Here is a 130,878-nt window from a genome sequence, read left to right on the forward strand (position 1 = left end):
CAGTACGCTGTAAAATCCAGAGTGTTCATTTAAGTCTGAGAGTGTGCAAATGTAAAATGGGACCAAATGGACCCTTATCCATTTGATTCCATTTTTACACTCTCTGGATTTTATAGTGTACAGTGGCACGACACCATTTATGACTTTCAATCCAGGCTCTTTGGGAAGTCAGTAAATGATGAAAACAAGGTGACGCCTGCACACACTTAGATCATCCAGCCGTTAATACATTAAAATGCACTAACAGAGATTCAAGTATGCATACTTTGCCTTATCTTCACCGTGATTTGTGTGACCCACCAACCTACCTTGATGTGTGTGTTTAGCTATTAGTTGAACGGAGGCAGATCATTTTTGATAGTGGAAAGTCTACCTTTCCTAGGTACACAAGAAGACATAACTGAAGTGTACTTCAAGAAATGCTAGAATTCTTGCAGTCTGCATCTGTTGTACCCCCCCCACACACACACACACACACCAAAAAACAAAAGACGAAAAACACAGAACAATATGTGGACAGTGTGTACGAAACAAGAAGCACTTAACCTTCTCTTTGTGCAGGATTGTCATTCTCCTGGCATTCAGCACACCTGGTGCTCACAGTCCTCATACACTGCTCATCTGCAGGTGCAGGTGAGAGACACAGCTGTCCACCACACACACACACATACACGTGCGCGTGCACACACGCGCACGCACGCACGCACACACACACACACACACACACACACACACACACACACACACACACACACACACACACACACACACACACACACACACACACACACACACACACTCACTCTCTCACACACACACACACACACACACACACACACACACACACACACACACACACACACACACACACACACACACACACACACACACACAGTAAAGTTTGGTTCATACTTACACACACACACACACACACACACACACACACACACACACACACACACACACACACACACACACACACACACACACACACACACACAGTAAAGTTTGGTTCATACTTACGCACACACACACACACACACACACACACACACACACACACACACACACACACACACACACACACACACACACACACATACACACACATACACACACACACAGTAAAGTTTGGTGAACCTGTGCGTTGGCTCTATGCTCTTAGTTTAGATTAGGGATTAACACCTCACTCTCACTTCTTTTGTCATATATGGTTTAACATGCTAAATTCCTAACAAACACAGACTATTACAGACAGATTTGAGACTATGAAGCTATTCAATTTCACAACCTATTAATATCCTCTCCACATATGATCAAAACATGGGATGTGTGAAGACACAAGATGCAATGAAGATAAGGCTTTAAAGGGTTAGCAATGGTCTTGCTACATGTATTTGTGAACCGAACGTTTTGTCCACTCTCAACTTGACAGACCTGTCCACATTTAATCATGTTGTTCTGTTTCCTAATTAGCAGAAATGCAAAGTGTCTTTGTCACCTGTGGACAGCCAAGCGGGCTAATTTAGGCTTTTTCACTAATTGCCACGGTAACGAGCCTCCTGCGCCTGGCGCTGGGGCGGGTGGGTGGCGGGGAGAGATGGCAGGATGAAGGGATGGCAGGATGGAGGGATGAAGACGCAGCTCTCCTCACACCGGCCGAGGTGTGAAAGAATGCGGCAGGCCAACAGAACACAGCTTGGAGGAGTCCAACAGCAGTGTCAGTGTGTGTGTGTGTGTGTGTGTGTGTGTGTGTGTGTGTGTGTGTGTGTGTGTGTGTGTTGGGTGGGGGGGGGGGGGGGGTACAGCCTGTGCTGTGAAAAAGCCCCACCACCCAGCTGAGAAAGGGGGAGGTAGACAGCTCTGGAGGGGGAGGCGGGCGACAGCTCTGGCCAGTTTGTGGTCTGTCAGTGTTGATGAGTGGATAACTAAGGTTGGATGTACATTGATTTATTGATTTAATACTTTATTAGTCAGAAATGTAGACAGCATCAAGTTCAAGTTCAAGTTCAGGTTTATTATGTCCCAAACTGGGCAATTTATGTTACAGCAGATAATAATAAGAAACTCCAAAACACAGTAAACATACATACACAAGACATAAACATAGACATATGCATGATCACAAGATCCAGATAATAATAACGCACCAGATAATGTGGTACAGTAAGACGTTTAGGCTAAAAGGATAACACAAAAAAGTCCTGGGGACTTGTTTCCATTGTGGTCCTATAGTTGCAAGAGTATTCATTTAACTCAGAGAGTGCACAAAATGTAACCAAATGGACCCTTACATTTGTACACTCTTTTACTGTGTAGCCTTTTAAAAGTGTTGAAACTGTTTCTCTAACTATACTTTCCCCAATGGTTAATGTATAGTTCTCAATGACAGTAGGTAGAAATTCTAAAATGTCTAATTTTTGTTATTAAATTAGCCAGGGACAAAAGGTGCAGTCTCTGAACTTGGCCAATAACTTTTTTTCCTGTTAATGTTGCCAGTGTAAATGAACTCTAGCTCATCATGAATTGTTAGTAGCAACTTGTCGGAAACTGAATGCATTATAGTGTATATTAGCATAATAACTTACGGGGAATATACATTTACATTTTAGACATTTATCTCCTGGTATTATCCAGGGCAACACGAGGTAAATGTAATTCAGACCTCAATTACTACCACGTTATAGTAATAAAGTATTAATTGTGTCCTAATAAAGCAACAAGTCTGAACTTGAGTAGTTATTAAATGAGTTACTATGTCTAATATAGCAACACATGATATCAATATTTAAATAAGATCATAATTCCAGGGGCTAATTATTTTTCATTCAATAAAATGACTTGGGAATTGTGAATATTGTATTTATGCTAAACGAATGCTAAAATTCCCATTATGCAACAACTTCCATTATTTCAGCACGTTTCAAATTGAAATGACCATCCATCTTTGCATCATTTGCATGAGATAAAGCCGTTGTGAAAATGACATTTCCATCGCAGCTAAATAGATTTTTTTACTTTGTCACACGTTAACATAAACCACATCTTTTGTCATTATTATTTATTAAACAATCTTTCCTTTTGTATTCTAAAAAATATTCAGCTTTTCCTTTCAGCAATACACCCATGAAAGCTCGGGGGCACCTTGTCCGTTCGCTGCTCTCTCGCAGGAGGCGAGCTCCTTTCGATTGTATGCGTGTGTGTGTCTTTGCGTGTGTGTGTGTGTGTGTGTGTGTGTGTGTGTGTGTGTGTGTGTGTGTGTGTGCTTGCGCGCGCGCACTCACTCCTGCGCGCGCGCGAGCGTGTGTGCGTGTCTGCTCTGCTGTTGCTGCCCTTTGATCCCTGCATTAGTGTTAGTTAGGGGGCTCGGAGACACACACTTGCACCGGAGAGAGCAGCCATACAGACCAAGACTGGGCAACAACAACAGAACAGCGGCACCTCCTCCAGTCCGCCGCCTGTCTGTGTGCGCTCCGATCCCCGACAACACACTTAGAAACACCGCCGAGGAGAGAGGGGGAAAAGAGAGAGCCAGGTGGTGCACTGACTGGACCCGTTGTCTCTGTCTGCCACCATCACCACCACCACAGTCTCAATGGGAAAAAACCCTCCTCGCTTCTTGTTCTTCTTACCCCTAAAAAACTAAGGACGAGAATGTGATAAAAACGGGGGGGAAAATGCCAAGGAGGAAGCAGGAGCAACCCAAGAGACTGCCTTCACGTAAGTGTGTGTGTTTGTGGGGGTTTTGTTGCGTTTATTTATTATTCTCGCGGCTCTCCCCGTGCGTTTGGCGCAGTAGTTTAGGGTTAAAGAGGTGAAAGAGACAAAAGGCTCGGCGGAGGTTATTTCTGTGTTTTTTTTTTTTGTAGGGTCCGAGCCGAGGCAGCCATGTTGTTGGCTGGATGGGTAACGTAACGTTAGCTATAGCTGAACACACACACACAGGGTACGTGGAGGAGAATCGATAAAGGGTCCTCGTTTCTTCCTAAAAGGTTGCGTTGTGGTTGTGTGTATCTGTTGTGCGAGTGTGCGTGTGTCGGAAAGAGAGAGAGACAGAGAAAATAATGGCCAAAGCGGGGTAAGGTTTAGGTTTGTGTGCCCGGTGGAGACAGACAGTCGCTTTCGGGGTAGAAAGGGGAGGATCTGAGGATCTGGCCGCAATAAAATGAAGGGTCAGTCGGATCAGACGAGGCAGCAGACCCGTGGCTGGGGCTCTGGTTCCTGGAGCTTTTAGCAGCCGTTCTGGAACTTCATCATAAACCTCTTTAACTTTCTCCTCCTCGCACTTTTAACACACACATCGCGAACTGAATCAGTCGCGCTACATTTTGCCGTCGACTTTTTAAAGTATTCTTTTTTTTAGTGTGTGTATGTGTGGGGGGGATTTTTTTTTTAGCAAAGGTATTTTTCTTCCACCCCTCCCAGTTCAGTGGGGTTGTCTGTCTGTCTGTCTGTGTCTGCATGCAGGCTGTGTGTCAAAGCCATGGTCGTCGGTCACCTGAAGTTCAGGCTTTTTTCCTTTGCTTTGCAGCCATGCATTGCAGACAGACTACGATCAATAACGCGGTTTAGGAAAAGGAAGAAGCGCCCGTAATGTATTTATTCTGTCGTCTTTTTTGATTTTATTTTAAGACCGATTACAACCACCGGAGGCCACGTATTAAAACACACGCATGTTTGTTTTTTTGGTTGGATAGTCTAAATACTTTTTTTTTGTTGTATATTTGACCCTGCGTAGCTTGGATGTTCGGGTTGTGCTTTTATCGGTCCAAATAATGAAAAGCAGCAATGACGCTCTGCCGCCGCTAGAGGATCGCTTAGGTGGATGTGGGCAATGGCATTGATTAGAGGAATTGCCCCCCCCCGTGTGTGTGTGTGTGTGTGTGTGTGTGTGTGTGGGGAGTGTGTGACACTTTTGCTCTTTAAGTGCATTGTGTTTGAGTTCCCAAGAATGTCATGATATTGGTATCCAAAAATGTCACTAATGATTTGAGTGATTCATCTTAAATCAATGACGACTTGGTACTTCTGGCTCATGATGATACCATCATCTTCATTTCTTTTCAATATCAAACAATGTCAGCTGTTCAACATAGTAGGCCATGACCAGAAGGCATTTTCACTTTTGTATGTTTATCCTGTTTGCTGAAATGTTTTTTTTTTATTCAGCTGTTAGAATTGCTTGAATTACAAAAGGATATGCACAATATTGTTAGATGTGTCATGTTTTGTATTGTTTTATTCCACCTTCTCCAAACTTTGAAGAGAACTTAATCCTCAAATGTACTTCCTGCAGCTTATGGAAAAATAGTGGCTTTTTCGACATCCCTGATCTAGTGCTCAGGTGTTTGACCTCAGGTTGAACTTGGGAAATTGCAGCGGATGGTTAGGAGGAGTGGAGGTGGAGGCTGTATGAGACTGAGCATAGAGAGAGAGTCAGAGAGAGAGGGAGGGAGTGTGAGAGTGTGTGTGATATTTAGACAGTGAGCCCTCACTCATACGCTACTGATGGAGTGTGTTACACACTTGCTTGGACTACAGCAAGAGCAAGGTCATGGAGCTCTAGAGTAGACGGAGGTTGGTTCCACACACTAATATTCCACACACACTAACTAATATACACACACATAAACTCTACACACATACAAATTCTGCACACACACTTAACACACAGACACAGAAATATTGATGCTCCAATTGGGGTTCCCATTTGTTGAAAGTGTTTTCCTCATTGAATACAAAAAATATCTAATATTTTAATGCATTATGAAATATTGGGAGGAGTTGTTTGCATGCATAACACAGAGGGCCGGCTTTCATGAGCTTCCCTTGGTTACATAGCAACACAGTTAAGCAAGTTGTTTTATTTTTCAGGGGAGAAAAAAAAGGACTTCTGTAGCCATGCACATCTTTTAGGGTTACAGTATGTTATAGTAAGAGTTGATGGTTACGGTACAGTACGTTACTTTAAGGTAAATGCTACATGTTAGTATTAGGTTATAGGCTAAGGCATCCTTATGATGTGATGAATTATACACATGGCAGTTAGGAAAATCACCCAGTATTGAGGATTACAAAGACACACTTTTCAGAGAACATATTTTTATGCCGTGGCTCTGTAGGAGGCAAGCCATCTTTAAGAGAGTATGTGTCTCTGTATCCAAAGCTAATCTCCCAAACTGCTGGACTGATCTAACCTGGCATGGCCAGACTAATGTCACTGTTTTTTTTGCACTAGCAGATTTGTCTGGTTTCCAGGCTAGGACTGATCGGCACCATATTTCTTGTGCACACTGCCAGTAGGCCAAATACCTCCATGCTTTTTTCACATACATATATTTTTTTTACAATGTTTATCCAATTTTGGAGCCAAACAGTACATCATCATCGTAGACAACTGACACCACAGGCTGACCGCGTAAACTGAAAGATCCACACGAAGCCACACTGTTCCCATGTGGATCTCGAGATCTACATGATACAATGTTTTAAATGTGGGCCACTAGTCTCAAAACAGGCCATAAAATGAATGATATGGTGAAATTGGGCAAGAGACAAACACAGCTTTATATTGACATGTATAAAATGGACAAGATATCTTGGTTTGATAGACATGCAAAACAAGTATTATTGTAATATATATAGGTCAACATAAACAAGACTGGTAACTCATTGCTCGTAAAACATGAAGCTTTTATTAATGCTACAAAAGCACATAACTAAACAGAAGCGCATCAAAAGTAGGTGATGAACATACACATGGGTATATGAATTCACTTGGGTTTGTATGCCTTTCATATAACTGAAAAGAGGACAGAATGAATTTCTGATGAAAAGGCAATCATCTGCATGCTGATGTTGGCCAGTTAGTAATGCATATCATAGGGGAAATCTTAATATGATACTGTAAAATAAAACGGTAGACACACCGTGAAGAACTCACCCATGTAACTTAGGAACCAAATTAATTCAACCATGCTGAGCTACTGTATAATGCTCCTTAGTTGGAAGAGAAAGAAATGGCCACACATTACATTTGTAATATTTCCTGCACTGTGATGCCTCAGTTGGGTAATGGTATTCTATCACTTCATAGGTTTATGTGAATTATTTTTCCCTCTTTCAGAACTTGTAGGCTACTTCCCCATTCAATCAGCCAAGTGTCACAGCTCCTGCAGAGGAGAATGGATTTGTCAGAACCTTTTTGCTCTGTGTTTTGGATCCTCCCACTCCGGAATGGAAGTGTCACCTCACTACGCCACTCACTGTCAGTGTGTTTGTTTTCATTATGCAGCCAACAACACCTTGGTGGCATGCCAGACCAACCGGCACAATATTGAGCTTCAAATCTCTTCATCTGCGGTGGAAAAGGGCAAGCTAATACACTGCCTTTAACAGTAGAGGTGCTTAATCTCAGCACAGACCCAGATATATGGGACCTGTGTTGTCTGATGTGTGTGTTTGTGCACTGTGCATGCTTTCCCAGGCAATGTGTCTGTGGCCACCGAGAGACTACACATAAGCGAGTGTGTAGGCCTGTTGGTGTGCGTGAAGTGCACGCACATGAGTGTGGACACTGGACACGTGTGTTGGTGTGTGTGTGTATATGTGTGTATGTGTGTGTGTGTGTGTGTGTGTGTGTGTGTGTGTGTGTGTGGGTACACAACAAGCTGGCTATGGAGGTCACAGTACAGTATGGTGCTCTCACTTCTGACAAGCAAACATGACCTTTGGCGCCACAATGAAAACTGCCATTCTTTATGACCTTGGTGTGGCGTGTTTGTGTAATTCTGCCCTGGCTTATTGCTCGCTCTTAATAGTTAAATAACATGTTCTTTATTGTATTTTTGCGGCAGATAAATGAATAATTTCACAAGAAGCACACATCGTGTCTTGATTTGGCAGGTACAGTTGCAGTACAGGACTTTTGGGTTAAATGCGGGGGACCATATTGACATTCACTGACATAACATAGGATTACACATTTAGAATTAGTACAAGGTGGGTGGTGCAATAAAACACAATGAAGTGGACTCATGTATAATGTATATATCAGTGTATATAATGCATAAATACACACGTTTATGTATGTGTGTGTATATAAAGTGTATGTGTGTGTGTATGTAAATATATATATATATATATATATATATATATATATATATATATATATATATATATATACCTACATACACACAGTACACAGTATTTAAAAACATTACTAAATGCTTGGTGGTGTAAATCTTCACTGGCTGCTTGGACCAGAGGTCATTAGATCAAAGGCATGTCAGTGTCATAATCGAGCCGAACATTTCCTAACTCACCGTCATCACTCGCCCTCTGGATCTCAATGTGAATATGAGTATGCTAAAAATACAGCCCGAGAGCCAGGCCGTATCAGAAAGGGCAGAACCTGAAGTGTGAGTGGGGTGGGGGCTTGTCCAGCACTTCCCTCCCTCCCTTTCTCTCTCTCTCCTTCCCTCTCTCCTTCCTCCATCAGTTATCTGCATTTGAAATGGAGGGATTGTGAGCCCTTTCTGTACAGAATCGTGCTCTCCTCTCACCAGCCAAAGGAGCTGGCTGTGTCTGTGTGGTTCTCTCTACCTTACTGTAATGGCGGGTCACTGGCTCCCTTCCACTTGCTATGATTATAATGACCTTGGCGGGACTGGGGCTTGAAAACATTGGATTAAGGGGAAAGGAAAATGAGGGGAGGTTTCCATTTCGTTCTTGGCATCACATTTGTGGGGTATTTCTGCCAAGAAACCCACCCACTCACCCCTCTATCCCACAACTGCCATTCTGCTCCCCCCCCCCACACACACACACACACACACTTTAAGCTGATGACGAGGGGGGGGTTCGGGTGCTCTTGTGGTGTCGGCCCGAACGTTGCTCAAGCGAATAATGATACACAGGCTTTTACTCAGAAATGAATTAAGGGGCAGTAGAAAGGTGGTGGATGCCTTGTTCTAAGCATAGGCCGATGCAGAAAGCAGAGAAACCTGTATTCAATGAGTGTTCACACTTAGCGGCCAAAGCTGGACTCGGCCAGTCTATACATGGGGCTTGACTGGGGATTGAATGGATAGTAATTGGAAGAACAGAGGCTGATGTAAATGAAAGAAGTTGGCCGGGTAAGTTTTTATTTTAATAGGACTTGTTTCAAAGACCTAGCCAAGTCCTGAGGGGCTTGGATCAATACCCATGCCGGAATGTTACCGTGGTTGTTTAGTCAAACAGGTGGGATGGTGATTGGTCGCTGTTAGCATGTCAGCAGGCTCCACAACTCAACTCCAGATGCAGAAAGCATGTCAGTCAGTTAACATGGACTGACTTGAATTAGTAGATCTCTCATCTTAGCAATATTTGTGTGTGTGTGTGTGTGTGTGTGTGTGTGTGTGTGTGTGTGTGTGTGTGTGTGTGTGTGTGTGTGTGTGTGTGTGTGTGTGTGTGTGTGTGTGTGTGTGTGTGTGTGTGTGTGTGTGTGTGTGTGTGTGTGTGTGTGTGTGTGTGTGTGTGTGTGTGTGTGTGTGTGTGTGTGTGTGTGTGTGTGTGTGTGTAAATATATATATAAGTCTTTGACTTCACCAGTCTCACGGAACTTGGTCCTAAGTTTGGAAAGGGTGCCAGGGCGGACACCAAATAATGCTGGCACTTGCGTACCTGAACACCAGCTTCCACTTGCCCTATTGCGCAGGCCACAGGCCTTATCCTGAAGGGTCAAACGTGGCATCTTTCCATTGGGACAGTGTTGCTGCTTGGAACATACACAAACTCAACAAAGTTGCAGGATCCATGCTCAGGTGGCAGTGCGGTTAGGTCGCTCAAAACAAGAGTGATTGCCAACAGGAGCATATTGCGGGATCTTGGCAAATTTTTGGGGGGTGCTATACCCACACGATTGCATGATCCTTACAAGTTATACCTTGATGTAAAGGTGACAACGATATAAAATACAATACTAATTGGTATTATTGAAGGGGAGAAATAATCGACTGAAGTTAAGTTTCTGAACTTTTTTTTTGTTTATGGGTGTGTGTGTGTGTGTGTGTGTGTGTGTGTGTGTGTGTGTGTTTAATGTTATTTGTCAGTCAGCTTGTCCAAATACCCAGCAGGCTAGAATAAGGATTATGCATGAACTTGTCAGTTCGCCACAATCTAACAGCTTCATGTAGGTGTCTTCCTAGAAGCTATTCCATAGTCTAGCTATTTCAATTTGGATGCTCATGGTTATCCTAAAAATCTAAATCTGTTATTGCAAAATGTTTTCATCCAGAAAGCAATTAGGAAATCAATGGATAAACCGGTAAAACCATGGTTAACTTGGTTAACTCATATGGTTAACTCCAGTGAGGATTCTGATTACATTACACATGCTGGTTGTGTTTACATTGGGGAACGTAGTTTTTTTTTCCCACCTAAATGTACCTGTGGTGTGAGGCACTGAGGCAGCCACCACACCACTACAATGCTGAAAACGCCATGATTGATTAAAGTAACTTGAGGTGATGAGTTGATAAGTTATCTTCTTGAGAACTTCAGGAAGTTGACGGAGAGCTGCTGCGACGCTGGCTGTGGGATTCTTTGTCTTTTGTCTTTTCGCAGAATAAAAGCGTGTTTTGCAATTATCAGCAATAATAGTTCACATACAACTAGTATGTAAACGATTAGTAGGGGCAGCACTGTTTAATAGACTAGTCGACTAGCCATGCACATCGCTCCAGAGTATCCAGAGCGTTCTGCCTTGCTCATTTGCAATTCAAAAATGGGTATTGATAAAAGGGCCCCAGCTTTTTCCAAGCTGATTCATCAGACTTCTAGTCCCAAGCCTGCTTCAGTAACTTTTAAGTCATTGTTGTGTTAACACTATCACCCATATCACCCTCTGTCATAATCTCTTAGAAACTAAAGGCCTTTGCACTGCGGTGCTGCTTGAAGTTGCATGCATTTAGCCAATGTTTTGGTGTTAATAACAGCTGTTATTACTTAATAACAACTGTTAATAACAAGTTAATGTTATGATCCTGTAGCATTATATAGTTTTAACAGTTTTAGGTTTTCATTTGCTAAATGTAATATGTGTAGCTTTAAGTAGGCACTATTAATAACACTTAACATTTTCATGCCTACCTACAGATGAGTTTCCTTTGTCGCTGTTGTGTGAGCCAAACGGGTAAAAGCAAAGATAAATAATGAAACAGGAAGGCAGTACCTTATTTCTTTTTCATGTTTGTGCATTGACTAGTTGTCAATGTTCATGGCAAATTGAAGTCTGGTAGTTTATTAAGTAAGTCTAGTGAACTTCAGTCAAAGTGCCTACAGGAGGTTGCCTGAAGTTCGATCACATCTGTTGTCTCACAGTCTCCAAAGTCTTTCTCCAAATGTTCCCTTTATTTTAGCTCATCATTATGTTTTCAGGAATTTACTGTAGTCATTTTCAGAAGCAGAATTACACTTGCAGCCATTGCTTTTATTTATTTGGATATATGTCACTTTACTTTTAACAATGTCTTGTTTGTGAACAAGACATTTACATTTAAAAAACTCAAAAGTAAAACCAGCTGTTTATTTTACAATTCGAATACAACTTTTGCCTTTCCCAGTGTGATTAACTGCCTTTTAATTCAACATTAACATAAAAGAAATGTATCCATAATGACAACATATTGAGTTCAAGCCCAGTATCCACTGGTAAAGCCCCCAAATCAGGCTCCAATGTCGTTTTGTATTGGATGTTCTAAAAGACCTGGATGCCTCTAGAGTCCATTACAATACCCATCTGTCTGCTCTCAATCAAATCCCTCTCTCTAGTTGTCGGCCTTTCTTTCTTCCTCTCGTTTTCTCTCTTTCTCTTCGTCTCGCCCTCTCTGCGTGGAATGGAAGTGCCTCGGCCATGGTAACGATTTTCCCCCCGTGTTGACAAGTCACAACATGGAGATCTACAGCTCGGAGAGCAGCCCTTTGGCTACGCCAAGCCCCTCTCGCACTGAGTAATAGCAATCTCACAGGAGTAGCAGGCTTTCAGCTGGCAGCAGTTCATAAGGAACAGCTCGCCCCGGTGCAGCTGGGAAAGACGGAGCTGTGAGAGGAAAGAAAGCGAGATGAGGGAGCGAGAGAGCTGGTGGTGGTAGTACAGTGGAGATGGAGGGAGGGAGGGAGGGAGGAAGTGAAGGGGGAACTAGCTGCTAAGAGCTTTGGGCGGTTTCTGTGTTGTTGTACCACACAAGTGCATCCAGGCCCTACAGGACAGGCCTTTAACAGGCATGAGGGATGGAGAGCATGAGAGGAGGGAGAGAAGGGGGTAGCTTTGTGGTGTACTGGGGAGCTGAAGTCGGCCATTCGTGCCAGACAGCCCGCTCTAAACAGGGGTGTGATTTATTGTCAGGCTCCATCTCACATTAACCCCACCCCCCCCACCCCCCAAAATTAAAATTAAAATTATGATTTTTTGACAGATGGAAATTACATTGCTGGAGAATTAAAAGAGATCTCCCTTTAAATGTCTCTGAAGGAAAGCCCCGTTGCCTGTAGGCTGCAGAGATTTCAGGAACGTGTGGAACATGTCTAACTGGTGCATGAAATCGGGGGAGAATTCTTTTTTTTTTTTTTTGCTTAGGTTGGCATAGATCCCCCCCCCCTCCCCTTTATGGTAAGGGACCTATTGCTTGGGATTTTGCTTCAGGCATTTTCACTGTGATTGACCCTGCCAGGCTATGGCTAAATAAGCCCAAGTCCCTGAAGTGTGTTTGTGTACTGTGCTTATTCTCACTCTCTCGTTCTCTCTCTCGTCCTCTCTCTCGTCCTCTCTCTCTCTCACACACACTCACACTCTCCGTCTGTCTGTCTGTCTGTCTATCTGTCTATGTTCTTTTTAAGTATATGGTAATTCAATGTAATTTATCAATGTATGTCCATGTTGCTAGGGGGCTTGAAATGGCTGCTGGCCAGCATGTTGATCTTGTCGCCCTCACAGAGTGCACTCTGCGCGGTGCAGAGCTACGACATGACCTCACTTCCTATGTGGGTGGAAGAGGGCAGGGAGCCTGTTAGACACACACACACACACACACACACACACACACACACACACACACACACACACACACACACACACACACACACACACACACACACACACACACACACACACACACACACACACACACACACACACGTGTGCGCGCTTGCACAGACACTGATACTCTAGTTAGCCTTTGGTGCACTAGCCAGGCAAACTTGCTCACTCACGCTCTTGCGCCTACGTAGACTGACACACACACACTCACATGCACATATACTCATGCACAGCCTGGCTCTTGTTAGCCTTTGGTGGACCAACCAGTCAACCCCCCCTCACTGTCGTACTGGCGTGGAAGTGTTCCCACATTAAAGCAGCAGTCAAGAGCAAGGCGCAGTCTAATGTCTTTAACTAGCCAGGCGAACAGGTGTGTGTGTGTGTGTGTGTGTGTGTGTGTGTGTGTGTGTGTGTGTGTGTGTGTGTGTGTGTGTGTGTGTGTGTGTGTGTGTGTGTGTGTGTGTGTGTGTGTGTGTGTGTGTGTGTGTGTGTGTGTGTGTGTGTGTGTGTGTGTGTGTGTGTGTCTGTGTGTCTGTGTGTCTGTGTCTGTGTCTGTGTCTGTGTCTGTGTCTGCGTCTGCGTCTGCGTCTGCGTCTGCGTCTGCGTCTGCAGCCTGTAAGCTTTTTGGGACATGGGAGCAGTTTTATAGTCTGGGAGATTAAAAGTGCAGGCGAAGGAGAGGAGGGATGGTGGGGTGGTGTTTTGCGGAAGCTAGTCGCAGACACAGAATGGTAGGATCACAAGGTATTGACAGCTCTCTAGGGAAACAATACATCACCTCCAAAGAGCGGGTCGAGGTGTTGGCTGCGAGACAACAGCTCCCACCCACCCACCGTATAGAAGTTAAAATCGTTGACGTGAAGTCATCTCTGTGAAAGCCATTGTCAATGCAGCGCAAGGTTATTTACGGCGTGGAAAAACACAGGTGAGTGGCTGACACTAATTCAAAATATTCGTATGTTGGCAAGAGAATGCTTCCTCGTTCCCTGCAGACTAGGCCCTGGGTTTTTACCAGAGTGTATTAAAAAGATACAGCAGTGCTCAGATTTCATCCTTTTTGTTGCTTGAATACGGGGGCCTCGGGTCACCTGATTTTGCCCTTGTAATGCTATTCTTTGTACATTGCAGTGGACACTTATCCATTCATACAGCACAAACCCTGGGCATCGGCAGAGTGCATTTTAAAAAACACAGGCAGATTCCCGGACTTGATCCTTTTGTTGTTCAAACAAGGGCATTGGGTCACTTGATTTTGCCCTGATGACGATAATGGGATTAGTTCATTGCTGGACATTTTGTTCCAGAAAGGATTCCCTGTAACCTCAGGTGCCCTCTAGGACCTCACCATAAGCCGCAGTGACTCTGTGACACATGACAGATGAGGATGGACAAAACATTACAGTAGCCTCTAAGGACGACGGGGGGGAAAAAATCAAAGGCATGTCTATGCAGGGGTCGTGGATGAGAAAGCGTGGCCCCTGATTGCCCACGTGTTCCCCTGTCTCTCTCACCTCTTTGGGGCGGGGGGGGGGGGTGGGGGAGTAGTGGGTGTTTGAATGAGGGCCATGTTGGTTCAGTTTACCATGTCATTAATCCGTCATACTCAACAGGGGAGTGGTCAGTGGCAGATGTATTTGCACTTCCTCCAGAAGGTTTTGTAGATTAGTGCCAACCCCCCCGCCCCTTCCCGAAGGAAAAAAAACAGTTCAAAAACCTCATTTGGCATGCACGGGTGGACCAATGACTGCCGTCCAATCTATCCATCCCCTCCAAATCTCATCCTTCTCGCTCTCTCTGCCTCTCTCTCTCTCTCTCATTCAATCTCACCCCTCCTATTTTTCTTTTCCACCCTGCAGCTCTGAGTATTTAGCCTCGACGTTGATGTGGCTGGGGTTAATGTCTAATTGTTAGGATGGAAACTGGTCTTATTTTGTCATTTGCATTTTGGTGTGTGTCTGTGTGAGCTGTACAAAAAATTAAGAACTCACACATGCATCCGCGCACACACACGCACGCGCACGCACACACATACCCTTCGCTCGCTCTCTCCAGTTTCAGTGGTTTGACCTTGGTGTACCTGGCAGCCAGGAATAAGGATCATCAGAGCAGGAGACGAGAGGCTGACATCTCTCTCCACCTACCCGTAGCTTTAAGTGATGGTTGTCATAGCAATCATTATGCCACAGAGAAACCTCAGCGGGTGAGGGATGGCTTTGAATGCGGCAGCCTCAGGTCACAACCTGGTTATGACAGAACAGATAAGAACCCTGCGAAGGTTGGCTTACCAACACGTCACAACACCCAGAGATACGCGAGCGCACAAAGCAAACCGCCGAGCCGCGCAAACCCTAGACGCATGTCAGCCTCGTGTGGATTTCAGGTCAAGACTGAAATGTAGCATTGTTGAGGTATTCTGTACGGTAATATACAGTGTATAGACAATCCTCCGTATAGCTTGAGGAATGGCAGGTATTGGCGTAATGGAGGGAGAGAGAGAGGGAGAGCAATGCGGGGCGAACAATGCCTCTCGTTCCCATCAGCTGCCCTGGCCAGCATTTAACATGGAGATTGGAAACGGAATAAGCCCCCCCCAGCCCCTCCCCTCCCGTCCTCACTGGACCTGCATGTAAATGAGGTTAGCGGTTAGCATTTCCTGCTGTGCCGCTGCAATTCTCTCTCACTGCCCTCTTCCTCCACCCCCCCCCCCCCCATAATGGCCAGAAACTGCCCACCCCCCCAACCCTGTCTCCGTTCCTCTTTTTCCTGGGGAAGGGACCGGGACCAATCCTGATTAGTGTCCCTGTCCTGAGTGACAGGCTAAAATCCAAGCAGGCACTGCCTTGGGCGCCTCTGCCAAGCTGCTGTCAACCCAATACCGCTGCAAAAAAAAGGAAGAAAAAAAGCCATAATTTTCTTCCCCCTGCACCCCCACCCCTCTTCACTTCAGTCCTTCAGGTTCCCTCCTGTCTCTCTGCTTGCCCACTGCTTTTCTCCACAACTCTCCTGCTGTCCTTTCTTAGTATCTTGCAGAGGATACTGTCTTTTGCCTCTCATAATCACACTGTCCCCAACCCTCCACCCCTGTGCAACGCAACGCCACACACACACACACACACACACACACACACACACACACACACACACACACACACACACACACAGAGAACACCTCTGACCTCCCCTTCTATCTCTGGGTTGGCTGGCTTCTTTAGTGGGACTGAACATCCCTTTTGTCAAAAAGGGTGATTTACAAACAATACATGAACCCTGAACACACTCCCACCTTCTGCCCTCCTACTTCTCTCTCTCTCTCTCTGTCTCACTCTTGATGTTTCTTCCACAGACACAGTCACCCCTGTGTCAGTATGCCAGAAAACCAAAGTGCAACGGCTCTGCTCTTTTTTTTAGCACTTGGTTCAACAAGCATGAATAGTGACATCCACCTTTTAAATGAATGGAAGGAATTCCACCTCAAATAATGTACATACAATTGAATCTCGTTCTTGGCATTTCTGTTGATCGTACACAGCGACAGGGGCGGGAAATTGTGTACAGAAAAGGGTTGTGACATTATGTTACACAAAGTATTATGTGAGCTTGAAACCAAGGATGTAGCTATGGTGAGGCTTGAGTAATAGCCGCCTAGGCCGCCATAGTGCATATTGATTGCCTAAAGACACCATGACAGCCTGAGCTCCATGACAACTTCCTCTGACTTAAGTGTAAATGTGAGGTGAGGGTAATTCACTAAAGTGGCAAATCAGTAGGGACTGACTTTATATTCTTTTTTTGTGGGGGGGGGGGGGGGGGGTATACTAAAAAAAAAAAATTTGCCTCCATACTTGCTGTAAGTTACTGGGTACCTTCATTGTTCCTTTTTTCGGCCAGGCCGCACTGGCCGAAAGCGAGGGATTATGTCTTGGGCCCTGTGAGTCCGTCCGTCCATCCATCTGTGGAGCCGAGCAGAAGGAATTCTTTTTTTTCCTTTTTTGATAGGGACTGACAGGAAATGGGGAGAGAGATATGGGGGGGGGGAGGGATGTGACACACAGCAAAGGTCGCCGGGATCGGGAGTCGAATCCGCGACGCGCTGTCAGGCTTTACCTGCCTAGTTGCCCAAATGGTTACGCCAACCGTCTGGGCCAGCAGAAGGAATCCTACCAAAAATAAGTTTTACACTTACTGTACGTACCTATACACGAGATTTAATGATAAAGAACAACCTTGAACCTTTGTATTTTAGTTGCCTAACCTGTTGCTCAGGGGTTATAATGCTGAAACACATACTCTTACGGGTCATGATGTTGCTTTTGATAGTTTGAGAGCCTGTTCAACATCCATTATTTCAGCACATTTGGCTCCAATAGCTTTTTGTTCTTACCAGTGTGGCGCATCTTGACACACTGTGTAATCAGTGAAGTGTAGTGTGTGAAATGACAAGGTAGGCAGTAGGTCAGGAGTGACTGTAACCTTTGGATTTCAGAAAGAAATGTGTTTTTTCCTCCATAAGTTGCAACTTTTGAACATGGAACTTTTTGAAGTGACTTTATGACCACAGCGTTCGTCAAGCCTAAAGACTATCAAGTGATGACATGATGAAACCAACTCAGCTTTACCTTTACAAAATGGGAAAGGAATTGGCTACTAGTAATATTATCACTTCTGTCAATCTACAGCCATAAAGGTAAATTAAAGCTGAGGTATATAAGCTACCTTCATCAAGATGTACCACTTTTATGCATTCTCTCTTTTCACAATTTTATCGTTACCCCTCCATTTTCACCTGTTGTTTTGACAACCAAGTCCAACTAGCAATGCAACCATCCCTCTGGGTTATAGGAGTAATGGCTGCAGTCAGAATCTTCCAAAACCATAAAAGTGTGCTTGGCAATCAAGGACTCAAAAGTTATTGTTTGAATTTTGGCATCTCTTATTGATTCCTGTCACTTATTTATAGAAGACCCATTTAGCCATAACAACTTTTAGCAAGTTCAAGAAAAAAAGCGTAGGAAAAGCAGTTAAATGTGTGTGGACGAGGTATTGGTTCTTGGCATCGGCAGGCTTCACCAATGCAGAGTACGAGTATTTTAGCATGGCATCAATCCAATACCAGTATCCGCATCGGTACACCCCTACTCCTCAGTGCCATCACAACAGTTGAGCTTTCTATTTTACTTCTGTCCTTCACAAATAATGAGATGTTAGTGTAAGAGTTTCAAGATTTGACAGCCGGTATGGGTAGACAATTTAATTACACACAGCCATCCCATGGGTGAACTTTGGTTGAGGACAGGAGAAAGCAAGCCAGTGTCCTCCTGCTCCTCCAACACAGAATAAAATTCATCATTTCCTCCGTTGATCACAAATCTAGAATTTAACGCCTTTGTTTCTGCTACAGAGATTCTCTCTTCCCTTCCCTCTAGCAGTTTGGAGTCAATAGCTTTTGATGACACATCTGAGAAGATTTTGATCATGTTGAGTCCTTTTTTTTCTTTTCCTTTTCACCATGTGATGCTAAAAATGGCAGGGAAAAATAAACCAGGGTGCAAAGGGCGCTCCATCTGCGATGAGGAATTTCAGAGGTCTGGGGCTTGTGAGTCGTCTCATTCTCTTCCAAGAACACTTCTCCTTCCTGCCTCACCTCTGGCACGCTGCCCGCCAGTACCCACAAACCGCCAAGGCAAGGGCTGAAAATACACAGATGGTAATTTGCGCTACATTTCAATGCGATGGCTCGACCACCATTTTGTGTGCATGTATATGTTTCTCTCCATCTTTCTATATATAAATAAATAAATATATATATATATATATATATGTATATATATATAAAATGTCCTTAGAACCGCAAGTGTCACTTCACCTCCAATCCGGGAACCCATCGAGATTACTTCACCTCAGATTCCTGGAAAAGATGTCACTTTGTGCGTTATCTGTGTCAGAGGACAGGGGACTGTAAAGATGTGGAATGTGGGGAGAAGGGGGGGCCAGGGGGCGGGGAGGGGGGGTGCACCTCCCACATAGGAACAGACCTTGTGGTGATGCTATGTGTTTGAATCAGAGTCACATTCTGCATATTGTAATAGCCATTCCGTTCTTTATTCACCGGTCGTGGGCCAAACCTTCATAGCGCAGTTCTCAGTTATCCCCTGGCAGTCCAACCACAGCCCCCTGGACACATTTACAACCTGTCTGTCTGTCTCTCTTTGTCTATCTGTCAAGTTCTAGTGATTGAGTTATCACTCAAAGGGCAACAGAAAAGGCGAAGAGAGGTATGTGTGGCAGGAAACGAAGAGATGAGAAGACATAGTATAGGGAGACAGGGATGGAGGGGGAGACAAAAAGAGGGAGACAGAGGTTTGTGTGTGTGTGTGTGTGTGTGGGTGGGGGGTGACTGAGTGAGCGAAAGCGAGATCACTAAAAAGTGGGAAGGAATTTGATATGCTCCATCATATTCCAGGGATGTGAAAACTGAGGGATGGAAGGAGACAGACAGGAAAGGGGGGACAGTCAGACATACCGCTAGGATGGTAGCAGGCTTTTGAGAAGAAATGAAGAAAAGATGGATAAAGATGGAAAATTGAGCATAGAGAAAAGAGAAGGACTAGTGAGATCCTGATCCAAGGTGTCCCAATTAACAGAATTACCTTCCTCCTCAGGAGTGCTGTTAGTCATTTGTGGGGACGTGAGCCCGCTGGCTGAGTCGCCTCTCCTCCATATTGTCCAGCCGGTGCTAATAAGGCAGAGCCCTGACCGCCGGCCATGCTCATTAGCATAGCTCGCGGCCGAGGCAACCCTCGGCAGAGCCCGCACGGACACTTAATTACCGCCGTTGCTTCCTCCTTTTCCTCTTCTTCTTCGTCTACCGCCACATCCAGCGGTCCCCTCTTTCGCTCCCTCATTCCATTCCTTCCTCACCTCCATGGCATTTCCTCCCTCTCACCCTCCCATCTCTGTGGCCTTTCTCCCTTCCTCACTCCTTTTCTCCCTTGCTCCCTTGAACCTTCCTTCACCTCCTTAGCTTCTCTCCCATCTCCCGCCCTCGCCTGCTGCTGGGAGGATGTTGTGTGGGTGTGATGAGTTTAGTCTAGGAACCCCTAATGTTTTTATGAGCTTTCTGTTTAGTTTTTTTTGTCTTCTTTCTCTCATGTTTGTTATATTGGCTCATCGGCATGACTCTTCTCTTGACATGGGCTCTGTATCGATACCTCCATCAGACTTAATCGGCTAATGGCCTCCCAAGCTCTGTTGCCCGGGCCCGAAACAACCACTCCCTTATTCATTCATCCATATATCCATCCATCCGTCCCTCCCTCAGCTTGCCGTTCTGTGCTACCTCCCTCCTCCCTGTATTACTGCTAACCCTGTGGGTCACTGAGGGCAATTTTTATGCCTGGCTAAGTCAGAGAATAGCTCGGCCCTGTATGTGTTCTCTGTGTTTGCAAGTTTGTTGCCCTGCAGACTCACGCAAGTCATGTGGTGGGTGACCTGCAGAACACCACCCCCCTCCCACTGCCCTCTCCTCTCACCAGGGATCTTTGGTTGTGACAAGGCTAGCTAAATTCTGGTTGACTCCTGTGTTGGGCCAGTAAAAAAGCAGTGGCATACTTGTGCACGCGCGTCACTCACACACATACACTCTCACACGCACACACGCACGCACACGCGCACATGCACACGCACACACACACACCACGCTGCCCCAGAAAAGCCACGGCCAAAATAACCCTGCCAAGTTCACAAATGGGGATTGTTGACATACAGAGTGAGTTCAAGTTCAAGGCTTTGCTCTGCAGAAGGGCACACAACACAACAGAGGCACACAATAAGCAAAGATACACAGACACGTGTAACTCGGAAAATGGCTGGGGAGGAGTGCCTCCATCTGTTACACTGGAGCAGTTTATTGTGACAATAACTGTGTTATAGTGTAGCTGTATTTTAGTACAAATATATTTTCTCATGTATTTCCTGCAAAATACAGGTTATGTATCTTTCATCTTTTGTTAAAGCTATATTTAGAAAGAAAAATGAAACATACTTCTCTGTATGTGAGGCTGCCTGTGTCACTCAGCTGTTTCCCACTGGACTTCTCAGATACCAGGCTCTATGTCTGTACTTGGGAATCACATTAAATATACATCCACTGTAAAATAGGTGGTCCACTTGCTTTTTTGACGAGTCCATTTATAGAGACTGTTTAGAATGCTGACTGAGGGAGACTTTGTGGGGGACCCCCCCACCAAGAGGAGGACTGCTGAAACCCAATTCTAGGTCAGCTAGAAATGATATTGGAGGTAGAGCTCTTAACAACTCAGGATTACTTTTGGAGGCGTTTTACGCTCTTTGTGGAGACACTGTGGAGAGACGTGAGGAAGTAAGACCGAGGCGAGAGATTGAGCGTATGACACTGGACATATGAAAGAAAATCTTAGACACCGGGCTCAAATGTGGGAGTCCTAATGCAGTCGACCTAGGGGGTACGTGGTTGTAGTCGCATCTTAAATCCTGTAGGGCTGCTCTCTTAGTACTTAGTTGCACGACACCGGCGCGCAACTAAGTATAAATCACCCTCCTTTATTAGCCTCTGCTGCTTTGTCTAATGTGGGTGGTGCTGTACGTCACTTGCACACATTTGTGTGGGTGTGATTGAGTGAATGAATGAGTGAGCAAGTGTGTGTACATGAGTGTGTATCCTAGCGAGAAGAGAATCCCCCCTATAATCTCTCTCACTCACTCGCTCACTCTCTCTCTCTCACACACACGCACACACCAGTGGCCGCCACTGCATGCCACTGAAGCAGCAGCGTGTGAGCGCTAACGGATCCGGACTGCTGAGCGCCTGCAGCTGTTTGTCTCAACATGCAAGTCATCCCCGCCATTACAGCGCTAAACGCTTCCCTTTCGCAGGCAGATGCTCGCCGCCTCAGCCCCTATATCCGTGCCTATATCACCACCAGAGGGGGTGTGTGTGTGTGTGTGTCATGTGTGGTAAGGGTGGGGGCTTCTGCAGTTACTGTGGCCTTGCCTGGTGGTCAGTGCTGCTTTTACCGGAGGCAACAGTGTAGTTGTATGGGTGTCACAGAGAGATGGAGAGAAAGGAATGATGAGGGGCAGAGGTGGGTGGGGGGACTTTTAGGTTGCTTTTAATCACATTCTTGGCTGTGGTTGTTAGTTAAAACTGTGTGGGTGTGTGCACGTGCATGGTACACAAACACACATCTCCTAAACTCTGTGTGTGTGTGTGTGTGTGTGTGTGTGTGTAGACAAGCATACTGTACGTTTGCGCCCACATACGTGTCTTTGTGTCTTTGCACTAGCTCATGTTCCTGTGTGTGTGTGTGTGGCACATAGCAGCGGTCAGGAGTAGGGGTTTCACGCAAAAGCCCCTCCCCCTGGCCCCCAGGAGCTCAGGCCAGAGACCGTGACCTTGGGAAATGTCATCCCGCCCACGGGGCTGGGCTCACTCGCCTGTGGCACATGAAACCAGGGCAACGGGGCGCATCGGTGCACTGTAGGCCTCTGCCGATAGCCTGGCCATGTACTGTGTAGTTTTGTATTCAGCTGTCTTTTTGTCCCCCCCCACATCTCCTGAACCCTGGATTTAAGTAAGACTGTGAACATATGGCACCTTTTAGTTAGGCTTCTTCTTGCAAGACATTGCTGTGATGTCTTTGCATTTTTTTTGTGTGGAACTATTATTATTATTTCCACATTTATGTTTTTTTGCATCTTGCAACATCGTCTCAACTATTTTCAACTACACCAAGCCAACGATGGCAAACTTCAATATTCCTGATTTGACAATACACTCACATTTAATTGTTGCGGAGAGAAATAAGATGGCAATCTAAAGATGATACACTGTTGATGGCGGGCGGAACCTCTGTGCAGGAGAGTTGAGGCTGATGAAACCCTGAGACCTCAGGAGAGCCATCCTGCCATCTCCCTCTCTAACCACATTACAACCATTAGAGGCTCACGCTGCTCTTAGCATGTCACATGGAAGAGGGTCATGACATTCTCTCTGTCTTTTTCTTTCTTTCCATCTGTCTCTTTCTCCATATCCCGCTCTCCTACTTTATGTCAGTCTTTCTCATGTTTTCCATGTTTCCCCTGCTTGTATATATGTATCTCTCTCTCTCCCCCTCTTTCCTTCTTACTTACTCTGTTGACAAGCACATTGAAGGAGGAAGGAAAATTCATGTTTGACCACCTGAGGGTTTTCACCTCTCTGATCAGGGTCAAGTCAATTTCATACACAGGGACAGGAAAGAAACAAACATAAAAGCTTCCCCCCCATTTTCATCGATTAGAGGTGTCATCAGTATCCAAATCTACGATTTGTTTTGACTTTAGATTTTAAGGTCATGATTTGATTTTGATTTAAACTTTTTAAATCACTGCCAAAAAAAAATACAATTCTATTTAGGGGTGCAACAGTTAGTCTAACTAATCAATTTAATCAATTATACAAATTAAAAAATCGCTAATTTAGTAAAATAATCGATAAGTAATCAAGCCGTATTTTGGGCATGTCATTATAGGTGAATTGTTTCATTAATTTCCTAAACCTTCAAAAGTCATGAAAATAGCCGATATATAAGTTCAAGACGCATCGTGAGCTTGGTTTCCACTCTTTGTGGAGATGCAGTGGAGAGACGTGAGAAAGACGGAGCAGAGGGACACTAGACGTACAAAAGAAAATATTTTGTATCAAGTAGTTAATTGATCTGTTAATATATAAAAAACATGTACATAAAAAAACTGCTTCTCGGTTATTTGATTAATCAAAAAAGTAATAGATAGAATAATCGCTAAGAACATAATCGATGGCTTTTTGCAGGTGATGAAGCTGAAGCTGTTCCTTCTGCCATGCATTGGCTTCTTTTGATTGCATAGTGCACTCTTCGCAAACAACAGCAAGGTGCCATTCCAGCTCTTGATAGCAATTAGACTTACTTTTAAAGTCATGATTCGATCCAACTTTTGCTCATTTTGGGACACCCCAGATACAATTTACAATTTAGGCATTTGGCAGACTTAATCCAGAACGATTTACTGTAAGCAAGGTAAACACAAGGTAATACATCAAACGCATAGAGATAGTAATCTAAGATCATAGGTTAACCTATATCGTCTAAACCGTGAAACTAGATACAATGAAAGAATGCATATTATTTAACATAAGGGACCCGGGTGTGTGTGTGGGTGATACTTATGCGAGTTGGGGCCAAAGTCATGAATGAGTTTCTGTTAACAAAGATAATAAGCATGCTTTGTGAAGATGTGAGGAGCGTGCTGTACATCATGCTCCATGCATATATTAAGATTCACATATAGGCCTATTGCAGATGTATTAGATATGGGTGTTTAGGGCGACCACTAGGCCTGTTCTGTTCTGGTCTATTAGAGCTGGCATCTGACATACAGTGCGTACGTTTCATTGTGTAAGTACTGCCACTGGTAGCTGCGATATGAAAGTGTGTGTGTGTTAATAATACTGCAAGATGGGGAAGTGTGTACTGTACTGTATGTGACAGATGTGTAAGAGTATAAAATTACAGTGCACAAGAAATGGCAAAATAAATAAACTCACTAAAAGGCTGTGGCAAACAGGCTAGTCTTCAGCTTTTGATTTAAAAGAACTGAGAGTTGTTGCAAACCTGCAGTTTTACTGGGAGTTTGTTCCAGATATCTGGTGCATGAAAACTGAACACTGCTTCTCCATGTTTAGTTTTGACTCTGGGGACATACAGCTGACCTTTTTCCTTTTCCTTTTCTTTTTATACAGCTGACCTATCTCAGACAACCTGAGAGGTCCGTTTCATGATGTAGCACAAGATCAGAATGTCAGCTGTATTTGGGCCCTATACGATTCAGTGCTTTTATATACCAGCTGTAGCATTATGAAGTAAATTCTTTGACGGACAAGAAGCCAGTGTAAACTAGAAACTGGATTGATATGATCGACTTCCTCGGTATTAGTAGAAGGACTTGAGCTGCACTGCTGCAGCGTTCTTCTGATTCAACTGCAGTTAAGGCAAACGCAACCTCTACTAAATTGTAATATTTGCTTTCATGTGGCTGTTGAAATTCAGGTCTGAGTCCATGATTTCTATCTTGGGGCTTGGTTTTCAACATTACCGATTTGGAGGTGCCTATGGCCGAGTGGTTAAGGCGGGTACCATATATAGGCTCTGATGCAGCCTGACAGCGAGTCCCAGGTTCTAAGTAGTAGTAGTAGTAGCAGAGCATCATTGTAGTGTAGTATCATTGTTGCGTTGTAGTATCATCATTGTATAATATCATGGTGGTAATAGTGCATTATCATTGTAATATTGCAGTCACCTAGACCAGACAGATGTGAACCAAACCCTAACAATACCTACAGGTCGTCAGGCCACAAGTTGCCTGGCAACCGACTAAACAGAGAGAAGCCCACCAGGATCCTGTCAGGGTCGCCACGGTGATGACAGGATTGATGTGTGTGTGTGGGTTCAGAGAGAGAGAGACACTAGAGAGAGTGCATGCACATGTGAGAGCACACTTGTGAGAGAGAGTGTGTGTGTGTGTGTGTGTGTGTGTGCGCGAGAGGGACTGGAAGAGTGAGAGGGAGACAGTGATGGAGAGAGCCAGAGTACGAAAGAGAATGAGAAAGTAATGGAGAAAATAGGGAGTATTAGATTGTGTTAGAGAGAGAGAGAGAGAGAGAGATAGACAGGAGACCAAGTAATTCATTGTAATTCCTACTTATCGTATTTTCACACTGTACTCAATGCCCCGTTTGTCCTTGTAACCTCTCCTGTCTCAAACACACAGAATCCTATTTTGCTAAGGTTCCGTTCGCTAACCTCTGGAACAGCAACAAACACATGCAAAGTTTTGACATTTCCCTTTTCAGATGCCTTGTTGGTGTTTTTTTTCTTCCTGTTTTACCCAACACATTCTCATGGAGTTTTTTTCCCTTTTTTTTAAAGTTAATATGTATCAAGGAAGATTCACTTCTTCCTCTGTTCGCCCTTGTCTGGCAAGCTGTAATGTTTTGCTTATGAATATTGATACACGAAGTGTATATTAATGACCCCCGCTGACCTTAACCCTATCCTTATTGGCTCCCTGGTGGTATCCGCAGGCTCATGCATATTAATCTGGCGCTGTAACCTCCATTACCCTAATCTGTGCTGTCTAGCCTCCCAGAAGGACCCGTCGTCATGGTAACCCCTGTACTAGGCTTCCTCCAGATAGACCCGAGCTGCGAAAAATATAGTGAAAAAAAAGAATAGGGATGAGGAAAAAAAACAAGTTGCTCCTCAGCCATCTCGGACGGTGGTTTATTTCTTGCTTGTGAGGAAGATGCTTGTTTTATATGACAGAAAATGAGACAGAATTTGCGTCACAGCTTGTTGGGTCGATGGTTGTTGTTGGTTGTCGCTGTGAGCCTGAAGCACTGAGGCCTGTGGGCATATTTTAAAGGGGACGTTTAATTTTTTTGTCTTTTCGTTCTCCGCTGGTAATTGAGACTGCTCACTTCAGGTAATGATGTGCCAAAATTACCCCCCCCCCCTGTTTTGGCACACTGTTACTTGGTACAAGGCAAGTGTCTTTTAGCCGAGAACAGAAAATAGATGCCGTGCCTCTCAGAGATTTGAAGACATAAAAGCGAGGTGATTGCTGTCAGCCCTGGGTTGCTGTGACCTCCTTTCACAAAGTGTTATAGAATAGAGGTGCCTGATGTTGACAATTCTCACACAAAATAAACAGCCGTTGTGCTTTTGCTGAACAAATGTATGCAATTTACAATTTAGGACTTTAGCAGACACTTAACCAGTGCTTACAAAGGGCAAGTTCAGAGTAAGTGGCATGAAACCCTATGACAGGGTAAAAGGTCAAGTAAATAGAGTCAAAAGAAAACAATTATGTGCAACAAAGTAACTAACTAGGTGAAACAATTGGAGAGTAAAAAAATCCTGCATAATCCAAAGTCTTTAGAGTGGCCCTTCATAATGGGGTGGTGACATTATTGGTGGTTTCCAAAGTAAAGTAGTAGGCATCAGTTTGTTAGTGGCTTTTCTCGCCGCTGTTCTAGCAACTACCTTGCCTTTAGAAGTCCCCAGGTGATTAGTAGGCAGAGATCTCTGATTGTCTGGTTATCGCAAGACTACAAAGTAACTAGGATACCAGGTAAACATCAAACCTAGCATCTGTCTAGACAACATGCTATCTGAAACAACATTCTTAACATTTTGTAGACAAGCTGAGTAGCTGACATTATATGTCTGTTTAAATAACAGTGAACAAGTAACCAACATACATCTGCTTAGTATAACTAGCATCTGAAAACAGGCAACAAGAATTGATACAAGAAATGAAGAGTGCTAGGGGGTGAGGTACAGTCTGAAGAGGGGAATTTTCAGACTGCTGGAAAATATGATTCTGCAGTCTTGTTTGTCTGAAAGCAACATGCAGATGCCTGGTCCTTCCTACAAAACACAAATACAAAATGTTGTGGTCTCAATCAGGACGGAGATCCTGAGGTCTATGTTGATGAACATCTCTCTCCAATGTCTGGTCATGGCTAGCAACAAGGACAGAGAGCTTGATGGTTGTTTATAAGAGGAACATGTTGATGATTCCGTCTCTGTTTACTTCCAGTAAAACATCCCAATAAAAATATTTTTCTCTCTGTAGATGTGGACAGCAACGAAGATGGAGGGCCAGACGCCGGTCCCGTGGAAGAGGAGAGCTGGTTTGGGAATGCCTCCGACACGCGCTCAGAGTCGTCGTCCTACGGTGACGCGCAGGACGAGCTCCTCCTGCAGCGGGGCTCCTCTCCCGACGACCGGCCTGTCAACAACGGCGGTTTCACCGGGCCCGGGTCCGCGGACCACGACACCTCCGGAGGCGAGGGCTCGCTTGGCTGCCCCACACCGGTCCACCACCGCGCCACCTCCCTGGAACTCCTGGGGCTGGACGGAGGAGCGTTCTCTGCCCAAGACACCCTCTCGTCGGTGGTGTCATCCCTGTACGGCGAGGCGGCGAGCCAGGCGCTGGGTAAACCCCTCAGCAGCAACCTGCGGCGCCTCCTAGAGGCTGGGTCGCTCAAGCTCGAAGCTGCGGACCTCCTGGGCCGCTCCTCTTCCTCCTCGGCCCGGGGCGGAGTAGGAGGGGACTCTCCGCCCATAGGCCTGGCTCCGCCCCTCACCCTTTCCCCGTCCTCCCACCACGCCCAGCAGCTGAGTGCGCTAGCCAGGAAGCTAGCCGCCGCTAATAGCAGCAACAATCATAGCAGCGGGGGCTCAGCCTCTGCCTCGCCGGCCTCCCTGGCGCCTCCCGCAATCAAGCAGGAACCCCTCGACCCCTTCTCTTCGGTCGCCTCTAGCAACGGCAGTGGCTTCGTGTGGGTGGGCGTGGCGGACAAGTGGCCCCCGGCCGGCTGCTCGGTGGCCGGAGGCACCAGCCTTTCGCCAGACTCGGCCATCCAGAAGCTGAAGGCGGCGGCCAATGCTGTGCTCCAAGACAAGAACGCTGTGGCTTCCTCCTCTTCCTCCTCTTCCTCTTCCTCCTCCTCCTCCTCGTCCTCCTCCATGTCCGCTGCACCCTCCTCGGGGGTGCCCGCCCTGGGCGGAGGAGGAGGAGGAGGGGGAGGAGGAGGAGGCAGCGGGCGCGGTGAAGACGTGGTGCGTTTCGACGCCTTCACCTCCCCGTTTAGCCCGCAGTCGGCCAGCTCCACCCTCGCAGCGCTCTCCAAGAAGGTCAGCGAGCGGAGCCAGGCCACCTCCACGGGGACTTCCACCACCCCCGACCACCACCATCACCACCACCAAGGCTCCGCCAGCTCCTTCCTCTCCCTCGTCTCCATGACCTCCTCGGCCGCCTTGCTCAAAGAGGTGGCGGCCCGGGCGGCGGGGAACCTGCTGGCGGAGAAGAAGGATGGCTCCCCGCTGGCTGGGGCCGGGGTCCTCCAGGAGGACACCAAGCCCCTGCTAGACCGCAACCAGTCCACGCCCTCTACGCCCACCCAGGATCTGGAGCTGCTGTTGCCCTCCACCCCCAAAGGCAGGGTCAAGCCCAGCAGCCAAGCAGGTAACACAACCTGACCAGTAAATGCTATATTATGTCTCATCGTTGACAGGGGAGGAACGCACAACAGTGTTGGAGAGGTGCCGACCGCGACCAAATGTGAAGGAAGGCAGTTTCTAACTCGTAGCCACCGGGCAAGAATAATTGATTAAATAAGGCTTAGGGATCCCATCATTGATCTGTCTGTATACAGCTTTTATTGAGACCATATTTGGAGCATTGCATTGAGCTTGTAATTGAGGTATTTGTAATATTACAGGTATTTTGGAATGTCTTTGAAATGTATTAAGCAGTTTGAGAGCTAGCCTTGGAAGGGTTAGGAAAGAATGGTGCTACAGATCTACCTGAATTTGAAGATCTTTATCTGCCTTAAGATAAATGAAAAATCTCCCCAACATTTCCTCAACGAGTACACAACTTGAAATTCAAAGTCTGCTAAAGACATAACTCTGGCTCTGTTTTGGCATGCTACTTGTGTAACAGCGAGTGCTGATTGCTTCCAGCCAACGATACTCAGAAAAATAGACCTTTGAACTTCAAGACAAATTTTTATTAAAAGGTCATGTCCCCCCCCAAATTTCCCCAAAGAACATTTCTGGAATAATGAATAACTGAACATCACAGTATGTTAAAAGGTAAATTCTAACGAGCGCAGTTTGGATTTTCCGTGTCTTTCTGTCTCCAAGCTTTCTAGTAGTTGGTGTGTTAGTTCCCGTTTCACCTCCCCAATGCCAAACTCCTAAGCAGCGAAGCTTCGGTTTCTAGCTGTCAGCCGCTGAAGTGGCAGAGCAGAGAGAGAGAGAGAGAGAGAGAGAAAACAGCCTTGGCTGGCCTCAAGTCTGGGAAAAAGGTCTGCAGGCTCAACGGGTGGGGGGATGGAGTGGGGGGGGTGGACTTCAGCTGAGACCTCACCGTCTTCCAGGACCAGCTCGTTTGCGCTCGGATGTGCAGGCTGCCAAAGGGGCCCCGTCAGTGTGCACTCGACACAGCGGGGGGCCCGGGAGTCCATATCCATCTCAGCAGCCTCCTCCTGGCTTAAAAACCCCTGCTAACCAGAGCCCCGTGCAGGCATCAGCTCTGCTCTCTCTCTTTCTCTCTCTCTCTCTGCTCGGCTCCAGACTCCCGGCCAAACACAACCCCATCACAGTTTCCACTGGCTGGATACGCACACACGCACGGGCGTGCACGTGTGTGTACACTTGCACACACACACACACACACACACACACACACACACACACACACACACACACACACACACACACACACACACACACACACACACACACACACACACACACACACACACACACACACACACACACACACACACACACCCCAATTCTCAAAGTACATCTATCACAAATTCACACGCACACACACACACACGCGCACTCTCTCTCTAACACAATCACACACAGCCGTAAACACACAACCACATATACTCATTCTGAGTAACTCACAAATGGTCATGCAGTAAGTGTGCACTCAGACAAAGATATAGAACCCGGGTGCACAATGACACGCGCACACACACACACACACACACACACACACACACACACACACACACACACACACACACACACACACACACACACACACTATAATGCACATTCATACAAAGGCACAAACACATATTCTGCCTCTGAGTAAATAGCCATGCATGCACTGTGCACCCAGGCATAGACTTAGAGGTCAAACAAGGGTGCACACTGAGATTTCCCTTACACACACACACACACACACACACACACACACACACACACACACACACACACACACACACACACACACACACACACACGCACACAAATGCACAGCCCCACACAAACTCTGGCGCTGAGTAACACACACACAAACAAACACACACACACACACTCTCTCTCTGGCTCTGAGTGACTCACAAATGGCCATGCAGTATATCCCACAAGTGTGCACTCAGATGTCGTCATAGATCCCCAATAAGGAGGGGCACACAGATTTCACACACGCACATGCGCACACACACACACACACACACACACACACACATACGCGCACACACACGCTCGCGCATGCACACATACAGAGGCTAGCCGTAGAAGCAAAGAAAGTGCTGGATCTAAATGAGCAGCCTTTGGGGAGAACAGAATGTTTTCAGGGAGATGGATGGGCACTTCTGAGGGATTGTGTCGTAACCCCGCCAAATCTAAAATGGCTGGATCAAATTGACTCCAGACAGATGAGCGGCGAGTCGATGTAATATTCTGTGATCTGCATGCTAAAGAGGGCCATCCGCTGTAACCCGCAAACCGTCAAGGTCGAACAGTGCTGTAAAAAAAGGGGAAAAAAGAAAAGGAAAGCAGGTAGTTGTTTGGTCGCCAGACTGAAAAATGTGACCTTGATTATCGACTGTCATGTCTTGTTTTATTGCGCCTCTCTGGCTGGTTCGACTGCAGAGCTGCATTACACAGATAGGTAGTGTACTATGCATATGCTGTATGTACGTGACACATCTTGAAAAAAAATAGATTGATGATTATGTAGGAAAAACAAGCTTGTAAGTCCCCCGCCTGATGCTGCCGCATCTCCAGCATACACACACCCCTACACACACACACACACACACACACACACACACACACACACACACACACACACATGCACACTTATGTACTGTACTTATGACTGACTTACACACTCCTCTTTGTCTGTTTTTGTTTCTCTCGACCTTAAGCTAGAGTAGCAGTGACAGAAGTTTTTCTGTTTTGTTTTTCACGTGCGCACGGTGATCTCCTCAGCGCTAGCCGAGAGCCCGGGCCGCAGATGGCGGTTTATTGTTGCAAATAGGCAGTCTCGGGGTTTTACACCCCGGGTCAATGAATGGCTGAGCACGGTAATTTCACCAAACACTGATTACCAGATGTTTTTCAAGGAACCGCACCGGAATACTTATGAAGGGCCCATCCTGACAGGCCCCTTGTAGAATTTGTAATGCAATCATGCCGCTCTCTAATAAGACCAATTAAACGGTAATGGATGCCGGATATGAAGCCAACAACAATAATCGAGACACTAAACCTCAAGTTTTCTTTTTTTTGTTTTTCATTTACTTTCCTTTTTCTGCTGCTTCCAGTAGACATTTCCACTGGCACCGTCCGCCATTAGGCTTATAGGCGACGTCTCTCACAGGCCTCAGTAGGCATCTTAATTGTTATACAGTAGGCCTTAAAGCTACACTCAGTAATTTGTTTTTTTCCTTTTTTTCTTTTTCTTTTCTCCTGATGGAGAGGTAATTGCAGCATTGTCTGAACTGCGATAAAGATGGTGGTGGATCTGTTGTTCTGAGTCCAGTGTGCCATCTTCTTCAGATACCTTGATTGTCATTGTCAACCTATAGGTGACCTACATGACACTAGGCCTGTCACAATTATTACATAATCGCAATTATTTTTGCATAATCGTCTACATTTTCCAAATAAAAAAAAGCAGAAATAGCAGATCTACAAGCTTACAACGCGTCACTTCGTGACGCGTTGTAAGCTTGTAGATCAGCTATTTCAGCTTTTTTTTTTACATGTATAAAATGTAAATACATATTAAATATGTTAATAACATTTGTACATTTAAGTTATTTGTCATATCTGCCCGCCTAAAACACACAATTAAATCGTTAATCGCAATTATTTTAGTGACAATTAATCGCCAACTTAAATGTGTATTCGTGACAGCCTTACATGACACCAGGGTCAACAATTCTCAATGGAGGAATGGGGAGACTAAATCCAACCACCACAGATGTGCTGCTCGTTATATTGCAGTAATATATTTCTATATACTATACAGATTGGTTCAAATGATGTTTTATTAACTAAAGTAAGTCTCAGATTGTAACTTGTAACTAAATGACTTAAATGGTTTGTTTGTTTGTTTGTCATACCCCAAAAGACCTAGATTCTAGCTCTGAAGAAGGGGAGAGTAGGTAGTCCACTCCCATTTTTTTGTATGTCCTCTTTTGAGACAGATTACCAGGAAAGCAGATGGGGGGGACTGCATAGGAGAGGTACTGTAGGGCAATGGCTCTCAAAGTGGGGTCCTCGGGTGGGTTCCAGGGGGTCCCCAGCTAAATTTGTGAATATAGCATCACATCATTTTAACCACTTGATCCATATTTTATACGTTAGCTATTAAACAATAGCAGATATACAAGCTCACAGCTCCTCACTTAGTGTCACGCTGCGAGTGCGAGCTTGTACACCTGCTATTTTTGAACATTTTTAAAAGGTCCTTGGCACAAAAAAGCCACTGCTGTAGGGAAGGCTCTGGTGGGATTTTATCCTTGGCAAAGAGGGGGCACATATGGCTCCTGAGACAGGGTTTAGCCATTTCACATCTGCCCACATAACCACAGTACTAGAGGCAAGTCTTTGTTAAGCGTTCTGCACTACAACAACATTGGTATGTTGTAACATAAAACGTTCAACCAGATAGTCACCAGAACTTGTCTTGCAACCTCTGCTGCCTAAAAACAAAGGGCACAAGCTGATTTTCACAACAAACCATCGTAGGGGACTGTGGAAATAATTCACTGGTTCCACTGGTTTGTGCGAGCTTGATTCACATTTCTTCATTTTCTTCTTTTCTGAATACAAACAATGACAAATCGTGGCTCTCCCTCCTCAAGGTTCTCCTGAAGACGGGGGCAAGCCATTCCAGTGTCCTGTGTGCGGACTGGTCATCAAACGCAAGAGCTACTGGAAGAGACACATGGTCATCCACACCGGCTTGAAAAGCCACCAATGTCCCCTATGTCCCTTCCGCTGTGCTCGCAAAGACAATCTCAAGTCCCACATGAAGGTGAGATGATCGTGACTCGTATCCTTTTTTGCCAACCTTTGACCCCCTCCCCTCCCCTCTCATACATTAGCTGTCCCCAGTGGCCATCCTCTAATGGCTCTCGGGGCGTTACTAATTGCTGACACGAGAAAAGGATATGTATGCTTTGGTCAAAGTCACCTCTAATTGCACTGTCCCGACATTGTGCAATTTACACACAGTGTCATGTTGGTTGTAGCGCCTGAATTGCAGCAGAAAATTTATGTAATCAAGCGCATATTCAAGGCTCTATTCTCCAGAGGGGGACATTTTGTTGTCAGCAGGGCATAAAAAATATAATCCATGCTCACAATAAGCACCATGCACAGGAACATACGCAAAACACATTTAAACGAAGTGGCCAGATATGTGGTGGCACAGAGTGGAAAGTGTGTCTGTCACAGTTGAGTGGTTTAATGGCACTGTGGGATGAAGGAGAACTTCTGCCTGTTAGCTTGCAGTTACCGGAACATGCACTCCTCGAGGGAGTGGCATGAATTCTGCCTCCAGTGGGTGGCAAGGGCAGTCCATGACATTGCCTTAGATAGGAATTTCCTTACATATGGTACAGTAGCAAAGGGGTGCAAGTGATCTTATTATCCACTTTCAGAGGACTGTTAAAGGACCATACTGTGGTCTGGCATGGTTAGACACTGACTACAACTCACGGTATACCGGTACTTGAAATTACTGCTGACCATTTTCCAAAGCATACAGTAGTTTGTTTTTTATTTGCAAGGAAGCCACTGAATTCCATTAATTTCAGTGCTGCATGGAAATCAACTTGCACAGACTTGAAACGTGCTTAAGATAGGTAACTTTATTGCATTTTTATTTATTTTTTCCTCAAAGTTATGTTATCAATGCACTTTAATGCATTATAAAGGGGATTGATTTGAAAAGTCTAGCTGAAAATAGGCCCTGGAGGAAAAATCCAAACATACATGAGTTATTAGCCACACAATAATGTTTAGACTGACTCAATTATTCATGTAAATTCTGTAACGGACTAGCTGTGTAACGGAGCTGTAAATAGACAACACACATATATTGATAGCAGTATAGTCCATTAGCACTTTAACCCTTATACACTGCCTGTTCAAGGTAGGAATGTTGCCACATCCTACCGCCTTGCTGTTCTGTGTATAAGTTGTGGAGATGAAATGCTGGATTTTGAGCTGGCCATAGTTTAATTGCCAGATCAAACATCTGCGGGCTGTCTGTGTAGTGCACACAGCTGTCTGTGTAGTGCACACAGCTGTCTGTGTAGTGCACACAGCTGTCTGCGTAGTGCACAAAGCTGTCTGCGTAGTGCACAAAGCTGTCTGCGTAATGCACACAGCTGTCTGTGTAGTGCAGACAGCTGTCTGTGTAGTGCAGACAGCCGACATGACAGTGACATGAAGTCTAACGTCCGTACAACCTATTGCCTTGAACTGCTCCTTGATTCTCTTCAATATGTCAAAACCTTACATTTGGAATCTCCCAAACCTAAACCTCTTCCTCCTTCCCACTGAACCAACCCACAGGTCCACCAACACCAGGACCGAGGCGAAACGTTCCAGTGTGAACTCTGCCCCTTCACCTCCTCGCGCCACTTCAGCCTGAAGCTCCACATGCGTTGCCACCAGCACTTCCCCCGCGGTGATGTCAAGGTGAAGGAGGAGGTGGCCACCGACACGGAAGGCGAGGGGTCCCTGATGGGCGACAGTGGGGACCTGCGGACCACAGAGTCCTCCCCCCTGCACAGCCTGGATGCCGGACTGCAGACCTCCCCTCTCTCCATAGAGGCGACCGCCAACCACGTCCACATCAAGGAGGAACCACAGGAACGAGACCTGTCGGTACTCTCACCCTTCACCCTCTGCAGGGAGCGCCCCGGCAGCAGCAACTCCCTGGACCTCTCTGGGATTGGGGTGGGGGTGAGGTCCAGTCCTAGCGGTCCCACTGCGGCCTCCCTCTTCAGTCAGGACATCACCACCAAGACGGCCACCGACCTCCTTATGAAGCTGTCTGGTAAGGACAACTGTAAACTCACAAAGGCACCTGTAGTTAATCAACAAGCACATTTTTGCCCCGTGAAATTTCAGTAGCCATTGGGAACCTATTATGGTGATATATAAAACACTGTGATTTACGGTATTTTGTTCCCATGAGTTCTGAGAAATATGCAAGTAAGCATGCAAGCAAGTAAATAATGGTACGTCTCCGTGATACATTGGGCTAGGAACAAATTAGTTAATAAAGGAAATGAACTGGTGAGCAAAGAGATTTAGATATTGGATTTATTGAGACACATAATTCTCTCATATTAAAACGTGGCCTAATAGTTAAGCACAGCTAAGAACTGAAGTAGTAAAAGGGATGAGACTGTGGAGCAACATGTTGCTTGCTAATGTGAGAGACTTATGTAGTTGACCTACATAAACATTTTTTTTTAAATCTATGATTCAGCCAGGAATAAAGGAATCAAGTTTAGTGAGCACAGATGCTGTTTAATATCCTGCTTCACACTCACTCAGTTACTCCCTTTCACACCTGGGAGCTGCCCAGTACAAGTGCAGTCTTCTACCATTGAACAATCAGTAGCTCTGGAGCCATTGGGGCTTAAGTAGCTCTTCCCAGCCTATGTGCCAGGGATTCCCTGGTCCCCAGCCTGTTATTCTAACTATCCGACTTATCTACACTTTTATGCTACCAAATTCTATAATCTTATAATTACAGAATGAGAATTTCAGTAATTTGAATGAGTTTCATGTATTATGAGTTTCATATTACTTTTCAATTTGAAATAATACACAGTAAAGTACTCCGTGTTCATTTATAATAATAATAATAATAATAGCTCAGATTTATATAGCACTTTTCGCTATATATAAGTACCCAAAGTCGCTCTACATAAAAGCAAAGGAACCAACTTTATTAAGAAAAAATCAAAAGAGAAGTGCTAAATTATTCTTTTGTAACTCAGAGAGTGTATACAACCAAATGGACTTGGATGGACTACACAATCAGAGTTAAATTAACTAGGGCGATGCCCATTGGGAACGCTTGCCCTTATGCAATATCTGTTGTACCTGTTGTCAGAGAACCTTTCTACCCATTGTCAGTACTTAGGGCCTTATCCCTAAACGTATCCCTAAGTCTTATTTTAATATTTTGAAAAAACATTTAAAATAGATCAACTAGTCGATCTACATCGACACGTTGTGAGCTTGTTGATCGGCTATTTGAACTATTTTAAAATGTTAAAATGCCCGTTGGTCGAAACCGTTTTTGCTTCATGTGTCTGGCCCCAGCTGTAATAAGCTGCAGTACGTATGATCGGCCACCATGTCCAATGCGCTTCACTTCTCTTCTGGGGGCTTTGTCTCATGCACCCAACAGCACCACACTACATGTCATCATACACACCTCATACTTAACTCATTCACAGCCAGACTTATTTCTGGCTGCGTTTGCCCACTGCCAGCGATTTTCGTTTTTCTTACCTTTTTCAACTGGTCACAGAATATTTATATCCAGTATGATCGATCGCCCGACGGTTGCTAAGCATGGAGGGTTTCACTGTGCTGCCGCGAGAAGAAAAAGAAACTCACCGCGACCCCCCCCCCTCCCTTGTTTACAGGCTGTTGAATATAGCATGTCTCGCCAAAATGCAGGGGAAAAAAAGAGAACTCAAGATACAGCTGATTTCCCAAAAACACTAAACAGAAAGTGGATGGGGGGGGGGGGGAAATCTTTCGATCACGTGATCTCTTGGATCTGTTTGACTTGAGGGTGAAAATGGTCACTCAGGTGATAGAGAACAGCGCCATCTGTTGGAAAACCACTGAAAACGAAAGTCGTCATAAGTCGTCCTTGGCAGTGAAGGACTGCAATGGGAACAAGCTGTAAGCTTTTTTTGCGTTCTCCTGTTGATTATGGTGGGTCAGATGTTTGTTACAGATGTATGTGACATATGATTTTATTTCATGATCAATTAAAGACATCAATCAATCAATGCATTAAATTGGACACAGACAGTCGGACACACAGGCAGAGAGATACATAGATTCTAGCCAACTGCTGGACCAAACAAATTCCCACCAAGTTGATCAGTCGGGCGGTGCTCTGGTTATTTTGTAAGATAGACACACACACAGACAGATTTTGTGCATTTATCACTGTGTACTGTCAAATGGTCCTGGCCCCTGGACCATTTTTAGGTCAACACACTGGTTGAGAAACTCCAGTCGGTCTATACACCTTGAATATAATTAAGCGGAAAATGGCCATGACATTTCCAAAAGTTTGAAAGCACATCGATTCAGGTTTCCAAAGCATCGTTAAACTTTGGTAGATATGTGGATTGTAGTTACCTTGCAGTGATGTAACTCCAAATATTGTCGAGACATCTTCAGTAGTTGCTTCATAGATAAAAAATGTGATAATCCAAAATGTTCTCCCCATTGATATACATTGCACGGCGAAACAGGCCTCAAAGACACACTTCTATCACTTTTAGTATTGATTTTACTCTTTGAATTAGAAAGAAGATAGGTATGAATCACCTTGTCTGCTATTACGCAATAGCAGACACACGTTAAGAAGCGATCATTGAAAAACTGATGAAAAAACTAAACTGGGTTTTGTATATTTTATACTTTGGCAGAATCCGCTTTGTTTGCATTCTTTGTGTGCTAAAAGTGTGACTTTGAGACGTGTTTTGCCGTGCAATATAAATCAAAAGGGACAACATTTTGGATTATAAATTCTTAATCTACGGAGCACTATTGAAGATAGTTGGAGTTGCATCATGCGAGGTAACTACACAAACCAAACCTCTACCACAAGTTGAATGATGCTCTAGAGAAAAAAAGGCAACCTGCATCTGTTTTACCCCAAACAAACTTTGACAAACATGCTGTGGTCAGGTATATCGGGCCCTGAGGCCGTGTTTACATGCATTGCAACCACTTCACCCAAATGTCAAAAGGGATGAGCCCACTTTGAGAGGACGGGAAAGATTGATGGGAGAAGGTTGACCAGGGTTCATCTCGTGGGTCAGGGCTATGGCTGCCAGTCTTCCATTTAATGCTGCGTAATTAGATTGAGATCAGGAGTGAGGGGGGGGGGGGGGGGTGGTGGGTGGGAGGGGTGCGGGTTGAGGGGGGAGAAGAAAAAAAAACCCTGGGAACATTAGATTAATTAAAAATGTATGCATAATTCATAATTAAAAAGGAATTCATAATTTGAAATGATTAGCGCCCCCGGCGCCACCATCCTGTGACCCTCCGGTAGGATGCGCAAGGGAGGAGGAGGAGGAGGAGGATGAGGAGGAGGGGGGCTGGCGTAGGGTACCAGGGGCTCCCTTCGGTTACCTCCCCTTCCATCTCCACATATATGCTCCCCTTTCCCCACCTCCCCACAGTCCCCACCACCTACCCCGTTGCCCTCTGGGTGCTAGACGCACCACACTCCCAGACTGCACAATCAAGCCTGGGCATAGCCAACTCCCCGTGGATGCACCAAGACAGCTCCCCCACAATGTCAGCTCAGTGTCAAGTGGCGGACATCTTAGTTGGGCAGCTGTCGCTTGAGGAGAACAGGAGAGGAGAGAGAGAGAGGAGATTTCATCTGGCGGAAAGGGAATGAACGCTTGTGGGGGTTTCCTAATGAACACTGTTGTTTTTTTTTTGCTTTCATTGTTGTGGAGGGAAAAAACTGAGATATAGCACCTTAGAGAAGGCTGTCCCTCAGATCATTGGGATGAATTGGTCCGGCCAGACGGGAGTCTGGAAAAGCGAGAGAAGGAAAGGCGGAGAGATGGAGGGAGGGAAGGGGAGAGAGGGAGAGTAAGTTCCTCCCGGGAGCTCTGGACTCCATTTCTTTTGACCTCCCTGCCAACCCAGATAGAGTGTGTACACGAGTAGCTCATCCCTCCTGCTTTTACACCGCTGTCTCCCTGCCTCAATTCCAGAGGGGGAGAGGAACAGGGATGGAGGGAGGGAGGGAGGAGCAAGGGAACAAGGAGGAAGGAGAGGAAGCGAGAGAAGCAAAAGCGAAAGAAAGGGAGAGAAAGACAGGAGGGAGAGAGGAAGAGATGTGGGGGGCATAAAAAGCTGGCATGCAAGATATAAGGAAGAGCCAGATAAAGTGACAGCAAGCGAGAGAGATGGAGAAAGAGATGGAGGGGGAGAGAGGGAGAGAGGAGGAGGCAGCGGCAGCAGCTCAGGAGTTGCATCTGTAGTTCCCTGGGCACGTCCAGAGCCGCTGAACTCTCCCTGACCTCTGACATAATAAGCATATCATTTTTTTTTTGTGCTTTTTTCCCTCTGGGTGCCACAGACCAATCCCCTTTGATTTTCCACGCTCGCACGCTGCCACAACCATCAGCCGTACAGTGTGATCCACATTTCTGATGCAGAGATGAAAGCCAGCCGCTGTGGCGCTTTGAAATGCACAAACCCCTTGCGCCCGCCAGACCCCCAGTTCTAATAATGACAGCGCAGTGCGACAATACCCCACCCTGTCTCCATCCCTGTCCCCTTTCCCACCCCTCCGCCACTAACCCCGCCATGGGGACACGGGGTGAACGAGCATGACCCCCCCTGACCGGGTGTGAATAATTGGCGCGCAGGGGGTTGTGGGAAATGCGGTGTCTGTCACAAGGACTCAGTACTTGTCTTACTTATCCAGTCCTGGGAGAGAGGCTTGAGTGTGACTTCATACTGCTCCGAGGCAATGATTTACTGGCCAAGGATTGAAGCATTGTGGATGAGCAATTTTGCCTGTATAAACTAGATCACTCAGATATTTGTAAGGTGTGCTTTATTAGATGGCACTGTGGAGGGCACTGGAAACAGGAAATGCAAACAAAGGTCATCAGACACATATGAAGCCATGACATCATCACTAGGTCAGTACTGATGGTATCCAGAGCTACTGCAGGCAGGGCACTGTGTAATGTAGTGGCTGAGTATCAGGTCTCACTACAAGCGACAGCATTTCAAACATTTAATTACAGATTCACTCCTTAAAGCAAAATGTGAATACATTCACTGATCTTTGTCCAATTTGCCACCCCCCTATCCCTGTAGAAGGGAAGGGACCCAACCTCCCATACATGATCTTATCTTTGCGATGACCATAGTGCAGGATGTACTTCTGTGCTGTAGTTAAAACTTTTTTTAGCCCCATCCATCAGTCAACATATTACAGCTTCAGCTGCCTCAGAGCCTCCTCCTCTTTCATTCAGAATATCGTACATCTAATCTGCATGTCGTCCCGCTTTCCCGCTCCGCATGAGCGGCCGCCAGCCATGCCTTCTGTAGCTTGACCCCTTGGTCCATACATCCCTGCTGCAGCCGTCAGTATCACTGCCCACCGTCCGGCACACTGTCAGCCATTGTCGGCCGCTCAACCTGCCCCCGCGCATGGCCCTCTGTCTCTCTCTCCTTCTCTCTCTCATTTTTTTCTCTCCCGGAGAAAACAGCAGCCAATTGTTAGAGGGGGAGCAGGCCGGCGTGACAGAGGTGGAAAGCTAATGAAGTTATTTGACGGCAGCCCTGGCCACAGAGCGAGAGGTGAGGCGCAGTGGACAAGCGCCTGGCAGCGAGACGGATGAGGCGAGAGGGAGAAGTGTGGCCGGAGAGCAGAGGTAGAGAGAGAGAGAGAGAGACACCCAGACCGCAGGAGAGGAGGGTAGCAAAAGACAGAGACGGGAATACAGAGGAGAGAGAGAGAAAGCGGGAGAAGAGCAGAAGAGAAAGAAGACAAGAGGGAGAGAGAGAGTGTGTGTGTGTAGGATGAGGTATGGGAGAGGCATCGGTCGCTGCTGGCAGGTGTCAGCAGGGCATGAAAACATGGAGACAAGCTGATAGCAATGTCAGCCCCGGTCCCAGAAACCAAGCCCCCTCACTCTGCCATCCTGCACCCAGGGAGCTGACACTGGTCCTAGACTCACATCCGCATCCAGTTCGGGGAAAGCTCACAGTCGGGAGATGCCCAGCAGTCACCCAAAGATGCCCGTTTCCTGACTGTACAGCGAGTGCATACGGAAATACTCTTGACGGGAAGAAAATGTGCTCTGCCGATATAATCCACAGTGTCAAAGCTCGAAGCGTTGGGTTTGAAGGCCAAACTTTGCCATGTTGCTAATGTAGCGCGGGTTTTTTATTTCTTTTGTGGGGATAGCGCTGCCTGCCCCGAGAAATAAAAAACTTGCCCCATGGATTAGGCTACTAAATAATTCAGTGGTCTCAGTAACATAGATTCGGGAGTGGAAATATGCTCTATTTATAGTGACAATCCAAAAGGTCAGTGGAGTGGAGTGACTTTGTGTGTGTCGAGTGCACGTCCCAGGGTTGTCTGTGATTCTGTGAGGACACAGAATAGGAATGTGTGAATGTAAGTGAGTGAGTGCAGGGCTGTATTCACTAGTAGTTTATGCCCAGTGTGCAGTTTGTGCACAGTGTTTGTTTTTGTGTGCAGTATGGTGCATACATGTGCGGAAAGCATGAGGTTATGTATAATATAGTGTACAGTAGGGCTGTGAATCTTCTGCTATCTCACGATCCGATTCTGATTCTTTGGGTCACGTTTTTCTTTTTTTTTCGATTCAAAAATCGAATCAAATCGGGAAAGCTGTGTCATTTTAGTGCCATTTCTGTGTAATTTTAGAGTTGTCAATTAAAAAATAGCAGATATACAAGCTCAGAGTGCGTCACTCCGTGGTGCACTGCGAGCTTTGAACATTTTAGAAAAGTTGTGAATGTGTGAGAACTACTGATTTAGAAGGCATTTGTAGAATCGGCCTCAGGTCTTAATGGGTTAAAAAGTATTCCTAATCAGTTTAATCTATTTTAACAGTTAAATTGTTTTCATCTGGACTTTAATAACCAAGTGTTGCTAGGGTGGCCACCAGCAGGACCTCAGAAAGGAGGGCACGTTGTGTCGGGCATGAGGCCCCCAAATTAATATGTATTTAGCCGCGTACCCCCTTCTCAAAATATTTTGAGCCAGGGACGCCCCAAGATTATTCCAAATTGTATATTTAATATTTTTGTTTTTCTTAGGTTTTTGTTCCTGAGTTAAATTGTCCCAATGTAAATCTAACCCACACTGGCATAACTGAAAGAATAAAACTGAGAGAGAGGGAAGAGAAGAGGAGACTCATGGACCTAGTAGGGTACTGGATAGCTCTGCTGCTGTTATTTTGTTCTCAATTGTGGATCCGACAGGATGGAAAAAAGACGAGAGGGTAGGCCTACCTGCACTTCTCAGATTGAGTCATTATTGCTTGTCAGTCAAAGCATGCCGTTGTATGGCACCTTTCCCTTTTATGCTGACATCAATCATGTCCGTTACAGACGGTGCAAAGTGCACGATACTTGTCAATTCTACTTTTCTTTATGAACTCCATTTCCTTGCTCCATTGTTGGCTAAATGAAGTTTTCCGTTTCTGCAACTTTGGGCAAATCTACAGCAGATTATCTGCAACTACAGTACTTGGCGTCAGTTTCATCCGCCCCGGCCTCCACATAAACAAGCCTGGGAGAATGGAGGAGTGTTCAGTCAGTGTGAGTGACTGTTGGGAGCAAGCCTATGACAAAAAAAAATGCACGCACGCAGCAATGCATAGCCAATGCGCTGGCTGCCACTGCCAGTTGACATTCTAATCTATACCAATGAAACGGTACTTTTACAGAGATATGTAAATATATACCAATAACATGTACACTGTAATCACTCTTTCAAAAGCCGGACAATTATGCGTCCGGCCTGGGGGTGTACCGAACGGAGGACAGCTGGGTCAAAAACTCGACTGGCTGTCCTAAAACCAGACAAATGGCCACCCTAAGTGTAGCCTAGTTATTAACAGCTCAAACAAAAATTATACAATATTATACAATACCAGAGACGGTCGCTTGTAAAAAGTCTTGGCTTTGATGGTATCTTAGATTAGTTGTAGTTCCATTTTGATGCATTAGTCATTTTAACGAATGCCAACAAGCGTCAGCTGCACAGTGACACACACACACGCCACTCACCTCTGCTGTGCTGAACTGAAAGTGACTGCAGTTGTATTAGTTTTGTTTTTCCCCTAAAGCCCTTGAATATAACCGAAGACATGATAATGTTTATTGTGATAATAATAAGCTTATATTTCATATCACACTCACCATAGAGTAAGAACTCCTGTAAATTGCGACACCCCTACTGTACAGCCTGGTGAAACCTGGTTAGCTAAAAGATTCGTCTCCCATAGCGAGACATAGAGCGGAGTATTGAATATAGAACTTACCGGTCCATTTGGTTATTTGTACAAATTAACACTGAGGATTTTACTGTGTACATGAGAGAGTAAGGGACATTTGGTCAGTTTATCCATGTATTTCACCCTCTTGGTGCACATGTACTGTACAGTATGTGAGTGTTTGCATGTACTCAGTGAATGTAGGTGTTGGGTTAATCTCTGAGAATTTCCTGAATGTGTGCATGTACAGTATTTGCGTAGCTTGTCTCGGCAAAATGCATGTGTACCTTTTCTTGTGTGTGTGCGCTAGGCAGCGGCGACTGGCCGAGTGCTCTGTCCCCGTGTGATCCGACATGGCCGAACACGCTTCTAATTAGAGGACGTCCTTCCAGGTGCTGACCAGGTTATACTTAGTCTGCCCGCTGACATCTGACGGCCTGACATTTCCAGCTGGTGCCACACACGACCCCCGCGCCACTGCCCCTTAACTTGAAGGTCGCTGCCCTCCCCTCACACCCTCCCTCCCCTCCCCTCCCCCTGACTCCCCTCCACTGCCTCCAGCCCCTCCCTCCTCCCACCACCTTCTGCCACTGCTGCTCCACTCGCCCCTGTGAACTGGAAGCCAGCCTTCAGGGCACGGGTGGCTGAACCACCAACTCTCTCTCTTCCTACCGAAGCCCACCCCCCCCCCCCCTCCCCCTCCTGCTCCTTGCCCTCTTGAACTGGATCTGAGGAACCCCCAGCGTGTGGCGTGGTACTGCAGTATTGTGGTGGTCAGAACACTGGCACACCTGTCTGCACCCCTACCCCCCCTAACCACCACCACTGTGGTCCATACAGCCCGGCTGCACGTTTGCTCTGCATGGGTGGTCAAACCACCCCTCTCGCACCTGCTAACCTGCACCCCCCCTCCCCCGACACCTCTCCCTTTCTCCTCTTCACCCAGCTCACCCCTTTGAACCAAAGTCCACTCTCCCCACCCCTGACACCGTGGCACTGCACGGGTGGTAAAAAAACACCCTAGCTTATCTGTCCTCTGCACCCATCTTTCTCTCCATCACACCTCCCTCAATCTCTTCCTGGCCCCTGTACCCCCCCTCACATACACACAAACACACACACACACACACCCACCCACACACCCTATCGTCCCCGGGCCCTCTCTGTCCCTCCGGCACGGATCATCATTAATCAGAAAGGCCAGGCTTGGCGCAGATTGATGATGTGGGCAGGGGGGCGTCAGGCCCCGTGGCGGCATGAGATGTTAGGTGTGACGGCAGGGTGAGGAGGGGAGGAGATCTCTCTGCCAGGGCCGGAGGAGACCGGACAGCAGTCGGCCCCAAGAGTGATAGCCTGCTCTCTCTCTGTGTCTGTCTCTGTTTTAGGTCTGCACCAGGTGTGTGTGTGTGTGTGTGCGTGCGTGCGCGTGAGTATATGCGTGCGTACATGTGTAAAGATGGTTTAGACACTATACTGTAGCTATGTCAGAGGTTGGACTTTGGCAGGTGTCTATGTGTATTTTGGGATAACCTCTCTTTTATACTGTACCTGCAAAAGGTGTGTGTGTGTGTGTGTGTGTGTGTGTGTAGATGGTTTGAATGATGTATGTATGCATAGGCAAATGCTGTCATTTGCCCATGCATTTTTGTAAGCTACAGGTGTATGTGTGTGGAGTTTTGGACTTATGTGTGCATATGACGCATTAACGACTACATTTAGAATACTTAGCTGTTTGGTGACATGCATATAAACGGCTGGTTGTAGACTAGATGCATAGATAGATACATAGATAGATAGATTCCTGCCTACCTACTGAACCTACCTACAGTACCTTTATTGGTATGCATTTAGAAAAAAAGTGTACACCCTGGCACCCTAGTTCACACTCTATGGGACTGTCCCGTAATTGAGAGTTGTTGGAAGCAAATCCATAACTGTATCCTTAGAAATGAAGAGGGTTGATTTTCCCTTCTGCCCTAGGCTTTTCATATTCGGTGACCCAAAGCAAGTTTCCCATGTGATTATGTGGATTTCATCCTGACTGCTATCATGATTGGTAGACATGTTCTGATGAGGGGATGGAGGGATGCTGGGAAGTCCCTCTTTCCAAACAGAGTAAGCTTAGTTGAGCATAGTTATGACATCAGCACAAACCACAAGTAACATTACAGTTGACAACAGAGTGGATGTTTCAATAGTCGCACACCGCCATGTTGCTGCTGAGTCACGGAAAGTCAATTACCGCTGACCCAAACAGTACAAAGGACTGACGAAGTCCCTCCAACCTCATCTTGTGGTAAAGGAAAAAGTCCTTCCTCTTGCTCACTTGCTCTTCGATCTCCATGTGGAGTGTGTGGTAGTGGTTGCCCCTGATAGCCTCCAGCTTCCTCGGGACACGCACATCCACCACATCCTCCACCCCATCCAGTGTGGCCCCCCCACGACAGAGCCAGCCTTCCTCACTAACCTGTTTAGGCTAATTGTGTCCCCGGCCCTCATGTGACCCCCCCCCCCCCCAACAGGCAATCGCAAAGAAGAGGGAACTAGCCATTTCAAACTGGTAGAACATCTGCAGCATCCTATTACACGAGCTTCCTCAGCAAGAACAGCCTGCTCCAGCCCTTTCTGTAGAGGGCAGCAAAATTATCAGTCCAGTTCAGGTGCACTCCAAGGAACTTGTAGCTGTCCACGAACTCTACCACCTCCCTGTGTACAACGCTGTTGACCAGTGGAACCCGTTTGCACTTGCGTCTGTCCACAACCATTTACTTGGTCTTACTAGAGTTGAGCCGTTGGCAGTTCGCCTCACTTCACCTCACAAGTCCTTCACCACCTCGTCATGCTCACTCATGTTGTCACCTGTGATGCAGCTGACGACATCAGTGTCATCTGAGAACTTCTGGAGATGACATGACTTCGAGTTGTAGTGGAGGTCAGAGGTGTAGGCGGTGAACAGGAAGGGTGGCAGCACAGTGCACCAGGGTTGCTCACTTGCACATCCCACCGATGTGCTAGTGAGATAGTCTGTGACCCATGCCACCAAGCTGTGGTGTACACCTGCATCACCGCAAGCATCTCCGCTAGCAGTTGAGATTTAATGGTGTTGAATGCACAGGAGAAGACAAAGACATTGATCCTGACAGTGTTACGCTCCGTGTCCAGATGGTTGTGGGCCTTATTCAAATGATGATGGCGTCTCAGCTCCCATGTCCACCTGGTACGCAAACTGTAGGGGGTCCAATTGGTCACTCATTAGTGGTCTCAGATGCTGCAGGACCAGTCGTTCAAATGTCTTCATTACCTGTGATGTTAGGGCGACTGGCCTGTAGTCATTAGGAACTGAGGGACGACATGTCTTGGGGGACCAGGGCGATGCAAGACCTCTTCCACAGCTCGAAGCATCTTCCCCAGCCTCAGGGAGGGGTTGAAGTGGTCCCTGAACGCAACAGGAATGTGCAGTGCAGCTCACTGCACATTCCCTCAGCACCCGAGAGCTGATGTCGTCCGGTCCCGCCGCTTTGCTGGTGTTGGTCTGGGCAAGCTGGCTGGTCCCGATGTCGTCTGGAACAGCCCCTGAGGGGCAGCTACTGGCTCTGCAGGAATTCAGCCCGACTGCTGAGAGGCAGAGTCTGGTCCCACTTGTATTGTTCTTTGTAATTAAACTGGAAGTCTCTTTTAAAGTCTGTTATACAAGAGTGGACTCTCTTCTCGTTGACCCCACCCACAGCTGCACGAAAACCCCACAGCTAGACTGCATAGATGAGAGGGGTGAATTTTAATGTTTGGAAAGGTCTAAAATCCATCTATTGACTTGACTAAAATATCTGTCTATTGACAAAAAGAAAACCCACCCACACACAAAAGCACAAAGCCTGAATGCATTAGAAACCTGATTCATTTCCATGGTGTTGCTGCTGTATATTTAAACTGTTCTTTTCTTTAATGTGTGGAGCTAAAGCCTGAAGTTTACTTTATAGATATATATTGTTGCTTGTTAAACACAATGCCAAGCTTGGAGAGAAACAAAGACAGGATGCGGAGCTCTCTTCTTTTCTTGACTGCTATTGGAAGTTGCTCTGTGTCCAATTATTAATTATTCATCAGGAGGCAGATTAGAAGTGGCCCAGTTTCTGCAGCAGATGACTTTGTAGTGCAGGGATCTGTGTGACAGCTTTACTCCCGCTGACCTAGGCCACACACTGTCCAGAGAGAGCACATAGGACTTCAGTTGTTTATCATTTTCTCTGCAAGTAGAGCTGTGCAATTATTTGCTTAACGTGTTCAAGTAGAAGTATACATGGCTGCACACCAAGCAAGCAGTAGGTGTAGCAGTAGCAGCGTTAGTAGTAGTAATGGTGATAGTAGGAGGGTGTCAACATAAACAATGGAAAATAAATAAATTCCCTCCAGGAAAAGAGGTTTCAGAATAAATCCTAAATTCAATCCAAGTTGACACAAAAGAAGAAAAAAAACATTCAAATTCATTCTCAAACTGATTATCAATTCAGGCAAATGCTTTATCAGCACAATAATTCTTACATCCCCCAAGCATCAGTATAACACATGGCAATCCTCCAGAAATTTGGGAACATCATATCAACTTTTCTTTTTTTCCCCACAGGCTGTGACTGTCGCTCAGTGTGTGGCAGATAGCTCCATAATTTGCAACCAGGGCAGATGTGTCAGATAATTATAATTTTCTATGGAAGCACAGAAATTATTTAATGTTAGCATGCTTGATAAAGTGTCAGACAAAAAGAGAGGGCGAGAGAGACCGACCCACCCACCTTGCCTCATAGACATAGGTCATGTTATAAGATACATTTCTACCCGATCAGCAACAAAAGAGGACTTTTAGTAGCGGATGAATGGGAGACAGGAGGGGAAGTGTGTAGCTGGTGGTGGATGCCCTGCAGACCTGGATACAGAGATAGTCTGTCATGAGGTCCTACCATCTGTGCTGTTCTATGGTGCTTCTGTCATGCTTTCCACAGTAGGACTGAGAAGAACAGAAACTTACCTCTTTACCTGGTCTATATGCATTTAGTGCGTCTTTGAAAGTGAAAGTTTGAAAATGTTGTAAATTTCACACCATTTCTGACCATTCCCGCAGAGATTCTGATCACTCCAAACCGCAACACTGTTGTCTATTGAAATCTGTCTGCTCCCTTCCCACACAAATGTTAAACGACTGGCAGCGATATAAATCAGTATGTAGAACAGACATTTATATTCCTAGAAATGCTGTGCCTTCATTTAAAACAGAAGGGTGGCCTCTCATGGATGTATTGAGGCGTCTGTGACACATTTGTTGTTTCAGTAAAGTAGGTGGCTGTGAATATGTATATTTCTACATCTTATGCCAAAAGTATAGCCAACGTTAATAGGCCTACTAACTACGGTCTGTGTAGCTGCGAGTACGTGGTTATGTTTATACTGCAATTTGTTGTACTGTGACAAACCTGTCAAGCAGATACTTCCACTTCTGCCTGCACACACTTGCATCCCTTCCAACAGTAATAGTAATTTATTTACAGAATGTAAGCACATTTGGTTGTCTTTATAGGCTTTTAATGACAAGTTAAAGCTGCTGGTATCGATGGATCGCCACAATCTCTCCTCAAACAGTGGCCATGTTTCTGTTGTGGCGCATTGTACATGCATGAAGAATGCGTGGTCATAGAATATAAAAGAGCGCTACGCGGCCCTCACACCCACGACGCACCGCAGATCCGACTGATATGCCCATATATGGAGATCAATGTATCTATCAGTCCTTGTCCCTTTTATGCCCATATATGGTGATCCCTGATGTCATCAGTGATATATGCCCATATATGAGCATGCTGATATGCCCATATATGGAGATTGCTGTATTTGTCCGGCCTTGTCCCTTCATGCCCATATATGGAGATCTCTTATCTGTCAGTCCATGTCCCTTTTATGCCCATATTTGGAGATCCCTGATGTCATCAGTATATGCCCATAAAAGGGCATGCCCCTTTTGTGCCCATATATGGAGATAACTGATTTGTTTGCGCCTGATGCCATGACGAGGTTAGACAACACACTCCATATTTGGGCGTAGCTGCATTGGGAACTCCTTATATGGTTATGGCCGCCGGCCAGCCCTCCATGAAGCCAATTTGAACATAGGATGTGTACAGTATGTGGACATGCGCGAGTGACGAACTTTGACATATGATGCCAGAATACCCTCGCGGCTACGTGGAAAGTATAATTTGTGTGTGTTGACTTGAGGGAAGGTCAAAACTGACCATCCCTACAATAGGGGTTGTTCACCCCTATTGTGAACAACCATGATTTCTAACCTGGGTTATCCAACACTTATTTTAGACACATTAATAGGCTGAAGGACTTATTTTCCGGTAATAACTTTTGAACGAATGATTGAGAAATATAGTATCCAGGAATTCTTTCATTACTTGAAAATAAGGCATTATATAATATAATGCACAGCACATCATTAATGGACAATTCTGAAGGATATCCTGTTGAGAAATTGTTATTTTTAGCACCTGGAAAGATGTCTATTAGTCTGTTATATGAAGCTGTGCGTCTTATACCACCTGCCACTTTACTGGGATCCAAGGGAACATGGGAGTGGGAGCAATCTGTCACAATTGATGACAAAGTGTGAAATCATATTTGGAGACATGATAAATCAATTTGTGTTTGCAATCATTCCAAAGCAATACAGTTTAAGATTATACATAGAATGCAAATCCCCCAATAATGGATATCATTTTAACCCTACACTTTCACCCATCCTACTATAAATCTCTCTCCGTGTGTGCGTGAGTGTGTACGTCTGTAGTTCACGTATCTCAAGAACTGTCCGACCTGCCGACTTTAAACTCGGTCATGTCATAGTGCTGACATCATTGACGGGTCTGGACTCCATGTTTGTGTTGTTGGTTTATTTATTTTTTGTTTTGTGTGTTTCACGATTCAGCTCTTTGTCGTTAAATGGAAAAGGGCTGTACCCGGTCGGCAAAAATAGTACATTTGGCATGTGCTGCTTTAGACCCAGTTAAAGTAATAAAGTGCAACAGACATATGATCGGAATCATTTAGGCCTATCAGAATAATGAGAACACATAAAGATGGACAAGTTCTCTCTTTTGACAAGTTTGAGAACACATGCGCGTGTCCTCATTTATTTATTTATTTTACTTTAAGCAAACAACGGAAATATTAAAATATAAATTTCAACAAATGGAACAGTTTAAAAATAACCACACATTGTGCTCTGTGACAGACATACAGACGTACGTGTAGTGTATATTCCACAACAGGATTTCTCTTTCAATATAAGAAGCCTAATATCTAATCTAATCTGACCTCTCAGATAAAAAGCCAATTCTATTTCTCCGTCAACCATCGATGTTTTGGGAGAGGGATACTGTTTGTTCATGTTACTTTGAAGAAGTGAACTTTTTAACAAACAAGGTTTTAACAATGAAGCCAGCCTTTGAGTGGCCCTGTGTCAACTTTTGTTTAGTCCAGCAAGTCTTCATTTCACACTGAATTGATCCCTATTGTTGTTGTTCTTCTGTTTTCTTTTGCATTGGCTCCTGCACATTGTCCTGAGCCATGATCTCTGCCAGATTTGCCACCCTTTATTATGCCTCGTCGCATTTGTCGTCCTCCAAAAATAACTTGTATTTTTTACGTGGGACAAGTACTGTGACTTGCACACAGATACTGCTCTGAAGGTGTCTACCGGTTAGCTCCCATCTCTTGTCAAACTCTGCAGTGTGCTTCACCTTCAATGCTTTGGTGGCTGCACTGTCATCCTTGCGCACTTGCAAGGTGGCGTGTTCTCATATTTGGTTATCATCGGGAGACAGACAATGAAGCATTTCTTGACAATACTCATTAAGAGTGACCATGGGCTTCAGAACTGAAACATATTCTCCTCTTGGCCGCTGTTGAGTGTAAATCATGATCGGACCTCTTGATGATGACGGGGTCAGACAGCACAGTAACCGGCCATTTCTGCTCCACAAGACGTTCCAGCATGTGGAACGTGTAGTTCCAGTGAGTTGACATATCTTGGGTTAGTTTGTGGTCAATCGCTTTGTGTGGGAGTTGCTTTTCTATATATGTGCTGCAGTGGCCTTGACACTCTTTTTTTTTTTTAAATGATCGACCAGCCGTCTAGCAGCTGCTTTGGTACGACAGACCGGGTCCTCTTTTAGGGCAGTGTTAATATACTGTACAATTGCAGAGTGTGCCCAGCACAACGAACCCCTCATATTCTTCCCCAGGGTGGATCATCAGTTACGTTCAAACAGAATCATGTTTGAAGCATTATCATGCACGACAGCCACCCACTTCCCTCCTGGAATGTCATATGCACCCATGATTTCACTGAGATGTTTTCCACAGTGTGACTCTCAGTCATCTTTCATTTCTAGAACATATGACTCAAGTCGCCAGTCATCTGTGATTTAAATGGGCAGCCACTGTCAATGACAGTCATGTAAAGCTTCCATTTTCTGTGATGTCCAAATGTCGGTTTGTGAAACTTACTGTGTTTAATTTGTTCCATAATCACAATCTCTTGTTTTGTCATATTTTGCCATTACTGTGTGTGTATAACAGTGTCTCTCTTGGGAACAATGTAGCTGGGCTCCAGAGTTTTCATTAGCTGCCTAAATCCTGCACCCTTGACAATGTTCAGAGGCCTCATATCTAATGCAATGAAATCTACAATGCTGTCAGTAATTGCTCGTTTACATGTCTCTGTGAGCAGGGACTTCAAAGCTTGTGTCTGTGTTAAGTTTGGACACCGTAAAAATAAAATCATCCCACGCCTGCAACATTTGTGTTGGGTCTCGCTGGACCTGCGGGAAACAATCCCATTATAGTTCTCTAGCTTGACGTCAGCGTCACACTTCTTGACAATCAGTCACTCAAATATAGCTCGGAAAGATAACATTGTTGCTTTAATGGCTTGTTTGATCAAAGTTGGACAACGCACGTTATATTCTTATCACCCTTCCTTTTTTAAAGGATTTTTATTGTAATCAGATGCACAATGAAGATCAATACTCATTTTCCCTTTCTGGTATACTGAACACAAAAACATCTCTCGCCCTGTGCTGCATGACAGGGTTAAGAAACACACTGCACGAGATTTTGAGCTTGAAAGGATTTAGAGTGGTTCCATGGTTTCGGCAGGGCTGCTGTTATTGCTGTGTTGAATTAAACAGTTATTACACAAACCCAAACATTATTTAAGCCTCGCTCTTCTTCAACGGCGTCTTCAGAGTTGACAGAGTTCTCAAAATGTCAAACCAATTTCATCCCGTCTTAGTCGTGACCCATTTCTGGCCCCTCTATCTCCTGCCCTTCCGCCTCCCCTATGCCAACCCTCTACCCGTGCTACGTCTAACATTTACATTTTAGGCATTTAGCCGATGCTTTTATCCACAAAACATGTGCAACTGTAGAACTGTATTCGGCTCCTAGATCAGCAAGAGGCACGGTGCTGCTCAGACCATATTTCTGTGGTCAAAGGCATAATATGACCACAGAAATATGGTCTATGCCCCAGCTAATATTATTAGTCTGAGTGCAAGAATAGAGACACAAGCTTTTATGGGAGGGCTAAGGCATATTACTTAACACCACAAGAGGACCACAATGGAAATAAGTCCTGGACTTTATTGTGTTTCATCCTTGATTGTTTTTAGCCAACGTGTATGTATGATTTGTAGGTGCACTTGTGTTTCATGCAATCTAATACACAAAACAAAACACCACACGCAAAGGCTCCCACAGTACAAAGTTCCTCTTTCCGACCCGTTAACCCGTTCTCTGTCTCTTCCTCCTCCTTCCTTTCAGCGGCCAACCAGAGAGAGGCTCTCAAGTCTCCGTTCCACCTGAAGGAGGAGCCCCAGGCTGAGGAGGCCCTGAGCCCCAGGCCCGCCTCCCAGTCCCACGGCCCGGGACAGCCAAGCTTCCCTGCTGCCTTCTGCCAGGACGGGCCGACCGGGGCCGCACGGGTTGCGGAGCGCCCAAAGGTGCCCCTCAAACCACGGGAGGGAAGCCCCAGGGCCAAGAACAGCCTGCTGAACCAGGACATCAACATCAAAGTGGCCTCGGAGCTGCTGATAAAACTGTCGGGTAGGGCATTTGGTACGTATGAGCCAGTATACCGTATATCATGCATATGAAGAGTTTCATTACATTATCCCGCATTTGAAATAAATCTGCCATTCCATATAGCGAGAGAATTGACACCTGGCTGGTATATCACTGGCTATTACTGAACTTGTTAATCATCTTGTGATCTTTGCTTGCATTTTAGTTGCTCTTGTTAAAGTAGATTGATTAGTACACTCCCCTATGTGCCTACTGACTGAAATAGACTGTAGGAAAGCTGAGAGGATGACAGTGTATTGGGACATACACTGGTGGGATTGACTATCTGGCTACAGATGCACAGACATGCATCTTAACGACATGGTTGTGAGCTTGGCCTGTCATACATTACATTAAAGGACCGTGCCGGCAGTTTGACATGTTTATTTCATTGACTACAACTCTCTGTATACTTTACATTACTGCCAAACATTTTACAAAGCATATTGTGTTTTTTGTTTTGTTTTGAAGGAAGCCTTTGGCTTTCATTCATTTCAGTATGGTATGAAAATCTGCTTTGCTTGTAATGGTTAATCCAGCTAAATACTAGTTGTGCAGTAATTTATTGTCAAAATGAAGGTAGAATTGCATTTAATTCATTTCAAAGAGATGATTTCTTAGTCCATGGAGAAAAGATTGTTTTAGCGAATGAAATGCAAGCGTCCATGACTTCATGAATAACAGCATTTGAATTATGTTATTCAGGTACGTTCAGTTCAGTTCAGTAACATTTTAATCAAATAAACGAATGACAATGGTTTATGTTTAGGTACGATATAGGACCGAAACTGAATAGACACTGACATATTACTTCTTATTGAATTCAGCATGGTACTTTAACTTGGATAGGCCTGCTCTAGATGGACAAAGAAAATAAGAACTACATGGATTCTTTATAAACTTTTATTCTTTATAAATGGTCTAGAAATGGTTCCATAAAGAACCTTGAAGTGAACTTCCATGGAATAGCAATTTTCCAGCTGTCCAGTTCACTAAGCACACAGGGGTGGAAGAACATCATATTCAAATGAGCCCCACAAACCTCAGGCTGACCCGAGCATCAACCAGTCACAAACCATTCTGCCTAGTAATCCCCTCTAAATCTGGAAATGCGCTTTAAATTTAATCCGTATTGATGGTGATACACCTCTAAAAACATTATTTACACAGCCCACGACCTCAACTCCACACCAGCATGCCAAGCGCGATACAGTTGGCAACTATAGCAATAATTTAAAATGTTCATCAATCATAATGTTTTCGCAGTGTTTGTGTGTGTGTGTGGGTTAGGCTCAGGTCAGGTCGCACACTTTATACACTTTTATTTGTGCTGCTGATGGGGATGGTCTGCGGGTGTCTCACATCAGCCAATAGGAGCGCAGAGGGCGCACTGCAGGTCAAAGGTCATGCTGTGGAGCACCATAAAAGGATTCTGTTTTCCAACCCTGGCTCCCATCTCAGGCAAAAAAAAGAGAAGAAGCAGCCATAAATGTAGTTGTTGTTAAAGGTGAACAGAGGCTGTCTGTAGAAGAAGCTCATCTTGTGGAAATGGTCTTTGCTTTGTCCCTGGTCTCAGCTGCTCAATCTTTTGGCCGGAAAAGACTTTGTGTCCCCAGTGTGGCGATACACGGGTCACCCTCCTCTCAGCCCTCCATTTTCTCTCTATCCATCCCTTTATCTCGTCTCTCTCTCTCTTGTCTCTCTCTCTCCCTCTCTCTACCTAAGCTGTGGTGAAGGAGGGGCACCGGTAGGCTCAGGGTCAATTCTTTGCCTTATTTTTATGTTGTGCAGTCGATAGTCTTTCGTTTCTCCTGTGAAATCCCACTCCAAAACAAAGCCATCGATCAAGGTGTATCCATGCGCTACATTGCACCTAAAACCCCATCCCAAACCCCCCACTGCCCGGCCCTCTCCACCTCATATCCACACAGACAAGGAAAGAGTTGTCATGTATTCTTTCCGAAGGACCTGCCACATAACCACATTAACCCTGGCATCACTATTTTGGGCACATTTTGTTTCGAAAACAGTACAAATAGCAGATCTACAAGCTCACAATTTATCGCATTGGGATGCGTTATGAGCTTGTAGATCAGCTATTTTCGCTACTTGTCGTCCGACAATGTAGTGGATAAACATGTATGTTTATCCACTCCAGGTCCTTCGAGCCTGAATGAATTGACCATCTCATACAGTAGGTCAGTGGTTGTACACTTTAAAGTGTTAATTTATATCTTGAGTGTTAATAAATATATAACCAAATTACAAATGGATAAATTAACACTGAGGATTTGACTGCTTAGCACATACTCAGTCTTGGCATTCAAGTCTCAGCAGGCAGCGTATAAGGCTAAAATGATGATGATGATGATCATTCTGTTAGATATTGTGATCACAGTCAGCCTAAGTGTTTTGGCAAACAGCAGCACATTGACAGTTCTCAGCCACAGCATGCGTTGTAAATGAAACGGCAGTAAATATTTCAGGTGTGCAAATATTTGACGATTAATCGTAGAAACCACAATTGCGTGATTATTATGCTTTGATACATGCATGATCGATCATGCTGGCATCTGCCTTTTTGCTGCCACTGTATCGCCAATTGTGTTTTGTTTTTATTATTTTTGGGTCCCAATTACTCTTCACCCGGTGTCACTGCTAATGAAAGTTTTGCTGCTTATTTTTAGTCCCCCCTCCCCCCACCCAAAACACTATTAAGTGCCGGGTCTCGTTCAAGTGCGTTTGTTAGAGGTGTTTGTCCAATGTGGGCTGCTGAAGTGTGTCCCTCACCCTATTAAGTGCGTAATTTGCTCAAGTATGTATCACATTGTACAAATAGAAATAGCCACTAGGGATACATGATCATGAGGGGGAAAAAGCTATGTTTTACTCAATAGGGATGGATGTATGGGGTACAGAATGTATTGTACATGCAAGTGATCGTATACAGTATGATTCATTGTTCTGCACAACAAATATCAAGTTATAGTATTTCAAATGTGAAGGGAACATATTGCATGAGGCTTTGTTCTATTATGTAATCAAATAGTTGTCTCATATGTTAAATTAGATCTATAGGCCACATATTTGGCTCACCCCAGCAATGTGTTGTATAGGCCCCCTCTGCAGAAATGAGGGAGTCCGTTACTGTCAAATCAAGTGAACATTCGTGAAAATGCTAACTAAAGCACACTAGTGCATCGTGGCATGCATGCACATACACACGCGTCTCATTATGTGTGCCATATGTTTGAATATGGACCAAAAACACTTTGTTTTTTACATTTTAATAAAGGAGTATCAAGCCTTCACGTCATACAGTGCACGAGTAGGCAGTGTCGATGTGTGTTCAAAACATGAGTACGGAGACGTGGGCCTTCATCCCCCAGACCCTCATTCTGTATCAGCAACCGTGTGAAGGGGAAGGGTACTTTGTATGGGTTAAAATGTGTATATATATTGTACGCCTGTGTGATGTGTGTGTATTGGAGAACGGCTGTATTGTATGTGTGTGTGTCTGTGTGTGAGAGAGAGACGGACACATCACACACCAGCTGCCATTGTTCTGGCTGTAAGGCTGGTGTTGGAGTGAGTCATGCTGGCTGTGAGCGCTGCGGTACTACACGTGTGCTGCTCTGCTGCCTGCCCCCAGGTCACGTTCCCCCTGTGTGTGTGCACGCGCTTGTCTGTGCGTGTGTGATACATGCGAATCTGTGTGGGTTCATGTCTGTCTCTCGCGCATGGGCATTTTTGTGTGTCTGTGGCTGCTTGTGTGTGTGTGTGTGAGAGCGAGATTAGATTTGGTGCTTGTAAGCAACAGAGAAGGGGAAAATTAGATATTGGGGGTGTGTGTGTGTGTGTGCACGAGTGATTCCTCCAATGTGCTTCTCTCGCCTTTGTTCTTTGTTTCATCACCCTCTATCTCTCTTTCCTTCCCCCCCTCCCTCTGTCCCTTTCTTTCTCTCTTTCTCTCTCTCTCTCTCTCCCTCTCTGTCTCTCAACTTCCTCCAGTTATCTGTCTCTCAACATTATCCTTCTATCCTCCTGTTTTTGTCCTTAAGCAGCGTGGCTATCTTCAACGTTTATCCTCCTCTCCTCTGACCTGGGTTAGGCACAAGATGCCGCAGCGCTCGTCTCCTCTCCTCCATCTCATTCCACCGGCTCCCTCTTTCCCTCGTTACCTTTCTCCTCTCTCTCTCTCTCTCTCTGTCTCTCTCTGTCTCTCTGCCCCCTCACAGCCCTCGGAGCGCAGTGCCGTCCATCGCCATGGCAACAGCGGGGGCGGCTTGTAGGATGGAGCAGGGCCGTCTGGAGTGACAGCTCTGACACCGAGACTAGACCCTCACATGACCTCGGGAGGGGAGAGGAGGAGGAGGGCAGGAGGAGAGAGTGAGAGAGATGGGAAGAGAAGGAGAAAAGGAAAGCGAGAGAGAGAGAGAGAGGGAGAGGGAGGTGGTGGGGGGTGCAGCTATGAGGAAGGTCAGTCCTGTCATGCGGTCACGCTGAGTTTCGACGGCCACAAGGTCTTGGTTCAAGACCGTCTCAACTGTAACCCTTCCCTGAGCCCCAGTCCCCCCCCCCCCCTCCAGTGCAGTGTAACGCAGTCAGGAGGACACTAATAAGAAAATGGGATTGGGTACAGATTAGACTTAACCCATTCAATCCGGGAATGCGGATTGAACCACTTTAACCATTATCTTATACTTTGGCTATAGCAGATCTACAAGCTCATAGCGCGGCACAGAGTACCGTGCTATGAGCTTGTTTATAAAATAATAAAAAATCCCCCATTTAAAAAAAATTATATGTATTTGGCTGCGGACCCCCATCTAAAAATATTTCGTTCCAGGGACCCCCCCCCCAAGAAGTAAAGATTTGAGTTACAAATGTTTGCTTAAAAAAAAAAGTATACTGTATATATATTCAAAGATTTGCACAAATTTTCCAGTTTAAAAGAAATGAGCAGATCTACAAGCTCGTACGAGCTTGTAGATCTGCTATTTCTTTAATAGCCAAAGAAATCTTAAAATGACACAATGATGCGTTCCCGGACTGAATGGGTTAAGCATTGTGTCACCACGGCTGTTTTGACTGTGAAATAAATGCCCGTCGTCTCATTCCTCTCCTAACCAGCATAGCCAATAAGACATGGAGCCTTAATTGAATTTCCCCCACCATTCATTGGCCAGTCAGCAGCAGCAGTACTGGGGTTGTCATCATTATGGTCTGTTGTGCTGTAACACGACTTGCATCATCTCTCTAACTAGGTCACTTCTCCTTCCACCCCCCCCCCCCCTCTCCCCCCATACACTCCTTCTCCTCTCCCTCCTTTCTGTCTCTCACTCCTCTACCTCCTGTCTCCTCTCCAGCTACTCTTTCTGCTCCTCTTTCGCCTCCCCTCTTTTCCCCCACAGTGCCTTATCCTTTCTTCTTTCTCTCTCTCTCTCTCTCCCCCCGTCTCTCTCCCTCCGTCCTATACCCGTTTATGACCTGGTGTTTGCTGGTGGCGAGTGGCTGTGTTTCCAGTAGTCGCAGTACAGTACCTCCCCCACATCTGTGGTGTTTAAAGCCAGGCTGCCTGGTGTCTGGGGGCTAATTACGCCCAGCTAAATAGTCCCCGGTGCCGGCAGCTAGTTGAGCGCTAGCAGACCGGGCCAGATGGGCATTGGTGTTGTAGGGGCAGGGAGGTACACGGCACCACACAGAGACAGGTAGCGGTGGGAGAGTGCGTATGGAGTAAGTAATGTGAGGTAGGGTGTTGGGGATGTGGTCGAGGGGGTGGTGTGTGTGTGTGTGTGTGTGTGTGTGTGTGTCGGCTACACCAGGCTGGCAAGAGTGTTGGTGACAGCCGTGCCTTCCACCCACCCACCCACTCGGCACCCATCTAGCCTCACTATAGGTGAGATAGAACATGCTGCACTGTATTGGACCTGCACCATTATGGCTGAAACTATAATCCCAGTTATTGTACTGGACACAGAACCATGTACGATTATTATTTGCACTTGTTGGCCTCAATCATTTTGAGAACTATAATTTAAAAAGTCAATTGAATTCGTTGACTTTGTCTTTAACTATAGAGGCCTCAGTGAAATGAAGTTGTTGGTATATTTCCAAGGTGCTGATATCTTGATGATTATTAACTGGACAGTAAAATACACATTTAATTGTACGGCTCTCCTGCCTGCCAGCCTCACTGTACTGTAGGTGTGATATCACACTTTGGACTGGTTACACTTACTCATTACATACCCCCAGCTTGCACAGACACACGCACAAGCGCGCACGCACGCACATACACTTAAAAGGCTTGACAGTCATTTGTGCAGTGGTTGTCACCCTGGCTAATTACTTAGAGAGCCTGTGATTGAAAGGAAACACTGTATGGAAGAAAAAGGGGATAGTGGGTGCAGAGACGAGTCCTTTGGGTGAAATGATTCACACATGCTTTCACAATTTCTCATGCTCCCGAAACACATACACACGTTTATGCACCCACACACAAACACATTCAAAGAGCAAAACCATTTGGTGTGTCTAAAGCTGCTAATTTATCCATAACCTCACCAGATACGTACAGAGTGTTCAAGGGAAAATTCCCAGAATGCAACACGTATGTGAGGTTGCTTGATGCAGGCTATAGCTGCAGACGGCTCTCTCTGGCACAGCGCCTCAATCACTTTATCTAAAGCTCCACAGCGCTCTGACTGGTGCCCTCGCCGTGCCCTCTCTGTGTGCCCGCTCCATGACCTCCCTTACCACCGCGCCCTCCCTCCCTTGCTCCACCCCTCTCTCTCTCTCTCTCTCTCTCTCTCTCTCTCTCTCTCTCTCTCTCTCTCTCTCGCTCTCTCTCTCTCTCTCTCTCTCTCTCTCTCTCTCGCTCGCTCGCGCTCGCGCTCGCGCTCGCTCTCGCTCTCGCTCTCGCTCTCGCTCTCGCTCTCGCTCGCTCTCGCTCTCTCTCTCTCTCTCTCTCTCTCTCTCTCTCTTCATGTCTCTCATAAGTTCTCTCCTTTTTTCTCCTCACTCTCGCATTCTCTCTGTCTTTATCGCATCTCTTATGCTTTCTCCCACTCTCTGGCCAGTCTCTCCCTCCCTCCATCACGGCCAAGTCTGGTCTCTGTCCACTTCCTGGGTGGCTGGATTTAAACACAATAGGTTCGATAGGTTCATTTTATGGAGAGATCATTAATCAGCCTACAAGTGCACTCACAGCCTTTGACTTCCTAAGATAACACTCTTTTCCTTAAGATAAGGCCCCAGCCCACACACACACACACACACACACACAGTCTCACACTCACACAAGCTGTTTTGGAGAGAGGAATAAGGGCTGTTCCGGGGGCCGTTGTTATGGGGAAGTCTTCCACTGCTCACTGTACAGTCAGACGTGAGGGTGCTTCCAGGCTACTGTCAGGAGGCTGGGCTATTTAAAGCTGGCTGTTCTAGGATCAACGCTAGCAGCTAGCATAAATAGCAGCTAGCTAGCAGCTGTGTGCGTGTGCATACGTGCATGAGTGGTGGAGTCCTCTCCGGGCTAGGCTGCTGTGGTTCCGTCTCCACACTGCAGTCTTTGAAGAGCCTGAACTCTTCACCCCGCTGTCTGAGCAGGTCGGAGAGAGAGAGAGAGAGAGACTGAGAGAGAGAGTAAGGATGTAACAGGGAGGAGGGAGAGAGAGAGGGCGGAGAGGTTGTCATCTCTTCCTCATGCTCTCTTCAACCCCCCTCAACCCCCCCCTCCCACCCTCCTCGTCTGCCTCATCTTCCCTTTATTCTTTTCCTCTCTCTCACTCCTCTTCCCCTCGGGTGTTCCTTGCCTGGCGCTCTTCTTCTCTATTCTTTCTCTCTCTCTCTTTCCCCTTCTATTCTCCTCTCCTGATCCCTTTCTCCCTCCTCCCTGTCTAACCCCCTTCTTTCCCTGCTCTCTCCTATCTCTCCCTCCTTTCCTCATTTTCCTGCCTCTATCCCTCCGTTGTTCCGTGTGTCAGTCTCCATCTCTTTTATTCTGCCTGTCGATGCATCAAAGCACTGGCTGTGATAAGATGCTTCACATGCTCTGAATCAGTAATGATGCCTTATTCTTTTTTTTCTTTGTTCTTCTTATCCTATTTTCCAGTTATGGTTGCTATGCGTCATAACCAGTGTCCATACCCTTACTTGACTGTACACACACACACACACACACACACACACACACACACACACACACACACACACACACACGCACAGAACCAGACAGTTTTAGCCTGTTACGCCTGTGCTGATTGGAGGAGACACATGGGGTCAAAGTTGAGTGGTAAGAAACAGAAAGAAACGGTCACTCTGGCTGTTCGTCTCTGTGGGCTGTGGAGTGCAATGCCCGGGCGAATCAAAGTGTGTATTGTACATTTACAGCAGCATGCCATGCACCTGCAGAGGGCTGTGGTCTCTGAACGTGCCTTAAAGAAGCAGCTATGTGTGCAAACAGTCATGCCAGCTGTCGAAGCAGCGCCATTTAGCGCTCGCAATGAAACGCCTCTAAATGAGCAGAGGCAGGATTTGAGGTAATATATATATATATATATTTATATATATATATATATATATAGTTTTACATAATTCACGGCCAAATCAATTGTCAACAAAACTATTGTCAACACAAAATTGAGCTACGACACATTGTGGCTTGTAGATCGTGAAGTATAAATCACCCTTTTATAGCTGCTGCACAAGAGTGGATGGCACATACGTGTGAACACAACACACACAAACATATGCGCGCAAACACAACACACACAAACACATGCGTGCGAACACACACACACACACACCAAAGCTGGATTGTGGAACGATTGAGTGCTGCTTTTTATGGCTTCAGTACATAAGGTCATGCCCCCATCCAAAAAGCCCTGGCTGTTTGTGTGTGTGGGTTGCAGCGGGTGGGCGTGTATTATTTGATGTGTCTGATGGCCGGTTGTGTGTTGGTGTTAGAATGGTTGAGTTTTCCCCTAATCACTGATGTGTGTACGCGTGTTCCATTCTCTATCTCTTTGATGTTTCTCTGTGATTAATGACATTAGCCTGTTTAACCTAGTTATGAGGGGTATAGTACGCAAGGTTTGTGTGCATGTGTATGCCTGTGGCGGTGATTGCGTTTATGTTTGTGTGTGTGTGTATGTGTGACATGTCTGCATGTGGGTTCAGTGTGTGTATCTGTGTGTGAGAGAGTCTTTGTCGCCATGTGTGTTGTTATGACCCACCAATCCCCTCCACCCCTGACTCTGTGTGTGTTAGTGTGTGTGTGTGTGTGTGTTAGTGTGTGTGTGTGTGTGTGGTGAACCCGTGACGAGGGTGGGCGCATGAGACAGACAGAGAGACTGGATGTCCCTTGATTGACCCTGGCCCTCGCGGCGCTACCCTGCCCCCTCCGCCCACCTCCCCATCACACTCTTCCTCCTCCCCTCTGCCCCTGCTCTAGTTCCATCCCTCCATCCTAGCCGCTCCACACCACCTCCCTCCCTCCCTCCCCTCCCAGGCCACTCCTAGCCAACTCTGGCCACCTGATGAAGGGATTAGTGAGCTGTTGGTTGCCGGTGTCCCCAGCCCACTGGCTGCTACTGTACCACTGGTCCTTGACAGTTTGTCATGCCAAGTTGCGCCTTAGTTGTGACTTGTGAGCGTATGATGCTTCACACACAGGGCAAATCAAAGTGCTGTACAGAGATGCATCAGAAAGAGATTAATGCAAAATATATCAAATGCGAATAGAAAACGTTTATTTTTGTCTGTCTTTGAATTTAAATTTAAATGGTGGGGTTGTGCACAAGCATACTGTATAGACACTCGTTACAGTCGCACAGTATTCTATCATCATTGCTAGGGTCATGCTTTTATAGAACTTTATAGATTGAGAGAAAGAGGGGTGAACATGTGATAAGGTCATGGGGCTGGACTCAAACCCATGATGTCAGCGGGTCTGTGCCTAGTTGGAATGAGTAGTACTAGATGGCAGAGCCATCAGAAAACATGCAACATACTGTATTGACAAAATCTTGATTTTGGGACCGTTCTGCATAATTGTGCTTTTCAGCAATATAATTAAACGGTGAAACTTATTTTGCAGGCTAGTCGCGTAGTCCCTGTTCTCAGATCTGTCCTTGATGTGGCGATTTGCTTGCATGGCACCCGGGAGCGTCTTTTAGGGACATCCAGCTGAAAATCTACTCTCTGCTGATGGAAAGAACAGCTTCTTGTGATTTAGGTTTCACAGTAGTCAATATCTTTCATTTTGATTGAAGATGTTTTTATTTCCTAACCCCCCCTGACACAAATGCAACAACATCTATGAATATTTGCTTTGTGTCTCCTTCACTTCCATTGCAAACCCTGCAAATTATGAATTCAATCATTTGTTTACACACGTCCCCACCAGTCAACTGATGTCACATCAAGGCAGGATGAACCATCTGTCAGGAGCCATGGAACTAATAAGTCCAAAAGAAAAATATGTAATGATGAGTTTGAATATACTGTGTACTGTATATATAGGCAACATCTGCCTTAATGTAGAATAATTAAATGTCCTGCTGTTCAACATAGCTCTAAGTGACCCAGGTTAATGTTTTTTTATTTGCCATCATATAGCCGTAAAGGAGACTGTTGAAGATATTAACAGTAATATAATGCTCACATCAATAGGACATTCTTTATTTCATGAGCTTTTAATGATAAAAATTGAGGGGATCCCTTTGTGGTGGCTTCCGCAAACCCTTTCCGCATTGCTCGGGCCCAAGTCCAGCACCCTGTGGTGCAATCACCATGGGATGTCTTTATGTCTGTATATTGTTGCGTTTCAAAATGTATTTTTTTCTTATAATTATTTTAAATATTGATTTAATCTATTAGTTCTATCAACTGTTGCAGCCCTAGCTGCTAGTGCTGCCTAATGCACTGCTCTATGTGAAGTGCGAACGAAATTCATCGGACTGGATTAAAATGTGACCTGCCCAATACACACGTTGGTGCCCGTCACAGACATGCCTCGCTGTAGGTCAAGTTCAGGTCACTGTGACTCATTCTAGCCCTCGTGCCAGTGACCAAGCTCAGCCGTGGAGGGGGAATGTGAGGGGAGGGTGGCAGGGTCAACCGAGGGTCACTCCCTCATGTAAACCCCCCCCCCCCCATCCCTGCTGTCTCTCACTCTTTCCATCCCTCCCCTCCTCTCTCTTCTGTACTAACCTCCATCCCCCTCCTTCCTGCCTGCTCCTTGGATCCGGCACTCACTGCCAAATTCATATATCCAATAATCTGACCCAAGTCGCCGTGTCAGCAAGGCCATGGTAACCCCCCCGCCGCTTTTGTACTCCTCTTTCTCCTCCTCCTCTCGCTTGGCGTGTCGACCCACAACATGCTCCCGCCATCCCCCCATCGCCACAGTCGGTTACTGTTGCACAGACACTCCTCCTAACGTCCTGTTTGTAACCTTTTCAACCCATCTGATAAGAGGCATGTGAGACCATTTCACCCCCATTCAGGGACCCTCTTCCTCCCCCGGTCCTGTTCCCCTGCTCTCAGATCTGTCCTAGAAAGGCAGTGACATGAGACCTTAGTAAAGGTAGCAAAGGAAGCCCATTGTGTGCACACACACACACACACACACACACACACACACACACACACACACACACACACACACACACACACACACACACACACACACATTCTGAAAACTCATCCATTTGTAAACACTGACCTTAGAGAAACCTTTTAACCATGCTTGGTTAAACCTCAAATCTTCAATATTTCATCATTATTATTTATTTAATAAATTAATGTCTGTTTTTATACTTCGTACTGTATGACAGTGTCGCACCAAAGTAAAAATAGCTGATCTACAAGTTCACAATGGGTATGCCAGGTTGGGATGCAATAAAAGGCTTGTGATGACTAAATAATAATGTCATTACAGGTTCATTTAGCCATTTCCTGAAAGGTTTTGGACGTAAAAGATTACACCTGACGGTGACGATATGTAGTGGCGTGTTTGTGTACTGCCCTGCTTGACTCCTCTGTGAACCTGCTCAAGCCCTCCTTCCTCCCCCTCCCTCCCCTGAGCGACTGCATGACCTGGCGATGGCCCCTCGCCCTCCATAATCACACACTAGATGCTATGCAGCTCAGCTTGGCTTTGCAGAGGGGGAATGCCCTGGTATTGGCATATTGTCTTCTTTGGGATCACCTTGTGTTTGGCTTCAACGCCATCCAACTCCCATGTCTCTGAGGGGGGGGGGGGGGGGGGGGGGGGTTAGAGAATGAAAGGAAATACTTTTTCTTTTTCAACTATTTTATTTTTGGGCGGTGTAGCCGCCCCTATAAGTGGGGTTGGGACACCTCATTAGTACACCCTTCGCTGTACTGTGATTGGCTCATAATTAGTACACCCCTAGCATTAGTACACCCCTAGCTGTACTGTGATTGGCTGTCTCTATTGGCTGACTCTATTCAGCACTGTGATTGGCTAGCGAGACACATGATGAAATCAATAACCTATAAATAGGACTATGCACTTAAAAAAAAACACTTTTTTTTAAAGTGAGCTTCCATCACTGTGATGACCACACCGCCCACTTCACACTGGGTGTGATTTTTATTTTTATTTTTGCATTTTCTCCCCAATTTTAGTAATTGACAATTCCCCTACATACTGCCAACCCCTACTTGTTGGTCCCGGTTCGATCGCCGGCTCCCCATGGGTTAGTGTTGAAGTGTCCTTGAGCAAGACACTGAACTGCTTCTGTTGAGCGGTGCCTTGCATGACTTTTTTAGAATCTGCCTCAGGTCTAAATGGATTCTGGCACAATAAACTCATGAAATGATTTGAATTGACACACACACACACACACACACACACACACACACACACACACACACACACACACACACACACACACACACACGCACACACTCTCTCACTCTCCCCATAGTGGGATAGAACAGGGGTTCTCAACCGTTTGTAACTGAAGGCCCACCTGGGTATATGTCAAAATGGTTAGGGCCCACATACCCAAATAAATGTAATACTTATAAAATAAATAAAGGGGCATTATTCTGCTTTTCAAAAGACTTTGTATATGCTCTCAATCGCTTTTTTTTCTGACAGGATTTCTCCCTATAGAATTTTGGCTGTTTTCTGAGTATTTCCAGTGCATTGGGAAGTGGCCTGTGGTGGGCTGCAGCCCACCAGTTGAGAATGGCTGGGATAGAATAAAGCAAAGGCAGCAAGAGCAACAGTGCAAAGGCAGATGGAGGGACGGTTCTGGCATACATTCAGGGGAATGTTCTGAGTGGGCACCTGCATGATTCAAATACGCAATTATATCGGTTTGGTACACAGACAATATCAGACCAAACATTAAAGAAAGAAATCCCAGTACTTCATGAACTATTTCGTCATTTGAGCAAAGCAATTAACCTCTCATTTGGACAGAATACAAATGGCCAACTGATGCAATGATAGCAGGGTTGTCATCTACAGTACAAATGGGTCTGTATTTGTGACGCATGCACTGTGCAGTTGAATTGGGGCCACTGGGGATGCTCAGATGTAGCTACTGATTAATTCAGTCCAGTGAAAAAGAACATGTTTCACTGTTCCTCTAAAGAAAAAGGGGAATTCACGCATTATTCAATTAACTTTTAAGATTTGGCCAATCCACAGCTTGTAGATGGGCTAATTTTGCCATTTCATTCTTACATTTATGAACATGAAAGTGTTGCCTATAATGTAAAATATGGACGCCAGGTTGAACGTTTTTAATCCAATCCTCCAATCCTGCAATACTAGCCCCTTATTAATCACACTCCTTTTTCTCCAATCAACAGAGAACAACAAAGACAAAGGCCCCCATTACCAGAAGGTGATGGTGAAGGCGGAGCCTATGGAGGTAGACCCTCTCCCAGCGGAACTGGCCCCGCCCCCCTCCCACCTGCTGGCCTTCAGCACTTTAGGGGCGAGCGAGAAGAGCGATCCAATGGCTGGCCTCCCCGAGGCACTGACCCGCCCCCAGAAAGACCTCTTCTCCCAGGACATATCGGTCAAAATGGCCTCTGAACTCCTCTTCAAGTTGTCAGGTACAGTATGTTTTTACACAGAGGTTGTGCTATAAAAGTGGTGGAAATATAAATGCAAATGTATTGGTTATCCTTCTATAAATTATCGAAAGCTTTTTGTGTGAGTGAGTGAGCCAGCGAGGGTGTCGCAAGTATATCTCGAGAACTGCCCGACCGATCGGCTTCAAACTTGGCATGCCTACCGCCGAGGATCTGGGAGTGATGCGCCGAGTGAGAAGTCGGTCGGATCAGCGGATCTCGATAAATCCGCAAAACCGCGTAAATAAGACAAAAAGAAACCGTGTCATTCTCAAAGTACCCACAAATGGTGAAATGCACACCTAACTGCGCTGCGAAGCAAAGAGCATCTTGGTGCTCCAGTGCCGTTTGCAATGTAATTATGCATACATTTGGCGCCAAATTGCCCCTTTCTATGCAAATGAGCCTCATTGCAAAAAAGTCCAATTCATAAACACCAGCGCTAATAGTGGGTAGAGTGAAAGTAATTGGCATCTTCAGAGAGTTGGTGGTAAATGAAGCGCATTCATACGGGGTGTCATGCGCAGACTTTCAGTGATCATCTTAACAGTGATTGTAGCCAGGTGAAGGCATCGTCATGCCAGGGGTGCTCGTGATTAGATATTTCGACCCTCTATCTAGTACAGTGGTTCTCAAAGTGGGGTCCAGGGACCCTCTGGGTTCCTTGATGGGGTTCCAAATGGACTATTACAGGTCTGTAACAGGTTTGTAACTCCCTCCAGAGTTATCGGGGGTCTTTGAAATTAAAACTCTAGTACACACTACACTACAATGCACCACACTACACATTACATTCCAATGTAACACACTACTACAGTACAACTCATTATACGTTCACTAGAAAAGAAACACCTAAGGGTTTTTGATTTTACAATTACTGTACGTTCCTATAATTTGACACAAAATATTGATTATTAGCTTGCAAGTTTCGGCTTCCATAGCCATGTAAAAGGATCAGCACTCTGCTATTGAGAAATAGCAGAGTGCTGAATGCTGTGACCAATCAGAATCAGGCATTCAACAAATCTGTATAATACAACATAACACACCACAGTACACCAACAACATACTGCACTGCGCCACGTACATTACACCTACTGTAGTCTAGCAAAGCCAGATGATCATACCATCTTACACCCAGCTAGAGTACACTACACCTCAATACAATACTACATAAGACACCTCAATACAGTATGATATAACATACCTCAATCTGACACAACACCCCTCAATACATGAATATAACATACTGTACCTCAATACAATCTCTAATAATACAATCGCCTTAACTCATTCACTGCCAACGGTCTGCAGCCAGTGCCAGCGTTTGTGAGCATTTGAGTTATTCTTTCTTTCTTTAGTTATTGGCTGTTGAATATAGCTTGTTCTCACGCAACCCATGTAGCGATCAGCTGCGCCTTTTTTTTGTATCCCTCATCAGAACAGAAGTAAAATCCTCAGTGTTCCTAAATAGGCTATCCATTTTTCACTCAACAGTAAATGTAACCATTAAACTCTGTTTTTCTGCCTGTAAACCAAACGTGTAGCCAACATGTGAGGTGTGACTGGCATTGAAAAGTTAATCGATATTTGTGTGTGTGTGTGTGTGTTTGTGTCATTGTAATAATAGTATATAGCCTATAAGGTTGGATGACAGATGGATAATGATTGTCTACACGCTAAACTGTCTCTGTCTCCGATGTGCGGGCCAGGCGACCAGAAGTGTACGGCCCTCACTTCTAGTACAATACAGCACAAGACATGAATATAATATACAGTACCTCAATACAATACAATGCAATACAACACAATACATGAATATAACATACAGTACCTCAATACAATACAACACAATACATTAATATAACATACAGGACCACATACAATATAATACAACACACCTCAATACAAGAATATAACATACAGTACGTCAATACAATACAACACAACACACATCAATACAATACAATATAACACAACAATCTTTGCGTTGGCTATTCAAAAATAGCAGATATACAAGCTCACGGCGTGTCACTTCGTGCCGCGCTGCGAGCTTGTACATCTGCTATTTTTGTAAATTTTTGAGTGTGAGAACTACCGATTTAGAATCGGCCTCAGATCGTTATGTGTTAACAATACAACATAACACAACACACCACAGTTGACTGCAGCATAACAGGGCACTAGGGTTTCCCATGGGACACCTCAGTGTCAACCGTTGGACGTTGTGTGCTGCCGGGCCCTAAAAGCCGCATGTTTCTATTTCCATGCCTGGTGCCTGTAGTAACACACGGCAGGATGTATGTGACATGGAACGGCCCTGAATGTGACATTGAGGCAGCAGACAGCTGTTTGTATTGTTAGATGAAGACAGAGCTCTGAAGTGCACGCATTGTCCCCGAGAGAGAGGTGCGTGTGTGTGTGTGTGTATGCGTGCGTGCGTGTGCGTGCGTGTGCGTGCGTGTGCGTGCGTGTGTGTGTGTGCGTGTGCGTGTGTGTAGTTGTGGGGAACAAATGTCCCCAAAGGTATAGTAGAATGTGAGAAATGGAGATTGTGAGGACCATTTTCTTTTGTGTTATATGGTAGAAAAGAGAGTTGGGGAGTTTGGGTTAGAATTAGGAAAAGATTCCGGTTAGGATTAGACATTTCAGAGATTAGGTTTTTAGGGTTTGTGTTGGAGTTATGCCTGAGTTGTACCTTGGTGAAAAATAGCAGATGTACAAGCTCACAACGTGTCGCGCTGCGACAGTCGGGGTTAAACATGGCATTCATAAAATCACCGTCCTAAAATGTTGATGTCCTCACAAGTATAGTATTAAAAACACGTGTGTCCGCGGCTGCGTGCACGAGCGCTTGCATGTTTGCGTGTGTGTGTGTGCAGATGGAGGAGTGAGCTAGTGTGTAACTGAAGCTCTCTGAGGGGTGCAGGTATATGTTATTTATCAGGGTGAAACTGTTTGTGTGTGTGTGTGTGTGTGTGTGTGTGTGTGTGTGTGTCCAACCCCATCCCGTCTCTGAATGCTTCGCTAAAATGCCACATATAGAAGCTGTCACCTTTTGAAATCTCCCCTCTCCCTTCCTCCATGCTGTTCCCTTTCTCTCTCTACTCTCTCTCTCTCTCCTTCATACATAGACATGCATAGGCACCTTTACGCACGCGCGCACACACACACACACACACACACACACACACACACACACACACACACACACACACACACACACACACACACACACACACACACACACACACACACACACACACACACACAATGACACACAATGACACACAGTCATACACACCTTTACACATGCAGATGCAGAGACACACACACACACACACACACACACACAGATGCACACACACACACACACACACACACACACACACACACACACACACACACACACACACACACACACACACAGTGTCACACATTTACAAGCACACATAACCCCACAGTCATACACACCTTTTATACACACGCACACGCCGCGCATGCACACACATACACACGCACAAATTCACACACACCTATGCCCACACACACACACACAAGGCTCCCGTGGGGAGTGGTGTCCACACACGCCTCCCCCCTCCTCCTCTCTTTCTCTCTCTCTCTCTCTCTCCCTCTCTTTTCCTTCTCTCTCTGGACTCGTTTTCAAACATGCCAGCATAAGTGCACTTGGCTGCACACACTGCCCCCCCACCCCCACCCCCCCAATCCCACACACACACCCCAACCCCTCCTTCCTCCCTGTACATTTCTCCCGTGCGGCATATCCATGGCAACGCGGAAAGAGACCTCTGTCCTTGGCAGTAGTGGCATGACTGAGGGGGGGGGGGGGTTGTCGAGGGCAAAGAGAGGGACCCTCACCACCATCACTGCCGCCACCCTGGTTGGGTGTGCCTACAACTGGGCAAGTGGTGGTGGACAAAGTATATACTCGAGTAAATACTCAAGTATTAAAAAGTACAAATTACGAAGTAGATTTTCTTCTGATATTAACCCATTAACTGCCAGAGGTATTTTCATTTTTTTTTAGCGAGTCCAGAGTTTTTCATTGAAAAATAAAAAGTACTCAGGAGCCGAGATACAGAATTTTTAAGTTTTAAGTTAACAAGGAAGTGGATAGGAGTCTAGATCTTTGAAAAATCATATCTCCTTGGTCTTTGGGTCAAATTGAAAAAAATATATATATAAAAAAAAAAAAAAAAAATTTGTTCATGTAGATCTACGCGATTGGCACGTGGTGGCTTTAAATAGGTTTGCGTAGATCTACGTGATTGGCAGTGAATCAGTTAATGCACTGCTGTATTGACAAATGATTCAAATAGTAAAAATAGCCCATCTATAGGCTTGGGTCCCATGCGTTGTGAGCTTGTAGATTGGCTATTTTCACTATATTTGAAAGCTTGTGGTTTATTCATAAATATATTTTTGGGTCCCAAGAGTCGAGTATGTAGTGGAGTCAAAAGTACAATATTTCTATTTGAAATGTAGCGGAGTAAAAGGCATGCGCTTGCAAAAAACTAAACAAGAGAAGACAGTACTCAAGTAAATGTACTTAGTTACTGTCCACCACAATAGAGGAGCAACTCCCCGACCCCCCCCCCCCACCAGAACTTGTAGTGTCTGCTGTGGAAAAGGAGGCTGCAGGAGACATGTTAGACTCCGCTGTCACACAATGAGCAATCAATATGAATTACCCAGAGCAGCAGGGGCCGCGTACACACACATCAGTGACCAAGGTCGCCCAGACGCTGTGAGCTTTGAAATGCACTAATGTGCGTTTTCCTTGAAAGTCGAAGCGTGCCACATATGGGTCTCATTCTCCCTCCATGCTCTCTGGGTTTTCAGCGGACGCCAGTTATAGGAGGGGGGGGGGGGGGGGGCGGATTAGCTGTAGGGGAGTTAGCTGGTGTTACTGTAGCTTAGTCTGTTTATTGTGTTGAATTGTTTTGGATATGTATATAGCTTTAACTGTTGTACCAGTAATCAATCTACAGTTGTAATAGCTTCTAGGTTCATTGAGCATGATTCCGTGTTTGACGCTGAACATGTTTTAAGCAGCCAATAGAGACCTGTGGTTGCCAGTGAGCGAGAGTGACAAGAACAGAAAAGATTTTGATGTCATCACCTCTCAAAGCCCTCCTCTTCTAGATAGTTTAAATGTCTAACACAGCAAATAGCAATTTTCCTTGATTTCCTGATTAAGGCCAGTTGGCCGCTACGTATAGGTGCATAGATGTTTTAACCGTACCATTCTAAAATAAAGAGGTTTTATATTCTTGAGACTGAGTGTCTTGGACTTCTCAAGAAGTCCCCTTCTTTGTCGTTTAGTTTTTTTTGTTGTTTTTTACACTATTGTTTAGTCGAGGAGGAAGAAAGATGTGAAAAATGCCATTTACTTTTTCTGTCACTCCAAGTATACTCCCTATAGTCGAGCATGTCATCTCATAGTCAATGGCAACTAGTCTACTAAAGAGCACGCTGGTTCACCCCCAATACTTTGTTCTAATGAACAGAATGACTTTTCACCTAACACCTTTTCTTATCTGTTAATTTTACAGAAAAAGTCAGCAAAGCCAATGACCTCAAGGACAACATGGTGGGCATGAACAGGTGAGACGATAAGCTGTTGTGATTGTGGTTAGTGTGTGTACTGTAATTACACCCTTGTCCGAGCTTCATTACACTTCAAACACAACGCATCTTTAACCACTTTCAACCTACAGTACAGTGAGTTTGTAGATCTGCTATTTTTGAAATAGGGTTGAAGTGGCTAAAGGACCATACCAATGTTACTACATGACATGTAGTACATGTCATTGTCCACTGTCAACATCAGCCACATAGATAACACAAACAATTTCCCCCCAAATTGTTTTATTTGTTTAGATATTGTTTGTTTATGCTTTGTCTATATTCCATAAATGTTACAGAATGTACCTAACATTTTTGTTAACATTATCTGTAATTTATTAAAAGACCTCTTCAAGGTAAAATTCAAGTTTCAAATCCGATACTCCAGTCATATTGCACATTGTATTAGGGTAATACAATAAGTTCAGATAAAATAAACACCATAGTGACGTTCAAAAGGGTGAATTATCTAAATCTAGCAACTTTCAAATCTTGTAGATTGGGTGCAACAATTAATCAAACTAAACTATTTACTTGATTATAAACAATAATTCATTTTTATAAAATAATAGATTTTTTCGAAAATAGCAGGTCTACAAGCTCAGTTGTGAGCTTGTAGTGAGCTTGTAGATCGGATAGAGTAATAGTGGGGTGGAAAAAAAACGTACTGATGTTTATAAATGCATACATAAATGCATACACTTAAGTACCCAACGTTTTATGAAGAGCAGGGCAATCTCTGCTAATGGCTAGAAGTCAAACTGCTATGATCCTTTGACACTATCACAAGCTCACTTCATCAAATGATATAGAAGTACCACAGCATGATATGATAACTACAGTGTTAGCTTGATTGATTGATTGATTCATTGATGTTTTTATAGTAGAAACATGCATTAGGATCACATATTTGCACATGTATGACAAAAGGATGAAACACAGAAAAGTCCAAGAGAACATATTGCCAAAAGTATTGTAAACATAGTGCTAAATGTTATAGGAGGGTGTCTTAACGCAAACCAAAAATCTATAATAAATACATTCATTCAAATTCAAATGTACAAGACAAGTACAATAGGGAGAACAAAACGGTATGTGTATTGTGTATGGAACCTGCTACAACTCAACTAATTCATGTTTTTTTGCTTGGGTGTCAGAGTGGGTAACGGGCAGGAACCAAAAGCAGGCAAGCAAGGCGAAGCGCGCACGCGGGAAAAAGTTGGTGTGTGCGCGAAGCGTGCACGCCAAAATTTTTGGGGTTCTCAAAATGCATATTTATGCTCAAACACAAGTCTTATATCTTATATAGTACATGTGCACCGTAATAATCTGTATAATTTACATATGAATTGTCTCCAGATTTAGGAAAATATACTTTTATTAGACAAAAGTATAGACAAAAGTATACAAATCAGTCAGTCACACATTAACAACTAGTGATGGCACAGATGGCATACTGCCTGAGAGCCTTTGAGCATTATATCAATGCATTTGAGCATTGATATATTTTTTTCTGTAAAAAAATATAATTATTTCTTTTTACAGAAAAAAATCATACTGTGGTCAGATTTAAGGGGTGGCGGCCCGCCACTGCTTAATGCATATAGGGGAAACACTGCCACGGATATGCTCTAAAAGTGTGAAAAACGTATTTTTCATTTCACCAGACCTTTAATTACTTCCTCATGTGCTGCGTGATGACATAGATAGATCAACTCTTGTGAATATAAATGAATCTTGATTTTGTTTGCCTGTGTGATTCCCATAGCTGCACGTTCCTCCAAACACAGTTGATTTTAATTACAGAACTACTCCGTTTTGAACGTCCAGACGGTGTATTACTCCTTGTATACTTAATCAGTACACTAAAATATGTATCTGAAAACATTTTAGGTTAGAATAATCAACTTGGTAACACAAAACATTCTGCACAGTGGCCGTCTCTCTCTCCCATGGCCAGCGTACGCCTGCAGGCTACAAACAATAACACTGCGCACCACGTGATTGAGATTCTACCATGCCATAGCCTGAAGGGATGGAACCTTCTGATTGGTTGCGAGGCCGAAACGACCGAAAATGTCATTTCATTGGACCTTAAGTTCAAGTTTAATTTAATCCTCTCCCTCCCTCTCCCCTTGCTCTTCTCCTGTTACTCTTTTGCTGATAACACAAAGTTCTTGCCGTGATAATTAATTGTGTGTGTGTGTGTGTGTGTGTGTGTGTGTGTGTGTGTGTGTGTGTGTGTGTTGCAGTACATTTCTAGATGAGCGCTACAGACAATCACCCTTCAGCTCGCGCTCCAAGAGTTCCTCTCCTGCAGAGGCTAGTTCTTCTGCCAGGGCAGCTTTCCACGGTGAGACACACACACACACACACACACACACACACACACACACACACACACACACACACACACACACACACACACACACACACACACACACACACACAGCAGCAGAGACACACAAGAACATGAACCATCCATGGAGATATGAAGAGACACAAACATACTCAGAGGCACAGATGCACACAAGCACACGCACTGATGGATTAACCCACATACATACTATTCATACTGTATATGTAGACACAGATACAGACCAACACAAAAGCAAGCACACATTGAGACACAATCGCACACTGGCAGAGAGAGGCACAGAGAATACACGCAAACAGAGGGAGACACACACACACACACACACACACACACACACACACACACACACACACACACACACACACACACACACACACACACACACACACACACACACACACTGTTGAGAGGAACAGACATCTCGTCTTACACTAAACATGTGGCATTAAATTGAATGCAGACATAGAAAGAATGAATGTGTATTACATTGACAACCATGTGACTTGCATATTTCTTATTATATGAGTCATACTGTAGGCTGCAGAGCAAGCACCACAGAAATGTAAACTTGGATAACTTGGTAAACATGGATTTGTTTATATAGGAAAAACCTGTACAACCAAAATATATCGAATTTTTTAAAATTAATTAACTTCACTTGTATATTTTGAAATATTTACAAGTGTTATTTTCAAAATGGGAATAAGCTATTCTTTGTCTTTGAATGTTTGAAAGAACCAAATGGTAAATTAATACAGAAAACGAATGAATGTCTCTCATATTATTTGCATACAGCTAGTAGAAAGATATTTTCAGCAAAAATAAGGACTATTTTCATCTAATTAGCTAGAGAAACACACACAATCTAATTCAGATCTAGAGAAACACACACGCGTTTGTATTAGAATTCTTGTGAGGACGTCAAGATTTTAGGTTGACTACTTGTAAACGTCTATTTCTCAAATTCTACTGTACTTGTGAGGGCATTTGGTGCACACACACACACACACACACACACACACACACACACACACACACACACACACACACACACACACACACACACACACACACACACACACACACACACACACGTACTGTGCTCACTGAGTTCCATGTATCCCACCTACTCACATAATGGGAGCCTCAAGGCCTCCGCTAACTACACAGCTATGCAGGATCACAGCTACCTCCACACAGTCAGTACACAACCACAAGGACACCGTGGACCAGCACCTCCATGTCCTCAGGTCCAACCTCAGAGGAACCCAGGCCTCCCACATGCTACACTCCCCCAGCCAAAGCACTGTTGCCCCCCCCCCCCTGTCTGGTCCTCCTCACTGGAGCTCCACCAGCACCTTCTCCTCAGCTCCCCACAGGGATGGGCATTTTCTCTCCTCCTGTTCTTCTCTCCTCCTGCCTGTTACTCCTCTTCTCTCTTCTTTCTTCTTTCTCTCATCTCCTCTGGTTCTTTTTTGTTCTCTACTCCTTGCCTGTTATTCTCTCACTTCCTCTCCTCCTGTTGTTTTCTCTCCTCTCCTGTTCTTTTCTCTCCTCTCCTCCCGTTCTTTTCTTTTCTCTCCTCTCCTCTCCTCTCCTCCTTTTCTCTCCCCTCCTCTCCTCTAGCGAAGCCATGCATTCCAGAGTTTCTCTGTCTGCTCCTGTTGGCAGTGAGAGATCCAGAGGTTAATTAGCAGGTTCCAACCTGGCCCCGTCCCTCTGCCTGTTAATGGAAATCTGATTGGCTTCTGTGTGTCAGGGGTGCCCTGAAAGTTAATTCACCCAGCCCACCATGTGCCCCCCCCCACCCCCCTCTGCCCCCTGGTGTGTGTGGTTAGTGCTGTAAGTGCAGGTCCCCTGTCTCTTGCCCTCTGTCTGTTTGTCTCTTGTTCTCTCCGTATCCGTCTCTCTCTTTCTCTCTCGTTGTTTTGTTTTACTTCTGGTGCGTGCGTGCTTGTGTGTGTGCGTGTGCGTGTGCGCACGCTTCCATCTAAAGGACTAGGCTGAGAGCGCACTGATGTAAACAACACAAGTGAAGCTAATAAAATGAATAATGCCTGATTCATACTTGGTTGCATGCTGTTGTCGCCCACCAAATATAGCAGATCTACAAGTTCACAGCGTGACACAGATGCACAATTAAGTATGAATCCCTCTTAACACCTTTACCGCCGGGCCCGTAGTTCTACGGGCCGTTAAATCCAACGGTTAAGCGCCGAGCCCGTAGTCCTACGGGCTGCGGTCTTTTCGCGCATGCGCGGTCCGGGTGCACTTTCGGAATTTTTTTGATCCACTTCCGTTTCCGGTTTGATGACAGGAAATAGAATTATTTGGGATCCGGTTTCGACGATCACGCCCGCTCCCATTCTACAGACGAAACTGAAACTCAATTCTCTTCCTGTAGTTTTTTCTCCTCGCATTTCACTGTTTAACGTAATCCGCTCTAACTACAGTCATGGAAGTCCGTTTGACATGCGGTCTTCACTGGGAGATACAGGGAGATCTCGCGGATGTAAACAGACCGTTCACGGCTCAATCTTAAGGATTTTAACAAGATCTATGGCGACATGAAAAAAACAAAAAAACAACAAAAACACCTTGGCACTGGTGAGTACATTATGAGATTAACCTCTGGCGGTGGATGTGTTAATGGGCACTCCGGCGACTCACCGAGTAAGAGCACGTACCATTTAAATAAGGCTATAGTCCATGCAGCTCACCCCCGGTTTGAATCTGACCCAAGGCTCATTACTGCATGCCTCTCTCCCACCTTTCCGTTCTCAGTGTTCAATCTATCTGAAATAAAGCATAAAATGCCATAAATAAATCTTCCCTTTAGTTTAGATGATTATTTGCCTTTAGATGGCAGCTAACTCACAAAATGACCAAGAGGTTATTTCCCCTTTAATTTGCTTTATTGGTATGACCGTCATGCCAAAGCAGTGTACAGTACACAGTACATTCAGTTCATAAAGTAACCATAATTCAAACCATGCACTCTCCCTCTCTCATTCTCTCATTTTGTCTCCCACATACAGTACACACACACACGTGCCCTCTGCTTCTCTAAATGGGTAATCTTCCTGTTGCTGCAGTGCTATTGTGTTTAAGTGTGGCGAGGTTCAGTCTTTCACAACAACTGTTGAACTACTTAAATCCTCTACTCTTCCCAGTTCAAACCACCTCACTCCACACACCAGCCATTAGCTGTTTGGACACGCCGTTCTCTGGAATTATACCTCCAGTTAAATGGACTGTACATCAGATGTACGACTGAGTGCACATGAATTAGTGGATGTAAGATTGTCCATCTGTACGCCCACCAGTGAGTGCGGTAGTGCACGTGTGGGGAAAACATGTTGTTGTGTCAGTGTACCCGAAGATGATGTATGTGTGTGAGAGCGAGAGAGAAAGCACCATCGGAAGGGAGTACTGTGAATAATGTGTGTTTGTGTGTCATATGAAGGATGTGTCATATGAAGGATGTGTGTGTGTGTGTGTGTGTGAACATTGTGACTTCAGGGCTCCTAGCTCCATAGGGTCAGGCGCTCCCTGTCCTCTGTTACCCATGTCCCCTGCTCTAATAACACTAATTAAACTATTAAAGCACTTCAAGGACCACGCCGCGCCCTAATTCGCTTAATTATCTCTCCGTTTGCCGGGGCCGCAGACCCCAGGGCCTCTGCCGGTTGGCTCCTGGTCACCTTGTGTGACCAGGGCCTTACCCTGCTCTCACCTCTGACTGGGTGGGTACAGTTAATGCCGTTAGGCAGCTCAAGCTTCAAGCTCTCAGGCCTTTACGATAAGACCGATCTCCTCTCACCGTCTCCTCAAACAGGGCATTTCCCCCCCCAATGCATATGCAGTACTGTACTTATCCACACTTAAAGTACACACGGTCACAAAATGTGGGATGGGTGCAGATGTCATGGTGGACATGAGATTGTGGCGATGTTTACATCATATGATGGACATGGCTACGTGGCACAGCAACTATAATTTGACCTTTAAAGGTCAAGAACCAAACCTAAGATAAAAGTAAAGACAAAAATAAAGATAGTAAAATACTGCGCTGCTGAGCTTCCTAGATATCTGCACTTTCATCTCCAAATGAGTGAACATAATAGCAGTCTATCAATAATTATAAATGTACAGTGAATATATGAATGAATGTATTGCTATAAGTGTGTAATATAATATGTGTCTATCAACAATGAGTATTATGGGTAGATATGGTATTATGTCTATGTACAGACAGTAACAACGGTTGATATGAATGAATGAGTGCACTACAGGCTATCAATAATGAATATAAGACTGGCTATGTACAGTCAAGTATCAACATGTGTATGTATATAGAAATATATATATATATATATATATATATATATACGTCTGTCAACAGACCTTCAACTGTGAAGAAGCGCTCAAGTGCCCTGGGTATTAACAGGGACAGGGAGGCAGGAGCACAATGCTTTCAATAGCCAGTCAGAGGCTGTCACTATGACTAGGCCCTGAGCTAGCCAATGGCGAGGTCAAGAGAAGACACAGCCCGGAGGTTGGCTGAGGTTACGGAGGCTCCAGTGTCTCTGACGACGAGGCTCATGTTTTGACACCGGTGCCACCTGTCTACAGCCGAGGCTAGGGGGTGGTGGTGAGGACAAAATACTCTTCTCCTAATACCCCTGAACTAGTCAACATGGCAGAGTGCCAGGGTGGCATAATGGTGAGAGACACGGTCCTCTGTAATAAGAAAGGTCACAGGTTTGATCCTTGTGAAGCCGGCAGCTGTGCATCAATACCCATGTTGTCGAAGTCTTTTGAGATAGACTTTGAACACACCAGCCTCCTCACCGATAATATCAGGATGTATATTGTATAGCGTATAGGGCTACAAGTATCGATATATCAACAAATCAACTCAAAAAAAATCGTAAGCGATTTTTTTTATAATCGGCTAAAACAATTAGTCTGATCAACTATAGCTTGTAGATCTGCTATTAGAATAGATAAAAAAAGATATTATTCATTTGTTTTATAGATTAACAACAGCTAATCTAAAACAAATTAATTGAATCAATTATAATTTGTTCTATGCCACCCCCAGTAGCATAGATGTAACTATCAAACAGGTGAACGATGACAATGATGGAAGCATAAATTGGAAACCGTGCGGGTCATTTGATGTTACCGAACTATCTGAGCTCAACAAATATCCCCAATAGCCAATCATATTTAATATATTTGCGTTCCTGTTTCACTACACAGACACTGTCACTCAGTCGCTCTCTGTCGGCTGGGTGTCAGACTCCTACTGGTGTGTGCATGCATGCGTGTGTAAGAGTGAGCGCCAGGTCCTTGTTAGGGTTGTGACTCAGAGCAGTGCACTGGCAGGAGGTTCACATGACGGCTGACTCAGTGGCAGTAGGACGATTAAATCTAACCATGCTGTCGACAGGCTCATTGCTAAGATTCCTCACCTTGGGGTGCCTTGTGGCTCAGCCAGTCAGTGCCGTAGACCATATGCTCCCAGTGAGCGCAAGGACCTGGGTTTGAATCTGACCGCCGTCTTGTCTCGCATGTCTCTCCTCTCTATCTCTGCCCTTGATTCCCTGTCTCTCTGCACTCTCCTCTCTGAAATAAATCATGAAAAAATGACAAAAGAAATACATCCTTAAGATTCCTCAGCCTCCAGGGCACTGAGACAGAGTAGTAGTGGGGGGGGGGGGCGGGGCAGTCTGGGGGACAGCAGTGGTCCCGGTTATTAGGAGGAGACCACAATCTTTGTGAAAGTGGCAAATCTGAAATGACTTTAATTCATTACTGAACTGATTAAATTGGGAATTCTCTAATCATTCACTTGGTTCTCACACTGAATTACTTTGAGTTTTCTTTACTGAATTATCAGATTAATGTGTGAGATACAGTACATGAGGCTAGAATACAGCACAGTTAGTACTAAGAGTGAAGATCATTTGTTTAGTATGGTTTAGTGTTCCAAATAGTCCTAGGTTATTGAAATCGTACTGGGTGATATTGGGTATTTAAATATCCTATATGTATATCTTGAACTATTCTCGCATAAGCAGACTTTCAGAGAGCTCCACCTATACTCCACCTACTGAAGTCTCTCAGGCAGAGTAGACGTAGCTGTGAAACGTCTGGCTACGCCAGACTAATCTTGAGCAAAGACGAGCTCCTAACCATCTTAACTGACCTGACAGTAACCCAGCTCCTAACCATCTTAACTGACCTGATAGTAATCAAGATCCTAACCATCTTAACTGACCTGATAGTAATCAATATCCTAACCATCTTAACTGACCTGATAGTAATCAAGATCCTAACCATCTTAACTGACCTGATAGTAATCAAGCTCCTAACCCTCTTAATTGACCTGACCGTAACCCAGCTCCTAACCATCTTAGTAACCAAGCTCCTAACCCTCTTAATTGACCTGACCGTAACCCAGCTCCTAACCCTCTTAATTGACCTGACCGTAACCCAGCTCCTAACCCTCTTAATTGACCTGACCGTAACCCAGCTCCTAACCATCTTAGCTGACCTGACAGTGACCTGTTGAATCTTAGCTCATTGCCGTTTTTTTTCCAAGAGAAATGCATTGCCATGACAGTGCCATTAATAAAAAAGATCAATGCGGTGATGTGTGGGCTTCTTTTACCTGCAACCATAACTTGATTTCAACATAATTCATGGTGCTGCAGGAGGAAATATGCCAAAGGGCTGCCAAAAAAAGAGCCTGATGTACAGTATTTTAATGTGAATAGAGCTCTGGGTCTGGTGTCTTTGTTCCACACTGCTTTCATAAAATTAATCTTTAGTTTTCTACGTAGTGGCATAATGAGTATTAACTGCTTGAAACCCATGCCTATTCTGGGGGGAACATTCGCCAAAAATAGCAGAGCTGCATGCTCACAACGTATCAGCTATTTTTGGCAAAGAGATTTGGTGTGAAAACGGGGAAAGAATACGGTCAACGACAAAGTACAGTTGTAACTGTAACTGCAGTCCGGTTCTCTAAGACTGGAGGGTTTGTGTGGTTAAAATCTAAAACCATCTGAGCAGACCACCTAGTGTTGTGTGAATAAGTGACCCTGTATAATACCCAGAGCTGGTTCAGGCAATCATAGTCAAATTAAACACTATTGGCGTCTGCCTTTATCCCACACTTACACTGTCAAATCCTCAGTGTTGATTTGACTGAGAGTGTAAAAATGGACTCTACACTCTCAGAGTGAAAAAAGAAAACAGTTCGGATTTAGCTAAACTTCCACCCCATGCCTGCACTTGCCTGGTCATTAAATGTTTGCCCACGCCACTGTTCGACGTGTTCGTTTTAAGTGTTTCTCGTTTGAAAAATGACAAAATTGCTTGAAGTCGATTCGGCTGCCGATGGGCTTTGGTGATATCAAGTAAAAGCAAAGGATTTGTTTCAGTTTAGCAATGGCTTAAAGGACCAGGCCTTACATTCACTAGATTTTATAAAGAGAAAGATGGAGATCTGTGAGAAAGAGAGAGATGGAAAGTAAGGCTCTAGGGCTGCCTGAGAAGTCGATACAAACCCAGCAAATTTTCCTTCAGCGCAGCCCCCATATCTCTCTCCCTCTGAAGCCTATCTACACTTTTAACGTTCACCATCGACCCCCCCCCCACCTCCACCCCTACACACTCCCCTCCTCCCAAAATGCCACAAAAACATTGAATTCCTCCTGTCTATCCCGAGAACCTTCCCTATGAAACAGCCTGTCAGCCTGACAGCTTGTGTTTGCTTATGACAGCTTTCGTAGGGGGGGGGGCTCCTATTTTAGTGGGAATCGGCTCCAAGCAGCTACAGTGTCACAGATTGTGTCATTGAGCAAACATATATTTCTTCTCTTGTTGTTGTAGGGCATGGGGTGTCGAGGTCCTGCACACTGATTGCTATCTGCAAAGACTCAGGGTCTGTAACTGGGAGAGACTGACAGGGAACGTTTTGCTCTTCCAGGTGCTGGAACTGCAGCGTTGCCGAGTACAGTAGAGTGTAGTGGTCACGTTAGAATCTGAACCATATGTAGGAGCTTGTTTTGGTGAAATGTCTGGACAATACCCAAGTAATTAACATCGGATTCATTCCATTTTTCTGTGATATGAAAGTGTTTTTCGAAGTCTTTGATGGGGAAACAATAAACTGTTCTCGGTCGAGGTCACCGTGTGTTGAATGGTGTTTCTCACAGCAGTACAAACAATAAGTTTCCTTCATCTGATAAGTTGAGTCTTCATCTGAGGCAAACTGTTTGAAGCAAGACCTAGGGCATAGACTGAGCCAATCCAAACTATTCCAGTCTAGCCTTATTTGAACCATACTTAGCGAGTTTAGTGAGATGTAAAACAGTAACTCTGTTTCTTAATGTAAAAAAAACATTCTGGCAAGTGCACACTTCATTCTTTGATACTGCACTAGGGGGGGGGGGGGGGGTGTGTGTGTGTGTGTGTGTGTGTGTGTGTGTGTGTGTGTGTGTGTGTGTGTGTGTGTGTGTGTGTGTGTGTGTGTGTGTGTGTGTGTGTGTGTGTGTGTGTGTGTGTGTGTGTGTGTGTGTGTGTGTGTGTGTGTGTGTGTGTGTGTGTGTGTGTGTGTGTGTGTGTGTGTGTGTGTGTGCTCTTTCTCTTAGTCTGTTCTGCAGTGGCAGAATGAAGAAGAGAACATTTATTTTTTAATTGTTTTTCTTGCAAGTTGCTTGTATTGTGGATATTCCCAAACAACACAGTGCGCAAGTAATGAAAACACTGCAGTTCTCATTAATGGCCTAGAAGGCGTCGCCATTTCCCCTCCTGCTGGTTGCAGAAGCATTTTGATTCCATTAAAGCCTATGGGTATTTGACCAGGCTTTAGAGTTAGTTTTATTACCTTAGTAAACATTTGCATGAATACTTTGTTTTCAGTCCCTAATTTAAAGTCTTTTTTTTTCCAATTATCAAGATATACGTTTTTGTTAATTATGCTACCATTAATTCTTAAATTAATTATTATTAAGAAGGTATGCTTCTACTGGTTCTTCTAAATAACCTTGACGGAGTGTGCGTGCGGTCCCTTCCTAAGAGAAGCAGTGGGAGGTTTTATATATGATGAGCACTCAGTGGCGTAACGCAGAATTGCGGGGCCTCCCCGTGGGAGTTTCACGTACGCGCGCGTTCATGTGCGTGCACAACCTGTGCACGCAAACATTTCGGGTCTAATTCGGTTCTATTTGACCAATATAAATCAACTTTTTTCTTTTTTTTGCTGTAAAAATATTGTATCAGCGCAGGCGGGGCCCCCCCTGCTGGTGGCCCCCCCGCACCGCATCACTTGATACCCCTCCGTTACGCCACTGTGAGCACTCACGGGGGGGGGGGGGGCAGTTAGGGTTTAAGTGCCTTGCTCAGGGACACTTTGACACATAGACCGGGACCAAGGGGAAAACCGGTGACCTTCTGATCACCACTAGCTACGGCCGCCCCTCTCATTTATTTTAGCCCTTCTTGGCGCGTTAATATGTTGTTTGGCTTATATGTACTGTAAGTGCTAACATACAAAACTGGAGGCTTGTGGATCAGTCTGTTAGTGAGCGCTCCACACAGGAACAGTACAGTACTCGCCTACTTGTGAGTTCATGGATTCAAATCCAGCTCATCCAACTCCTACAACAAAGAACAGACTGTGGCAAATCATGTTAATAGACTTAATTAATGAAATATCCGTTACAGTAGTTGACATTAGGAGGGTCGCTATTATTAATGAGTTTAAAATACTTCAGCTTAAAAATGCTTGTGTGTTTCATAGGGGAATAAAGTAAATGAATGAAATATCAGTTAGTTGACATTGCAGTGCTTAGGAGGCTCGCTGCATCATTGGTGGCTGGTGGACACATGTTTACTATTTATTTGTTACTAAATGTAGCCTACAGCACATGAGCTTATCCAGGATTGTTGGTATTGGCCGACCACCCTCACTTATGTCTGTGCAGGACTGCTGCTATGTAAAGACCAGAGCAAAGTTTGTCGCTTTGTCCCTATCATGTAGTTTACAAGGTCAGTAGGGACTGTACTCAGGTTACACAGATTTTTTTTAAAAAGGGCTTTCATTTAGCCAATTGTTTCACGGATCACCCTATCCTTCATTGTCTAGTATTTGCTGAATTTGTGTTGGCCATGTAATTTTAACCACTTGAACCTTAGTGTCCCTATTTTGGGGTGAACATTCGGCGAAAATAGCCGACCTGTGTTGCCGAACGTGTTGTGATTAGATTGCCTATTTTCAGCAAAGGCATTTAGTGTAGAGGGGGAAAAGTACAGGGCCTCGTATAGACCTCTGGGGGACCCCAGCCCGGTCAACAAAGTTTATAAGGTTTAAGTGGTTTAGTGTATAGCTCACAACATCACATTTGACACGAACATAACTCATTATAGGTTGCGGGTAACAGGACGCATCATTTCATTTGACAATGCAGTTAAGTAAGATTAAGCCTAAATCACCCGAGGTTACCCCACTCTTCACCGTGCCGTGTTTGGGGCGTGAGGTTTTTTGCGCAGTGGGGTACGAGGGCACCCTGTGCGTTCTGCATGGACAGGCCTGTTGTAATTTGATGCAGCTTTATGGGCAGAAGCAATGCTTGGCCTCTGCGTGGTGCAGAATCTTCAATGGAGAGATGCACTTTCATCCGAAGGTTAATTCCCTCTCTCTCTCTCTCTCTCTCTCTCTCTCTCTCTCTCTCCTTGTCCAATGTGAGGCTGCGCTCTCTTGCAGTCTCGTTGTGGTCTCTTTCTCTCCATCTCTATCACTCTTTCTCCCTCTCTCTCTTGCCATCCGGCACTCTCTCCTTCCCATCTTTTAAGTCTATTTCTTTCTTGTTTAATTGTATTATTATTTTATGGGTCTGTGGGTGTGCTGAGGGTGGAGGCTGGGGGCAGGGTGTGTTACTACACTAGCTGATCAGCATGGACAGTCAGCCAGTCTTCCAGAACGGGCTTTAAGACCGATTGGTGCTGGAGGGCACATGGGCACCTGCTCAGAGAGAGCTGGCTGTTGTATGAGAAGAAGAAAGAGATGCATTTGTTGATTTTAGGTTTCAGTGAAATATGGTACTGTATAACAAAATTAAACTCTTGTCCTTTGGATGCCTGGTGGCTCTGCCAGCAACAGACTATTATGCTCCGTGTGAGCGCAAGGACCCAAATCTGACCCCCTCTCAACACATACAGTGTATCTGAAATAATCATATCCTTTATTTTCTCCCTTCACAGCATGTTAAGTCTATCGTTTGTAAGAACCGTTTGGGTTATGTAAGTGCTTATTAGAAAACATACAAAACTGGAGGCTTGCTGGAGCACTCCTCATGGGTTCAAATCCACCTCATCCAGGTGCATCTCATCCTGTCTCTCCCTTAGTTTTTTTTATCTGATTCTTTACAGGCTAATAAAGCAAAAAGAGATGTCCAAGCACCAACATTTAAATAAAATCTTTGACCCTCATTGTGTGTGTGTGTGTGTTCCAGACTCGGAAAAGGGTGATGGGGAGCCAGGAAACGGAATAGCCCAGTGGAGGTTGAATGAACAGCTCTTCCCCTGTCCTGTCTGTGGCAAGGTGTTTGGGCGACAACAGACCCTCTCCAGACACCTCTCCTTACACACAGGTAAGACCATGCACAAAATCTAAAACAATTTTGGTTAAACATACTGTACACAGAGCTCTGGGTAAAAATATAAAACAAAAAGACAGGCAGACAGGGCATCAGTGGCTCTATACAATGACAATGTCCAGAATTATAAATCTAAATGCTAACTTATACTGGAAATAAACAACGACAATGTCAACAAACACTGATCTGCGTGAAACGTTTATCTGTTGCACATGAAATATTGTGGTTATGTTAATACAATTAACTTTTCTAATATGACTTCACTCCAAATTTCATGGTCAGTATCGGGGTCTGTATCATGTCAGTATCATGTCAGTATTGTGGTCTGTATCATGTCAGTATCATGTCAGTATCGTGGTCTGTATCATGTCAGTATCATGGTCTGTATCATGTCAATATCGTGGTCTGTATCATGTCAGTATCATGGTCTGTGTCATGTCAGTATCGTGGTCTGTATCATGTCAGTATCATGGTCAGTATCATGGTCTGTGTCATGTCAGTATCATTGTCTGTATCATGTCAGTATCGTGGTCTGTATCATGTCAGTATCATGGTCTGTATCATGTCAGTATCATGGTCTGTGTCATGTCAGTATCATGGTCTGTGTCATGTCAGTATCATGGTCTGTATCATGTCAGTATCGTGGTCTGTATCATGTCAGTATCATGGTCTGTCTCATGTCAGTATCGTGGTCTGTATCATGTCAGTATCATGGTCTGTGTCATGTCAGCATCATGATCTGTATCATGTCAGTATTATGGTCAGTATCATGTCAGTATCGTGGTCTGTATAATGTCAGTATCATGTCAGAATCGTGGTCTGTATCATGTCATGGTCAGTATCATGGTCAGTGTCATGGTCAGTATCTTGGTCTGGGTCATGCAGTATCATGGTCAGTATCAGGTCAGTATCATGGTCAGTATCATGTCAATTGCACAGTATCCCACAGCCAGCGATACACTGTAAAACAAATCTTGCCTTGACAAATATGTTACAATGAAGAATTGTAAAAAATCATTTCCATGAGGCTGTTTTTCTCAGCAAACGGATCACAGGCAATGAACTTGGTATTTTATATTCCTTGCAGGTGTCGCAGGCTCATAGCTACAGCAAAGTTCAAGCTTCATGCGCAGTCTATATTAATACACTTAAAGCGGAAGACCACTCATTTTCAACATTGAACTATGTCTTTAATACACCTTAGATTTGTTGTGTGGAAATAAGAAAAAAGTCCCCTCCCCCCCTCTATGTTGCCCAGAACTGGATAATTGATTGAGGTCATGTGATCAGTGACATACGCAGGGTGTACTTTTGGCTGAGGGGGCGGAGCCAAAAGTACACCCTGCGTATGTCACTGATCACATGACCTCAATCAATTATCATTTTCTAGGCAACACAGAGGGGGGGGGGGGGACTTTTAACAGCTCTAAGGTGTATTAAAGACATAGTACAATGTTGCAAATGAGTGGTCTTCCCCTTTAAGAGTTAATTTATCCTTGTTAAATTTAGTGTTTTGACTGTACAGTAGTTGAAAACTATACAATTTAAATAAGTCCCAATGTGATGTATGACCGGGATTCAAAACGGCTTGTTGGATTACTTACAGTATCTTCTGAAATAGCCAGTCCACCCAAAACATTACTGGGTTGTCAAATGTCACTAGGCACATCAGAGACCCCACATTATGAGTAAAACACATAACACTTTAAATTGCTATGTTACTGTATGTAACCTTTTTGTGTGTGCGTGCGTGCGTGTGCGTGTGTGAGCGTGCTTGCGTGCGTACATGTGGTGTAAGCCAACCTGAGTAAATCAGATAAACTAGACAGGATCACCCTTCTTTTAAAAAGATTACCACGATTAGTCTCACTGGGAAAACTGCCCATGTAATTCCTCGCTCGCTTGCTCACTCACTCACTCGCACAACTAAACAGCTCTCTCACACACACACACACACACACACACTAAGCAGCTACTATTGGTCCACGGTTGACTCGAGGGCGTTTTCTCCAGGTGCACACACACACACACACACACACACACACACACACACACACACACACACACACACACACACACACACACACACACACACACACACACACACACACACACACACACACACACACACTACATTACAATGTACTATACTGTAGTACAGTTATATACTGTTATGACAACTGAACATGATCAATAAAGATTGATAGATCTTTCCAACTTTTTACATTAATGTTATACCGGTATTATCATTCAAATCCTATTGTGCACTTGTAATACCCTCACGGCCCACCAGTGGGCCTCGGCCCACAGGTTGGGATTTGCTGATCAATGTAATCTAATACAGGGGTTCTCAAACCTTTTTTTTACCATGACCCTAATGTATGGGGGAATTTTTTTGACGACCTCACACTTTATTTATAGCGCAATTTCAAAGTGGAAGCAAAGGATAGCATACATTGTTGGCCTTGAATATTAATATTTATTATAAAATGGAATTACAGCTGTGATTCTGCTGATTTGTAGGCCCATCTTATCAATGAAATGAATGAATTTGTTTTTTAAGTCTGACGTCATTTTGTAGACCGACGTCACTTCCGGGTCCACCAGCTCTTCATTGTAAGCAAACATTTGTAACCCGTAAATCTTTTTACAATAACCTCCTTTTTTCAGAAATGAACCATTGAGGGTTAAAAAGGGTCTTAATGCTAATATCATGGAGTAAAAAGTAGGCTAATATATATATTGATATACATATTTATTTATTATAATTATTAACATTATAATTTGTATATTTATTTATATATATATATATATAAAATAACGATTTCCTCTTCTCTTTGTCGTTGCCAGGAAAGCGGTAGAATGACACTTTAGTCTCAGATCTGTTAAAACAGCGAGGGACACAGCACTGCGCATATTGGCAAAATACACATTTGGACCTGGAAGATGTTCTGACGGGGCGCAACGTAGCAACAGAATAATATTAATAAAAGCACATTTGTAAAACGAAGCAGCCACTGTCTATTCGTCTGGAAATAGTGTCATCTAACAGCGGTATTGTACGGGTAATGGAGCTGATCTGCACAACGTCCTACAAATGCAACATTAACTACATCCTTTGGTACAAGGAAGCTAAAAGATCTCTGCAAGTTAGCTCCCTTTGAAACCTCACTCTCCGCTTCTTTTTCGTCCTTCCATAGGAAGCACCATAGGAGACAGGGAAGCACCATAGGAAGCATAGAATACAGGGAAGCACCATAGAAGACAGGGAAGGACCATAGGAAGCATAGAATACACAATACATAATACAGGGAAGCACCATAGAAGACAGTGAAGGACCATAGGAAGCATAGAATACAGGGAAGCACCATAGAAGACAGGGAAGGACCATAGGAAGCATAGAATACAGGGAAGCACCATAGAAGACGGAGAAGCACAATAGAAGACAGGGAAGCACAATAGAAGACAGGGAAGCACAATAGAAGACAGGGAAGCACAATAGAAGACAGGGAAGGACCAAAGGAAGCACCATAGAAGACATGTAAGCACCATAGGAAGCACCATAGAAGACAGGTAAGCACCATAGGAAGTACCAAAAAAGACAGGGAAGCACCATGGGAAGCACAATAGAAGACAGGGAAGCACCATAGAAGACAGGGAAGCACCATAGAAGACAGGGAAGCACCATAGAAGACAGGGAAGCACCATAGAAGACAGGGAAGCACCATAGAAGACAGGGAAGCACCATTGGCTTAAAGCTCTCGTTAGCAAGGATGTCACCACACACTGTAAAATCCTCAGTGTTATTTTAACTCTCAGCATTGCAGACCCGTACAACAGGCACTTGTTAACTGTGGAGTGCGTACTATAACCTTTTGTCACCATGCTTTTCCACACTGCGGAAAGACAGGCACCTAATCACAAAAATCTGAGTACACATATGGCACTCACAAAAGAATCAAAAGAGCTACCAGGCGCCTGCGGGTGACAGTCAGGCAACAATTATACATGCAGGATGATGAATAGAGATAGCTAGATGTGTATTACGTCTGTCTCTCGGGCTGAGTTGATCAAGGGGCGAGACATAGAAAATACACACACAGCTGCCAGGCGGAAAACTCGATCTGAGCGGCGGTTGCAACTCCACTTGCGCAACCCCACCTTCACCTTCCCACGACCCCACTTTGGGTCGCGACCCATAGTTTGAGAACACTATGTGCACTAGTGTAATGTAATGTACTGTACAAAAATATATTATACTATGCTGAACCATACTCTGTTCTACTACTATTCTATTCTACAATGCTGTACTATTACGTTCTAATATTACACTAGTCTAACATACTGAAATGTTCTACTATAGTACACTAGTCTGGACCATACTGTACTACAGTATATTATACTATTATCGCCATACAAATTTCAGTGTAGTTGCAATTATTACACTCTTCCTCTCTCTCTGTCCCGCGCACGCACACACACACACACACACACACGCACACACACACACACACACACACACACACACACACACACACGGGAGACATCCTCAAGATAAAGCTGTTCATGCTTCCCTGTCTCCTGATGTTGTGAAGATGTCATGTTTACAAACCTATCCCCTCAGAGCCCCTAATCACCCCCAGAGCCCCCCCCCTATCTACTCTCTCTCTCACACACACACACGCACACACACACACACACGCTCTCCTTACCCTGGTGCCTATTAATATATTAATAACATTTGTTATAATGAGCATATTTAAAACATTTTAATTGTTAATTTAAATTAGCAGCGGATTAACCTAATTATGACGTAAACACACTTGAATCATAAAAATTCTAAATGCGAGTCACACATTCATACAGTACACATGGTTATATACGCTTTGTATACCACAAACACCGCGCACACAAATACCGTGAAGGGCTTCACATACGGTACTTGATTGCACACAGTGTCTCGTACCGAAAATGGCGCTGCGGCGCGTTGTGAGCTTGTACATCGGCATTTTCGGTACGCGACACCGGTGCATAACTGAGTATAAAATCTGGCTTCACATGCTCAAAATTCCCCTCCCCCCACACTCACACACACATTTGCACACGTTCTCACATTTCCCCCCCCGTGAGGGCTTGGCTGGAAACAGCTTGGCCACAGCACAGAGAGCAGGAGAGGGGGCATATGTCAGCGTGATGGTCTTTTTGGTTTTCCCGGCGACATAAAGGTTGCCTGACTTTGTGTCCTTGGGGCAAGTGTGTGTGTGTGTGTGTCCGTGCACGCACACGCGCGCGCTTGTGAGAGAGAAAGAGAACAAAAGAGGGTTGTGTGTGTTTTAATGAGAGGGCGAGCGGGGACTGTTGCTTTGTCTCTGCGTTTGGGACGTTTGAATTATTTTAAAGCGTGCTCCATTACAGAGTACGCAATTACTATATGTCCCCGTCTGTTTGCCCTTGTCTTGCATAACTCTGAACGTGTGGCTGTGTTTGCCCCACGGGTGTATGTCTATGTTCTGCTTATCTGCATGTTTGTCTGTGTGTTCTGTTTATATTCTTTTATGTTTTACATTATGACACCCTAATGTGCCCACAAGGATTAACTGCATCAGTTATTGTCACAGTCGAGTATCATTTACATACTGACTGATCTGAGCGTGTTTGGCTGTAGAGAGGGTGTGTTAGTGTGTGTGTGTGCTTTCACTATGTTACAGAATCCAAATTTAATGGATCATCATTAGTAATTATCACTAGTATACTATTCACATAGTAACTTCAGTACGTGGGTCTGTCTGTCTGTCTGTCTGTCTGTCTGTCTGTCTGTCTGTCTGTCTGTCTGTCTGTCTGTCTGTCTGTCTGTCTGTCTGTGTGTGTGTGTGTTTGCATGTGTGTGTTTGGTTGCAGAGGAGAGGAAATATAAGTGTCACCTGTGTCCTTATGCAGCCAAGTGCAGAGCCAACCTCAACCAGCACCTTACCATCCACTCCGTCAAGCTGGTCAACACCGACACAGAGCAGATTGTCAACGCAGTCACTGCCGACACAGCCGACCGCAAGAACTGCCCCCCCTACTACTACAGGTAATATAATTAATCCTACTATTATAGTTAGTATTAATAATCCTACTACAGGGAGTAATAATACTTCTACTACTGCAGATAGTATTAATAATCCTACTACTACAGGGAGTAATAATACTTCTACTACTGCAGATAGTATTAATAATCCTACTACGACAGGGAGTAATAATACTCCTACTACTGCAGATAGTATTAATAATCCTACTACGACAGGGAGTAATGATGTTCCTACTAAGTGGGAAGCTTCCAGCCTGAAATAAAGCAAACACAGAAGTGTTCAAAACCTGCATTTTATCCTATGCCCGGAAAGGGACGACTCCACTGATTGCAAACAGAAGTTTTGATTGAATGGTCATCATGAGTTTATGTTTTCAATCACTAGTTTCAGGTCTTCTTCAATAGAACCTGATGTTCATTTAGTGAATTATGATCCCATTGACAGTAAAATAGACAATAGAACAGGTTTGGGGTGTGACTGCGTTGTGATTGACACGTCACTACCATAGCCTACCACAGTGATCAGGGGAGAGCCAAAGCAATGCATTCCCCCACCTCCACCCCCTTATCCAAATGGTCACTTCTGGTTGCAAAGAGCCATGATATTCAACACGGCAAATTTCCCAAACTTAAGGCTTCAAAACAAGCGTACGACTCCAGAAACCAATTGGTGACTTCCATTTATTTAAAAATGTTTACAGTCTATGATTCCTCATAATACATAACTGCCACATGACTACCCAACTAATAGACCTAACTGGGTAGAAATAATAATAAACAGGTTATAAACATTAGTAATAACGGTAGCCTTATTATTCCTGTCATTTCAGCTCTCTCTCCACAAACACACAATCTCTTAGGTGATGTGTACTCAAGAGTTAACTGCACTATTCATCTCTACTTTTATCGCTCCCTCTGTTCACCACATATACACACATCAGCGATTCAATACTGACAAAACCTCTCTTTTTTTCTTCTCCCTCTGTCTCTCTCTCTCTTTCTTGCTTCTGTTCTCCAGCTGCCACGTGTGTGGCTTCCAGACGGAGCTCAATGCCCAGTTCGTCAGCCACATGTCTCTCCACGTTGACAAGGAACAGTGGATGTTCTCGCTGTGCTGCAGCGCCTGCGACTACGTCTGCGTGGAGGAGAGCGACATGACGAGCCATGTGGCCGCCGGCCACACAGGTTAGAGGGAGCTTTTATGGAATTAATGCTTTACTGGAACAGGGCAGGGAAGAATGTCAAGAAAGTGAGGGAATGGGTAGTCATGGCATGCAACAAAGCTCTTGAGCTGGGAATCGAGCCCAGGGCGTTGCGCTTGTCTGGTCGAGGGCGCTCCCGGGAGCCATTTTAACTTTACTAAAGGTTGTGCTTTTCACTGCCCCCTATGAACGTTAAAACTCTGCTGGCCTTGGATCAGATTCCGGCTGGCACTTTAGTCGTGTGTGTATCATTCACTCCTCTCTACTCTTAGTCTCTTGCCCTCACATTTTTTAAATGTTCTCTCTCTCTAACGCTTATTTAACTGGGTGGTCACAGTGAGAGCATCAAGAAAGTTTATTTTTCAACATAGACAAGCCCAGTGTAGAACCACGTAACTGACTTAAAAGTTCTATGCCATTATGTTACTAATTTTACGTACCCTATGTGTAGTTATGTGTATTTGTTGAGCTTCTGGGACACGCTCTGGCTTATTGTATTTTGTTTATATACCCATCACAATGAATTCAACTTGGACTGTAAGGCACTGCAATGTTCGAAGTGACACTGCAGTTGCTATCGGCTCACCATCAAAATAATATACCCAGGGTTACCCGGAGTTTTTTTTCTTTTTTGGTGAAAGGGAGTTGTGTTTGTACCACTTCAAGTCCCCACGATGACAGGTGACAGCAAAGTAAGCTTCATCAAAGCATAGTAGCATCAAAAAAGATAGACAGGGAGAGAAAGAGGGATGGAGAGAGAGAGAGAGAGAGGCAGAGAGTGAGGGGGGACTCTCGGCAACTTAGAACCATAAAGATGACCGGGCACCAACAAGCACAACGGCGACCTTCTCTGGACTTTCAAAGCCGCAGGTCTGAACCCCCCGTGGGTCGATATCGCTGTTTTTGTGTGAAACAGCTTTGTCCAGTTTATCACTGGTGTTTTGCCCTTCGCACGCGCGTGCGTGTGTGTGTGTGTGTGTGTGTGTGTGTGTGTGTGTGTGTGTGTGGTGTGTGTGAGAGAGTGTGAGAGAGAGAGAGAGTGGGTGGGATTGTCCAGCCTAGACAGCTGAAGGGGTCCATTGGAGGCCACAGTGGCCTTGTTTATCTAAGAGGGCTGGCCCTTATCGGGCCTGAGGGGAAAAAATCAATAGGCCTTGGGTCCTTTGGAGACGGGCTGGGTTTACAATGCCACTGTGGCCATCTTTTTAAGTCCCTCACACAGGCTTTGGCATTTACCTCACACCCACACAAAATGGACGCCTCAGCAGACCACACAGAGCAGAGTGGTCAGGGCAGTTTAGCACCGACCTTCCCCTGCTCCACACTGAACACATACCTTTTATACGATTTAGGTGTTTAACTAATGCTCTTACCCGCGGTGACTTCCAGTGGCTGAGCAGGGAGGGTCTCGGTGCCTTGCTCAAGGTCACTTTGACCACACACATGGTTACAGCAGAACACAATCCTGGGAACTTTCCCTTATGGGTCTGTCGTTCTGATCCCTCTGCCTCCCTACTCGTACCGTACCTCCTCTTTAAGGAGACTTTTGATTTGTGTTTCAAGCATGTAGTTATTTTTACCTTGTTATCCTGTCTTAAATGTGTCAGTAGTACCTGACCCTGTTGAATGTGTCAGGGCTGGCGTGGGATAGTGGTTAGCAGGACCGTAACAAAAAGGTCTCGGGTTCAATACTCTGGCTGCAGGTTTGTTTCCTGACAGAAATGTCCTTGAGTAAGACCAGTTAAAGCTGCTACCCAGCCACTTGTTTTAAAACACATGGAAGGCACAGCGCTGTACTTGCAATTTGAAATGACCATCTGATTTACTAAGGCAGCAGATATAATTATACAATCAGTGAATGGGACTTAAGTAACATTTTTGCGTGTGAAACAGAGCCTAAAAGGTGCAGGTGAATGGTGGAATTTAGCAATATGGAGCCTCCACCCAGCTCATGCCCCAAACACGTACGTTTATTGCGCGCAATAAAAGTAAAGAGATTTGTGTAGAACTGTTCTTATGAGCAGCTTTTCAGAACGCATTTCTAGACAGTGAAAAGTTGTCATATTTACATCATATAAGGATTATTTACATAACTAATTATCTCTATTGTCTCAATACCTGTATAAGGCAGGTAAAGAAATGTACTGATTACTTTTCATTCGATCATGGTTGCTGGGGTTATAATTTATTAACTTATTGAAACTGCAATCACCGCCTCTGCCTCTCGGACTGCCTCTCAGTGTAATTTGTTTTTATGAGTTCATCCTGGACTCGCCTTTGCCCATGGATTTAATAACCTACAGTAACTGCAGGAGTAGCCTTCTGAGAAAATCTGTTTGTTTGTTTGGGCATGTCAGAAACAGTCTATCATGTGGAGTAAACAGGACATAAATCTGATCATTTTATTCAGCGCTCATCTAAATTAATTAAGAATGAAAGAAATTGGCTCATGTAATCGCAGCTGACACAGTGACACGTCAGATTCAGAATGTGCTTTGTGTTACAGTACAGTGTGCCTCCAATAATGCAAATGAGTGTAGTTCCATAAGGTCCTGAGCCAAATTAGATTTCATGGCTATCTAGTCTGATAGTTCTAGTTGGTCCACTCACATGTGTATTTACAAGTATGTTGTTGTTTTGTTGTTGTTGTTTTATTATATTATTATATAATAATATTCACATTGTTGCTGTTCTCTCTAACTTTGAAATCAAATGAACCATTTCAATAAATTGATGGCCATTAACATGGGAGCAAAAGTGAAGCGAGAGCCGTGTTCTTGCTCTTGCCCATCTGGTGGGTTTGAGGCGTCAGGAATGAAAAGAAAAGATACATTCACTTCAGTGATGCTGAAATTGATTACTTAATAGAACACCAAACAGTTTAAAAGGTAAAAGAGGCATTTACACGTATACAGTGCCTTTATCCAAAGCACTTTACAATGTGCATTACAATCACTCATTTACACACATATTCACACACCGATGGCAGAGGTAACCATGCAAGGCACCAACCTGCTTTTCAAGAGCAGTTAGGGCATGTACACACTGTAGGACTTTTAAAGTGGTCGGGGAGTCATCTGATCGTTAAGCATTTCACACTACACATGTCTCTTTCTTGCAATCGGCTGTCATATTCATTGATCGATTGATTGATTGATTGATTGATCGCCGACAAGGGATCACACACTGCAAGAGTTCACTAGGATGCTATCCAGACCCGAATCATCCGATACATACATTTGTTTTATTCCAATTCATTTTAACCGACGTCTCACGAAAACGTTCAAGGCTCCCGTGATATATGCACGAGACCGAGACAGGACGCTATTGATTGACATTAAATAATTCTCTCTCTCTGTGTTTTTCTGTAAAGTTGCTTTGGTAGTTGCAGGTTGTGTTTTTTTGGGCTTGTTTCTAAAGTGTAGTTGCTTATTTGGCCTTGTTTGTTTCCTAATGTTGTTTAAACCAGTGGTTCTCAAACATTTTCATGGCAAGGACCCCCAAATTAAAATATATTTGTCCGCAGACCCCCCTCCCCTTCTGAAAATATCTTGTGCCATAGACCCCCATACAAGATTTGCGTGGAAGATTTTTCTTTGAAAATAGCCGATCTACAACCTACAACCTGAGAGCTTGTAGATCGGCTATTTTCAAATATCCAATGTATTTGTATATAGGTTTAAAGTGCTCATGTCGCTTCTTTTGGGCTTGTTTTCTCGCAAAATCTGGCAACACTGTTCAGAAGCATTTCCTCTGACGTTCACGCCATGGTGATAAAACGTATTCCTTCCAGTTATTATTCCAATTGCAGTGTGTACTAGCCCTTAGGGGTTCAGTGTCTGGGTCAAAGACATTTTGACACTAACTCAGGGGGAGCCGGGGATCGAACTGCATCCAGTCGCTCTAATATTTTCCTCAGGAAATAGCACGAGGAGTCAGAAAACAAACTCCTGAAAAGAGGTGGCAGGACAAGGATTCAGTGCCTTGCATTACAAATGACTTGACCCTTAAATGTTTTCTGCTTATGGAAAAAGTGAATCTATTTAGTGAACTGAATGTCTTGGAAAATGATGTAGCCTATCTGTTTGTGCTCTATAAGAGGACATTCACCTGAGGCAGCAACGCATGCCACACTATGGTGGCTATTGTAAATTCATATGATCCAGATGCCAGATAGTGTGGGCTAGAGTTGGAAGGAGGTTGACTATTGCTGGGGTGGCATGGGAACGTGTGGGAGGTTCAAGGGTCGTCTTTGATTCTCTTGCAGCATCTTCGGATATCTGTCTCTGCAATTACTGTCATCTTCACCACAACCTCCCTTTAGTATTGCCTGCCTGCTCTGATTTGAACCTGCTTTTTAGAGATGCAGAAATTCCATGCAAAACTGACCCTCGTAAATTGCGTGAGCATTAGTAAATACGGTGGAATGCATAATCATTCTTTTCTCCCATTATTGTTTATTATTACTGTTTGATCAATAACATGGCAGTTTCTAGACACAGAATGCATCTGAAACAACATACAAAAGGCCCTAAATCTGGCCTTCTGCCTAGTTACATTGTGTGCATGAACTGTCTACACAAGTCCACACACAACTTAAGATATCACTTGCGTCGCAAATTATTTTATTATGAATAAGGTTAGGTTAAGACATCGTTTTTGTCGGCCCCACGAGGTGAACCACTTGGCCCACTTGGTGAGAACAGACTACAGCCCCTAATATTAAGTTAATATTAACGACTGAGGCGCCCCGTCTGAAGCTGACTTGAGCCACGAGAGCCACCGCCGTGCCGAAGTCCGCTTCAGCCGACTCAGTGCCGTTCGAGTTACGATAGGGACAGAATCGTAAATTACCCCCTCCCCCCCCCCCTTGGCAGTGCCAGCACTGAGCAGTGCTATCCTCCTGGAATGTGACGCAGTGACTAGCTGCGGCGCCAAGTTACAGCGATCCGGTGGGAAAGGGCCGGTCACAGTCAAGGACCCCCTTGGACAGGAAATGGCTGGACTCAACCTGAGCCACGCTCACCTCACTTCACCTTCACCACCCTACAAAGGCTGGCCTCCACCATATATGCAAGGAGTCGGTCTGGTAACAGCCTCCCTTGCTCCTCAGTAGGGGGCTTATAGCAGGATCAGGCTCGTGTCTACCTCCGAAAATGAAGGCCAAATATCTCCGTCTCTGATTCATGAGGGATGAATGCCAGTGTCTGATCTAGGCTGAGGGTACACTAATGGAATGTCTTTTTAATTAGAATCAAGAAGACTAATGTGCTTCATGGTCAAGGTCCATACACTTTGAGAGCGAGCTTTTTCCTTTCTTGCTTTTTTCCATTCACTTCCATTCTGTGGCATTAGCTCTTTGGCCATGCTAAGAGCGCTAGGTTCAGTAGGTGTTAATACTGCAGTGGTATAACAACTTATGAAGCTGCTCAATACTGTATTCAGAAACCTGCCTTTGTGCTTTTGTACCTTTTTCCGATTGCTTGAAACCACATAATACACAATAGATGTTGTTTGTATGTTTAGAAAAGTGCATGTTAAGGGTAATGTCAACCATTTTGCAGCCCTCTCTCCCTTCCTTCCTGACTAGAGAGCGAATGCCCTTTGTTGAGCTGTGCTGCCCTGAGATGCTCCCGCCATCTTAGCTCCCTTGGCCATGACCTGGGCTCCTTTTCTCTCTCTCTCTCTCTCCTTCCATCCTGGTGAATTGCAGGCTGAGAGAGAGGATCAATAAAAAAGCACACTGGCTCTTGATTGGACTGGCAGTACAGCCTTCATCAGAGGACAGCACACTGGCGCTGTGCTGTACTGTGTGTGTGTGTGGGGGGGTGTGTGTGTGTGTGTGTGTGTGTGTGTGTGTGTGTGTGTGTGTGTGTGTGTGTGTGCGCGCGTGTGCTCAGTGAGGTCGCTCTGCATTAAGCAGGCTGCGCACAGACATTATAGTTATTTTTTGCTCATATTCCCAGGTGTACCTTCACCTGTCAGTTCAGGTGGAATAACCTTACGTTCAGATTGCAGCGCTTCCCTCTCAGATGTTGAAGGTGGAAATGAGGGTCATTAAGCAGTAAACATTCCTCCTCCCTGTAATGTAAAACCAAAGCCCTCAATGTTGTGGGTTCACCTCCAACGCGTATAGTACCTGTGAGGACCCTAGTCCTCCCTGTCATCCTCATTCATTCTTTTTCTCCACGGTCTCTGCTCTCCAGGTCTGAATTCGAGGAGCCCCCTCAGTGAGACCAAGAGCACCTCCTCCTCTCTCTCGGCCCTCAGTGATTCGTTGAACAGCTCTGAGGGTGGAGACCTCACCCACAGTAACGACGAACTCAAGAGTCTGCTGGCCCCGCCCTCCTCCGCAGGCAGCCAATCAAGCTCCGGTAGCCACTCGGGATCGGGAACTGAGGACAAGTCAGAGAAAGGCAAGGCATTGTGGTAGTTGTAGTTACTTGATATACAAGGTCTTAAAACCTTCATCAAAAGGCTCCTGACAATATTTCATCTTACCTGTATCTTAGAATTTCTACACATGGACAATAATTTTTATTTTACATGAGTCCAGTAAAGTCTTATTTTTCTCTTCACACTAACCCTCCCATTCTATCTTCTTTCCCTCTCTTTCTCCCTTTCCCTCTCCAGGCTTTGAGTGTGTGTTCTGCAACTTTGTGTGCAAGACGCGCAGCATGTACGAGCGACACCTACAGATCCACCTGATCACCCGCATGTTTGAGTGTGATGTGTGCCACAAGTTCCTGAAGACGCCCGAGCAGCTTCTGGAGCACAAGAAGTGTCACACCGTCCCGTCTGGAGGGCTCAAGTAAGGAAAAGCAAGTACAGACAGAGGTTCCTAATTCCGCCCGTCCTCCCTTCCCGCCACATCCACCCCCCAAAACACCTTTCCCCTCACCACCACACACATGCGTAATGTGCAGGGGTGTGCCAATTGTCAGAAACTTGAATTTTGTGTCGTATACCGTACATGAAAGGAGGTGTTATAGAAATGAGCAGTGTCATAAAGTTATCCTTATAATAACTAGTTAAACTAGTGTGTCTTCCATGTGGAGTGCATTCTGAGGAGCCTTGTATTTGCCCTTTTAACCCCAGCAAGATACTTTGTTGCTTCTCAGTCAGACATTATGAAGACCAGGAACATCTCTACTTTCTAGTTTAAATGTCAAGCATGTTTTGGATAGAACTGTGGCCATATTGGAAATTACTAATAATTTGTTTTTTAAAAGTGTTCATTATTCAGGGTTTCTGCCTGAACAGTGTTCACACAATTGATTGCTCCAAAAGTCAGTGGACACCCCTTTCTAATTAGTGTTTCTAATTAGTGCCCTTTGTTCCAGTGAATGGAAATCTTAATGCTACAGCTACAATGACATTCTAAACAACGGTGTGCTTCCAATTTTGTGGCAACATTTATAAGAAGGTCATTTCCTGTTTCAGAATGACAATCCCCCGTGGCCCACAAAGAAATTGTTGAGATGTTGCGATGAAGAACTTGACTGGTCTGCACAGAGCTATGACCTTAAGCCTATCAAACACAATCGGATTGAATTGGAATACCAAATGCGAGCCAGGCATGGACACCATATCATAAAGTCCTGTGGAGACCTGTGATCGGGTTCATGTAATGAGGGCTGTTTAGGGATTCATAATGGAATACTGCAGTGCAACATGGTCAAATGATGGCAACAGCGGACAATTAATCACGTTTAGTTGGGGTTATTTGAACAATGATACAGCAAAGTCATGAAAACAGTGATATGAAAAACAAAACAAAGAGGAGATTAAATGAGAAAATTGGTGAGGAAAAAACCCAAGGGGCTTTTGAATACATTTCACATCAAACAGAAGTGTATACAATGGCCGTTAGAGTCAGGGGGGGAGACGAGACAGAAGATGGTAGAGATGGGCCTCCTCTGGTTCTGTTACTCGTGGTTAATACATCAAAGAAAGCTAAGGATGATGAAAGCAGTGTTCAGGAAAAACACCTCCAGTCCCTCTAATGCGGATAATATCCAAACAGTTGTTGGGATGACAACTGATCTCTTGGCACACCCCTAGCAGACAAACAAACACAAGCACAGACACATTCCCCTGACCCTCACGGCTGAGTTTCCAACAGACTGGCCAGGCTCTCCCAAGTCAGAGTTTACAGTGTAAATCAATCAGATTGTCATATACATACACACAACCATACACTTTAATTACACTCAGCCACATTCACAAACACGCCAGGCCACATGTATATGGTCACAAAGAGCCAGTTTGCTTTCAAGCACACACACACACACACACACACACACATCCTCACATGTCAAACGCACAGCATGCTCACCTAGGGGAGACACTGACCCCTGGATCAAAGGCATTACAATATGCAAGTCTTTCACCTAGCTCACATCCTAGTTTGCATCCACCCTAGACTTTTAAGAGGTCCTCAACATGCAAATATATGCACACGCACTCTGATGTAGCTAGCTTATGTCACCTTAGCTTGCTATCCTAGCCTTGTTCCTCCCAAGCGCTGCCCTTATTAGGACCCACTACTCGGCTAGCCTTGTTCTCATGCGCCCCCCCCCCCCCCCCCCTCTCCTCCACCCATCTTCCCGCTCCCCCCATTCTCCTGTAGGAGCCTCCGCTGTACTGTGACATGTATATGTCCTGTTCCCAGCTTGTTATGGAAACATGTAAGGCCATCTGTTAGCTGTAGAGCAATGCCAGCACATACTGTACTGTCAGACTCGCCACGCAATAAGCTAAATCTGCACCTCTGAGCAAGACACATAAATGGACCATATAGGCAAACAAATGTTGGAGATCTGTCGAGTTGTTTTACTGGTAGAGAAACGTCTCTGGTTCTGAGAACTTGCACTCACATGAAAACACTTAGTGAGAAGAATACAGGCTTTAGTGTCTGTACACACACCGGGAAGAGTTGTAAACACAATTGTAGACCCTTTTTTTTCCTCCTCAAAATTTTCATTTCAAGTAATGCAGTAGTCATTTTTTTGTGCTTTCCCCCCTCAGTTCTCATAACAGTCTGTGCATGCTGCAGAACCATTGATTTATCATTATGACTGCCGCCTCATCTTGCCATGAACAAAGTTCTGTGTCCTCCGCATCTTGTTTTCTGTTTAGACCGTCAGGGGGTTTGTCACAGGTAACCCAGCAAAGTTGTAAACAGACAGTTACTATTGAGCTGTATCATATGCGAGTCCCTGTAGCTGACGGCACAAGTATCGAATCAGTGTGTGTATAGCCATTAGTGTACTTAACGTGCAATGCTAGAGTAGGGGCGAGTGAATGTGACATTATTGTGTGAATATTTTGAAGCGTTAAAAATGTAACCGCTTACATAGAAACACTTAGACCAAAAGGATAAATACAAACCATAATCATAATTGTCTAATATATAGACATTTAAAATATCATTCCAGGAAGGAGAAAAATGCTCAGATGTAGCTTTACGTGTAGTCCTCATGTTTACACAGGTTGGCAGCAAATGCACATTAACTTTGGTGTCCTAATGGATACTTTCCACAGATAGAAGGGACTCAATTTCACTTTCAGCTAACCCTGCACAAAGCCCTTATGATGTATGTAAACTAAACTGATCTACCAAAGGCAGTCAGGGGGCAGCCAAACAAGTGTAATGAGCTATAATGGAGCTGTATGCAGTGTCAGCTTGGGGGGGTTGAAAATCCACACAAATAGCATATACATTTTCTGCCCTCTCAGTCCAGGTCAAGAGGGCGTTTTGTAGATTGGTTTGAAACACTTGTAGCCATGTGAAGTGTATCCATATAGGTAGGAGTGTGTTGGACATACACAGGGAGAGAGGGCCTTGAACATTCGAGGTTTTCTGAGGTGATTCTGTTCTGCAGGGTTTGTGAAGCACTTTGGGGCCCAGAGCAGATGAAAGGTGCTATTTAAATGTAAGTGCCACTCCATTTCTTCATTTCCTTTCATGTCTGACTTGCTCCCATCCTCCTTTCTCCAGCCTGTTGGCGCACACACACACAACCACAGTACCCCACCTTGCCTCTGTCACAAACATACTTCTAAAACTACCACACATACTGCCATGAACACACACACATAAGCCTTTAAATATAGATGTTTTGTACACGTTACATACACTGTATCCCTTCACCCCCCTCCTCTTCATCCCTGTGTTTTTCAATCTCAACTGGTGTGTATTATGCTTCGTGCTAGCTTCTCCTATTTCAACTGTCCTTTGCTGTTGTGTGTTGTACCTTCCCCCTAAACCCCCCCCCCCCCCATTTCTCTCTCCGCCTTCTTCTTAAATCCCACCTTCCCCTGCTCACTCCTCCCCCTTCCTACTCTTTTTTTTAAATACTCCTAGGTGCCCATTCTGCGTCTACTCCACCAATCGGCCGGCGGCCATGGAGTGCCACCTCAAGACGCACTGCAAGCTGGAGTACCGATGTCGCATCTGCCAGGCACTGTGTCCCGACCAGGCCTCGCTGGAGGCGCACGTGCGCGGCCACCGCCTGGGCAACCACTACAAGTGTGAGCAGTGCGGCTACCTCTCCAAGACGGCCAACAAGCTGATCGAGCACGTGCGCGTGCACACGGGCGAGCGGCCCTTCCACTGTGACCGCTGCTCCTACAGCTGCAAGCGCAAGGATAACCTCAACCTGCACAAGAAGCTGAAGCACGCGCCGCGCCAGACCTTTGGCTGCCAAGAGTGCCCCTTCACCACCACACACCCCTTTGTCTACAGCCGCCACCTCAAGAAACACCAGGGCGCCAGGGCGGGTGGGGGGCCGGGCGGAGTCGGAGGAGGCGCAGGGAACGGGGGAGGCGCAGAAGAAGAAGAAGAAGAGGAGGAAGAGGAGGAGGAGGAGGAAGAAGAAGAGGAGCCCGGAGAGGAGGAGCTGCTAGTGTCGGAGGATACGTCACCAGGGAGGTCGTCCTTGAGGAGCCGTGACCCCTTCTTCCTCTTCGGCGGGGGGAGCGGCGGGAGCAGCAGCCCCCTCATGAGCCTCACGGCCTCGCAGGCCCTGCAGTCCGTGGCCCTGTCACTCACGCTGGGCAAGGCGCGGCACATGGACGCCCCGCCCCCCGCCGCTCAGCGCTGTCTGGGGAACGCCAACGGGAGCGACGCCGGGAGAATGCTGAGGAGCCCCTCCTCCCTCTTCTTCCCCCCTTCCTCCTCCTCCTCCTCTTACTCCTCCTCCTCCCGCCTCGTCTTGGAGCAGTACAGGAACTGCGAGCGGGCCCACCTGATCCCCCTCACCACCCTGTTCGCCCAAAACAGCCGCCTCACATTCCAATGGGCGCCGCATCCCAACTCGCCACTCCTCCCCAGATCACGGCCCTCCGCCACCTCCCCTCTCCACCTCTCCTCCTCTACCTCCTCGTCCCCTTCTCGCTCTCCTCCCTCCGCTCAGAAACACTCCTTCCTGGCCTACCTGGGACTGATGGAGAGGAGAGCCAAGACCGTTTGACCTCACCCCACCATCTTGTTTATCCTCCTTCCCCTTTTCCCCCAGCTCTCGGTAGACAGTGGTGTGAATGACGCTGGAGCCGCTGCACTGGGAGCACTGGGAGCAGGAACCTTTTTCCAATCAGACCAGCACAATAAGCTGGACCAGACAGACTCAAAACCTATTGAAAAAAACAAAATAAAAAGAACATTTATTAGAGAAAAAGGCTGTATGTGCTTAAAAAAAATGCATTTATATCAAAAAGCTGCTTTTCTTATCAGTTCTATCAATTGAATTATTACTACTACTACTACTCTCTCTCCCTCTCTCTCTGTCTTATGCTCTCTTCTGTTAAACTTCTGAATGACCTGGACCCAATTGCATTATCTGAGGAAAATAACGTATCTTCAGTTCTCGTTTTTTATATATACATATATATATATTTTTGTCTTCAGTTGTTTGACAAGATAAAACTCGATAAAGAAGAAACAAAACTTGCAAGTGCTACATTTTAGTGCATTTTCGTCTATTGCTATTATGCATCAAGATAGCATGCCTATTTCTGTGTTTCAGCTAGCTTTGACGTCATGACGAGGCCAATCGGACATACTCTCCGGAAGTATTAGCGAACGTGCCGTGGACAGAACCAACAAAACGGAATGTTTTTTTCAACAAAAAAGAAAAAAAGGAGAGAAAAAAGGCTCGTTTCCAAAGCAACGCCTCAAACCACGCACTTAATTATTTATCAATCTTGTACATAGTTTTTTATCCTTCTTTCCCCTCCCCTTCCCACTGCTTTGGTTATGTTGGGTTTTGTAATAATGGTGATACATGTTCATAAGGTGTAGCCTGAAGTCACTTCTGTGTCTCAGAAATGTCAGCCGTCTTATTTCAAAATCTACACTCTGCTCCACTCTCTTACACTGTGAAATCCTCAGTGTAAATTTAACCTGAGACTGTACAAATGTACACTCTCTCAGAGATAAATTAACAGGGTTTTACTGTGTATGTATTGCATCTTTTAGTTGGTGCTAAAACAGTGAACAATCCTAAGCCTGTTGGTTAAGGCCAAAAATCTTTACATTGTTTAGCAAGTTGTAGCTAGCCTGCCACCTATCTATATTTTTCAATAAGCTTGCCAAAATATATAAGCTACTGTAATGCTAATATAGGCAGATATACTGTATTTCATGTGGCCTATTGCATAGGCATATTTTTTATTACTAATAATTAGTTCAAGGTAGATTTTTTAACCCCCCCCCCCAAGAGTCGATACGACCACAGGTAGTCATGCCTATGTTCTCTCAGCCCTATGTTCCCTCAGTTAGGGGTAAGCTTGGGGTTAGGGTTAGTTTTGGAACATAGGGCTGAGGTTAATAATAGGTACGCTCCCGGCCACATCTTCTTCACCTTTTAATCAAAATGCCTTCGACTACTCTGCCATTGTTTAATTTGCCATTTTAAGCACTTAAATGTCCTCTCAGTCATATTATGCCTTCATTAAGGAGTTGAGTCACAAACCCAACAAGCTGAACTGCTACTCAGTGAGGAAATCCTCTTCCCCAGACCCTACAAGCCAGAATGGCTCAATCATGATTTCTGAGACCAGGCTGACTATCGGGCTAGCATCGTATGCAGAACTATGTATTGCACACCTACAGTATATTTAGATGAGATATATGAGATAACTGTTTTGTGGAGGTGACCGTCTCTGGGCTAGCTAGGTATCTAGCTGCCCATCGCTAGCGGTCACCACAGGCCGATTCAATGGTGCTTTTTGGAGCTTTTTGTAATTTTGTGTATAAAAAGAACTGTTCCAAAATGACTTGAATGAATGTATTTTTGTTTTTCTTTTTGTTTGTTTCATGTAAATGAGAAAGTGATACAGAAACAAGTGTAGCAGGGAGGTGGTTTCTGTGCCGGTATATAGAGAGAAAAGTGGCGTGTTTGGTGGCCTTCTGTGTCTTTTATTATTGGTCTGTTTGGTTTTTTTATTTTTATTTTTTACTGAGCCTTTTACATCATAGTTAAGTGTTTTCTACTAACATTCATTAAGAATCCATTTTGAGACATGCTGAGGTGCAATGAAGAAGCGAGCCATTCACTTGTACAGGAAATTGTGATGGAGCGGCTTCTATTTAGACCGGCAGACACGGTACTGCTTTCTGCCCCACCCAACTCCACCCCCTCCACCTTTTTTGAGTTTTTAATTGCACTTAACTTGGTTACAATGTCAAGCCAAAAGCACTTAGACCCTCCTGTAATTTTATTTTATTTTATTTTAGGAAAGTTTAAACATGAGCTATCTGAGCCGTCATTCAAATCAAGACAGCGGCTTTAAAAAAAAGAAAGGTTTGCTACAACATGGCTCAATCAAGTCCCATGCGTGATTTCATGTGTGAGCTTTTGGGTGATGAAGGGAGGCGAGTGTGTTGAGGGTCTCTGCCTCTGTGAAATTGGAGAAGGCAAATGAATACAAATTGCTTGAATTAGACAGTGGAGGTCATGCTCTCCCTGGGAGCCAAAGGTCCCAGGCTAAATTGTTCTCGCCAATTTTGCACAGTGCTGCACTTTTTGATTATAAGAATATGTATTTATCCATACAATTCTGGACAAAAAAAGAAAATTAGTATGTTTGTGAGATAGGGCAGCATAGTACAAGCATTTTATTTAGGAAAAAAGCTTTACCCATAATTGAAAGCGCTCATGTTCCTAAGTGGTCTTCAAGCCAAAATGGTTTCTTATTTGTAAAGGGATTGTTTTTATGCTTCTCACCTTTTTTCTTCTGGTATACTTTAAGTATACAGTTGTTTGTTTATTTGTTGTTAATGTTTTTATTTTTCTAATTAAATCAATGGAAAGAAATGTGGATTGGACAGAGAACGTGTCATTTTCAAGACCAAAATGCAATTTAAAAACTACAGGACGTGATATTAGGATCGAATCCGTCATGGCCTTCTCTCAAGTTATTGCTTGGGGTGGTTTGGTTCTTGTGTTAGGTTCCTTTACTTTGTCAGTGTCCAGCGATGCCTCAATCGAGGTCCTTGTACTATCTGCGTTATCTCTAATACTCTAGTGCCACTTGGTGGATAGAAACCACCTGAGACTTCTGAGAATGAGTCAGACTAATTATCAGGGTCCAAAAGAAAATATTTAAAAGATCAAGAATGTGTCTGTTTTGACACCTTTTCAACTGTTTGCCTTTTTAGTACTGCATAACAGTTATGTAATCAAGAATGACTGCACTTCCTTGATCCTCTTCTCCCATGCCTCAATTTCAAGTTTAATGGAAAAAAGGCAACAGGGCTCTGTCCAGCAACAGTATTTCTAAGCACTTATTTCTATGGGTTTGTTGCCTAAATGTAAACGGCACAGTGATTTGACTTTATTTAAAAAGAAAAAAAATCTTTGAACGATAAAGCGCGACTACCTTTTCAGCACTTCAGAGTATGCATGACATTGTCCCCTATTCCTCTCTCTCCTCCCTCTTTCTCTCTAGTTCTTAGCGCTTAATTGTTTGAGCTAATTTCCTCGGTTGCATTTAGTTGTTAGCATCACACTGCACAGTCTACAATCAATTAGCTTTAAGTTTGGCTGGTATTTTATGATTAGAAAAAGGCTCAACTATCCTTTTTTGTTTCTTTTTCCTTTTTTTGGCACTCTGTTAAAAAAAACATTGGTATGTGCTGTAAAAAGCTTTTTTTATTACTCCGTTGTTAGGGCTGTACAGGGTTGTTTGTGATGATAACTGGTAAATAGATAATTTGTACTTTTTTGGTTTTTGTATTTGTTTTTTTGTTTTTTCTTTGGCATTATTTTATGTTCAAATTGCCAGTTCTAAATGTAACAGGATTTGAAAGTAAAGCTTACATCAAGATATTACATAAGTTGTCTCTGTTCCTTTATTATCCATATTTCAGATGGCATGTTTTACTTGGTCCTCATTCCACAGGGAACACAGTTCAGACCGTTTTTTTTTTTACACATATTTTGTCAAAATAAATAAGCAATTCTAATCAATTTGAAAATGTAGATTTGATCAAAGATCTACAAGCTCCCATCTCACAACGTGACGTATTGCGTCGCAATTTTGCAAAAACGTTTGAAAAGTTCTGCCTATAATGACATGCCCAAAATAGGGACGCCAGGTTGAAAGTTGTTAAAAATTGGGACACATCCGCTGCATAATTGCCAATATATACAGTATATCGTATGCATAATGGCTGATATATATCGGTCTGGCTCTAACACAAATATTCCATAGCCAACAACAAGGTGGCGCCTTACAGATACCAACATTGCCAATCTTCTATCTATCACATACAATACTTCCATATTATGGCTTCTGTCTACTTTCTGTTCCATTGCATTCACTGACACCGTATATTGGCTATGCGACACAAACTTTACATGAAGCTCGGCCAATCACTTAAGCCAACGGCCATCAGCCAATCAGGGATGTAGGCCCCGTCCGAAATCTTAGTATGTCCTAAAACTTAGTAGCTACTAAATAGTATGTGAGATGCATAATAAATTCAGGCTATTTTGTAGGCCCTGTCCGAAATCCCATACCAACATACTATTAGTATGTCTGAAAGCTTAGTACTGTAGCTACTAAATAGTATGTGAGATGCATACTAAATTCAGGCTATTTTGTAGGCTCCGTTTGAAATTGCATACTAACATACTATTTAGTATGTCAAATTACTTTTTAGTATGACCGAAAGCTACAGTGTATGACTAAATGTGACTATTACACCCAAAAATGTTCACCACATACAGTACTGACATCCATGTAGTCTCCTAAGGACAAAAAACTACCCGTATAGGGTTTGTTGTCTAACAAATCCAAGCAATTACATGACATTCACAGTTTTAGTTATTTTTACTTCTGTTTTCTTTTTGATATATTTCTTTAAATTGAAATAAAATGGTTGTTGTTTCAGAGACTATGTGTTCAAGCCCCATTACTTGGGAATATATTTTACAAGCCAGTGTCTCAGGGGAAATGTTGAAAAGCTCTTGGAAAACAAGCAGAGGATGTCTTGGTAGTGGTTCACTGTGTTCACCACTTATCTGAACATGCTCACATTGTGTCAAATGTGACCCAATAGGTAATTGCAAGTAGGAAAATAACACATACTGTAGCTAAATATCAAGTCAGGTTACAGTGGTGGAACGTAACTAAGTACATTCACTAAGGTACTGTACTTTGGTACAATATTTAGGTACTTTTACTTGTATTTCTTTATTATTTTTGATACTTCTACTCCACTACATCTCAGAGGCAAATATTGTCATTTGTATTTACTGAACTACAATTATTTGACAGTTTTAGTAAGTAGCTACTTTGCCACAATTATATTATTAATACAAAACATAGATGAACTGATAAATATTATATTATACACCTAGTAGCACATGTAGTATTTAAAATCAACCCCACCTTTACCAGCTGCAACATTAAAGTGAATAACATAATACATTACTAAGTACAAACCAATAATATAATTGTGAAATGGGTCATTCTGCATAATGGCCACTTTTATGTTTAGTATATTTTGATGCCAATACTGTTGTACTTTTACTCAAGTACAGTTTTGAATACAGGACATTTTTACTGAAAAAGACATTCTGCGCTGAGAGTGCACAAATGGACCCTTACAAAATGAACAATGAGGATTTTACCGTCTACATTCTAAGAAAAGAAAATCCACAATGAGTGTCATTCTTGAATGTTTATTTTTCATTTTTGCACTACAAACACTAGAAAGTGAATAAAGTTCAAGCAGTGCAAAAAACATTTGCACATATTTAGAATTCTTTTGAAGAATCACATTCTATATCTTCAATAGGATAAGTCTGTTTTGAACAACAGTTTAAATGGCTTGAATGGAAATGACAGTTGACTGAAATGAACCCTTCCATATACAGTACACATTTGTTGCCGTACATATTTAACCCTTCCATACACATTTGTAAATGAAACATTGTTATATGAAGCTGAGGATTAGTCTAGTCTGTGTGATGGACAGAGGAGATGATCAGAGGAGCAGAGTTTTTACCACTGAAGTTAAGATATGTACAGAAGAATGGATAGAGTTTCTCAGTGAAAGTGCATCCAGTGAAAGAGTAGAGTTTAACTTTTGCCCCCACATCATAAAAGGAGACCAAACCCTCCTCATAATCCACAAACACTCCCACTTTCTGAACCTTCTCTCTCATGGGGAGGGGCTCAGGAGGGACAGCAGCAGCCTTGTACCCACTTCCATTCCTCAACAATATAGACCAGTAACCATTGTTGGGCCTCAGTGTAATCTCCCCTTTCCTGTTGATGGACTCTCTGGCCATTCCTATAGCCCAGTCAGTCTTCCCTTTAACCTGAACCTCATAGTAAAATCTTCCTGAGGAGAAGCTTTGTTTTCCTAAGACACAGGTACCTGGGTAAAATCTCTCTGTGTCTGTGTTGTACGGTAGATTCTGCTTTACTTCTCCATAATTCACTTGTTTTCCATCCTCTGACAGGATGAGTTTGGGATTTGCTGTATCTGGGTCCAGAGTTACATCCACTGCATATCGCTGGATCCCCATCAGCTCAGCATCACGCACCTGCTTCTCCATCTCTTTACAGAATGTCTTCTCCAGCTGAGCCAGAGCTGTCGTCACAGTCCCCACGTGTGGAAACTGATGGACATTGACCTTTGTCCAGTCCTTGGTGGGTGGAGGGGTGTTGATGGATGGCACGTCTTTGAGGATGAGAAGGTGGAGATGGTCTTCAGTGTGTAAGAGCTGCTTCAGCTCAGAGCTTCTCTTATCCAACTCAACAATTTCCTGTTCCAGTTCTTTAATGACATCTTCAGCATTTTCCTCTGTTTTTTTCTGCTTCTCTTCAATCACATCAATGAGCTCAGCCTGGCTTCTCTTAATGCAGCTCTTCAGAGCAATGAAGACCTGCACACTGTTTGCTATCTCTCTGTCTGCATCTTTCTTGCTGAGCTCTACTGAGTCTTTGACATCCTGAATCTTCAGTTGTCTGGTCTGGATCATCTGCTGAACTTCAGCCTCTGTCTTTCCCAGCTCAACCTTCTGTCCTTCATATTCCTCTTTCAGAGATATGATTTGATGGAACTTGTGGTCTGACTCAGTGCAGGACTGACAAACACACATGTGGTCAGTCTTACAGAACAGCTCCAGAGGTCTGTCATCATGTTTCTTGCACATAAAGTCTTCCAGGTTCTTGGCAGGGTCAATTAGTTTGTGTCGCTTTAACGCTGTGACTCTCTGATGACGCTCCAGGTGAGTCTCACAGTATGAAGTCAGACACGCCAGGCAGGTTTTCAGGGCTTTGAGCTTCGTCTCAGTACAGACGTCACAGGAAACTTCATCTGGTTTAGCAGGTTCTTGATTCATGCTAGAAGTGTTTTTCAGCCACGCTGACTTCTTGAATTGATCAGCCATCTCTGCGAGGACTTTATTAACAGAGAATTCTGGTCTAGGATAGAATTCCTTTTGACAAAGTGGACACTTACACACGTCATTACGGTCCCAATGATGTGTGATACAGATTTTGCAGTAGTTATGTCCACATGGAGTAGTGATTGGATCAGTGAACGCATCCAGACAGATAGAACACTGGAACTGCTCTTCAGATAGGAGACTGCTGGCAGATGCCATTTCTACACACTGAGAATAAAAGTGAAAGAAATGTAGTTCTTATGAATCTGTTTGGGATTGTATTGGAATAGAGCTAGGCTACGATTACAAATTTAAGTTGACGATTAATTGTCACTCAAATAATTGCGATTAACGATTTAATTGTGTGTTTGGCGTCGAACAATGGAATATATGAAGCATTTTAGTCTCTGTAATCAAAAATTGCACAGGGAAGATTGGACAAATAACTAAAATATACAAAGAAATTATTGACATATTTGACATATTTTTATACATGTAAAATAAAAAGCAGAAATAGCTGATCTACAAGCTTACAATACGTCACAAAGTGACGCGTTGAAAGCTTGTAGATCTGCTATTTCTTCTTTTTTTATGTTTGAAAATGTGTGAAAATCTTTCAACATGGAAACGATAATGACGATTATCTCAAATAATTGCGATTAGACGAGTATGTAATAATTGTGACAGGCCTAAATAGAGCACAATAATATTGACAGACAGGGAAAGATCATGTTACAGTATAATATACATTTTGTTCTCCGTTACTGAATAATAAATCCTTGTCTGCTGTACTCACCTGTCTTTGTATTCTCAGTTTTTCTGCACGTCGTGTTGAATGAAGGATTTGCAGAGGTGTGCCACCAAACTGCTTTCACATTACTGGATTAGAATAACTGACCATATCCCTGTTCCTGTTAACCCTTCACAGCCTCCACTTGTCTCTGTCCTTCACCTGTTTCTCATTCAGTGCTTCTCCTCCACTCATCCTCTTGTTCTCTTCCACTTCCACCGATCATGAGAGAGGAAGAAAGGATAAACCTTTTCATTTCATTTTGTTATCTACCAATATTTTGGTAACTGTGGAACACTGTGGAACAGTTCCACAGTGCCATTGACAATGCATTGGGCGCTTAAAGTTAAATATTTCAAAAACTACAAATCATTTCAAAGTAAAACATCTCAAGGATGCATGTCCACAGTAAGGTGGAATTTTTGAACTGTGAATGGAATTTCTGGGTGAAAGTGTTTTTTTTAGGTCCCAAAATCTTCCATCGACCTCCATTATAAATCTCTGAACTTTTAAAGGAGTACAATTCTAAAACTATGAAACATTTCAAAGATTCCTTTTCAGGCAATCATGTCCACATTAAGATGAACATTTTAAAGTTTGAATGGGGGTTCTAGGTGTAAGTATGTAGGTCCCCAGACTTAAATGTTTTATTTTTTATATAGCATCAACTAGCCACTATAAACCCTATACATCAGCTATTTGAAAATAGCTGATCTACAAGCTTGTTGATCAGCTATTTTCAACAAATCAGACCCTTAAACTAAGCTAAACACTCTAAGGAGCATGATAGTGATCAGTGAGTATATTTATGAATCATTACATTTGTCTAACATGGACTGTTGTTAGCTTTAAGCCCAAGCTGCAGACAGCCCAGTACACAATTATACAATCCCCGATCGATCTAAAAACTAATCCACTGTATTCACCAACTCACCAGGTTATTGTCTCCGCCAGGCCGAAAGGCATGGCGAGAGAGTATGTTTTACCCTCCGTCCGTCCGTCCGTGTGTCCGTGTGTGTGTGTGTCCGTCCTGTCTGTGTGTTAGCAGCTAATCTCCGGCACCGTTGGCCCGGTCACTGCGAAACTGTGCACACACACTCCCTGGATGCCAATTCAGAACCTCTGCCCCAATTTGTTCACATGGGCCTGTTATAGCGCCACCAGGAGGCCGATTTGTGCAAAACCCATTTTTTTACATTACTCCTACAGATTTTATCCAAACGTCATGCAAATCGGTACACAGTATCTCTATAGTCATGTGATCAACACGAATCTGTCTGATTTCCCATATTCCATCCTCAAACTATGCACGCAGCTTGCGATTTCCGTGTTCCCACTAGGCCGAAGAAGAAATGCCACCCTTTTCACATTGGCCTGTTATAGCGCCACCAGCAGGTCTAATTTAGCAAAATGTTTGGAACAAAATGCCTCAAATCATGAATGCAGTGTCTGATTGCCGTGAAAGACCTAAGAATAAATGGCACCCTTTTCACATTGGCCTATTATAGCGCCACCAGGAGGCCAGAATAACGTACCTGACCTGGCGGAGACTTGTGCTCCGAGGAGCACTTTTTCTAGTTTGAGCATAAAATCGTTTGCTTTACCATGTTATAAACTGCCTCACAGAGCCTTTAACCCCTTATTTAAATAGACGATGCTAACGCGCTAAATTTCGTTAGCATGGTCCTCCTTGTTGGCGTTGAACAATGGAATATATGAAGGGGCGGCCATAGCTGAGTGGTTAGTGAGCCCGCCTAGGGAGCCAGAGGCCCTGGTTGCCCCAGGTACGATTCCAGGCCACGCCAGCATATGTGTCGATGAAATGAAATATGTCCCTGAGCAAGACTCTTAACCCCTAATTGCTCACAGGCCCTCATTGGAAACAAGCCCGCAAGGACTTTCATGAACGTCCTGTTAAAAAGGAATTATCCTATCCTATCCTATTGATCAAAGCTGACCAAAAAAAAATCTGGCAGTTTTAACACACAATGTTACATGTGTTTAGTGGCGTTTCCGTGGAAAATAAAAGGCACTTTTACCTGTATGCTGCTGCTGCTGCTAGTGCTGTGTGACCACTGTAGCATAATGACCTATGCTGTCACAGTCAGTGAGACAGAAAAAAATCCAGGTCTTAATGTCATCAAAAACATATAAAACATAAAATCGAAATGTTATTGGGGTCTAACCGGCACCAAGAGACAGTTATTATTTTCTTGCCGTGCCTATAATTAATTTAGTGGCATATTAGAGTAGCATAGAGTTTCAGCCTCCATGTAAACAACAATGGCCGCCGTTGAGGAAATCAGAGTGCAGGGAGGGGGCGGGTAAATATCACATTGATTGGCTGGGGAAAGGGGTGAGGGTCGGGTTTTCATTGGCAAACGGGCAAATGAGCCGAGGGGAAGATTTCATTGGCTAGAAATGCGGAAGGAAAATGAGGGGGAGATTTCATTGGCTAGAAATGAGGGAGGAAAATGAAGGGAAATTAAGGGGGATATTTTTGGTTGGCTGGAAAAGGAATGAAATTGAAGCCGGGAGCTCTGTGAATGGTCATATAATGAAGCGCCTACAGTCCACCAGGGGCTGGGTAGAGCTAGGCCTCCCTGATGGTGTCTGTTGATATCTATACGTTTTTCCGTCCGTTATGAACCAAGCCTCTGTTTCTGGTTCACAAAACAGATTTTTTTTGTCTCCTCGGAATGGAAACTAGTCAAAATAGTCGATATACAAGCTCACAACGTGTTGCTATCTGAAAAGTTGTGAGATTGTAGATCGGCTATTTTCACAAGAAAGTAAGTCATACATAAAAAACAACTACTCTCAAAAAAGCATTTCATGTTATTTTTTAAAAATTACACATGTTTTAATTAACAGGGTCATGTTTTGTACAATGTAATTTAAATGTAGCCAGCATTGAGTGAGGTTTGAACCAGGGACCTTAAGAATAAGAGGCTAACACTTTACTGATTGAGCTATTCAATCCACAGACTTAGTCAGTGAGAAAGGAAAATGCAATCACGCTTTTTTTTAATGAAGCCTACAATATCCATGGCCACAGACAGGAATCGAACACTCAATACCATGAACGGAGCCCCTGTATCACTAACACTAAGATCAGTGGTTCACAAAGCATTTACCAATAGAGAAATGTGATGTCTCCTCGGTACCAAAACTAATGAAAATAGTCAATCTACAAGCTCACAAAGCGTTGCTATCTGAAAAGTTGTGAGATTGTAGATCGGCTATTTTCACAAGAAAGTATGTCATACATAAAAAACAACTACTCAAAAAATGTTATTTGTTTTAAAGTTGCACATGTATTAATTGATACAGTCATGTTGTGTGCAATGCAATTGAAATAAAGTCTGCATGAGGTGGGACTTTAACCGGCGACCCTGTGGTTGCAAGGCAGATGGTTTAGCAATCAACCATTGGACTAACAGACCTGAACTGGTGAAAAAGGAGCTCACACAGATGACACGACGCGTTTCACGCAAATTGCTCAGAAATCCTGGGTTTAAGTGTTTTTCAAACTGCTCAAAATTGCGGACAATCTAAGGGCGGGCTTACTGGTCAAAGTGATAGATGTGTTCCTCATGAGTCAAGGCACATGTGTAAGCAAGTTTCATGGCTGTCGGCCAAATGAAGCATGGCTTTTGTTTGCATTTTCAAAAAATTGCTATAGCGCCCCCCTTTGACCAATTGGAGTAAGATTGGTTTCAGTGATATTTGGAATGACCCTCTACATTACTCAGGCATGCAAACAGCCCCGAGGTGAAAAAGGTGACAACATGTTGTTTTCTTTCGGGTCAGGTGTCACACAATTGCCCTATTTGGGTTCAAAAAGGTGGCTGTAGCTGAAAAGTGACACTTTTGCATGTCTGATTACTGCAAAGTTTCAAACAAATGTGAGTCTGCATGTATGTGTTAGGGGCAGACGAATAATTTTCATAAAACTGCAATATTAATTGGCTCATAAAAGCGTAATGTTTTCACTTAGAAAAAATCCCCGCCATTTTGTCGGCATAGGTCCAAAGTACATGTGTAGACAGTTTTGTGCAGATTGCTCAAAAATCCCAGGAGGAGTTTGATTTTAACTGCTTTTCATATAATTCAAAATGGTGGGAGATCTAAAGGACAGAGGTCAAAAGTCAAAATAATGCTTTACCGCGTTTCGATCGCACATTCACTCTACAGGTGGATGCAAGTCACGTGGGTGCTGGTGGGGTTTTATTACAAACAGACGACTTGGGCATTGACAAACCAGTTAGCTTCTTTTCAAGAAAATTTAACTCCTACCAGTTGAATTATTCCACAATCGAGAAGGAGGCCTTAGCTCTGATATGGGCATTGAAACATTTTGATGTCTATGTAGTGTCTGGGGCTGCGCCTGTGGTGGTCTACACTGACCATAATCCACTAACTTTCTTGAATTCATTGCAATGCCCCAACCAGAGGTTAATTCGCTGGTCCCTAATGTTGCAGTCATATTGGCTGGAAATTAGATACATTAAAGGGGTAGAAAATGTTGTAGCAGATGCCCTTTCCAGGGTGCCTTAAATTTAGGCAATATGTGACCTGTTTTTTTTGTTGTCCCATCTACTGGTCCTCCTGTTCTGTCTGCTCCTGCCTCCTGTTCCTCTCCTCTTAGATGCTCCAGGAATCCATGGTAATCTGTGTGAAAGTTGTTAGGCGTGAGGAGACGCATGTGTGTATCGAAGTTTCATGGCTGTAGGTCAAACAGGGCATGAGTTGTACCTGTTTAAAGTTGGCATTTTCAATTGAGTGCTACAGCGCCACCCTTTGGCCAATGGTTGTGAGTTTGCCGATTTTCGTAAAAAGGGACCACACGGTTAGGCCAGGACAGAAAAACGGCGGGAAAATAGTGAAAGCCAAGAGATGCAAAGAGGCTTCGAGCCTATAGGCCTCGAACCCTCAAAAAGCCAAAATGATATGGGGTCATCTTCTAGATATGGTGTTTGGGATCAAAGTGTTGTATGGACAGGCTGAATAACTGACTGACTGACTGACTAATCAATGTTGCCATCATGAGAGCTCTGCCACTAGTGGGGTTTGTAAAGACTCATACTATATTCATTATTTTGGGGCACCTGTGAGCCAGTATTGAACAGCTGGAGGTATGGCAGCCAAATGAGGGTGCAGCAGAGTGAGCTGTTTTGGTTGGAGGTCAATGAAGAGCACTCAGAGCCTATGTTTTAAACATGTAAGTGTTTATTTTATTCTCCATACACTTTTTCATTGACTCATGAATATATAATGGTTCCAGGCTTGCTCCAGCAGGTTTATAGGAATGCATTAGCCCCATGAGGGCTCTCCGTAGATGGCTGCAGCCTCCCGGGTCCCCATATTCACTTTGAAACGGAAAGAATGCCGCCACACTCTCTAGTTCCAATGCAAAGTTTATTGAAAATAAAAGCAAGGCCAACGCTTCAACAGCCAGTTGCCAAGTTGGTCATTCAGCCCCATATGCACTTTGACATTGGTTTAATAAGGGAGAACCATATATAGCCCAGAGTGGCCATTCCCCTCTTCCCTTTCTCCCAGTGGTGCAGAAACTGCAGATACCCGTACATAAATATGGTGCGAAATCACCAAACGCTATTCTTGTTCGTTTATGTGCTAAAACACATTTATGTGTGATTTTCAGACCTGTTTCACCATGGAGAGAGTAGCTAATCCTGGTTCCTCGCTCACAGAAATATTTTGACTAGAGAGCATAACCATTTGGAAAAGTAAAGTGGAAAAGTAATCACCAATAGCTGGAATTAAAACTAGTTAAGAATATTGGGCTATGATATAATGTTACTGCATGGAGCCAGTCATCAAGCTAACTGTTTTCATTATTTCAGTATTTACTTACATTGACCTAATCTCCAGTTAGTTACAGTATACCATGTAACTTTCATGCATTATTTTGGGTAAGATATGGCAAGACATTATGTAAATACATTTAGAAAAATCAAATACCCTATGTAAATAAACTGTTAAATGAATAAATAATTAAAGAAATACAATTAACGGTTATTTCTACATAAAAGAAATGGCCAGCTTAAATCAAATGTTGTTGCAGTTGGATAGTGATGTACAGTAGTTGTCTGCAATATGTTATAACAAAACATAATGTTAAATATTCTTTAATAAATGTTATTTGTTCAAAGGAGTCCTTTGCATAGCCATATCTGTACAAAATCTGTACACAAACCACATAGAAAAGGTATGTTTTCCTCTGATCTCATCCTTTCCATCATACATGCCTCAGTTTGCTAAAAGATAATTAAGTCAAAATTTAAAAAATAAAAATTCTCTGGATACTTTATTACTTTTACTCAAGTAATTAATTGGATAACAACTTTTACTTCAACTTGAGTCATTATTATTTTAAATAATTATTTTACTTGAGTACAGTTTTTGGCTACTGTATATTTTCTTTTTCTTTTTTTAATGTGAATGTGATCTGAACTTAGTTCAGTGGACTACGTAAGAGAGCACAACATTACTGGCTGTTGCTTAGTTAGCTTATAGCTAGCTAAACTAACAATGTGATCGTTAGTACATTTTATTGACATTATTCGAAACACTTGCAAACCAAAATCTTTAGGTTCTGGGGGGAATATGGTCGCAAAGCTGAAACTTACTGTAAAGGATTGGACAGAAGAGCTCCGGAAGTGGGCCTGTGGCTTAATTAGACTCTACACAGGGAAGCTCATCTGAACAGGACATGGAGAGGATTGACAGATTGATAGCTCCCGCTTGTTAACTTGTTTTGCTGCCCTGTGTGGTTGGCGACAAACTTCTTAGAGGGACAAGTGCCATTCAGCAACATAAGACAGACAGGTCTGTGATGCCCTTATGTCTGGGCTTCACATGCACCACACTAAGCAGATGAGTGTGCTTGATGGTTGATGGGGTGCAGGTAACCCACTGAGTTTTATTTTAGGCGACATGTCATGTGTGACGTAGATCTAAATGACCATAAAAACAAATCATTTCTGGATTTTTTTTGCAATTGGAAATTTTTTTTTGTAGAATTTCAGTATTTCAGGATAGCAAAAAAACATGGGGACCATGGGTGCCATGGAGAACACAATCACCACCTTAGCTGTTCTTCAAGGCAGACATTGGAGGGATCACACAAGGGGAAAAACGGACTGGCCCGGGAGCAATTTGGATGGACCCAAACCAGATGTTTTCCTGCTAGTTTTGGATGTGTCCATCTCTACAATGAACCCTACACCCTGGTGCTCATTGTTTTCTGTTTATAGGTTGATTTAACTGGTTCGACTGCCGTTTACATTAGAATTAAACCGTCATTTGGTACTGTAGCGGCTAAGAAGATGGGGGTTAACTTACAGTAAGAGCTAGGTATCGTAACACTATGTACACATCGTTACTGTATGTATGGGATCAGCTCCAAATGTTGTAGATGATTTCCCTTGCCCATAGAAATGGGTGGCGTGTGGAATTAATATGAAAATATTGTTCGTTTTGCATCGCAACATCACAAAAAGATCTCAGCTGCACAGCTGGTGTGTTTACAAGACCAGTGGAAGGAAGGTCCCTCTCTCCCTCCCGCCATCTCCCCTTCCTATACAGTATGTTGTAGTAATGAAAGTTACAGCACGTTCTCGCCCAGCCAAAGGTTGGCCCTGCCTAATGAAAACAGATGAAGCAGAGATAAAGTGTTTGCCGACATTAAGGGACTCATTTATTAGCGTTAGCCCCCAAGCTATAGAACACCTTGGTCTGGAGCACTCTGCGTTAACGGGCCCTGCCTCACACCACCGGTGGCAGCCGCAGAGAGAGAGAGAGAGAGAGAGAGAGAGAGAGAGAGAGAGAGAGAGAGAGAGAGAGAGAGAGAGAGAGAGAGAGAGAGAGAGAGAGAGAGAGCGAGAGAGCGAGAGAGAGAGAGAGCGAGAGAGAGAGAGAGAGAGACACACACACACACACACACACACACACACACACACACACACACACACACACACACACACACACACACACACACACACACACACACACACACACACACACACACACACACACACACACACACACACACACACACACACACACACACCTCTCACTTTCAATCCCCCTTTCTTTCATGCCTGCCATTGCTCTATCTCTTTCCATCTTTCTCTGACTTTTTGTTTCCTCAAGTTACAGATGAGATGGAGTTTGCAGTGGAACCTGTGTTTTTTTACTTAGGCGGTCAAACTTTCGCTTCAGCAAATGGGTAGAGATGGGAGCTTTTTCTTTACCCATTTGTTTACACAGTCAGAGTACACTTCTGTTTTCGCGAGTAGAGAGGTCAAGTACAGTTTTAGTGGAACCTTCCCTTACTGCAGTGCTATCCCCCAAAGTTCACTCAAATCTGTATGCTACAGTATATTCAGCTGCTAGCTGTGTAACAAGTTTGGAAAATGTCTTACCAAGCTAGAAGTAAGGCATTTTATTATTTATCTTGTGTTTCAGCTACTGTAGGTGTAGACAGGTACATACTGTATTTACATAGTGTTCTGGGAATGCTCTACAGTACAGAGACACTGGGAGATGGTTGCTTCTAACCTCTCTTGATGGTTACACTGTCTCACTTACCTGTAACACTAACTACGATTTTGTCTCTTGCCGTTTGTTTTTCTTCTTGATTTTTGTTTCCTCCTTTCTGTTGCCATTATTTTCATTATGAACATTGATTGTGTATATTGTTATTCATTTTGAGAAAATAAAGGGAAAATTGTAATTAAAAAAAAACCCGATATATGTAGAGTAGAGAGAAACAAACAACGGTTAATTGTTTCTTTAAGAAGAAACTGTGCTTCTAAAGAATTTGGTAGGCAGTCCCTGAAGGCGACCCTCCATCACAGGAGGAACCTGGATGTTAGCCTATTAAGGTTCAACAGCCATGAGAACACGCACACACGCGCACACACACACACACACACACACACACACACACACACACACACACACACACACACACACACACACACACACACACACACACACACACACACACACACACACACACACACACACACAGCTCTTTTTCTGTACTCCTGTCTAGGCGTATTCTCATCTGGCTGCTCATCTTCTTGCCTGGGTATTAATGAATCTTCCTCGTCCGTGTTTAAAGCTCCTTAATTAAGTTCAAAGCAGCGCTCGGGGCACCGTTCGCCTGCTCAGCTGACCTCCCTATGAGTGGAAGTGTTGATTAGGAAGTACGAACACACACACACACACACCAGCGCACGTGCACGAGCACGAGCACACGCACACACACGCACACACACACACACACACACACACACACACACACACACACACACACACACACACACACACACACACACACACACACACACACACACACACACACACACACACACACACACACACACACACACACACACACACACACACACACACACACACACACACACACACACACACACACACACACACACTGCAGGGGATGGATATTGACTGAAGCATAGTAACCTAATTTGGATTTTGCGGTAGGAAAACGGACATCATTAGGCTTTCTTTTTCTTTCCGTCTTTGTGGTTATGTAGAATTATTTTAATTCCTTCCAATCCACATGCCATATCTCAATTTCTGCAACTGACACCGCTAATGAAATTGTCCACCAAGGCCGAAGAAGGTGGAGAATTTCCCTGTGTTATGGACAAGAAAGGCCCTCCATTTTCCCTCATCCCAATAATAGCCCTTCACCCCCCGCCCAAGCTGTCTGCACAGTGTCGACCTTTCGACACCACCTCGCAAAAGTTGGCTGCTGTCGATCGATAGCGTGTTAGCTTTTTGTTTGTAGGTTCAGGAGCGCCTTGGCTTTATTACAGCTGCTGAGAGTCACAGGGGAGTCTTGCGCGGCTTTGCGAGAGAGGAGCTCCCTCTTGTTTGCCAAAAGTGTAATCCCGCTGCGACCCGACGTGACCCCGGCCTGAGAGGATAGCTGCTTAGACGTGTCTGCGGGAGGGAGAGAGGGAGGGAGCTCCCAGCTGCTAGGCTCTGTCTCTTCCTCTCTTCTCTCTATCGTTCTCTCTCTTCTTTCGCTCCTTCACGGGTCGCAATCTATTTTGCTCTCTACATCTGTTTCTCCAAGACTGTGTGTGTGTGTGGGTGTGTGTGTCTCTCTCTCTTTCTGTTTTTCTCGGTCTCTCTCACACCCTGTTTCCCCTCGCTTCTCTATGGTAGAGATCTGTTTTGCCTCCTTTGTGTTTCCCTCTTGCTAATTCTCAGCCCCTTCTGCTGCTTAACTAGGGTATCTATTTCAGAGTTAAGCATTTTACAGAGTACTCTGTATATTTCTACCTGTGTTTACTTGTTTTCCTCAATATTCAATCCTTCACCGTCTCTCCCCACTTTATCCGCTTCTCGACGCCCCTCACCACCATGTCTCTATTCCTCTCTCTGTCTCCTCTTCCACCGTTGGGTCATTTTCCGTCTCTCACTGAATACGGATGCTCCCCGAATCCACCACCCCCATACACCAGCATTGATACTTCCCAGCCCCCCCCCCATATACACACTCCATCAAGGGAGGCAGGAGGCCTTTGCTAAGTGGAGACAGATCTTCTGCCCTCGACTGAGAAAATAAACAACACAGAGGGCCCTAATGTACGTCCATGTACAGGCCTTGCTGCAGACAAGCCTGTGGTACGAGGCTAGAGAGAGCGCCGAGCCAAGGCACCATGGAGCAACAGAGGGGGGGGGGGTGGAGAAAGAAAGAAAAAAGAACGAAAGGAGAAAATGAGCTCTGGAATCGATTTGGCATGGACTGGAGCCAGGGCTCAAAAGTGTGTGGAATAAAGCTCCCCTGAAGCTGCTCGCTTGATTCACAAATCCATTCAGCATTTTTTTTCTCTCTCTCTATTTTAATGGAGAATTAAGCGAATACCAGGCTCCACCTGTTTATTCAATGTGTGATGTGGTTTGCAAATTGTATAGATCTGTATGGAATGTGCAGCATTTTGCAAAAGTAGGGAACTGAGGACACAAGACGAGCCACGACTAGTGAAGCACATTCAAGGTCACTCCTTTGTGCTCCGTAAACGTTCACACTCAAAAAAGCCGCACCCAGAGTGGGAAAGCGGCGTTGGTGTACGGCTGAGACAATTCAGGTGTGAGAAGAACCCCCAGTTGTTGTGGCTCCCCTACGGAGTATCACTCATTTGCTGATGTGAAGTAGTCACACACACACACACACACACACACACACACACGCAGGCAAGGACATGTATTTACATGCCTGTCTACCGGTGCCCAACCCCGGAGGGCCCAGCATCACTGGCAGCTGACCCCCCGTGGTGCCCACTCCCCAAATCTTGGGGGTGAGACATCACTCTGCAGGGGGGGTGGTCAGCAGCAATCTGATTCAGGAAGCACCGTGGGGGGTCTCCGCAGAAGAGGAGGGGGATTACCCACACGGCTTTGGTGCTGGTGTAGCCAGACTTCAGTAAGCCTGAATCAGCAGGGGTGTAGAGAGGACAAATCATATACCCCCCTGGCTACTGCCAGATATCACTGCTGTCGGGTGGAAACCTTGTATGTGCAAAAAAAAACGTTAATTTCTAATGGATCAATGTAGTTATTGTTTGTCACGAGCTCTTGTCAATACTTTTCATTGGTTAAATATTTATAAAAAACCCACAGACACACCATAATAGGGTTTTGTATTTGTTGATGACATGTGTTATTGTGTTATTGTTTTATGCTGTGTTGATGAGTTGAATACATACATAATTGAATACGGGACCACAAGGAATACAGGACCACAAGGAAGTCCCCAGGACCTTTTTGTGTTATCCTTTTAGCCTTGATGTCTGACTGTACCACGTTGCTGTTTAAATTTTTGACTTCCATCAATAAATAAAAAAACACTTTCACATTCAAGATCTTTCAAAATAGCTAAAACAGGCATTCTACAAGCTCATAAGGCGTCAAAATGCGACGCATTGTGAGCTTGTACAGTAGATCGTCCATTTTCGCTGCTTTTTTTGCGTGACACATAAATTTAAGGAGAAAAAAAACATAAGCTGAAATGTGCAGATACAAGGTTTCTGCCCAACTGTGACGATATGACCACTCCTACTGGACAACAAGCACATTGTAGATGAGAAGAGGAGGAATGTAACAAATGCCAGAGGGGAGGGGGGGGGCATCACTTAGCTATGATCATGTCTGAAGTAAAGCCAGCTAGGCAAATCCCCTGTCGTTAGGTTCTGCTGTTACCATGGCGCCGCATGACGGACACCACCAATAGGTTAGCCTGGTTATGCTGTGGACGACGGTCAGACCACCAGCTCTTCTCTCAGATCCAGCCTCTGGTCCGTTTGAGTTTCAACCATTACAATCTGTCTCCGTCTCCTTTTTAACCACTTAAACCCCATATGGGTAACCGGAGTCCCTCAGGGCTTAAGACTGGTGTCTTTTCTGTTTTCTGTTATTGTGGGGAAAGCTTTCGCTGGAAATAGCATGTGCGTTGTGAGCTTGTCGATCTGCTATTTTTTCAGCGAAAACTTTCCCCACAAAACGGATGCTGGGGTTTTGGTGGTTAATATCACGTCATACTGTCATTTTCAACCTGTGGTCCGTGGCCACTGGTGGGCCGTGGTGGGCCCCCAACTAATTGGCAAAACACTGTAATGATAATATAACATTAATATTAAAACAATCAATGTTTTTTTTTTTTTTCAAATGTCATGGAATTCTTTCATGACATCCATGACAGTATTCATTGTGATAACGCTAAATAGGAACATAATGTTAGTTCCATTGATCCAAGCCGGAAAACACAAATAAACATGAACTGAAAGGAGTGGTCATGATGGGTGGGCCCGGCCTTTTCAACATTTTCCAGTGGGCTCTGATCCAGAACAGGCTGAGAACCACTGATGTAATGCAGTGGTTTTCAATCAGTGGTCCGGGGGGGGTTCCAGGTGGTCCCCAGCTAAATGATGGAGAGTTGGTAACCAAATGGACCCTTATAGATCTTTAACTCGAGTGTAAAATGGTCCATTTGGTTTCATTTTAGGCTCAAGAGTTAAATTATTGCATTGCTTAATTAAATAATTATTGCATTACTTAATTAAATAATTGTTATTTTGATCGACGTTGGCCTGTTATCTCTCCTAATGGTACCAATATCAATACAGCATGGATGGAATTGTGGACAAAATCTACTAAATATTCTAAAGTCTTGGGTCTGAGAGTCTAAATCTCATCAAACGGTGGATCCGTGGCTCAAATGCCCAATAAATAATGGACCTTGATATCAAAAGGGTTGAAAACCAACTGACGTAATGTAATTCAAAATAACCCGTCGACAAACAGTGCGCCGCTTCCTTTGCCCTCTCACGGACCCGCTCTCTGCATTATGAGATGTGATGATTCCAATGATTCAGGTCCATTGAGATCTGAAGTAGGCATATTTAGCAGGAGAGAGAGAGCGAGAGAGAGAGAGTCTGGCGTTATAGACGAGAACAGCCCAAGGTCAAGTCCAAACTAATCAGACTGCTCATTTCCCTGGGTGGGGTAATGAAGTAGAACGCTGACCTCTGCTCGACCCTGGGAATCTGTTGCAGGAAAAACCATAAAGTCTACTACAGACCAAGACAGTTAAAAGAAGAGAGATGTTTAAAAACACAGCATTTTGTTTATTAATATAATATGTGAAATATAACCTTCTGCCCAGGGTTTTTTGTTTTGTTCTTTGTAAAAAGAAGATGAAGAAAAAACACAGATGGGGGGGGGGGGCATTTTCTTAACCACTTAAAGGACGACTTCACCGATTTTCAACCTATCTTCATATAATTGGTCCTCTCTAATGCTCATTATAATATGGTAGCATTTTTGTCTACCCCGTCTGTGTCTCAGAGTAGGGCTTTGGACAGTTCAGAAACCCGCCCACCAGTGACATCATCGATGGGGAATCCAAGCTAATAGAAACTGCAGGCTCTCTATTCCTGGAAAGTTAGCATGCTATAATAGAAGCCATTGTTCTCGCGTTAATAAAAATCTAAATTAAAAAAATGAAATCTTGTTTGAAAAAAAAAAACTGTCTAACGATGATGTCACTGGTAGGCGGGTTTCTGAACTGTCCACAGTCCTCCTATAGACCAATTATTTGTTTACCAACATTGAGACTGAACACACAGGTGATTGTTTCGTGCAATCAATTCCCAACATAGGGTGCGTTCGGAAATACAGCAATGAGCGCACTGGCCAATACAAACTAATAGGCGAGTGTGCTCCGGTGCGCAATTTCCGAACGCACCCTCTGTGCTGGACCTGCGAGCGCAATAGTGGTTCTTATCGCTTGCAACCAGTGTGACGTCGTCTGTTAAGGGGTCTATGAGACACAGACCTAGTAGATTTTTTCTTTTTACATTAGTGAGGACCAATTATGTGAAGATGGGTTGAAAATGGCTGAAGTCATCCTTTAAGCCCTATACACTTAAGACAAATAGCAAAAATATCTGATCAACAAGCGACATGTTGTGAACTTGTATATCTGCTACAGGTATTTTCTCTATATTTGAAAAAAAAATAAGGAACACCAGGGTTAATGTGGTTAATACGTTTTTAATTAAACTGTTAAATTGTGATATTATCAAACGTAAACATTACAAGACAAATATTGTACTTTAAGTTTTGACTACACTACATTATCTAGGAAAGAAAAAAAGTACATTATGAATTAACCACTAAGCCTTCTACGTATTAAATATAGTGAAAATAGCTGATCTACAAGCTCACAACACGTCCCGCGGTGCGACACATTGTGAGCTTTGGTGAGGCTTTGGTGAGATTTGGTGTAGTAGGGAATAAAAGGAGGGGGCCAAGTACATACCCCTGGGGGACAACAAAGTATATAGGGTTTAAATGGTTATAGGTAAAGTTCTATGTTAATACATGCCTGCATGTACAGTACAAATTACAAATAAAGCAACCAACCAATTATGTGGGTAGGTAGGTGTAGGGACGGACAGATAGATAGATAGATGGATGAATGGAACAGACAGATGAATAGGTAGATAGACCCAACTCTTAGTTTAAGTGTATTTTCTTTAAGTGCATTGCACTTGACTAAATCCTTTTGTGCAGATCCCGGAAGATTATTTCCACCAGTGGGTTGATTACAACCTGGTTAGCTCGTCCTAATGATCTTACACACTTGAGCTTTTAATGATTTCCACGATTCAATTAGCCCTAACTGAATTCCTGTCTTCAATCAATTAGAGTCACAGCCACACACTCATCCATCTTCCAATCTAGACACTGGGAATCTCTCCATCCATTCTCATTTGAGAAAGGAGTGGGTCAAACAAATTAACGCACATCACATTCATCCCTGTCGGTCTTTCCAGTTTTTTCAGCCACCTCCCCCTCCTCGGACTTTTTAACATGGATGTAAAACATGAAGGAGATTGTGATTTTGACGACAACATCTGTTTGTTGCAATGCCAGCTGTACTTTTGTTTGAAAAGCAAAAGGTATGGCTTTTAATGGTTGTCGTGGCTATCATTGGTTTTCATGACATGTATGACAATGACAAAAACATAATGTGTCTGCCATGTTGTCAGAACATAAAGCAGCAGGAGCT

At 44.3% G+C, this 130,878-nt stretch overlaps 2 protein-coding genes across 5 annotated transcripts; one reads left to right on the forward strand and one right to left on the reverse strand.

Annotated features, from left to right (window-relative positions):
* The first annotated feature begins 3,373 nt into the window (after window positions 1-3,373).
* Window positions 3,374-109,620, forward strand: znf827 (zinc finger protein 827). Of its 4 annotated transcripts, XM_080412808.1 has the most exons (15): window positions 3,374-3,720; window positions 27,770-29,164; window positions 33,828-34,000; window positions 35,548-36,034; window positions 54,135-54,416; window positions 68,292-68,540; window positions 74,135-74,186; window positions 76,460-76,560; window positions 88,116-88,253; window positions 94,158-94,332; window positions 95,348-95,514; window positions 101,738-101,947; window positions 102,165-102,342; window positions 105,419-105,469; window positions 105,901-106,038. In XM_080412808.1, exons 1-14 carry the CDS (start codon window positions 3,678-3,680, stop codon window positions 105,465-105,467), a joined length of 3,699 nt encoding a protein of 1,232 aa, XP_080268934.1. In that variant the 5' UTR covers window positions 3,374-3,677; the 3' UTR covers window positions 105,468-105,469; window positions 105,901-106,038. The 4 variants fall into 4 exon arrangements, with proteins under 4 accessions (XP_080268934.1, XP_080268931.1, XP_080268933.1 ...); XM_080412805.1 differs by lacking the exon at window positions 105,419-105,469 and having other exon boundaries at window positions 54,135-54,428; window positions 105,901-109,620; XM_080412807.1 differs by lacking the exon at window positions 105,419-105,469 and having other exon boundaries at window positions 54,135-54,428; window positions 94,197-94,332; window positions 105,901-109,620.
* Window positions 109,621-112,716: 3,096 nt separating this feature from the next.
* LOC308105343 (E3 ubiquitin-protein ligase TRIM39-like) lies at window positions 112,717-115,300 on the reverse strand. The gene is made up of 2 exons (XM_080456003.1): window positions 115,239-115,300; window positions 112,717-114,670 (listed from the first exon to the last, which is right to left on the reverse strand). Exon 2 carries the CDS (start codon window positions 114,659-114,661, stop codon window positions 113,003-113,005), a length of 1,659 nt encoding a protein of 552 aa, XP_080312129.1. The 5' UTR covers window positions 114,662-114,670; window positions 115,239-115,300; the 3' UTR covers window positions 112,717-113,002.
* Window positions 115,301-130,878: the final 15,578 nt, after the last annotated feature.

The sequence above is a fragment of the Gymnoscopelus braueri genome, assembly GCF_963280865.1.
Source record: "Gymnoscopelus braueri genome assembly, chromosome: 2".
Taxonomy (NCBI): Eukaryota; Metazoa; Chordata; class Actinopteri; order Myctophiformes; family Myctophidae; genus Gymnoscopelus; species Gymnoscopelus braueri.

Coding starts and splice junctions, on each gene's coding strand:
- znf827 (XM_080412805.1), top strand. CDS start 3,678: ATGCCAAGGAGGAAGCAGGAGCAACCCAAGAGACTGCCTTCAC. Junction 3,721..27,769: donor ACCCAAGAGACTGCCTTCAC/GTAAGTGTGTGT, acceptor TTCTCTCTGTAG/ATGTGGACAGCAACGAAGAT. Junction 88,254..94,157: donor ACACCTCTCCTTACACACAG/GTAAGACCATGC, acceptor GTTTGGTTGCAG/AGGAGAGGAAATATAAGTGT.
- LOC308105343 (XM_080456003.1), bottom strand. CDS start 114,661: ATGGCATCTGCCAGCAGTCTCCTATCTGAAGAGCAGTTCCAGTGTTCT.